Below are 143,521 nucleotides of genomic sequence, written 5' to 3'. Positions count from 1 at the left end.
GCTGCACCAGGCGTTTCCAGATTAGCGTGGGTTGCGGTTTGGCGCCTCCATTGTTCTTCGTTGTTATTTCAGAACCTACATTTTAAGGGGAAAAAGAAAAACATGCAGAATGGTTTTCGCTGGCCGAGCCATAGGTAGGTGTCGTGTAACCTCTGGTGAAATGGTCTTTTTCAAAGTCATGTGGCCCCAGACTTCTGGGAGTTTTTTACACAAACTGCACAAGATAGCTGCACCGCTTAACGCTGCGCCGTAGCCCCTTTGCCAGGCATAATTACAACGTCAGTCTGTTTGAAAAGCAGTCTTACTGGAATGTGAGGGGCCCCATTTCTGTATCAAGACCATGCACCAGGGTCCGTGGGGCCATAAAACACTCATCTGTGACCAGCAGTAAAAGAGGCAGCAGAGCAAAGAAAATGGCAACATAGTATTTAGTGCAATAATAATCACACACTTTTGCTTTTATAGCATGTAAGCTTGATTGATTCATTGCCTTGAGGAGGGAACACATGGAAATGTACTTGTGACAGTGTGTGTGACCATGGCAGCACAGTGTCCATGGACTAAACTCACTCATGCAGTGCCAAATGTGTCTTAATTTAAAGAACATGTAAGGTGAGAGGTTATGCATTGACTGATGCTCTTATTTTGTGACTCTGCTCACCCCGTATGAATGAAATGAAGCATATTTCAATGGCGAGCGGGTTGGTTACTCATTGTCACATGTGGACACCTGTGTGGATACATTTTGTAAGTTTCCAATTACATCGGGATGAGTTCTCACCAGGAAGCCTACAGCTTTACCATGATTATACACCATTGTATCATGCTCTCCTGTTTAATAATGAATATTATTAAGAGAAATAGCCCATGGGTACAAAGATGAAGCTAAACTTGTCACGGTTTGGGTCCTCTTCCTGTCTTATTTTGTAGTTTTCTTGTCTCTCGTGTCTCTGGGTGAACTTCACTTCCTGCCTTGTCTTGTGATTGCCTGAGTGTTTCCACCTGTGTCCAATCACCTGCACCTCCCTTGTGTATTTAAGCCCCGTGTGCCTGTTGTCCCTTGTCGCGTCATTGTCTATCTCTACCCGTCGTTGGTGCACGGCCTTTGGCTTCTGTTTGAATTTTTGTGGTGAATAAATAGCACCTTCTGGAAAACTTGTATCCTGCGTTTGAGTCCTGCCTACCTGCCTTCAACCTGCACCCTCGCCCTCTGACAAAACTGTTCTTTTCCTCTATCACAAGTTTCTGTGAAAGCCAAGAAGAGCCTTGTGCAGTAAGGGGATGCCATTAATGTACCACACTTCTACCCTACCGGAAAACATAAATTACAATTTACCAACAGCAGCAGCTGGGGTTCAATTTCTTGGTCAAGAACACTTGAAGATACTGAAACACATTCAACCCACAACTTTGGAGTTGTAGAATGACCTGTCAGAATAGTGTCCAGTTGCTCTAAGAAACTAGAACCAATCGTGTTGAGGAATAAACGAACTGAGACTCATAGGCAGGCAACTCATTTGGGGATGGGGTTTTTTGTGTAACTAGAAAAGTCAATTCAGGTAACTGAAAGCAGGTCATGTTGCCCTAAACTGTGTTGGAAGGGTTTATTAGGTCCTCATTCTGACTTAAAAAATATATAATTGAAATAGTTTGGGGCAATTATTTGTCATAAATGATGAGGAAGCAGCCTGGTCTCACTCCCAGGCAGAAGCTTCAGAAGGCACCCATTAGGGCCTGTAGGAGTGTCGACGCACTTTCAGCAGACTCCAATTAAAGCCCTTCTGCATCTTTATCATTCAGAGCTACTGACGTAGTATCAAGGAGCAAGGAGTCCGCTAAGGGCAGGATTGAAATTTGGGGGCCAGGTCAAACCAACAAGGACGCCTCCATGTTTGTGTCTCGTATGAAACTTCACTGAGTCACATGTATTACGTCAAGTTACAACATACTTTATTAAGATGAAGTCGGTTTGTTTTTAAAGCTAAAACTTTCCCGATTGCATTCTCATTCCAAAGAATCCCACAGGTATGATGGTAAGAAAAGAAACCAACCTTTTTGTCATTTGCTTTACAATATCTGCTGGTACATTTAGCAATATTAATGCTTGTTTGAATTCTTCACATAAACAAATCAATCGTGCCACGGTCTGTTTGAATGAGACTGGCCAAAAAATGTTGCCCATTGTTATGTAAGCCAATATTCCAACTCCTGATGTTCTATCTACTACTATTGGCTCTTTAGAAGCTTCACACCTACACTTTTCTCTGTTTGGTGCAGAGCAGGCAGTTCATATGGGTTTATCAAAAATATTTCACTGCTGGAAGCAATACTGATGAAACAAATTAAGGACAGACCTTCATCTGAGGAGAACAGCACAATTTGGGTTTTGGATTTTTCACTACAACAGATAGCTTTTACCTTTAGAAATAGTCATTATAGTCATTTTTAATATGACAATAATTATTATAGCAGCTTTTGTGGTCAGTACTACATGATGTTTAGGAAAATACAAATCATACGGTGTGTCACGGTTTGGGTCTGCTTCTTGTCTTATTTTGTAGTTTTCATGTCTCTTGTGTTCCTGGGTAACTTCACTTCCTGTCTTCCCCTGTGATTGTCTGCCGTGCCCGATCGTTTCCACCTGTGTCCAATTACCTGCACCTCCCTTGTGTATTTAAGGTGAGTCTCTTGTCTTGGGTGGTGTCATTACATGTTGACCGTTCATGGTTTCAAGTCCAGGTCTCTGTTTTTTGTCTGTCTTGTTTTCGCTTCCTTCCTCCCCTTTTTTGGTTGGAGTGATTTTGAGTTCAAGTTTTGACTATTAAAGTCCTTTTATTTCTCCAATACTCCGCGTCTGAGTCCTCCCTCCTTGCCCTCGCACCCGCGTTCTGACACGGTGGATGATTTGGTAGAGGTTAAGCAGCTAAAAATTGGTTTAGAAAGAAAACAGTCCATTGCATTCGCTTAAGAGAGTAGATGCTTGCTTCTGAAGAATTGACTGGGTGACTGCAGTCAACGGCAGAAAGCGCACAGGCCTGCACCCTCCCAACCCCAACGGCCTCACTTTTCACTGCGCTATTTCGATGTCAAACCACTGCCTGTTTCGAGTCATGTTTCCTTCATGTCATGCTTTTGTGGTGGGAAAATACATTTCTCACTCGTAGAGTTCAAGATGTTGTGCTTTTTCCGCCAAATTTTAGGACACCACACTCACATTTGCAGGACTATTAGGATACTATAGGTTTTATCGCTCATTAGAAATGATAACAGTGTGTGTGCTGTTGATTGACAAAAATAGACTGGGATTCTCACAAGATGAAAATAAGTGAAGCTAAGTTTGCCATAACATTTTTCCATTTAAGAGTCAGGTATAACAAAAGCCAATCATCTGAAGAGGAAGAATATCCCCAGTATGTCCCTGTAAATAACCTCATGGAGGTGCAACGCAGGCTGTAAAATTATTTTAATTTGAATGTTGAACTGCAATAGTTTCTTCTCATCCATGTCATTTTATATTATGAGGGAGAGCAAGAACGGTGCGAAGATACAAATCTTTTTTTTCAAACAAGTGCAACAGTAAGACGATAATAATGGTGGAAGAAAATAGGAAAACTATGAAACTCACAAAGGGCTTCAAATTGACAAGTCAGAAAGAGAATTCCATCTAAATTAAATAATGACAGACAATGTAGGAGTTATTACTTATTGAAATATGATATTCTGACAACTTTATAGGGTTCAATCTTCTGGTCAATGTTAAATCATAAAACTCAGCAGGTTAGCCAAGATTGCCTGTCGATATCAATATCAACTTCAGTCAAAAGTAAAAATATATATTCCAGCGTGTCGAAGAGAGATTTTGTCTTAGCACACACGTCACAGACCACATGGAACGCTTCAACGTGTCTGACCTGGTGTGATCCTTGGTTCACACAAAAACATCAGAGAAGCATTAAGGATTGAAGCTGTGATCAAGGCAATGGTCCAAAGGGCCTGAACCAATAAAAGATGGAAGACATCCCACATTTCTGGACTATTGTAGAATCAGCGGTGCTTGGCTCAGTGTCCTCCCTTCATCCGAGCAAAGGTCTGGGCTGCAGGCCTGTCTTCAGTGTCTTGACTGGATGCCATCGGAGCGGGCTGCAGCTGAAAAACAGGTCAGTAGCGACTGCTAATGCAATGATTGGACGGTTCGGTAGACTGAACAAATTAGCATTTTAGCATAGCATAAACCTCTCGTAGATGTTAGAATGGCTGACAGTTGGATGACAAATTGCATAGATGTATCTGGCACTTGCCAGATAATTAACTATAGTACTTTGGTGTTATGTAGGAAACATAAAAATGATAGTAAAAGTGTAAGAGGTAAGCGCTTAGAGGGGACAGTTTGCTACGGTAATTGTGACCAGGATTATTTGCCTGTCATTAAAACTTTACACAGATCATAGCTTGGAATTCTCCTCAACCCCTTCAGTCTTAAAGTGGCCTCATTTGTAATTGTGTGAGTGGAATGGTGCTGCTACTTACCCTGTTGATTCATTCCAGCTGATCTTTTCAGTTTTTAAGTCGCATTGAAATCAAGATGCATAATATGTTTGACTATATTTTGATTGGCTCCCAACTAAACGAGAGAGCTAACAGTGTTTTATGCTGAATAGGAATTGGCTGCTTTATCTAAATGCAAACCATTTCAGCTGAGATATATGATATAGAAGCATTATAAGATATGTCATCCTTGTAACTATCCATGAAATTTCTTATCAAGAATATAAAACATTGTAAAAAACATGAACGAATATTTTATTGATTTGATATGACACTCCCATTTATTCAAATAACTCAATAAATATTACACTACAGACTGTATATACGTCAGAAAGTATATGACAAATACCAAAAAATGAAAGGAACACTATTAAAAGAAAGAAAATGTGAAAACAAATGTTGGTTCTCTATACTGATACGGACAGTTTAATGAAAACAAAAGGATGTCACATCTTATGATGGAGATAAAAGTTTCAGCCGACAGAGGGCTTCATTTTATAGATAGCTATAATATAAACATTTTGCCAAAATTAAATTTCTGCAACTCAAAATGCTTCTCAATATCTTCTTTTGCTGCCCTCGCGTACTTGTACGTGTGCGGCATGCTTCTAATGAGACGACGGATGGTGTTTTGTGGGATCTGTCTGAGGAGAAACCTGCCGGCGTCTGATGGACCAAAACATAATGTCCCGGCGGCGTTCTATCCACTTTAGGCCATGTGATCGTGAGGGCCATTCAATTGTATCAACCATCCCTCATCCTCCAGGTACTCTTGCCCCATGAGGCGGGCATTGTCGTGCATCAGGAGGAACCCAGGACCTACTGCACCAGCGTAGGATCTGACCACGGGTTCAAGGATTTCATCCCGATACCTAATGGAAGTCACACTACAGGACGTGGCGCCCTGAGGCCGCCCTCATGAAGTCTGTTTCTGATTGTTTGGACACAGACGTTCACAGCAGTGGCCTGCTGGAGGTCACTTTGCAGGGCCCGGGCAGTGATCAACCTGTTTCTCCTCGCACAAAGCAGCAGATATCGGTCCTGCTGATGGGATGAGGACCTTCTACGGCCCTGTCCAGCTCTCCTAGAGTAACCAACTGTCTCCTGGAACCTCCCCTATGTTCTGGAGTTGGATGTGCCATCCTGGAGTAGTTGGACAATCTGTTATTGATGCCTTTACATAAAAGGTTAACAGTGATTTAAAATATGTTATGTTTATTCACTGCTAAAAATTATGTTCAAATAAAAAATTATAGTAAATTGCATTTGTGCATTTGTTGCAAGAGACATCAACCAGTTAGTTAGCGCAATAGCGCAATGAATCTGGGTCGAGAAAAATTAAAAGAAGACCTCATGTAAAATTTTCCTTAAAGGTGGTTTACTAAAATGTTAGTTAACAGCTACAACGGATAACAACTGCGCAGAGGCTTAATGCTTTGGTAATGTTGAAGCCAAACACGCTTATTAATGGAAAAGATGCTGTTTCTTCATGGTTCCTCATTTCAGTTTCAACTTGCAAAAAATGCACATAAATATGTGTGTGATGTTTTTGCTACCTTTTTTACAAGTGCTGAGTCTGTGACCTTGGGGCTGTGGTCATGGCATCTGCAACAGCAGGGACAAGAAAAGCATGTTTATACTGATGCCTGTATGAAAATGAAGATCTCATTGATGTTATTGAAGGGTGACTCATACGACAGGGAAGCCAGCAGAGCAAAACACATTTTCGAATTACATCCATAAGTGGTGCATCATCTGATTTGATATGATTTAAGCAAGTGGCTCTCCTAGAGAAGAGAAAAATTATGCTCATGTCTTGTATACTAACAATGAACTAATGCTAGTTTGAAGTTGATCAAAAGCCCGCTCAGAGCGGGTGTTCTGAGGTCAGATTTAAAAAAAAAAGTATACCCAAGAGGATATCAATTTATGGTTATCATTATGTGAACATGAAGGATTTGGCTCCATCTGGAAGTACACAGAAGAACAAGAAAAAGCCTCCTCGGGGTTATTAAAGATCACAGATGCATCTGTATAAAATCACGTCCAACTCCGAACATGTGTACTAGTTCAAACTTATTGTTTCTCTAAATTCTATCATGGTCACCTCTTTCTTCTTGCCCCAAACCAATTATCCGTCTCGTGTTGTGAGGGGAAACCATCTTACTTTTTAAGCAGCAGGCAACACCTGCTGCTACTTGAGGTGAAAGTAACACATGTTAACACGCACATGTGGAATTTAACCCTACGGTGGTTTGGAAAGATGAGAAGAGTGGCTAACTCAGAACGGAAGCCCCGCTGTGACCAATATCTACAACCCGGCATGAACCATCCCGCCCGGACCCCTCAGCGACGATGACCCCCCCTGCACGGAGCTGGAGCTGCATCAGTCGGGCCCATGCACGACTGCATTGGCTTTCTCTTTTCCCTGAGGGACTCTCAGAGGGCAGAGCAAGGGTGCACAATAGGAAAGTGGGGGGGGGTGGCAGAAATCTGCAGAATCCGACCTCCCCCAAAGGCCTGGGGGTCATTCTATCCACTGCCGCCTGAACTAACGCCACCGACTTGCTGTGTTTAGTTTGAGGAAGACGTATGCTTCAGTGCTGCCTTCGTCACTCAGCGACTCTGAATGAATGTGAAAGGACGCGTACCCCGGACTTTCACGGCTGGACTTTCATCGTGACAATGAAGAATCAGCAAGGGTTTGGTACACAGCACCACGTCGCTTCTCCCCACCGCCGTGATTCAACGAAATGTGTTTCCCCTGCGCCATAATTTATACAAAGCCACAGCTTGAGTTCTTTCCCCCCTCTCTAGTCCAATATGGCTAAAATTACAGACATGGGTGCTGATAATATATTTGCTGACCCCTACCTCAGAAAGAACACCCCCCCCCCCCCAAGCAGGTGCCAGAAGCTCCCCGAACACAGAGCTCACATCAAGGGAACAGAGCTGTTGAAAGTAAACAAATTAGCAGTTTGATTTTTATGTTACTCTTTCGTGGTATTTCATTAAAGTTGGAATTAAGTGTAACCACAGGTGAAAGTCCCTCCTGGAGGCAAAACAGTGTGGTGAGCGTTTGAAGTAATAACTGCTGGACCTCTCCAAAGAAAATACAGACTCACAGCTCATTCATAAAATGTTTGACAGTTATGGGTTTGAAAAGAGACTCAATTGCACGCACAGGACACCAGTTGAGGTTCCTAAATGTCTGAAAAGCAAGTTGTCCTACTACAGGTAGTCATGAATACATTTGCTCTGGTGCCATTCGCATCCCAACATCCACATGTTCGCTCCTTATGGTCACTTGCCAGCCGCTGCTGTGCTGAGCCTGGACCTTCTAAAATGCAACAGGGAAGCCAAATATCAGAGATGTACAAAATGCTGCTTTCATTTTGGCTATTCTCTTCCATATGTTTTCTTTTTCACATCATTGATTAATTTAAGATCAGAATTTATTTTGAAAATATTTGTAAACCACAACACTGGCATATTCAACTGGGAATAGTTTGGATCTCACAGTCACTCGTGTGTTTGCCTCTTTTTCCCCAGTGCTCAGCCAAAGTCAATGGTCATAAATTCATAAAATCCGAGGCTGTAAACAATGATGAAAAATATTTTTCTCCAAGAGTTGAAGAGCTGCGGAGTCTTTTTTTTAATTATTATTATTAAAGGAATTATCTACAATGGGATCTAACATTCAAATCAACAGGAAACGGCGGTGTGTTAATCTGATTTGTGCTGTGAGAGAATCTCACTGTTCAGTCTGTTCAACGAGTGACTAACGCTCACATATTCTGCCGGATGATATGTAAAATACATATGATGCCGTCACTGTAAATTCACATTGGACTTGATGAAAAAACATTTGCATAAGCGATTTCCTGGTGGTGCTCGTTAGGAGACTGTTGGAAGGTGGACAGTGAGTTTCAGTGTCTTCTGTGGTCTCTAAACCAATATGATGAATGAATCCAATATATCCACATATTTTTCCAGACATCTCTTTTTGTACTTTGGTCCAGCCGGCAGAGCGTTTGTATTGAACGCCACGCTTCCAAAGTGCCCAGCCTGCCTGCTACAGGCCACGACTCCTCACCACAGGACCCCTGCCTCCCGCACCGTGAGGCCGGACTCATCTTAGAACCAAACCAATGTAATGTAACTTGCATCTGAGCTGACTAAATATCACAACTTGGAGCCCATTCCAACAGATACAACACAATTGGAACAAGTCAAACCGATGTGGCATCTCTCCCTTAGTCTATTTATTCACCAGATACCTATATGTTATATAGGAATTACAGTTGGTGAGGTGTGCTCCACAAAGCTGGCCCTTATTCCTGGCAAACCCGAGTTGTCCTTTGCGAGTTCCCCATTGGCTTTCAGCAAGAACTGGATGAAAACGGTTGATTTTTGGTCGTCCTAGCAGCGTGGTTCTGACAATTGTAACGTCGGCCTGTCAATTGGTCAACCACTTTTGGTAGAAATGGGGAAGCTGGTGCGCAAAGGACAAAGGGGCTCAAATACATGACACATTGAGATGAAAAAATCTTCACTAGAAGAGGTTCCCTATACAATTATCTAAAATATGATCAGAGGAAAATCTCTCACGGCTGGACTACTGGCAGTGGTTTTATGGGGGGGGAGGTTTGGAAAATTGAACAAAATAGCATTTTAGCATAGCATAAACCTCTTGCAGATGTTAGAATGGCTCTTTCTTAAATCCTAAAGTGTCGAGGAGAGGGAGATAATCAAAAATGCATGAAAACACACAAAGACAAGAAGCAATAATCAAAGCAGGAAATACAAGGCGAGTGTTCCACAAAGTTAAAATGAGCAGCAAGCCAAAAACTAGGATAATGACAAAGGTTAGCATTTAGCTCCAAGCACTGCTGTTCCTGAAGGCAGCCTCAGAGTCATGGTCCAACGACGGTCACGAAGACTTGAGACAGAAAAACAGGACAAGGAGACATTGGGACCTTTTAAGATCTTGAGAAGTTACTCTGGAGGCTGCTCACAATGATCTGTTTTCTCCACCCATCGACGCAGTTACAAATGTTGGATGTGCACAAGACAGGCAAAGCCCTGCTGATTGGAACCCCCTTAAGGGATGCGTTTGAAGTTGTGATTTCACTTCACTCTTGTGGAAACAGCTTTAGCTTTAATCAAGCTTCAGTCTTTTAGAACAGCACATATAATGACTTCATCGTATTTACTTTTTTTTCTCAAACCGCTTGTGAAATAACAAAGCGGAGACTGTGTAACGGAACTGTCTGTCTGCTCGTCCTTAGCGTAAACTACAACGTGATGTCAGCCAATAGCCCGCAGCTCAAGGTTCAGGTTAAGGTTATTCGTAGAAAAGCCAAATGGACCCACGCTCATAGCATCACTGGGTCTATGCTTATCCAGCGTGCATGTTTTCACAGTCGGCAGTGAGAGGACAGCTCTGGGACCACCTTGAGCACAGTGTGTTCTGTGCGTGAATGACACAGCTGCCAAAGCTTCTGCTAAAAAAAATAAAAAATAAAAAAAAGACAACGCTGACAGAAAGTGTCCGAATCCAAGGGCGTGTATGAGGTTAATGGGGCTTGGCCGCGCTTTGAGAAGGGAACAAAAAAAGTAAAATACAGACAGAACACCATGATCGAATGATCAAACATTGTGATTCCATGTGTTGAATCTCAGAAATATCAAATGTTTTTCTGGGAATCCATGTATGCAATATCCTCCCGGTTGGACCGGTGCAGACTCAAAGTGTTTCGGCGAGAGCATGTCAACAGAGCAGCAGTAAAATCACACTGCAGCCTCAGACAACACTTTGACACTTCCTGTATTGAGCCACGAGATTTATTGAAGGGTCGTGACAGCCGTTGGATTGATTCCTCTGTGTGGTCAGAAAGTGAATACCGTCTCATGCAGACCAAACACGCCTGTACTGCTAGTTCCAAACATACTCGCAGTTCCAGAAAATATAAATCCCCAATAGTATATCAACTTTTTACCAGTAAATATACATTTCATTGTTCCAACCTTTGGTGAGTGTGCTGTTGTATTAATTACTGACACATTTGGATGAACTTAGACAAATGTCAACGAGAACTACTTTCAGCACATTTTTTCGTTTGAAAAGTTTGATTCAAACCCCCCCCCCCCAAAAATGATTGGCATTCAATAATGTGGCGTTTAGAGGGAGGGGGCATTGCTTAACAACATCAACATTATTGTTTGCGGCTTTGCTGTTAAATAACACATTTATCACTTTGTTCGATGGCTGTGCTGAACGTTTTTTTTGGTATTTACACATTCATTAACCCGTCGCAGTCCGTTGCTCAATATGCAAAAGCATTCTGCTTAAATAATTAACATTCAAAGAGCAAAATATGTCCCGATTGTACAACCTGCATTTGACCGGTGATCAACACATTACATGCAGTGGCAAATAAATGTAATGAATGAAAATGTCTTCTTATATAAGTGAACTAATTATCAAAATCTGGGAATCTACCATTGTTGCATTTTTTATTAAAACTAATAAACACAGGTTACATGAAACAATTCTGCATCACATCAGTCACTAGTGGACTCAAATTGCCCAGAATGATGTCATAATTCTTTGAGGAAATATGCTTTCATATACTGTGAAAATAAAAAGATATGGTGTGAAATGCGTCACTTCCAGCACACTGGTTCTGCTTCCAGAACATGAGCTTTTCGGCAGAATTGCAGAATATGCACAAGTTTAACCTCACTTGCCACTTCCATTGTAATACTTCACCATCCAAAGGAATGTATTACAGATTTATCTGAAGAAATCATAGACAGTTGTAGCAAAGCATTCCAATTCGCAACAAATTACCAAATTTTTATACTAATTACCTTACAATAATGACGTCACTAGCAGCATATACAGTAACTGCCACCACCACAGAGCACTTTTGGTTTCTAGACTACCAGCTCCATGGCTTGTCGTCGTTCTAACTCTCTCCACGTCTGCATCCGCATAAAGCTCTGGCTTACCACTTAACTGGCTGATGCCGAGTGACAGCGGCCCCGATTTCCAGAATTAAGAGACGGCCATCAACGAGACAAGCGGGTGGGTTGAGATGCCGGTGAGCTGGATCAGGCCGCGTGTTCTGGATGATTTGGTGCAGGCTGGCCCGGGCGACCATGAACAAATTGCTGCTTCTGTGCTTCATGGTGATGGACCGTTCACTTTCTTAATTTAACTGTTAACAGACAAGAAACGGGTTGATCCAACCCCAGAGGAAGATGTGGTAATATTTAACCTCTTATGGATATGAAATCTAAATTGGACTGGCTGCGATGAGGGCAATGACATCAGCAGCAGCAGTTAGATTAAGTAACGGGATGGTGTGCATTACAAAAGGAGAGTTATTTGTAAAAGAGGAATGTACCCAAAGTGCCATCCGTCGGTCTGCCAGTTTGAATAAAGATGGTCGGTGTGTCTGTTGGATGAAGTCTGATTGATCTCCAGGGACTAGCCCCAGCCCTTTACCCCTTGGACTAAAGAAGCCTTAAGTCCTCCCTGCTCTCGCTCGTTCCCCCTGCACCGATGAAGCTCAACTCCTTCTCTTACAAAAGCTCTAGCAACATCAAACACAAATGCCCAAAGACCACAATCCAAGTACATGCTTCCATCAATTCCAATTTTAATTTAGAACCTTTCCTGGTTCAAACTTGTCCATCAAGTATTCAGGTTGATTTGCAGACTACTTCAAGTCCAACAATATACCAGAAGAAAATGAGAACCACAAAGTTGTTGATGCACAAGGGCGAAAACAGTAATGCTCTCAGTTGAGGAGTTTAATGGTTTTGTTTTTTTTAATCTCACGGAAAAACCGCCCAATGTGGGCTGCGATCTTGGACTGAAACATTTCTGAACAAATTTGCATCAGTGATTATTTTCCAAAGGGAAAGTCTTTCCAAACTTTCCAGAGGTATAAACAGCGCAATTATTGACAAACAGTCATCGCGAAGGTAACCGTACTCTCCTGACGAGTATGCTTCGTTCAGCATGTGATATACATTACTTATACAGATCTTTAAGTGTTGCATTGTCCTACGATATAATGTCCTTAATGTGAGCGGGCATCGGCAATTGAGATTATTGAGCTGGATTTAAGTGTCTCGGCCACCAACGAGAAGGTAAACTTTATTAGACCTTGCAGAATATGATAGCTCAAAAGAGAAACTGATCTTCTCTTTCTGTTCACCGTTAGTGCTGCTTTGGCTGTGCTGATACACAACTGCAACATCCAGACTGGTGTCATTTGGGTAATTCTACCAAAGGCCTGCGTGATGAAATTACTTGAAAAGATGGCCATGAATCTTTTTATGTAACTCAGATCCATTACTTAACGTAAGTATCAATATAACTATGTAACAATATTCCCCTCAGAAGTCCTGCCTTCAAAACAGAATTACATATTATCAGCAAAATGAACTCAAAAGTCAAAGTTCCCATTCTGCAGAGAATTTAGCAAAGACATAATCCGATCCTCGCACCTCCTTCAGGTAGTGGTTGAGCTGTTGAGTACACCTCCTTTAAAGTTTTTTTTATTTTGATTTCATTTGTCATTGTGGTCGTAAAATACAGATTGGTCTTTTATACGGCCAAGTGACCTTGGTAAGCCTCCTCCATCGTGAGCAACCATGTATCAAGTGTATTTGTTGTCTGCCTCCACAGTGTAGAAGTGATTCCCTCTCTGGGCTTCTGGTGAGTTATTAAAAATGAACAAAGCGGATCACTGTCAGTATTGATTGTAATGCATTTTGCAATGCAAATGGCTTCGTCTAATGTGTTACGAGACTGCGGTACCTTCCATGCAACACCTAAACATAATGTGTGTTTACGTGAACAATTTCCAATTTGACCCAAGAGAAACATGTGGTGAAAATCTAGATGGTTTGGCTCTCTGGGAGAACTAAAACTTGAGACACTAGCCAACACTAATAGCTCGAGGGGAGGTGACAGGGCCAACTGCAATTTAGATGGTCAACTGTGACCTTTAATATAGGAAATGTAAAGACTTATATGCAAGAATTTACACCTACTCGTTGATTGAATAAACGCGGTATTGGACAGCTGCCTGTAAGTCGGCAAGTTGTAGCATTAGTGGCTCCATGAATGTCTGGATTTTTTTAGTGTTCCTAAAAAAGAGCAATGCCTAATTAAGAGATTCTGCTGTCCACAGTCCAGATGCACAAAATGTCCTTTAAAAGTCTGCAATATAGGTAATGGATTTGTAGCCCAAGCTTTTTGTACTCTGGCATGGATTTCAAACATTACTTTGTTTGAGGACCCAACTCATAAACTTTTTATTTTGTTTGTCTGTTTTTCTATTCGTCTGTTTGGCTTTACATCACAGTTTCAAATTATCTCCCTTAGTGTTTCTGTTGCTTACTTTATGTGTCTCCCAACAGCAAAGAATCCTCCACCAGCAGAACTCTCGCCCCAATTAGCATTTATTAAGTAATCCCTACCTGGAAGTAGTGGTGAAATCTGTCTCCAACGTTTGCGATTTGAGTAGGAGCTGAATGAATAACCAAATTCTGTTTGGTTTACACAAAACGACGTAGATGTCTGAGCGATGCAACTGTTGCTGCCAGCACACTGGAGAAGCACTTTGTCGCTGTGGCGTGGCCCGTGCTGTACGAGGTCCAGGTTCTGAGGAGTCTTCGCTGTCTGGGAGATAGAGACGGAGTGGAACCCATCACTATTACCTTGGCTGTTTGTGGTTGTCAGCCTGCCATAGCCCTCATTCCACAAGCAGATGGTGGCATCGCTAACCTGCCAAGTTTACACCGACGAGTGTGTGCATGTGTGTATGTGGGGGGGGGGGGGTTCTTGACCACACACAAAATGGTACGTGGCAATAACACGGAAGAGTTCTTTGCAATCCATGGCGAAAGTCTGGTTGCCTCTCCTTTATCTTCTACGAGAGGGTGCACTGTATGTTTTCATGTCACAGGGGAAGAGAGTGATGCATCCTGACTGGATGTATGTGAGAAGGCACGTAATATGGTAATCCTACTGCTGCGGAGTGAGTCGGCGACTGAACAGCGGGGAAACAAATACGGTCAGAGCGGCTCAGCAGACCACATCGCATGTCAGTGTTTCCTGCAGATGTAGGCTTCGACCGCTCACTGATGCCATGATTTACACATGTCAAACAACACCAGGCGGAGAAGGACTTTTCCCTGGGGATGCGGGTGTTTAGTTCATTTAAAACCCCTCCTTGTTTGCCAGTTATAATAGTTGGGGAAATGAATAGTGACCAGCCACTGCAGAGACAATGGAGGAGACAAACGGCTACCATGAGGATACAGGAGCCGGCCAACTGCTAAATTAAACCAGGCATGGGCGCAGCTCATGTGAACACATATGGATGCAATTAATAACAATGATTATTACTAAAAGCAGAATATGTGCATGTATATATATACTGTATATGCACAATGGGCCTATATGGCCTCATTCCGTAACTGGTTGAGTCGGGAGTGAAAGGCATGCAGTGGTTGGAGTATTTGGACACTTACATTATTTTCAAGGAACAATTCAACCTTCAGGGACTTAGTGAGTTGCTTTTCCTGCTGAGAAGAGTGATACCACTTCATTTGTAGGCTAATTATGGAAGGACAGCTAGCAGCGATTTAGCTCGCCTGGTTCTGTCCAAAGCCAACCCATCTATCAGCATGCCTAAATCCCACCGTCAACATGATCGATCTTGTGTGTCGAGTTGGTACAAAAACTGTATGTGTTAGTTTTACTGAACAGAACCAGGATAGCAGTTTGTCCTCTTTTCCACCTTTACGCTAATAACCAGTTAGCTGTAGCATTAGACTAGATGTAAAAAGTCTAATAAGGCTACAATAGCTGTCATAGTTATCATATGGCCTACAAAGCGTCATGAATAATGTAAAAGAAGTATAAGATGGATGGAGTACAATAAAGGCACTCAGCAGCCTCAGTGAGCGACATTCCCCCGCTGACAGTACGGTATGTGGGTAATTCAAATCCTGAGAAGGAAGCGTTGACACGGCATCAAAGGTACAACGTGGGGGAATATGTGTCCCATTGTTTCCCTTTGGAATGAGCCATTGTTTCCCGTTGGAATGAGGGTCTGGCACCGCGCCTTGGAACTGTCGTAAAATACCGTAGCGTTCACCATTCCTGGATCTTATCGTGTGACAGATGAGCTGTCTCGCAATGCCTATGGAATAAAATAACACGTTACAGCTTGCACGCATCCATAAATCCATGTAAAGCTTTGTCTGTGAACCCCCCCACCCTTACCCTACTACTTGTTCATACTCTAAGGCTCTGTTGCATCCCTCTCAGGGTATAAAATACCCCTTTGTGGTTGCCATTAACAATCACCCAGGAAGCTCAATCAGAAGCCAATTCTGGTTTTCCCTCCTTAATGTAATTAAGGCCCCAGGCCCTGTGTGGGGTGAGCCTGTGCATTCTGGCCGAGAAGACGCCCTGAGTAGGGATTTGCGGTCTGGAAGGCCTGTGCTGGAAAGAACGACTGTCTATCGGAGCCAGCGACTTGCCTGCTCTCTGATTTTGACACATGCCCTACGCCGGGACAGAGTCTGCAGACAGGATGCAGCCTCGACGCGCGCGGCCGACGCAGCTGCCAGAGAGCCTGGAGCTGAGAGGCCGGGCGCAAACAACCAGAACGGCTCGTAGTGGCCACAGATTATCCTCTGGAAGAAATCGCAGCAGTCTGGAGCCTCCCGGTCAAGAGGTTTAGGAGTACAAGCATTGCCTTAAGCCAATCGTTTTAATTCCAAGGGCAAAAGCGCTTCACATTGTTGAAACCGCCACACAGTCTAACTCACATGCACGCACACACTCGAGCTGACACCGAGGCATGCCTGCACATTGTCCGCACATTTATAATCACACTTTCAGCACTACTCTCCCTCAAACACAAACACATAGTTCTCTCAGGGATGGTCTTTTGGCTTGAGAGGAAATCCTTTTCCCAGCACCAATGCCCTTGAGACAAAAAAATTAAGTTTGCATTCATGCCGGTGCAATTATGTAAGGGGAAAAATAATAACAAGGTGATATTGTACAACGACCCCCCCGCAAAGAAGGAAAATTTCTTTGCCAACAATTTTTAAGCATAAGCCTCCCACTTTCTTATCAGTATGGAGTGAAGTAGTTTAAATGTTCTCACTCTGTGTCTAAATAAGATGTAGTCAACTCTCAGCAATTTATCGGAGACAAAAAACTAGTAACTCAAAGAACTTTTCACCATGAAAACCATTATAAAAACCGTTTTACTCCAGGCAAATGTACGCAAATCCACTACAATGAATAAATATGCATATTTTATGATATGATACGTGTGTTAACATTCAAACCTAATTGAAATTGATCAAAGGCTCCAACTAATGTCAGGTGTTATTTGACTGATCCATTCTTGCTGCTCCCAAAAAAAAAAAAAAAAAAAAAAAAGGGGAGTGCAGGTCGTTCAGTCCCCGCTCGTAGCCAAAACACTATTTCATCACCAGGCTCTCTGGACAGGGCAGGATTTAGCGCCGCATGCCTCATCCATCTTTAGCGCGCCCAGTCGCTCCCCCTGAATCAGACAGAGATGGATGAGCTAGCTGGAGCCCTGTTCTCCCTTTCCACTCCCTCCCTCCCTCGCCCTGGGAAACTTCCCCTGCTCCGGCCCTGAGCGTCATGGAGCACATTTGCTCCTCCCGCCGTGTCTCGCGGGGACCTCCACCTTCTTGTTCCTACACAGCTTCTCCGTTACACCGGCGCTTGCCAAAAATCCCAGTCCTCCTTCCATCTTCCACTTTGGTCTCATCCAAAAGCCCCCGGCCTTTGCGCACCCTCCCATGCTTCAATTAACACCCCCGGCCAGTGCGGGTGCCACGGTGAAGCGGTTTCAGGTCGGGTCTCCGAGGAGGCCTCGGACACTCGCAAATCACCCCTGCTTTTGATGAACAGGCCGATCGGGTTCCGCTCTTTCCCGGTGTAAGCTCATCATCCCGGAGCTCATCCTGTTCGGCTAACCGAAGCAAACCCTCTCCGGGGGCTAATCTCCCAGGGAATCCAGGATTATGGGCGGCACTAATAGCGAATCCCCTACACACACTAAACTGATCCGGCAGCTTGGCGGGGGTTAGAGGGTTCTCTCGTCGCCTCTCCTCCCGTCTTGTTTGTGCGGCTTTAGCGGTCCAGGTAGAAGATCGGAGCCACTGGGACAACTGTCAAAGAGGCCGAGAGGAGCCAGTGGGGACGCAAACAGAGAGGGGAGCGGTGAATACGACACTCGGCGGGGGCCTGCGCGCCATGCGACTTGGCTCGAGTGGAGTCTGTTTGGATTGCGCGAGGAAAAGATTGACCAGAATTCCCTGACTGACAAATGATGCGTAACGCACTTTTTCTTCTTGAAATCAGGGTTGCAGACAGGCTAGAAATAACAGAACATATTGGTCAGCTTTGCATGATTTTTAATGCATGACGGTGACGGTCTAATTCCAGTTGCGAGCCGCCACTCGTTGCAGTCAAAAAGGCTTTAGAAGTCTCAAGTTCTTTATCCAGGCTACAGATGGCACTATTGCCTCAGCGTGGTTGGCACGGTGTACCAATATCTCGTGACACCTTCAATTCCCCCTTTTTTTCAAGTTTGACTTGACTTATACCCCAATATTTGCATAAGGGCTGAAACACGGAAAGTTGCTCCAAATCAAACAGCTTTCTGCCTGGAACTCTTCAAAAGAGGAGCTACAGTCAGGCTCAGCCCTTTTTTTTTTTTTTTTTTTTTTTTTAAATAACCCAAGTTTAGGCTCAAACATGCCCCGGTCTTCATTGGTTCCGCCAGATTGGTGAGGCAAATCAAACGCAGACGCAGTTATCCACTGACCAAGGTCAACGACGATTAAAAAAAACGCGACAATAAAAGGTTTCCATATTAGGCCATGAGCTGGGGACCGCTGTCGATTTTAAAAGCGGTCCAAAAAAAAGCAATAAATAAAGTATAAAGAAGTTCTCACTGGCCGCAGAGTGAAATTATGAGACAATGTCTACAACTTAATAAACAAAATAAATGGATGCAACAGCTGAGGCTGCACGGGTGAGCGTCAACCTTAGATGATCGTTGGGATCCATTCAGATTCACTGGCTTCCCCCGGGGGGGGGGGGGGGGAGAAACGCGGCGCTGCCTCCCACAGCACGTAAGCGTCTTGCTCCACGCCGCCTGTCACCAGGGTTTCGGATCCACAAGGGGTGTTTTTTGTTGCGTGTGGATCACTGGCAGCGCTTCCGAAGCTCTCCAAACTGAAATGACAGGTGTTCTGCAGTGTGCTGGAGTCGGTTCAGCTGCCGTCCAAGTTAATTGAAAGGCAGGATTTTGCAGCTGGAATCACTGGGTGAGAAGAGGCCCCCAGTCTGATGGCCCTGTTGTTACCACATCTGCCTTCTCAATGACAAACGCCTCTCATCCTTCTCCAGGATAATTACGGCAGGTTCGAATGGGACAATATGTGTCACTGCTGTGAAACCTCCCCCCCCCCCAAAAAAAAAACAGACTAACTCTTCTGTTACAAACAGCCATTAAGAAAATGTGTTGGTAATCAGTTCACTACTTTTATTAAAACGTTTTAGAAGATTAAGCGAAAAAAAATCAGACAACGGTGTTTACTTTACAGATAGCACAGAAGCAGTAAAGGACTTCAGTGTTGTCTCTATAAATAGCTCTTACTGTACAGCTTATCGTTCCTGGTCACACAGCTATAGCCTCGAGGTGGATTAACTAATTAGTGATATAGGTTAGAAGAGAGACCGCATTGGGCGAGGATTGACAAAATAATCCAGTCCATGTCTCTCAGCAGGGTTAATATTAAGTAAATGAATTGAAATGTTTGCTGTTGCGTGTTCCAGATGGGTGGGGAAGTCTTTGCACGTGAGTCAAACCAATGTCTTCCGTCGCCCAGAGAGGGAAAACAAAAACAAAATAATAATCTGTTAGAGATCTGGTTCTGGTCACATTGAAAGGCTTTTTGAGCTGCCATGTCTCTCCAAGAGGTCGGAGACGAGGACACCTAGGACATGGTGATCTGCATGGACTCCAGCATCTCCTCCACCGCCTTCATGGAGCATTTGTTCTCCTTAGCCCCGCGACCGGCCAGCTGCACGTCAGAGAGGGAAGGTGAAAGGCAGGAGAGAGGAGGGGGGGGGAGAGAACATCAGCTCATTAGGTCTGTCTGCCAAACACACTTTAACACAATTTCAGAGGCCGTCATAACCTCATCCACCTCACAGCACGCTTCAAGGAGGAGACAGTGGTTGTTAGGTGGTGCAAAGTCATACAATGACACTAATTAGCAGGCTTTTACCTAAACTGTTGCATAAGTGTCATTTTAGATCTGTGTGTGTGCTCTAAAACAGGATGCCCACATTAGTCCACTTCCATGGCCTCTAGTACAGGAGCCCGTAGCACTCTAATTTCTTCCAACCAAACAGGAAGTGCCGCGATTTATAATCCACAAGCAAATCCGGGATTACGCACGCGTGCACACTTTTTCTTCCCAATTAAACTTTGCAACGGACGAGGCATCCCTTCCAGTGACACTAAAGAGAGAGACAACTTCCTTACCCATGGGCAGCGGACTGGGTTCTAATAATGGGCCGTCCAATTACCCTCACAGCTCCCACATTTAGAAATCGTCTAAATCACTCAAATTAAAATATGGTATTCTTAAACATGACCATGTCCACCGTTTGCTATTCAGCACAAACGACGGGAGAACAGTTGTGGAAGAAGTATTAGAATCCAAACTCTTGGACGAATAAAAACGGTTATCCTGATGATGGCGCCAGATGAGAACTCAAGGGATCAACAAAGTTATTACAATTCATCCTGAGGGGTACATGAATGACTTCATAAAATGTAAAACATCAACTCTTAAAAAAACAGAATACGGCAAACCGCTATGAATGGTGTTCAAGCAAAAACATGACATTAATGCTGCCATTTGCAGCACATGAATCCTCATATAAAAAAACTACTACAACACATCTAATAACAGCATCAAGAGGAGACACTGTCAATGCCATCCCCGCGTGTCCAAAGATGCGCTGCTTGAGAGTGTGCGCACACACACACACACACACACACACACACACACACTCTCATTGTAAACATAATCCATAATAATACTTGAGACACAAGGTTGGCTGTAGGCATTGTGCCCTTGCCTTGGCTTTCTTCCAAAAGCACACACACACAGTCTCTCCTCTGCGTCGCAACATTCGACCCTATGTTCAGCAATAAAGCAACGCTGTCAGACAAACCGGAAACAACTGCAGCAGAAACCCAGCTTTACCTGTATCGCTAATGATTGGGGGGGGGGGTTTTCCACCCTTCGTCTTTTGCCAAACACAATCTGAGACAGAGCAGTTGGCTAAGGTGTGCAATTGGCTGCATCATTTCCGAGGGTGACTCATTCTTCTGGATTCAGGGTGCGTGTGCGCAGTGGGGTAGCTATAATGATCAGTGCATTTCATTGCCTCGCTGCCTAATGCGCCATTACCCCGGGCCCGGTAGTCAATTATCTCCCCAGCCTGAGGTGAGACCACCGCATTAACCCCCCCCCCCCCCCTCCCCACTCACCCCTCTCCAGCAGCCAGCGCGGACCAGACAGCTCCTTGTCTATTTTAGAGTCAGATAATAGAGTTGTGACGCAGTGGGAGCCCATGGTCCGTGACAGAGGAGCTAATCCGAGAATCTGTTAGGAGACTCGTGGGCATGGGGGTGGGCTGTGTAGTGCCCCCCCCTCTGCACCTACAATTCACACATTGCCGGGTCGGTCGTGACCCCTTCGCTGACGTCCGCTCCAATTTGCACTCGCCAGCTCACCTTTTTCCTCACACAGAGGTATGACAATCACCAGTTGCCTGGGCCTATTAAAAAAACGCCTGACACGAGAAGCGCTTAACAAAAAAGGGGCCTCCTATTAGCGAGCAGAAGCCCGCGGCTGCACGCGGCGGTCTGACGCACCGTCGCTCCCTCTTAAAGGTCCCCCAAGTCATCGAGCTGGTGGAGGAGGCCACCATGCACCTTGTGCCGCGCGTTAAGGGAACACTGACGTAGACGGCTCTCCGCTACAGCTTAGTGCGATCGTGGTCCTCCGAGCAGCAGCCATGTGGCTCGTCTGCGAGGCCGGGGTGTGGGATAAAGTCTTTGCAGACGTTGTGGCCTTAAATCAACACATTATCACTAAACGTACCCAGACACAGTGAAAGACACTCCGGGCTGTTAGTACAGCAGCGTGCGGCGCAGGCATCCTGCAGGAGCGCTGTGCACTCCGGGGTCACTCGCTGGCCGGGAGTTCTTCTTTTTTTACGAGCTATGCAAATGAGGGGATTTCCAAATGCCTGGATAGTGTGTGCAAATAACCCGTGAAAAGCTCAAGAAGACAACAGGAGAGTGATGTGAAATATGAAGTGTTTGTGTCTGGCAGAATGAAGGGGTATGGAGCGGGAGGGGGGGGGGGGGGTCGGGGGTTAAGCACACAAACGATACGCAGCGAGGATGGATGTTCAAGCCTCGTGACGACTCACCTTGTAGGCTCGGTTGATCTGAGCGGCGGCCCAGCCGGCGTACTTCATATTGTCCTTCTTCACCTTGGCACTAACTTTTGGGCTGGCGGCGATGTGACTTGCCGACTAGCGGGAAAAAACAGAAGAAAAAATAAATAAACGTGATGAAGACGTAAAAGGAGAGATCTGGGGAAGGGGTGTTCTTGTATCAAAATCCTGCTGAAACAGCAACTATACAAAAGAAAAAAAAGAAAAGCTGAGATGAATGAGCAACCACTCTTACCATCTACCACTCGACGAGTCATTGTGGCATAATGGAGAGAGAAAACAGACCGTGGACGATGACACACGGGGAATCATTCACCGTTTCAATGCTTCATATGTGAACTGTCCCTTAACAGGGACTACATTTCTCCAAAGACCTCGTACGTCCCTGGACAAAACCCGGGTCTTTCCCATGTTCTTGCTTTCCTCTGCACGCACTTTAAAGCCCCCCCACCCGGTGCACTGTAACTTGACCTACACACCAACTAACCCGGTCCTGCTCTTTTTTTCCCTTTTTCGCGCAACAGTTGGGCTTCTGTGTGTCTTGGAAAGTTCCTTTATTCTTGACTCGAGAGCCACCTTCAATTTTTGATTTCGGTCGGCTATCCCCGAATAACTGCCGTCCGACTGACTGGGACGCTGGCAGCCACTGAAGGGTTCCTGCCCTCTCGCTGAACTTCTTGCACCTGTCAAGGCCCTGGCGGCCGACGACCCGCGGGACACACTCTCCGGATGGATCTGTGGCCAATAGAGAGTAAAGTCCCAGCTGAAATGCCCCGGGGGTGTCGGTGGACGGCCTGTCAGGAAGCCGCACAGGGCCTGCTCTGTCTCCACCGCGGCGTGAGAGTGAACAGAGGCCAGAACCTCCACCTCGCCGGGCGCTCCCAGAGGCAGCGAGCTGCTGGGAGGTGTTTGGACTACCTGAAGAATCGCAGCGCGGCGCGGAGGCAAACACTGGGCCTCTCTGTGCGGGACCTGCTTCCCCTCTCCTCCTTTTATGCCCAGTTTGTGTTCTTATGTCAAGGCTCACTTACATATGATGCATTGGCACCGGCAGACAACATCCTGTTCAAACAAATAGGCAGATTAAAAAGGGACCTACAATCACCTGGTCGCTAATTTGCCAGGGGAAAAAAAAGTCTTATTACTGCTCTTTCTCCTGTGCCACTACTTTATTTATTTAAGTCATAAACATGAAAAAGTCAAGCCAAAGGGGTGTTATTACTAAAATAAAAAACTCCAGAGGGGCAGACTTTTTTTCCGAGGCTGGAGTTCACCGTCTAAGTCAGCAGTGAGATGACCTGTCTGAGAGCCCCTTTTGCTCCCTCAAAACACACACACACACACACACACACAACTGTTTATGTTTTTTCTCTCCCACACAATCCCCATGCAAGGCAGTACTCACCATGTAAAGACCAAACAACGCCCTCATGTTTCGGTTGTTCAGCCTCAGCGCCTGCGCAAAATACTTCCTGGACAGCTCCAGGTTCTCCAGCCCCCCCTGAGTGTACTTCACCTGCGAGAGGAGGCATTAAACACGGCCAATAAGCTGTGCTGAAGGGCAGCTCGGGCAAAGGCAGCCCGACATCTGAATAAGCAACACACGACATCCCAGTGTAAACACATCTGCCACCATGAATGACAGTAAGTACGTGCCGGTGTGTGTCTCTCCGTTTTACAGAGGGGCGCCGTTCACATAGTGCTAACATTACCCCCAACCAACCACACAGTGCTTGATGACGGACGTCCAGGGGGGCACCTACCTCGGCGTACTGCTCACAGTACAAGTGATTGTGAGGGTTGGTCATCATCAGCTCCTCCAGACAAAACGCAGCTTTTCCATAGCTGTGGAATTGACAAGGAGAACAGGGGGCCGATTGATACAGCTGCGCATGTGTCATCCTTTAGTTTGCTCAACTGTGAAGCAGAACACCTACGCCCAATAAACTGTGCAGGTATAAATCTGGATTTGGGGGGTGATGGGGGCAGCGTACACGGGTCAATTGACGTGCAATGGCCGTTGTCGAGCGGCCAGCCACAAAATGTCTACACAACACAGAAGCAGAGGCGGAGACGCACCCACCAACAGGTAATGTGAAAAGCTCTGGATTAACAGCAGAGTAAAGAGCAGAAGAAGAAGGTGGGCACAGAGAGAAAAAAACAATAATGGGGAGGGGGGGGCTGCTAACAATTACCACTTCCTCTCCATAAAGACTTTCAGATGTTCCTCCAGTGGTCATGTCTCCATCAGCTCTGGACCAGGGGCCGGACCCCTCGCCTCCTACGCTCTGCCCCCCCTCCCCCCTCCGCCCTTCCCGCCATGCAACCCCACCTTCCCCGAGCTGCTCTCTACAGCAGCTCCGAGGCTTGCTCTGTACCGCAGTGCTCCAGGTTGTAGACCGTAAGAATCCCATTTGTTTCTTTTGGAAATGAGCGGGAACCATTTCAACGCCACACAAAAATGGATTCAGACTGCGCAGGGAAAAAAAAAAAACTGCTCCCCATTTATGTCATTCTGGACGACCGGCCCATTTGGGTCAGTCCCGATCACCTCCTGGCTCAACACCGCCGGCAGGAGGATTGTTTTTAACAGAGTCAACTCGGGGGCCAATTCATTGCATTTTTAAATGCGTTCACATAAGACGCCTGCTGCTGCCAACAATGGCCCTGCAGAGGAGCGCTGCTTTGTATATTTTTAGCTCCCAGGGTGTTGCGCAGTGAGGGGCGGAGTGTTTATTTTCTCTCCATCGCTTCTGCGCCACCCTCTGTTCTTTCTGACGGGAAGGGTGAGGGTGGTAAGAAAAAGTGCCACCACCTTCTCCTGGGAATCTCTCTCTCTCTCCCCGTCTAGAAGAGTGGCGATAAAGCCGGTCCACCCGGAAGGAGGAGGAGGAGAAACAGAGTTTGTAACCCAAAATAAAGAAAACAAAAAGAAAAGAAATTGACACGCCTGTAGATAAGGGGCTGTGGGAGTGAATGGTGCGATATTGGAAGTGTTGGGATAAGCCGGGAGATAATCCGCTCACCCCTGGATTTCCTCTGGCTGCTACAGCAATAAAGCCCCGGCGGACAAAAGCACGAAATATCCAATAAGTGGCCTTCTCAGCGCGCCGCACATTCCTGCTGCCACTGGCCTCGTACCGGAGTAACCGAGCAGTCACACACTACGCCGCTTCCACAACAGACACCGCTTCACTTACTTCTGAGCCTCAAGGCAATTAAGGGGGGGGGAGCGAGGTGGAGGGGGGGGTGGGGTAAAAGGTGACACAAACAAAAACATTTTTTTTTGCACCCCCAGACAATGCTGTTGTCGGTCTGGCCTTTCTCCTTGGCGACTGAGACATCAGCGGGGGGCCAGGGAGTCTTTTGGCCCTCATATGTAGGAGAGGAGGGCTTAAGAGGGAAATCCTATTAAAGTACTCTGATGTGACAAACACGGACAGGGCTCCATTCAGACCCCTGGCTGAGTTAGGCATCTCACCGCGTTCCATTGTGCGCCACGCAACCGCCCCTCTGGAGATCAAGCCATCAGCTTGATTTGAAGCGCTGTTAAACTGACACATAGCTCTAGAACATTAGGCCGACCGGCCTCTGTAAATTATGGACGATGCAGCAGATACATCTCATCGGAACGTACACATGCAAAAAACACGGGGTGTTCACTTATAGTTTGGCCACTGAAATTCACGTTCAGATGAGTTATTTGATGCCATGACAACATGTTTTAACTGGTACAGGGAAAGGGACTGGTGTTTCTTTCCTGGGTTAAACCATTTCTTAGATCAGGCCAATATTTAAACAGACTATGAGCACATGGCTGGTTCAATACATGGCTCATGTTCTGTTGGTTATAATTGGTAATAATTGCTAAACTATAACCACCACACAACCAAGAATGTGGGCTTTTGCTGTAAATCTGTATATCAAATAGGGGCGCCGAAAAGACCATGCGTGTAATGGAGGAAACGTGGGCCTCCTGTAACATGTTAGTAGCTACAAGGATGCTGTTTCTAGAGCTTGATGAAAACCAAACCTAGCGACGCACGTTCACGGTGATAAACTTTTTTTAATTTCTCACAATTGCTTTCATCACAACTGTCCTCAGCTGAACTGATTTTAGAGTATAAGGCATTAAAAAAAAGTTTAAGTATTTACTCGTGTTCGTTGATGTAGAGCTCCGACAACTCATGCCACGCTTCCTGATCCCCAACAAACCTGTGAACAAAGCACAAAGACTCCTCCTCAAACACAGTGGTGTTGCACAGTGATGTAAGGATGTGAGTTCAATATTACCAATCACTATAACGGCCGGCATCCAACTGACAAGAAACAGTCTGCTGGCATTGCATGCACGAGTCGTGCCAGCTCAATGGAAGGCAAACTTGGTTTTTAATTAAAATAAAAGCCACAGGAACAGGGGAGGGGGAGCGGGGGGGGGGGGGGGGCTGACCCTCTCCCCTTATCGTACAAACACTCACTGCTCCAGATACTCATTGAGCTCCCGGATGGCTTCAGCACTCTTCCCCTGGGCCTTCAGTATGGAGATCTTGCGCTTCCTTGCTGCCTGTGGAGCAAAGGGAGTAAACAGGATTAGGGGCTCAGCTCACGAGTATTCATTCGGGGGAGACCGGGGGGGGGGGTGCTTGAGTGCAAGGGTTGTGAGTTTAAGTGTGTACACTAGCTTCTTTTCAGTCCATCACGATCCTGTTCAGTTTCTGTAAGGCGAATCGCATGAGAACCCATTCAACACAAACGGCTAAACTTTGTCAAGGGAATTCATTTCATTGCTGGGAAATCTTACTGAACGTAAAGCCCAGCAAGACATGTTTGGAAATAGTGAGCGGCAACGTCTGACGGGAGGTGGACACACGTGAGTCCGTGTTTGGCAGCTGCAGTGAGCTCAGTGGCTGAGATAAAGTGGCGAGTCGTGAGTCATAACCCTAACCCTGACCAAGTGGGGAAAATGGCACCCTCCCTCAAACCCCAACGCTCGCCTCCCTGCCGGCGCAGCATGCATCCAGCGCTCCACCAGCACCACTGACATCAGCTGGAAATGGCTTTCCGCTTCGTTTTGATGTTGGAAGGACCTTAAGGTGGATTAGAATGTCATCAATCTGAATTAGAAAGTATTACTACTGCTGCAGAAACTTTTCCAAACACTTTACTCACCCCTTCAACCCCTCCACCCCACCCCCCCTCCTCCTCCTCCTCCTCTTCTTAGTACTAAGTGAAAACCTTAACAGGAGGCTGCCGCTCCATTAGCAGTGCACTGCCACAGCCCGTTTTATTTATGGACTGGCACTTGATTGAGTGGGGCTTCCTCTCCTGCCGTCCATACCAAAGCCACTGAGGGCTGTGTGTGAGTCACGTCTCGGGAGCTGCAAACGTTGGGCCTCTTCCGACACCACCATCACAAGAAATCCACTTACCCACCGCGCTGGGACTCGAGCCTCGAGCTACGATTTAGCTTCAGGGCGACAGGTTAACACTGAGCCACAGCCACGGATTCTAGCGCCATCAAAAGTAACAACCTAAATATATTGTTCCAGTACCTTACTCCCAAACACACTGTTCACCTCTGTAGAGGTGTGTAACAACTTTAGAGTAAATGATTTAAATATGTTATCAAACAATGAACAGTTAACCCAAGTCATTTTTCTTTCAAAACAAAGATCGCACCATTTTACAAGCAGTGCTTTTCAACAGACTTCATACTTCGGACTAAATTACAAGCATGTGGCATCTTTCCTCTGACAATACCAAAAAAGGGAAGCAGAATTTGTTTTTTGGGACAAACTACACTGAGGTTGAATTTTTTTTGTTTTTTTTTTTACACTTGTGCGCTCTGGCCATCAACACACCCGCCTCCCTGCTCTCCAAGATTTAAGTTTTTTTTTTCATTCCCAGATAAAGAGCCACTTGGGGCTCAAAGGAACATATGGAAGTTGGTAGCCCAGAGAGTCACGGAGCACTTTATTAAATGAGAGCAATTCCAAACCACTCCTCTCGCTCTCCTCCTTTCTCTAACTAATGATCCAGAAAAGGCTGGCAGTGGGTCTGATCCCTCTGTTGTCGTGATTCTTTTTTAATTAGCGCTCCGAGGAGGCCTCGGGAGCGCGGACTGGGTTATTTACATCACCCCTGGCTATTTGCTCCGACCTACCGCAACCTTTATAATAAGAACCATCGCGGCGAGGGTGGCACACCTAGCGCTGTACAAGCTTGGAATTTGGATGGAGGCAAAAAGGGAAGTGAGAGCAAAAGACTGTGTCCATACGCACAGTAATGCTTCATGGTGCTGTTAAAGCAACGGGGTTTGGTACTTTACTTACAAAGATTTACTTTCATTCAACATTAGTGCGGTCAACCAATTCAGAATTATGGATTTGAATTTCAGAAGACCCAACCCCAAAAATATAATATGATGGTGTCCTTCAATTAATTTGCAATGGCTAACAAAACATGTCAACCTTAGGATGCGTCTACGTGGTCTCAGATGATTATTTAAGAATTTTGATTGAACTATCAGAGCAGAATGAGTATGAAACTGGTGCATCCTTGTTGGCTAAATGTTTGTGGTCCAAAAAGCACAAAGAGATATTAGGATTTTTTTTAATTGGAAAACAAAAGAATTCCTGTACGCAGGCACGAATTTGCCGGATCATTGCTGTAAATATTGGAACATTACGAGAAATGGAAGAACTAAGACTTTGAAACATTTTTTGGACACCGCCATGGTAAAAAAAAAGAAAAAAGGGGAAAAAAACCTTGAGCAATTTTTGTTGATTCAACAATTTTGGTTAATGGGTACCACATCTATTCCACAGCCTGTAATTACAACAGCTCAGTTTCCAATCTCTGCTTTGCATGCTGGGATGCTTCGCAAGTCTTCCTTGTGGTCGCCAATTTTCCGCCATTTCTCGGGCCCATCCCCCCGCCCCTCCTCCGGAGCAATGCCCGGAGAACATGTAGGGAGGAGATAGCCCTCGCTCACTAGACTGGCGACCCCCCCCCCCCCAAGCAGTGCCATTGTACGGGCGCTCCACCCGCAAATCATTTAGGACGAGGATTGTGGGAAAAACAGTCAAAGAAAGGTCAACACTGGACCCATTTGTCCGTTTTGTTCCATTCCCTGCTCCCTCGGGTTTGACTGACAGCCTTGGCTCGCTGGGGTGGAGGTATCCAGCGGGCAGAGACCAGGAAACCGACCGATCCCTTTCCGAGGATGTCACCGGAATCCCCGGGGGATCTGTGCCGTGTCGGGGAGGGGCCCTGGGATCCAGTGAAATCACAACTCCCATTGTCTAAATAGCAGCTCAGTGCTTTACATGGAAATAAGGTTGATTTGAGGCTTTGATTCAGTCAAGCATGCCCGGGATAAGTTGTTAACAAAGTATTTACCTAAAAAAAACGTCAGTGTTTTTTTCTGGTCAACGAAGCATATATTAGGAAAGTAGACGACCACACTAATGTTTTGGTCGATTGCCCACGAGACGGCCACGACGGACATTTTAATGAAGCCGGTTGGTAGTCTGAGGTAGTGCCGACATTGTTTTTTTAAATGTAGACTTATTGGATGCTTTCTAACCGTATAAAAACTTGTTAGAATTGTGCTTCTGCAATCCAAGACGAGCTATTTTAGCACAAATACACATTTGAGATTCAGACCTAAGCTGTAAACAGAAGAACCTCCCGTGACCCGACTAGCAGCCACTGTGGGAGATGATGATGCGGATGATGAGGAGCTGGTGGGTCATGATTCTTGGATTCGTCTGGCAGCCCTCTGCCAGCTGAGGGAGAACGTTTCAAAAGCCACCCATATATCATATGCGTGGCCCAGGGAACTTGTCGAACATCTTTGGGGGCGAGAGGTACGGCCAAAGTAAACAGGCTCATGGTTTCTATTGAAACCCCTTTAAAAGATTTATTCCCTCGCAATGGGCACGTGTCCTCATGGAAAGGATTAAGAGCAGGTACGTGATGCTTTGGCTCTGTGGTTTCGGGATTGCCAGAACACGGGCTGGACCTGCTTCGGCAAGCCATTTCCCAGAGGTGCACGGCTAACGGAGAAGATAACAAGCAGAGAGCTTCAGAGCAGGTTATGGGCTCGTCTGGTGACATCATAGGACACGGCGGACTTTGCACCTGAAGCTGGTAAACGGCAATAGAGAAGGTGGGACAGGAGCTCAGCCATCTTTAATCAGGGTGGAGGTGAAAGGGGTGGGGTGGTGTGGGGGTGGGGGGGTCTAAAAGGTCCAGTAAATCAACAATCTTCAAAGGCCGAACCGTTATTTACGGCTCACTTCTACCGAACATGTCTGCCAGAGACTACGACCATGAATCACCTCCCACCCCCTCTCCTTAAACACGTCTCAGTCGGGTGGGTGAAAGGCTGATGAGCGCTGTGGTTGAGGTCAGAGAGGCCATGGGGAGTTTAACTTCGTACACTCACATTGCTCACATAGGATTGCCTGGGCAGATTTAAAGCCCCCCCCAAATAAAAAAAACAAACAAACCGCAGAGACGACAAAGTCCAACCCTAAACTGAGGGATTTCTCCGGTTCTTTCCCTCCTTCTCGGTCTTACCGTGTTGGTGGGGTCGTCTTGGAGAATGGCATCGTAGTGCTTGTTGGCTTCATCGTACCTAGAGAGAGAAAATTCATGTTTTTTTTAACCGATCCCAGTCAGGAGAGATTAGGCGGTGGAGCAATCCAACGCAGTTCAAGGTAATCACGTTGCTGTATACAGCGCGGCAGGTTCCTATGATTACAGTGAGGCTGTGCAGAAATCAGTGGGGATCAAAAGGGAAGAAATAAACACTGGCCTAAGTTTAGGTTGCCGGTCACACGGCTGACGCTGCGAGAGGCTTATATGGCTTGACAATGAGTCATGAAATCAATACATGCAAAGCTTGTTTTGGATTTGATTGTATCCAGTTTGATTTACCTTTAAACAAAATTAAGCTGCTACTTTTACTTTGGTCCGGATCAGCAGCTGAGCACTTGGTTCAGTTATCCGTCTCTTGGCCCATGTATTACAATACACACACACACACAGCGCCTCAAACACATGGACTGAGCCCACATGATTGTTTTAAAAGGGGAATTCATGAGCTGTAAATATCAAATCATACGGTAAAGAAATCTGGGGATAGGAGGTATGTGAACTTCAACGTTTTTTGTTTCATTCCTAAAAAAGGGGGGCAATCTGCAACGCTGACGTTTCAGCAGCCAAAAGGCAGGGTTCGGTGATTAGAAACTCCCGCCCACCGACAGAAGCAACTCTGGTTCCCATTAGCACGCAGAAGGCCCACTTACAGCGCTGCTGCCTCCCTCACATTCACTTTATTACTCAGCCACACTTTGGGAGATTTCAGATGGCACCAGGCGACCACTCACGAGCCACTTTGATTTGCTTTATTTATTTAGGAACCGTTTGTGTGCGCACATGGGTGGAGGGGACGGGCTTGCTCGTTTGAAGCTGTGTCCTATAAGTGTAGCTCTGTCTGCTGCCAATTTGATCCTGGTGTGCAGTTTATTTAATCTGACAGCGCCGAAGCAATCGCTCTCAATTATCACATAAACTGACATAGCCGATAAACCTGGGTGGGGAATGTGAGTGAGGTTGTAATCACATTGCAGTACCCCAACTGAAACAAAGAGCAGACTAAAAAAAAAAACCTTCTGTTTATCTTTCCTGCTCATGCTCTCCACCGTGTTTACTTTCTGTCCTTAGTCCGCAGATTCCACACTTAAAAAGAGGGGTGGGGGTTGTCAAGTTTGTTGACACGTCCTTATTTACGTGGGTGTGAGACACTTGCAAAACCGCAATCAAAAGAAAACAGGAGAAGGAAGCATTAAATGAGGAGAGCTGAGGGGCAATAACGTGGAGGAAACAATGGAGGCGCAGAAACCGGAGCGGACTGAGGGCACCCCCGAAATAACAGTGGGATCCCACCACTCCCTTCCCGGGGAATCCCTAACTCGGGCTTTAAAAAAAGGGCCACGGGACTACCCAGTGCTGAACCTTTCCTCCAACACAAACACAACCCACCGCACACACACACACACAGTACGTTGGAGCACATCCAGTCACACACAGTTTGTTAAAAGTAGCACACATAGTAGCGCGGCTGAGCAAAACGTATGCGTCGCCGCCTCCTCCGCAGCCTTCTGTACATGACGCTTACCTTTCCAGAGCTTCCAGCCTCATGCCTGATAATCGCTTCACTCTGTGGCTATCTGGGAACTGCTTCCTCAGTTCCTGTAGACAGGTCTGCAAGGAGACAGAGGAGAGAGACCAATTATAGTTGGCTGCCGCAAACTTTTTGTTACACTGCCTTGAAAATGTCACATTTCACTTTCATTTAACGCACCGACTTGCAAACTGTCTGTGGAGAGGCCAGTTTCATGGCCTTTGTGTAAGAATGTAATTACCATGTTTGTGTGTATGTGTGTGTGTTAACCATTGAGCAACAACGTTTGCTACTAGGACGGCGGGATTGAGAATGCCTCCACTCGGAGCTTGGACTTGCTTGATAAGGGATGAGGGATTGTCAGATTCTGACAGTCCCTCAGCGCTCATCAAAACGTCTGCAGCGTGAGCTGAAGCGTCAGCGCTAGCCGTCAGCTGACGGCTCGTCCTCCAGCTTCTACTCTCCGGCAGCGGGGCTGGAAGGAGACCCGCCTGTTGACTCAATGAGTCCTTTCTCCGTCCTCGCCACACAACAAATCTGAGTTAAACTACATCGATGATGGCCAACTTCAGCTAACACTTGAAGCGTGCTTCCCCACTCATTTGCTACACCCCCTTAATTCCATTGCTTATTTTCCAAAGTACAGACAGAGTTTAACCATTTGGCCAAATAAAAATCTGATTTTCACATTTGGCAGAGGGATTGGGGTTGCAGCAAAGTAGAAATGGCAGTGACGGAGTGAACGATGGCTTTTGAAGCTCGAGGGCGTGTGAGAAAGAGCGGTTAAAAAAGAAATTAAAAAAGAAAGAAAGAAATAAAACTCTTACCAGCGCCAAGTCATCTCGACTGCAGTCCAGCGCTGCAATCATCACCTGCTCATAAATAATCCATACTGGGCAGACGGGACAGAGACAAAGAAGACAGTGTTACCACCCTTTCCATTCCACTGTCTGCTGTGACTCGACGTACGCAGAGAACGTCCCCACAGCAGCACTCGGGCTTCGCTGCTCGCACAGATGAGCTTCCATGGTGTGACTCAGCTGGAGAGCGCATTCAAAGAACTTTCCACGTCTCATTTCACATGTGATGCTCCAAATAGCAGTTCAGAAACCATGTTTTTTTTCTTTTCAATTAATTATTTGAAATAATAAACATAATAATAAACGCAGAACCATTTCAAGTAACTGCCCTTGTGTAAGGCTTTACAGCCATGTTATTAACATTAGTTAGCTGTTTAAGGAAATGATGTGTAACATAGTGAAGGAAAAATAAGTTGTTACATTCTTTACGATCCCCTGCGTAACTAATGTTGAACGATCTGTGCTACTCTGTAGGGAGACATGAAGGGGATTTTTCTATCTGAAAAAACAGATAGTCACAAGTTGGGCAGATACATCCAAGCAAAGCTTCTTTTTTAGTTTAAAATAACCACAAACATTAATAACATTGTTTATTAGACCCAGTGTTGATGCTTTGTGGAACCAAAGCAGCTGACCAAACAGTTCTGGATACTGCGACTGTGGATACAGTTACTGTGGTCCACATTAAAACAACATTGGGACACTGATTTGACCATTATTCTGATGAGTGGTCCATATGAATCGTTTCCATTAGAGATGTTTGCTCTGTCTGTTTTCTTCTCCATGATGGTTATTAAGATTCTGTTTGTGTAGACTTGATAGATGAATATTCTCAAATCATGTTTCTGCAGTCACATAACATTCTCAAGCAGCCTTCATTAGACCCGCAGAACATGGCGTGTGGAGCGCTGTGAATAACAGACTCAAACCATTCCTTAAAACACGTTTCTCTTGGTGGTTAGCTATAAAGAAATGTATTTAAATGTTTATTCATTCAGTCAACTGTAACATTATAACACGCTGTCTAATAGTCTGGCTACAGGAGCCAATTAATAGAATTAATACAACATGTTAGACGGACAGCTCTGACAAGCAAACTGGACATGCTCAGCCAAATAAACCCCGCCTGGTAATTGAAAAGAATAATAAAATCTAACTCCACCCAAAATCTGGCAGGTTATCCCAAAACAAACAAATGCCTCAAGTTTTTCTTGACTTTAATGATTCCAACTGTTGTTTTGATAATTGCACTTCCATTTCACAGCCAATTTAAGGTCTGGTTTCAATATACGCATGGCATGTTAAGTGTTTATCCACCTCTTGTGAGGACTGTATGAATCATTTTGACTAGAGGTGATGGTGGGGGTGTTGGAGGGGGGTTGTGGGGTATAACAGAAGGGCAGTACTATAACGGAGAACATTAACCTTAAATATGATAATGGTTAGTAAAAGTTACTCGTACAGAAAAATAAAATCTCCAGAAACTGTAACCAGAGCATTACTACAGACCAGTGTCACACCATTTTGACTGCTGTCAAATCTGGAATGTTATTTGCTGCATTTACTGAAAATGTACTCGTTAATTTTGTCTTTTTTAAATTGGCTACTATAATCTAATACACTGGTTCTCGAATGGGGGTATGTGTACCCCTGGTGAATATGTGAAAGCACTCCAGGGGGTACGTGAGATTTAACTAACTAGTTAAATAAATCAGGCCATGATGGCACAGTGGTGCAGATTACATATTTATTCCAACTAAAAATCCTCTGCGCTAGTTAGGGGGTACTTCATTTAAAAAAGAGAACTACTGATCTAAGACACCAAACAAGTACAGTTATACTTCTCTCATTTTCCAAGTGCCCTTAGTGGTGGAAGAAAAACTATGGCTATACAATTGTACTTTATAACTGAGTGAGTGATAGGATACTGAAGCAAAGAAGCTCATCTGTGGACTTTATCCTCTACTCTGAGAATCTCATTGTCCTACAGAGTGCAATGTAGTCTGCAGGAGGACGAGCCGAGACGGCTGGGTCTGGGTCTGGGTCATGAAGGACAGGAGTGTATGCATATATATATTTTGCAACGCAGTTCATTTTCAATCAAGTTACAAGATGACCTTATGTCTTTTTGTCCTTTGACACTTATTGCAAGTCGCTTTGGATAAAAGCGTCAGCTAAATGACATGTAATGTAATGTAATGACACACTTACCGTCATCTCCTAGTTTAGATGAATGATCGCCGATCAGCTCTTCTCCAACATCCACAATCTGCTCACTATTCCTGCAGTTATCTTCTCTCCATTTACGCAGCTTGTCTCTCATCTCTGTGGACACAATTGTTAAACCATAATGGCAACTGTGATCTTTTCACAAATAACATGCAAACATAACGGATCAAGCCGGGTCCTTTAACTGTAGGACTGTGCTTATTTCGTGTTGTCTGTTCTATGCGTTGATCCGATATGTAAAGTTGGATGATTGGGGCTAATCCGCCGATGAAAACAATTCCGCAGATCAAACGATAATGCATTCATGTGATCATCAGAGAGGCAGGTGGAACTTGCGCTGACGTCTGTGCTACGACAGGATGGCTCTGACCTTACTATTTCAGCTACGCCGTTAGCCGCTGCAATGGCTGTGACCAGCTAGCATGCTGAGACGCTAGGTGGTTCTCCGAAAACCGACAGACAGCGCTCACCGTTATAGATGTACAGTGAACGTACCTTTCACAGCGCCGACAACTAACGCTAAGTTACAAAGGACAAGTTTCACCTAGTGCGTAAGTGCTGTAGGGATGAACGTAAACCAACCATGCTAACTAGCAATAGCTTACTCTCGTACACGCTGACTTATTAGCTCGTATTTCCAGTCCCGGACACAACTCGCCCTTGTGCTCGTGTACAATAAAATAAAGGGGAGAATGCCTCGAGAGCTCTGAACGTTACTTGAGGAGATGTGTGTATATATATATATATATATGTGTAATCGTTTTTCTTACCTTCCCAACCCACATCGTACATGTCTGATACCGACGCCATTTTTTTTCGGTTTGACAGCATACGCCGTGCCTACGTCATAGGTTGCCATCAATGGGCGTGCCTGAAAAAAAAATAGTATATATAATAGTAATAATAACAATAACAATAACAATGGTAAAGCAATCGTGACAATGGTATATTGATGCAAAAATACTTACAAGTGATGGACGTACAATCCAGTGATTTTGACTTTTAAGCATAAATTCCTCATGTTCTGACTGAGACGCACGCAGGTCATATATCAGCAGTCAGCAACATGATGGCTGGTGAGCAACCAAGTGCAGACTTTTACAATCCAGATGATGTCGTTCTCATGCTCTATTCCTTTTTTTGCATGGTTCCTCTGCTGTTGGATAGGACAGTCGTGTATTCTGAAAATTTGAAATGTGATTTCCAAGCACATCTGCCATTTGATCCCGATTTCCCTGAAGAGCCACTGTGGATCTCATTCCCTCGCGTGTTTGCTTACTTACACAATTTTTACCACATGATACACTTGTTGATGTGGACTCAGCACAAACCTGCTTACAGAGACATTTTAGAGATCTGACATCATATCCAGAGATTATATCCCTTCTCAAGGACATTGATATTACAGCATCAAGAAAAAGATGAAATGTCATCATCTCTGTCAGAAATGCAAATAATAACTCTATGTGCAGTTTAGGTTTTGCTCAGCATTGGTGATCAGTGCACTTGTAATTTCCAAGTCTGCACATGTCAGTTGATATGTGGGTTTATGAAGGAACACAATATATCAAGTTAACCACATTCAAACCATAACACATTGCCCTTTGGGATATCTATCTGCCATTGAAGGCCAGGGCTGTAAAAGTGACCTGCAATAAACACCATGCAGTGGATTTATCAGGATTTCAGGAAATAACTTTAAACGCTCTGCGTTAACATGTCTATAACTTCCACATGCAGCTGGACTTGTGGTGGTCAAAAGAATCCTCTCGACAACCGGCGCCTGTTTAAGCATGGAGCAGTCCTCTTGTACAGAAACGCCAGAGATCACTTGCAACCTTCTGAAAACCCAGTGGGACTTGTGCTTACGTAGGTTTCCATACTCTCGAAGCCCCCACATATGGCACACAGGACCAGCATATGTATATATTTTCCTTTACACTCTCCATGTATAAAAAAAGGGAAATATTCCAGTAGAAACACTTCACAGGAATTATATTTTGATTTCTGACCGAAGCAATCAGAGTTGGCAATCTCTAAAATGTACAGCTCTAGGCTGAACATTGACCTAAGTTTGAGGTACTCTCTGTGGTTTCCAAATAGTTTTGGTTCCATCTAGATTTCTTTTTCGATGGTGTTGTACAGTGAGTTAGGGAAAAAGAAGACAGATGCAATTAGCAACAATGTTTGGACTTAGCCCTCTGGAGCCGGCAGTGCCGTGTTTACTTTGAAATCTGATTAGGTCCCCGGTCCGAACAAGATGCTTTCACCTCACCGCCAATAACTGTGTACAGATGATTCCAGCACGCTTTGCCTATGATGGACTCCCTGTATTGCACCTTTGACCTCGCCCATATCCTGAGTACTGAGAGGCCCCTGAGCGGGACATTTTTGGCACATCACAATTATGCTCCCTCATTCTTCTCGCTCTAAATGTCAGTGCCACGACCAATATTGAGTCCCATGTCAGAGCCGCACCACGCTGGTACTCAACGTTACTCACACAGTGCCAGGCTTTAGATGTATTGCTCCTGCAGTTCCACGATTTCTTGTTGTTGTATTACAAAAGTATTACAACAGGTAGTATCATATGTATTATAACGCAGGTAGATGGAATCCAGTATTGTATGTATGTATGTATGTATGTATGTATGTATGTATGTATGTATGTATGTATGTATGTATGTATGTATGTATGTATGTATGTATGTATGTATGTATACAATATATTTATGTACACACGCTCGACAAGGGGATCGAGCCACAGAGACAACCCAGATCACAGGATCACTGAGCCACTCAAACTCCTCCACAACGTTAAGGTGGGGAGTCACAACATTTGGATGTTGGTGGGTTTGAAGGGGGGGGGTGTGTCTTTAGCGTTGTCAATCCTGGGTGTTAGTGGGGTTGAAGGTGGCGGGAGGGGTCTTTAGCGCTGTGAAGCCTAGGTGGTATTGGGTTTGAAGGGGGGGTGTATTTAGCGCTGTCATCCCTGGGTGTGTTAGTGAGGTTGAAGGGGAGGGGGGGGGGTCTTTAGCGCAGTCAACCCTGAGTGTTAGTGGGGCTGAAGAGGGGGGGTATTTAGCTCTGTGAAGCCTGGGTGTTAGTGGGGTTGAAAGGGGTGGGGGGTCTTTATCGCTGCGAAGCGCAAGTGGGCCGGGACCGGGAGTAGATGGATGAGGGGATGAGGTGGGAGACGAAGGAAGGTGTTGTTGCTGGTGTCCATTCACGGCGGAAGAGACGGAAGAATCATAGAAGGAAGTTGCAACAACCCTCTTAGTGACTTTGTTTCAATAAAGCAACAAGTTTAACAACTTGATCATGCCACATCAGGGATAAAGTGAGAAATATGTATATGTTATAGAAATTGCAAATTGGCCGATGTCACCAATACCATAATAAATAATTTCCATAGGTCAATACTACAATTACAGTTATACAAAAAAGCTGTAGTAGTGGTCACCGTAATAGTAGTAGTGTTTGTAGTAACAGTAATAGGATGCTAAATATACCTTGACTTTGACTTTTGACCTTGAAAAACACTAACAATTTGTACCACTTAAATTGTACTTAAAATGGCTCTTATCTATAGAAAGTTGTAAATCAGCTTATTTGATGAAATTGCACTTTCTTGTTCTTTTGAGGATCCCTATAGTTGAAATGCACTCATTGTAAGTTGCTTTGGATAAAAGCGTCAACTAAATGACATGTAATGTAATATACAGTATATTTATACAACACCAGTCAAAGTTTTGGACAAATGTTCCCATTTAATTTGGTGAGAAAGTGTGTCCAAACCTTTGACTGCATATTTATGTCAAGATATATGACTAGGACGCTATTTCGTTATTTTAACCCAAACCATCATGTTTTCCTGAACCCAACCAGGTAGTGAACATAATAAAGTGGTCCAATTTCACAACATTAACCACATGTTCATGTTTTCTCAAGAAAAACTTTCTTTTATAATCATCAGTTAAAAGAGAAGAGAAGAGAAGGAGAAGAAAAACAAGCTCCAACCAATAGAACTTATAACAGCGGAACGCTGTTCTAAACATTCCGTGCACTTCAAATAGAATGTGAACCACGGAATTACTAAAGGAAGCTATGATTAAGATCATTTAGGATCAGCAGTCAACGAAGACACCTGAACTTAAGGACTTAACAAGATGGCATCCCGGCATCCACACCCCCGAGGACTGGAAAGCTTGATCGAGTGTATGGCCAGAGATACAATCTGCGCACAACCTGCCGATGTCCCAAAACATTTGGCGCAGTATGGGTCTGATCTCATCAAGAAAGGAGGAAAAACAAATCCCATTGAAAAAGTCTTTCGATACCAAGAAACTCGCGGTAAGATATTGTTTAAATATATAAAAGATTATGTTTAGGTAATTATTTTTGATGTTTAGAATTGGATAATTTCACAAAGTGAGAAACATTTAAAAAGATGAACCATGGTTTAAAGGTCGTTGTTAAAAATGTAATGCTTATATTGATTGCTCCGATGGTGCTCGGTATCTAAGTACTAACATGTACTTAAGGACTTGTACTTATTGCTAAATCTCATGTACTCATTTTATGTTTCTGAAATGCGTTTTTCTCTTCTCAGATTTGGAATATTTTGCTAGGAATAAGAAAGCACCATTGATTAGGGGTAAAGAACAGAAGCCTGTACCTCTTACCCCTGTTGTTGCCGAGAAGACACAGACAACAACATCCCTAAAGTCAGCACCTAAAGTTCCAACACATCTGCCCACTAAATCCAGAAATAATGTACCTATTGGCACAAGGGGGAAGCCAGAAAATGCTGGCATTGTGTTACCACAACAAAAAAAAGAATGCAGTGTACCAAGGCCAGAAAGACCCAAAGAAGTAACCAAACCAAGCCCAAAGACGAGACCACCACTTTTAATACCAGCCCAAAGTCAAACGAAAGGGAAAGGAACCATTGGAGATGTCAAGAAAACACTGGCACCATGCACACAGAAAACAACACCAATGAAGGCAGCACCTAAAGTTCCAGCAAACGTAAATGTGCCCCCTAAACCCAGAAAGCCTTTACCAACTGGCACAGGGGGGAAGCCCGAAAATGCCAGCAACAGGTCTCCACAAAAACCAAGAGAATCCAGTGTACCAAGGCCTGAAATACCCAAAGGAACAAAACCATGCCCAAAGATAAGACCACCACTTTTAACACCAACAATTCCCAAAAAGTTTGCCCCAAAAAATCCAGCTGTCAATCCCCCTTCAAGACGCCCGACTCTGCGAGAACAAGCAGCAACAGGAACAAGTGTTTTACCACCAATTCCACAGAAGAAAGCCATAGGTAGCCAACAGCGGAAAACAATGACAAAAGAATCTGTACCGATTGCTCAAGTCAAACCAGAGTGGAATGACTGCACAACGCTGGCGGGAAACAAAGGGAGAATGAGGACTCCAGCTACAAAAATCACACCCAACCAGCAATGCCCTCATTGCCCTCATTTGGTGCAAGTTATTCAAATCGTGAGCTTCAGACGCCGCATCTTGCTTCCCTCACCGCAAGCGTAAGGTAGGTATCACAAAAAGTAGTCACATTCTATGGGTTTTGTGTGACACAATATTCACTCTTCATGCTTCATTTTGTAATAAAATGATAGGGTGCGGTTCCCGTCGTAACTCGGACTCGGGCTGAAGTCCTGGACGATGAGTGGAGCCACTTGACGCCGGAGACGGACATCTCTCTCTCCCCCCTTTTATCCCTCTCTCTATCCCCCCCTCTCCCCCCCCCCTTATCTGTCCCCCTTTCTTTCTCCCTTTTTCATGATGTATTTATTATGTATTTATATGGATCGTCGGGTCAATAGCTTCTAAAAAAATATATATAAATATATATATATATATATATATATATATATAAATATATATATAAATATATATAAATATAAAAATATATAAATATATTTAAAAAGATTTAAAAAATACTAATATAATAATAATCTCTCTCTTCTAGGACAAACATTCAGTCCATTCATTCTCTCTCCCCCCTTTTATCCCCCTCTCTATCCCCCTTCTCCCCCCCCCCCTTATCTGTCCCCCTTTCTTTCTCCCTTTTTTATGATGTATTTATTATGTATGTATATGGATCGTTGTGTTAATAGCTTCTAAAAAAAATATATATATAAATATTAAATATAAATAAATGAATAAATATATATATATATAAATATATAAATATAATATATATATATATATATAAATATTATATATATATATATATATATATATAAATAATTAGATATATATTTAAATAGATAAATAAAATAAATAAAAACTCAAGGACAAACATTCAGTCCATTCATGGTAAAACGTCATTAGAAAGCTATGTTTTACGTTTTACCAGTGGGTTTTCCCCTTATTGGGTTTCCCACGTTAAAAAAAAAACTCTTCCGTGAATCGCCACCTTAACGTGGTGGAGGAGTTTGAGTGGCTCAGTGATCCTGTGATCTGTGTTGTCTCTGTGGCTCGATCCCCTTGTCGGGCGGCCCAAGGACAACATGTCTCAGGGGAGAGTCCAGACTAAGAGCGATTCAAAAACACATGTATATACGTTTGTGCAAGCAGTATAAGAGCGCATGGTGGCTGGCTCCCAGGGGTCGCTGGTTTCCTTAGCCAGCGTCCGCAATTTTGTTAGGTTCTTGTGGAGGTTCCTTTATGTTTACTTAACAACACTCCACCATACATGATCAACGCACCCACACTGACATGACTGAAACTACGGATATACTGTACATACCTCCTATTTGCTTGTACCTTAGGTTTTGTTACTTTATTTAAATAAATATATTTTTATATCTGCTTTGCATGCTGTTTTTATCATCTCCTTTGAGCTGGGTCATGACAACATACATACATACATACATACATACAGTATATACATAGATAGGCAGCTATTTACTTCCTGTTTATAATTTCGCTGGTAACCGTGTTATAAAAGCAATAAGGTACTTGAGACAGTACTTTATCTTCAATAATTTAACTGTTCAAGGGTTGTCTAACAACACTCTCGAACTGTTACATTATTGGACGATAAAGTACAGCCTCTCGTACCTTATTGCTTTATTGCTAGATTGGTTTCAACAGACATTTGCTCGTTCTTAATAAATCCAAACTGGGTTTTAACATCCTGACGCTTTAGATTAACTCCAAAAGACGCAGAGCAGGTGATGGCCACAGATATTGTGGGTGTCATTTAGAAGAACTAGTCCATACACACTTGTGGAGGCTATTTCAACCAGCGTGGTCGATAACCTTCATCCGGCTGCCATCCAGTGCACGGGCGTTGAAGTCAGTGTGTGGTGCCACTGATTTATAACCTGACATGCAGGCAGAGTGAGGTCATGCATAGCTAAAAAGTTTACAAAATAATTATTGAAATTTGTATGAGTGGCTGGAATTCGGATTCAGAGCAGGGATGCTTGGCCGTGCAAAATCCAGCGGCGAGTCATTTGTCTCCAGGACTTATTGATTTACATTTTGACAGATAGGAGAAAGAGGCCAGCGGTCGGTGTCTCTGGCAGTGTCATTTCCACTCCCTCTCTTGGATCCATTCGTTGACCAAGAAAGCTTTCAGAGAACTGGAGAGTTGAGGTTTTTCATGGAATATTTAGCCCCTCACAACAGCACCATTTATATTTATTGCAAGGCAGCGGAGCATTTTCTGCAAGACAAACAAGTGAAGTGATGGATAACTTTTCTGCATGCTAAAATGTGTCGATGGTGCTGGTGGCATCACTTTATCATTGGATCAAAAACATTACTGCCTGCAGCCGTTCAGTCTTTAAAAAAAACAAAAACACACACACACACACAATGATTTAAAGACACATGGATGGCTCTTCATATTTAGTCCTCTTTTAGGAACTTTGTGCTCACATGTTTGATAAGTTTAGCCCAAAACTCTTCATGCGAGAGCCTGGCTGAGTGCTGTGGGAATTTCTGGGAGCAAATCAATAGTTGCATTCACCCTGTTGGTTGGGTTGGCTGAGAAGCGCCTTGGCAGGAGGAGATTCCAAAGTTGCAATGTACATGGCCAAGGCATAGTTATGTTCGAGAGCAGACCACCGTGAACCGTATCCACAATGAGGTTGGGTCTGACACACAACAATGGATTTGCGGCGACTGTGTACAATTGCATACTGGCCTCAATGGGAAGGGGCTTAGGGAAGGACGCATATTTGATTTCTTGCCGAGGGTTTTTGATGAAAAGAGCTTCACCACTCTCATATCTGTAGGCTAGCAACAGCAAGCAGCCGTTAAGCTGAGCATGAAAAAACAGAGGAAACCACCGCACTGGCTCCATCCAAAGGTATCCGAAATCCACCTACCCGCACCTGAAAAAGTTCACAAACATGTTACATCTTATTTGCAGCGGTTAAAGTTGGGATTTGTGAGTAGAGGGAACAAGTCTCCTATCACGTTGGGAATGGGGTTTGAAATATGTTAACACTCTGTGGCTGCACATTGTCCAGATCAGGAATGGCTAGTGTTTGTAAACCCAAAATTGCACTTTTTTTTCATATATTAGTACTTTAAAAAGTGCGCAATACACTAATTTTGAATTTGTTTTCGAATGTTGCGCAGCAAATCATACAATTAATCATAATTAAAAATGTCAATTATTGCCCATCACTAGAATTTTTTTTATGGGGTACCAAAAACATTGCCACGTTTTTTACCTTTATTTTTAATTAATGCAAACATTATTTAATTCGAGCAGCCCAGCTGGAAACTCCAGATAATTCACTTACTTATGTACTGTGATTATCCAGAGAAAGCAATGCAATTTTTCAGAGAATAAATACAAATAGTTTTATTCAGAAATGTACAGACAGGTCGGCAAAGGCCACAATGTCACGTCAGAGACATTCTAGTTTCCACTGCTGGACTGTGCCCGGGCGCTCTCTTTGTTCGGAGACATTTGTGTATTGATCCTGCTGCTGTGTGGTGGCCACAGCCATTTAGTGAGGTTAAAGAGAAGGAACCTATATTTGCTTGGCCAGCGTGGTACAATCGTTTGATTAATCTAGCTGATACACATGATATTATTGAGTGTACAGCTTACATTGCCTCAATCCCTGAACTCCTATAAAGTTTGTCTAAATCACCCCATGCCCATTTTTGCAACTCTTTGGTTTTACTTTTTGGTTACTAGTTTTTCTCTGCTGGGATGGATTAGCAACCCGGCACGGGACCTTTTAAAATACAATGTTTTAGTGGCTCTGATTGTTGGGTTTGCAAATTTCAATATGCACTCCTCACATATACCTGAAAAAGGAGACTTCTTTTTTGCAAATACAAAAACTGATCAGGGGTTGGTTTTGAGTAGAAAGAACATTGCGGATGATTTTCAGGTTTTTCGGTGTTATCAGCACAAAAACATAAGTGTTATGTCAGAAAAGAAACTGAATAATCTGAGAAGGTTTAAGGGGAATTCCCCTGCAGACGTTTTTCCAAAATACTATTCTCCCCCCCTTAAATTAATAAGAAAACTGTGGGAACAAGAGAAACCAAAGTAATATGGCTTCTACATTATTGTTTGAAACACAGTTTTCTGTCAATTTTGATTTAGCTCGTCTGGAAATTATCTGGAATTGCTTAGCAATGAACGGCTTAGCCTGGACCAGTGAAGATTCCTGCCGCTGCTTCCTAACTCAATATTGAATATTAAGTATCATTGCCTGCACATAAAGTCCCACTCCGATTACACAGAAAAAGGTTTGTTGGAGCGTATGTTTTTATGTCACAGAGAGGAGCAATTATTGGGTTATAATCATGTTTTCAGTCAAATAAGATTGGAAGGACACAGAATTTGCTGCTCTGTGACAGCATGTTATTGGGTCGAATGATCAGGGCTGAACCTGTACGGTGAGGTATGGACCCCTGACAGCAGTCTTTATTTTCCTCAATGCAAACAAGCAGCTGGTACAGTCACTGGGAACAGTAGTGGTCAGGGAGAGAAGGCGGGGCAGAGTAGTCCGAGACAGGCAGGGACGGAAACTGAGAATCAGTCCAAAAAGAGCGCAGTGCAGGAAGATCTTGCATGAATGCAGAGAATGATCTGGCAGTGAGTGAGTAAGAGAGTGAAATACTGAAGGAGAAGGAGAGTGGGGGGCACAGGTGTGATTGGGCAATTTTACATTTTAAAACAGCAGCGTTGAATTTAAAGTGCTTTGTATTTTATTACCGGTAGATTTTATGATGGGTCAGCGGCGCAAAGCAGGAGGAAGGCTTTCTTATGCTATTGCTTCTTGTACCCCTTCTTGGATTTCAAACTCAACCATCACTGCGATCTCAAATACACACTTTCCCAGTGACTTCATCAAGCACGGTTGTGATACTATCACGTTGACAATGTTGATATGTGGACTAAATATTTTCATGGCAAACTACTGGGACCTGTTTAGTTTCAGCTATAGTCAGTGTCTCCAGGAACATATTTGGCCAGGATGACACACACACACACACATACACACACACACACACACACACACACACAGGGTTACGTGCAGTAAACAGATCAGGACTCACACTGTTACTGCTGGTATGGACCCTCACCCGCTCACTGGCCTTCAAATGGAAAAATCAAAATACTAAACCTCCTGTAATTTGTGACCTCTCAGTCCATGACCCTGAGATATTGTCAAGAAAAGTTAAAACCTGCAGCAGACTGCTGACTGTGTCGGAACCATCTACTAAAACAGCAACGTTGCCATGCTGAGGGGTGTGTGTTGATGACTTATTTTCACCTTCCATGGGGGAAGATAGCTAGAGAGTTCAGTGGTAACAAGAGGAGAAGTGTGTGAGGATATAAGACAGTGACACATGGCTGTCAAGAAAACAACGAAGTTGTCTTGTTTGACACATGGGCACCTTTATGAAGGAGGAGAAAGAAGGATCATGGAGGCACAGTGACATAACTTTGTGGAAAAGTTCATTCCTTCACATTTACCAGGCTCATGAGTGGGTTCATCATGACTGTATTGGCCTTCAAATTGTTTTTAGTCCTATGAAGGCGTTTTTCACAGTCACAGACAAGCTTAAAAAAATATATTAGTGGTGTCTGGAGGAAAGCCTATGTTTTCAAATTCAACAAAACATTCGCTTGAATTTCATCTTGTAAATGAAATGTTTTATCAACACCACAAAGAAATTATTGAAAGATTCACAAGCCACAGTTGTGTTTCCTTCTAAGAAAGCATTCAAGCAAAAATAATAGAGCCACCAATAGAACCAGAGTGTAATAGAATAATAATAATATTAATTTGTAATAATAGAAACACAACAGTTTAAGCATATCAGAAATAAATCTGCCGAAGGAGGGAAGTTTATAATTAAATAAATAAATGAAAAAGGTTAAAAAAATATATATATCCGTCTGTCTGTCTGTATATACATATATACAGATAAAAAACGAGGCTATTTCGTATTGAAGACATTGAGCATGTGGCTGATTGGTCAGTCCCTTACTACGCAACCGCATCTCACTTCCGCTTTCCTTTCCCCGGAGCAAAGATGGCGGAATACGACCTCACTACCAAAATTGCACACTTTTTAGACCGTCATCTCGTTTTTCCTCTGCTGGAGTTCCTATCGGTCAAAGAGGTATGACATTTCTAAACGTGTATATGTCTTATTACAATATTTCATTGTTTTCAAGGTACAAATTTCGGCTTTCGAGCAGATTTAGGGGCTTTGCGGGTTAAGGAGATGGTCACATTTTCTGTAGCTCTGTCAAGCTAACACATTCAACCGGATATAAAGTTCCGTGTCTTCAAAATAAAAGCAAATAAATATAATTAACCATCCCTTTTAGAAACGGAAAACGAAATAAATACGTGTCAGCGATTAGATCAACGCATGGTGTGGTAACACAATTCTATCCTTGGAATAATAACGTCACATTATGTTATTTCTCGTTTTCCCACACGTCAGTTTTTTTAACTCTAAAAGTAGAGAACCGGAAGTCGTGCTTTAATTGTCTCAACTTAATAGTGAGTGAGCAGGCCACGCGCTATTTCAGATCCAGATGGTTTTTGGGCAGCGCCTTACCTAAACCAGTGGCGTCTGTTATACACATTATCTGGTTATAACGTTTCCCAGTTGCTCACTGCTGCCTTTCAGATATGTTATCGCTCTTCACGTCTGCTCAATAGCTGCCAAGTAGTAGTATATACTGGGAGATGAAGCCGTCGCACCCGAGCTATACAGTGCTATGCTAACCCTTTGTAGCATTAGCTGCAAAAAGGTTTCCGTTGCAATAACCACACGCTATTCTGGGATGCTCATTGAGTCTGAATATAACGTTTTATATACGTTAAATAACGTCATTAGTGATGTTAACAACTGTTAGGGCCAGCAGAGGACATGTTAAAGTAAGCCTAGCTAGCAAACCCTAAACGTTAGGTCAATTTAAACATGAACTATTTCCAATGGGGATTACTTTTTCATTTGATTGTAACCGTTAGGTTAGTTACTGTAACGTTTCTTGGATTGGAGTGACATCATTCTTACCTCGAGTTAAATTGAATCTCGTCTTCGTGACTAACCATTAACATAAAAACATTCTTCTCTTGTTTGCAGTGGTGGGAAAAGTTAAAAGTACAATAACTAAATTAATATAAGTATATATTACCATTTGACTAACTAATTTAAGAGGAATTATCAATTCACCTGGTTAAGTCATTACTCAAAGCACAAGTAACTTCATCTTTTTATTGTGTTACATTTTTCTGGGCCGGAGTCATTTACACGTCATTTTAAGAAAGTATGAGTCAAGTTTCAAGTATGTGGTCTGATTCCAGTCTTGTTTTAATTTTTAATTCCCACTGGGCATCAATTTAAAATCACTCTAAGAGGTTATTTCTGGGGAATGTTCTTTGCTTTGCTTGTTCATAAACTCTATTTAGCCAAACTAAGGTTGCCTGCAGGTAACCAATACAATGGGATTATTCCTCAAATATCTTTAAATGCTGCTACAATGTAAATACTTGATGTGGCAATGAAACAGGATCAACCCATTGTTGACAGAAGTGGGGTTACTACAGCTCCACCCACTTGGGTGAGGACGCCAGGTGACCTAATGCCCATGTAATGGCCCCTTGATGACACCGGTGACTGTTGTTCAATGCAACTGGTTGATCGCTGGTTCCCTGCTCACTTTCAAGTGGGAAACAACATGTCGACCTGCACAGGATTTAATCACGGGACAATAAGTCATTGTATATCATTATAATCGCACCTCACCGCTGCTTGTCTCAGGGGTTCTTTGCCCTCTTCATCAGAGCCTCCTGGTCAAATAATAATATTATTGTTCAAAACTGTCACTTACCTCTGTTTTGTGCTATCTTAGATCTACAATGAACAGGAACTTCTTCATGGAAAACTGGATCTCCTCAGTGAGACAAACATGGTGGACTTCGCCATGGATGTGTACAGAAGCCTTTATTCCGAGAAGGAAATTCCCCATAGTAAGTGCTGACGCCTGGTCGATACACACTCCTCATCCCCATTCACAAAAGACCCCTAATAAATACTACAAATATGTCCAAGGACCATATTAATGTTGCTTGATAGAAATCGTAAAGGGGCACTGCAATGCACCGCTTACTCCAGTCCGAATTGATTTAGCAGTAAACTTTCATAGTGCCTGGATCATGAGCAATTTGGTTTATGGTGTTGCCGTAGCTCATGGCTTTCGTCGTCCTCTCTGTATCAGCTCTAAGGGAGAAGAGGACGGAGGTCGTGGCCCAGCTGAAGCAGCTGCAGTCCGAGACCGAGCCCATTGTGAAAATGTTCGAGGACCCAGAGACCACAAGGCAGATGCAGTCCACCAGGTAATGGCGGTATCCTCCCCTAACAAAAGCGAAGTATAATGTTTCTCTTTTTTCTCATAATCCTAATATACATACAAATACATACATTATTCTGAAAGACGAGATGGGCCTCAGTGAGGTCTTTAAATGTATTGCAGGTCTCACGTGCCATGACTCCGGTATATGTAAAAGCGGTTATTAGAAATAGTAGATGGCACAGCCCCGTTGAAGGAGTCCATGGAACCGCGCTCTGAATAAAAAAAAAAAGCCCTATTTTGAGATTTTTGTGAGAGAAGTCAACAAATCCAGACGTAAAAAGTAACAGACATAAGATGTTGTGGTTGACTTTATTAAGACTGTTTTGTCATAAACAGTGATTAAAATAGTTTGGTCACATTCAGTCTTCATTCTTCCCTTTTTTTTGTTTCTTGGCAAGAGTGTCCAGTTAATCAAAAGCATTTTCCATTTTCATATTTCCTCAGTTCATATCATTGTTATTTTGTTTATTTAAGGCACAGCCTTGTAGGAACTGTTATGTGAGATTTCAAACCTGATGATGGCAACGTTAACCTAGCACATGTCTGTGCTATCGTTAGCTCTCTGTCAGGGTGAAGGAAGGAGGAAATTTTCAGTTTTGGATGAGGGCTCATATGTCTGTTTTAAGTTAAGCATCTATTTTTTTTATTCAAACCATAGGATTTGTAAAACAATGAGGAAACTCATCTGGGGTAAATGAAGAACTCTATCTGAAGCCAATGAACATGCAAAAGTATTATTCCATTATTGTGAGCTAAATTCTGCTCGATGCAGTTGCTTGTTTTTAACATTATTTCTGCATTAGAGGATCATTCAGTGTTGGCAAAGGATTGGTTGAATATTCCAATCCCTATGCCCTGTCTGTTAGGGTTTCTGCACGTGGATCCACAACACATTTTACTGGGTAATAGAACCTAATGGTCTAAGTGCTTTTATTGAACAGTTAGCTAAATGGCCTCTATGCCGTAGCAGGCTTTAGTTGGACAACTACTGGGGCCAGAAACCGATGCCCAGCTATAACACTTATTCATGTTAGTACCATATATATAACCAATCTGGCATTATAAGACACACTCTGTGGGGAATGGGTATCATTGGGGGCAAAGTATCATGCATGTTCTCATTTGTTCAGACTTAAAACAATGGGGGGGGGGAAATCATGCTGCCGATGGCGCCTTGACGTTTGTCACTTTTCTGAGAGCTCAGCGGCTGAAGCATCTGCATCTCGTAGCAAGTGCAAAAGGGAATGTAAGATGTATAGATTTTTTGCTTGCTGTGAAAAGGAGAGATCACGTGACAATAAACACATCAAAACTATAAGAATATTCTTCATTTCTTCAGAGAAATGAGGAGCACCTTTCCTCACCAGACCTCACGTCTTAGACATGATTTAGATGGATTTGTAGTAATTGAACCAAATGTAGTAAACAGTCATCATTCATGTACCGCTGAGACCAGAGGTGGAAAAAAAATGTGCGTGAATGGGACTCTGAGCACCAGGATCTAACTACAAGAACTGTCCTTCTTTTGTTTCTCCTGCAGAGATGGACGAATGCTCTTTGACTACTTGGCCGAAAAGCATAACGTAAGTTGGCCTGCTTTGCTGACACCTCACTCCTTTGCTGCATTTCCCATGGCTCTTGAGTGAACCCGCGGTGGTTTTCGGGGCGAAGTGGGATGGGCCGGCTGAGCAGGGAAATGCACAGCGGCTACTTCCCAAACAAAAATCCCGTAACTCATTTTCGGGGTTTGTATGGCTAGCGCAAATTCTGCGGACATTTACATTCTGTTGTGGCCTGTTAAGAATAAACACTCCAGACCGTGGACAGAGCCGCAAGAATGCCGGAGGCTCTATATTTAGCGGGATGTTTGGGCCCCTCCCTCTTCGGTATCCCGCTGACATGCTGGCTCTCCTTAGTGCACCGCCACACATCCTACTTCTACTGGAGTCAGTGCTCACTGCTGCAAGGTACCTGGCAGTTAGATACAGGAAGACAAGCAGGCCTGAAAATGATAGTCATCCATATATTTAAATGTATATCTTTTGAAATTGTTCACACAATTGCTTCTTTGCTGAGAGGCCACAAAAGTGAAATATTTTAGAGAAATAGTGTTACGACTAGAAATAAATATGAAAAATCTGAGGTGGAATTTGGTTTACAGTGGCATAAAATATATCCGATGCAACCCAGATGTTTGAGAAGTAATGATGAAGATGACGCGCCCTAACCCACAAAACCTATTTATGACACAATAGGCTGTATATAAATTAGAATGATGTGCATGACACAGTACTCAGGGATTTCCTTCAGCTCCACAGCTGCACGACATTACACTGCCAGCCCGATTTCTTTTTTTTCCAAATATGTTTGGTTTTGATTCTACCTGACAACAGTTCACATTTTCTCTTTATGATACTGATACTCTCTTTTTCCCTTTGAAGTTTCGTCAAGAGTATTTGGACACACTGTACAGATACGCCAAGTTCCAGTACGAGTGCGGGAACTACTCCGGAGCGGCAGAGTACCTCTACTTCTTCCGTGTCTTGGTGAGTTTTTCCAACACCTGCGATTATGGAGCGAGGATGTCTGCTCATAACGGTTCGCCTTGCCTCCCTGAACAGAGTGATGGTACCGTCTTACCGGCCCCATTAATATACTGGCTCCAGGCATCTCTCTGACATATTAAAAATTGAACATCACATTATGTTTAATTCCTCCAAGGCATAGGAGGGAGAGGAGGAGAACACTTAGAAGTAATTGAATATGAAAAGGTGACGTCATCGCCTGTTCAATTCCCTGCACGTCTTTGGTATTTTTTTTGGGGGGGGGGGGGGGCAAATGGTCTAAGACTTGAGGGGAATCTTTTACTGGGCCAAGTGACCGGACTGCATAATCTGTCTAGTGTGCTTCAGCAGACAGCTTATTGATTGGAGTGCTGTGGCCAGAGAGTCCCCAGTCACGACGTCTGAGTTTACGCTGGGCTTAAGTTATGCAAGGCTTCTCTTCGTGAGCATCCAAACCTCTGCCCACTGTTCTGAGGGATGCTACGCACTTTTCTTTCATTAAGTGATTTCTTTTCAGAATTAAAAAGGATACAATCCGAAGGAATGTGATGTGTATATAATATTCATGCAAAAGCACATCGTTGTAGTCACCGGGAGTAATGTCAGGGGTCTTCAGCCAGTGCTGCCAAGATCTGTTGCCTGGGTTCTGGCCATTGTGGCTTAACGTGAACTAGGCAGCTGATGAAGGAGGTGCAGCTCGGGAAAATATATATATATATATATTTTTATATAGTTGATACCAATCTTTGTGACTCGGGTGTCTCAAGACTTAAAACTCCTCACAGTGACCTTGGCTAGGAAATAAGAGGTTTGCCACACACATATAGTGCTGCTTTAATTGTGTGAAAGTTGCCACTTATTTTTTTAATGGTTCTAGTTTGGATTGTTAAATGTGTGTAAACTGTTGCGTTATATTTTCTGTAGCAGATTTTCCTTTCATTGCATGAGAAAACGGTACACAGGAATCGGCCTTCTTAGCGAAGTACAATTCAATGTAAGTCACTTTGGATAAAAGCGTCAGCTAAATGACATGTGATGTAATGATGGTTCACACTATGTGTCAGCAGTGTCACCAGCTATAGTGACGATTCAGAACGTCGACAGAGACCTTCTGAATCACCAGCTCCGCAACAGGTGTCAAGCTCCAGTGTTATCAACTGAAAGTCTCTTGAGGAAATGAGCAGGATGCAGGATACATTTTTTTATGTGGGTTAAATCATCCAAAACAATCCAATGGAGCCAAAAGTTTGGGCGATAAATTGAGCCACCTTTCACACATCTCAGCCGTTGAGTTGACGCTGTGCAACGTCCACACCGTGTGAACTGCACAGCAGCTGTGAGCTCTGTATCCACGGTGGTTCCCTTAACTAGGCAAGCTTCAGCGTCTGGCTGGCGTCAGTTGTTCCCTTCGCTAGAGCTACCACCAAGGTCACATAGAGGGCATCCTTAAGCTCCCAGCTAACCCCTTGTTGACTTAGATTACTGTTCCAGTTGTAATAACACCACATTTCCAGCCCAAATTCAGCTCCCTTTTGACTCCTCCGATGTTATCTTGCATCAAGTGTTTGTTAATTCAGCCCAACCGAGCGTCCCGTAATAACCAGTGGAACCAGCCCGCATAGCCAGTGGTTTCCAAGCGTCACTCACTCGTCCTCCCGCTTTTGTTTGCCTTTGGGTACGGCATTTAGCTCTGTGGTTAAAAACCTGCCTTTGGGTACGGCCTGTAGCTCTGTGTTTAAAAACCAGTCGCTCGGGCCAAAACCAGCCCCGAAAGAGCGGGCGAGCGTCGACGCAACATTTGGTCCATTCATGACAGCGAGCTTTTGTTCCCGTCCTAATTGACATCTGATGCCGCGTCGCCCCTCGTCTCCGGGACGGCGCTGACTCCGGATGCTCGTGCACGTCTTCTCCCGGCTGGAAGGACTTGGCAGTGGCTGCGAGCGATGATGAGACCCGCCCGCCGCAAACAACCCTCTCAACCCAAAGCAGTCGGGCACTTCATTTGATGGCTTTTTGTCACTGATCTGCTCAAGTCTGGAGACGGAAGAGTAACATCCGAGCCAAGCTTTTCACTTCCCGACTGAAAGGGAAAGCCTCCCACTGTTCCAACAACAGTTGTTTATGGCTCTGCAGCTCCGTCTAAATAAACCCAATTTGCTCTAGTTGAGGTACGCTGTTTGAAATCCAACATTGATTTCTTTTCACCCCTTAATTGTTACACCCCTTATTCTGAGTTCCGAGCAGATCGGGCCCTGAAGCTAGATAGCTGTTGCTTACTCTTGACAATGCAAGAGGCTTTTTAGATGTTAAAGAGGTAGAAATGGATTTCATTAGTCTAGGTCTGTATGCCTCCCCCCCTCCCCTCTTTTTGGTGTTCTGTGGACCTCCCATCCTCACAGGCCCCTTGTCTGTTGCTCCCTCCCCCGCATGGGAGAGGTGAGGCTCCATAAAGTCCGTTAACGTGGGAAAGCCAGTCAATTAAACGAAGGAAGCCAGCCTTGCAAAATCCATGCCTCAGGTCTAGTTACAGTTCGGCCCTGCCGAAAAGAGCAACTTATTCATATCATCACTTAATGCAGGGATTGAATGTTAAGAATAAAGATTAAGTATCCCGACAGATCCCCAGCACAGTCCATTTATTGTTGCTGGTCAGTCAGCGAAAATGTGCCCATTTCACAAACCAATGGAAACTTAAGGTAACTGCTGGAAAAACCCAGGTACTGAAACTTTTCTAGCGTGGCCAGTTGTGTGTGTGTGTGTGTTTAAAGTTGCCAAAATGACCTAAAGGTCAGCCCAACGTAGCAGGCAGGGACTTCCAAGAAAGGAGGGAAAAAATAACAAACAAAACACTTTTGCTGACCTTTTTATACTGGCAGTGGAGCAAATGTTTTTTCTTTCCCTGCTACAATGCTCATCTTTCTTGAGATTTCTCCACTTAAATATATCATTCATAATATGGTTTACTTCTACATCGAGGAAACCACTGGGTGAATAGGCTTATTCGGTTCCCCCTTTAGGGGGGATACTACAGGAGATTTCCTAAATGTTTTCCCCTTGCCTTCCACCATCTCGCGATAGCAGCTCGTTGAAAATCTTACCAAAGATTAACCGGTATTTGCAAAAATTCCTCTCTATCCATATAATCTTACCCAATTTGTGAGGTTCCATCTGAAACCGGCTCCTTTTTTTAAAGTTTTTTTTTTTGGTGTCTCCTCCACTTGTACGCCTGTCGTGGGTCACAGCCCACGAGGGGCTGGATCTGGGTTTCTCTGGCTGCAGAGACCCTCACCGACTTCCTGCTTGACTCATGTCACTGCGTCTGTGTTCGTTGTTATCGTGAACTACTGTGGCGCAGCGTTTCCCATGAGCCCCGGGGTGTAGTCCAGTGTCCGGCTGCAGAGTGATTGCCTCGCCGAGGCTCAGAGGCCTTCTCAACCTGTGCTTCATTACCTGATTCTTTCTTTCTGTTTGTTTTCAGTCTCTTCTGGAAATCAGAAGCAGTAGCCTTTTTTTTTGTGAGTGATTAGTCTTTTAATCAGTCTGCTACTCCAGCTTGATCTTTTTGTCTGCCCTCTGTATATTTGTCCTCGTATAGTGGGCGACGGTGTAGCATCAACTTTAAAGCAACAGCACATTATCTTAATCCTAGGTTGGAGAGTGTAATTGTTTCAGCAACCAACATTATGCAAGTAAAACCATATCATCAGGAATATGTCGTGAGTTTGTTGCAGAGTTTACTACCAGCCCTGTGTGAGTCTGCTCCACCATTCTAATTATTTGTTGTTCTTTCAGGTTGTTTGTCACAATTATTTTTATTTTTTTAAAGTTACAATTAGGTATTTTTCAGGTGTGGAATGTATATAGCTTTATGATTTTTCTTGATGTATAAATGCATTATAAATTACATCTATAATCTGAAATTGCTGGTATATTCTTACTGCAAACCGAAAAAAATGGCCTTTGAAAATGCTTGCTGTAAATGAGTCTAATAACCTGTGATGCAGCCATTCATTCCACGTCATTCTTTACTGATTCACCATTAGTTTGGGGGACTCGCAGCATTTCTCTCTGAAACAAACTCAACTTTGACCAAAGTGTTTTTAGTTCTACTAAACTATTGAAATAGCACAAAGACATGCTCCAAATGTGTCTTTGCTTAATGTCGTAATCTAGCAAACCATCTCTATGGTTAACTGGCAAAGTGCAGCAAATTTGGTTTTGGTTCAAGCTAAACAGTCTTTCATGATCCATGTCTCTTTTGCTGTCAAGAATTGAATCTGTTCATCCAGTACAAATAAGAAAAGAGGCCACTGAAACCGAGCAAGCAGTGGCCCGGTCTCCCCGTGCGTGTCTGCCAAACCGCTGTAGGGACGGCGTTGTTTAGTATGTTGCAGTGCTGTGTGCGCGGCAGGTTTTAACTGCTCACCGTCCCTGTTCCCAAGGTCCCGGCTACAGACAGGAATGCCCTGAACTCTCTGTGGGGAAAGCTGGCCTCCGAGATCCTGATGCAGAACTGGGAGGCGGCCATGGAGGACCTCACCCGCCTGAGAGAGACTATCGATAACAACGTAAATGCCCCACTGCTATGAATTTGATACCGCATTTAGAGTCCCTTACACGGACTCTCGTATTGATGTTTCACTTTCACACACTCGTCTAACTACTTAAGAACTCTGATATGAGTATGAAGTGGCTGTATGTTTGATGGTTGTTTTCCATTTATGCAACAGCACTTACATTTTCTTACCCGTCATCTATTTTTCACCTTGCTCCCTTTCTTCTCTCCTCCTTTTTTCATCTTTGTCCTGTTCAGTCCGTCACCTCCCCTCTCCAGGCTCTTCAGCAGAGGACATGGCTCATTCACTGGTCCCTCTTCGTCTTCTTCAACCACCCCAAGGGCAGAGACAATATCATTGAGCTCTTTCTGTACCAGCCCCAGTAAGTAGCGCTCATGTCATCATTTAGTCGCTCGTTTTAAACATTGAAGAGAATACCTGAAGGTTGTTGTCAAAATAAAAAGGGCAACAGGAAGGGCAAAGGTCTGTAGATGGCTGGAGCCTCGTGTCTGTCGGCCCATCACGGTACAATGAAATGTCGAGCGGAACACCAGTTCGAACTCAAGCGTAACAAAATAGTCACACGTGGGGTCCTTTTTTACAGAGCCAAGCTGTCATCGATAGCGACCGCAGTTTTGAAAATAACGTCGGCCAAGGTTTTATAAATTGGCATCCTGCAAACCCGACGTCAGATTACAAACTTTTGTCTGTTTGGGTGCCGATTAAAGCATCAAGTGAGAGAACACACACACTGCGTGTGTGTCGCTGAAGATGTCACGCCCGGGGACACTACGACGACGATCTAACAATCCAGCGTACATTGAGTGGGTGCCAGTGGAAATTGTAATTGAGAAAAGGGACCTGGTATCGACAATTCATTGCAGCTTGCTTTATGTTTGAGCAGCATAGCCTGTGTTTAAAAAAAATAATCTTTAAATGGTGACTAGTGCTGGGTGTCTAAAGTGCGCATGTTTTTGATATTGTAAAACTCTGTTTTATTCCTCGGATGTATATTGAAGTGCTTAAGATGATTCAGAGAAAAGGTGATTTTTATAACATGATTTAGAGGGAAAAAATTGCTCTCATAACACATTTCTGGGTAGTGGGCTTCTCCATGAACCCCCCCCCCCCCCACCCCCCTTGGTATTCTTATAGTGTTTTCAGAAGTGTGTGTGTGTGTGTGTGTGTGTGTGTGTGTGTTTTTGTGTGGTCTGTTTACTCTCCCAGTGCAGAACAAGGCCATGTGCATCGCAGATTGGAAACTTTATACACTGCGTTAAAATTTGCACACTGCCTATGTTGATGTCGTTGCCCCCGTTCTGATTGCAGGCTTGTATAATTGTACAGATGATTGGCCTTCACATATGGTATGGCAGGGCACCACAACACAGCGCACCCAAATGTCTGGCTCCTTGAATTTGACTTAGTTTTTAATTTTATTGTAGATGATTAAGGAGGCCTGCCCAATAATTACTCTTGAGGAGCTTACCCAAACATCTGTGTGGACAAACTGAGGTAGTTTTGTGTGCTTTGCAGTTTCACAGTCTGAGAAACCTCATGTTTTCCCCACTGAGGCTTGGCTCTCGATTCCCCTTCTGACGGTCAGTACTTCCTTTGGCTGAAGTCGGTGACCAGCGGCTGTTCTTCAGCTCCACATTTGACCTCCCTAACTCTTGCAGTCAGCAGATCCAAATTCATGTTTGGACTGCACTGACTTGGGGGGAGGGGCAGGTGCAAACTTGGCAAATATATGCACAAGTCACTTGATTGGTTATATCACCACTTGAAGTGTTCCACGTGATTCACTTCTCCAGATGAGCTGTGAAATGGGACCCGGTTACCGCGTCCTGCTTCCATGTTCTCCCACAGTCCCTGTTGAACAGAGGGAACTAGTGCTTGATTGGTTTGTTTTTTTGGGCTGCGTGCATCAGTAGCATCCTCAACAAACCAGAGCAGCACCGCTAGTGAAAAGACATACAAAAGGAAATGAAATCCCCTCCGTGGGGTTGGGTGAATTCTTGCTATTGGAGCCCAGAGTGAGTTAATCAGGAACACAGTGCGGGAGTAAAGCAACTACAAAGGGCGGAGGGAGAGGCCTCCGAGAGCCTGCTGCTGTTTTTAGACCCGGCATCACTACTGCCACAGGTCCCCTGTCCCTTTAATTGTTCTAGCTAATTAAACTGCTAAACAACATATGGTCCTCTGGCTACGGCTGCTGAGGACCCGAAGGGGCCCCGCGCACTTCCTCTTTTCAGATCGAATTTTTGTCCATTTTTGGGTTGACTGGAGGTAAAACTTCAAATTTTAGAAACATTTAGAAACCAGTAAGGAGTTTTGGTTTTGCATTTAATGTTGGAAAGTACAAAGAAAGTAGTGCGTGTTCTTGTGCACAAGCAGACTTTGAACTTTGTTTTTACAGAACACTGTCTCCAGAGTTGGGGTGGGATTAGTACCCGCCTGTAACAGCGCCCTGTCTCTTGTGCTCAGCCCTCAGCCAGTTGACCTGTGGTTGAAACATCAGTCCCTGATGGATTGGGTTTCAGCTCCTGGGCTGGTCCCTGCTCACTGATCTATATCTTCTTGCCATGGTTTCCTTTTCCACCTCCCTCTCATAGGACACTAATGAAAGAGATGGCTTAATGCTTGGTCCCACGTCCAGGAGTGAGGGTCCTGTTCGGACATTTATCTGTTTTAGCTGCAAAGGCTCTGCCTCTGTTCTAAATGCCAGGAAGGCCGATGGGTAGCCATAATGTTACATTATGTGTCCTCGGTAAAGATCACGTCCTCACTTCCATCAGCACGATAAATGATCATCTTTATCCGCCCTTATTCCAGATACCTCAACGCCATCCAGACGATGTGCCCACACATCTTGCGTTACCTGACCACAGCGATCATTACAAACAAGGATGTCCGCAAGCGTCGGCAGGTCCTGAAGGATTTGGTGAAGGTCATCCAGCAGGTAGTGCACTCTTCTGTGTTTACAAAGGTCAAACCTCATAGGCCGCTTACTGACCACGGCCCCCAATCGCTCTGCTAAAACTTCTATTTCTCAGCTCAGGGTGTTTGTGTGTAGGTTTACGTCTAAGCTGGAAAGACCAGTTGTATTTTATACATTGTAGATGTAACATATGTCAACATTGACGCCCTTACAAATACTACCTACAAATCATCATATTGATCTTTTTTCCAGGAATCTTACACCTACAAGGATCCAATCACCGAGTTTGTGGAGTGCCTGTACGTTAACTTTGACTTTGACAGTGCTCAGAAGAAACTCCGGGAGTGTGAGTCGGTGAGTAACCCCCTCCGCGACCTCGCCAAAATACATTTTGACCTTTTCTTCCCCAAAAAGTGTTTGGCTCGTGGTTTGTTGTGCCTCTCCGTGGTCTTCTGAGGACCTTTTGATTCACAGGTCAGACTCCTGAACTTTGGTCCTGTGTGGTAGTAAACATCGATGGTCATCATGCGATCCCTGTCTGACCTTCTCTCCGATCACTCCATCTGCTGGACTTGTTCCGATCACACTACAGATATAGAGGTCCCCTTTGACACGGCGTGACTCAGGCCACAGTCAGACTTTACTACGGCCTGTAATTGACCCATCAGCCTGGTAGTTAACAGTAAAAGCTTTATAAGCAGAAGTCTCTGCGGAGGCGTCCAGACACTCTTTAAGAGGGAGATATGTCATGGCGCTGCCATTTAGAGCATTCATTTCAATTCCAGCTTGTACTGGCTGGATGTAAGAAGTGGTTCTTGATGTGGGAATAGAATGAGTCAACTATAAAACTCCTGTCTGTTTACTACTAGGCCGAACACTTGCTGATCAATCTGATCACTTACTGTGACCTCAAAAGTTCATGTGATAAACTGGCAAATGAATTGATTATATTTAACAATAAGCTCATTATTGTAGCAGCAAAGCACTACAGACAGGGCCAGGGAGCCCCTCCAATATAATGGTAGGGAAACACTGAACTATTTGCTGAATCCAAATGAAGTGAAATCACTGTAGAAGCCTTCTTCCAACAGGTAAACACTGCTAGCTCTGTTAGCAATTCATCCATGGTTTCAAATGTTAGCGCCGTTAGCCACGAGCCGCTGGCCCGCTTTCTTCATGATGACAAACACAAATGTTCCTATTCTCGGATCTCGCCCGTTTTTAATAAAAAAAATGTAAAAAAGAAGCGCTGATGTACTCCGCTGGCTACTTGCTAATCATTTGCCTTTAGAAACAAGCAGCACAGTGCATGGGCTGAGCAGAGGAATACATGTGCAACATAAAAGTAAACCGTAGAGTGAACAGTAACCAGTTCGAGAGAGGGAGCAGGTGTTGTCCTATATTCGTATTTTCGTAACTTGATCACGTAGTTCATTCTCTGAGTACACGCTGTAATTGTGTTTCCCCAACGGACTTCCATGTTTGGAAGGTAGCTTGTTTGGCCCCTTTTTCATCTTTTGCCTCTTGACGATAAAGCTTCAAAATGAAAAACATCTGGCCTGATCAAATGGCTCCTTCCCAGGAGTAAATATGTATAAATCATGTCAGCGGTCTACTGGCGGTTCCGTTTCGTTTTAACTTATTTTTAATCTAATACAAAGAGCATTTGACTTCCTGAATTACTATTTAACAAATGAGGACGCTACAATAAAACTCACTGGGGATAATTAGTTTAAAATACGTTTGTGGTCAGAAGGAATTCAAAGCATGTTCCAAAAGAGAAACATTAGGTTCGTCCTATGCAAAGGCCCCCGGGGGCCAACTCTAAATGACGATCACATTAATGCCATCACAACATTAAAGTCCTATTATAGTCCTATAGCTGGGACAGGATACACACCCTCAACCAGCGTCCTTGTTAGACACTTTAAGAACTGTGCAGGTAGGTTATTCCAGGTGCCTCTCAGCACGTCAGTCTTATGAGAGCACGTCCAGTAGGCACATAAGGTCTCTGCTGACCTCGTTCAGGTCTAGCGAGGTGGGTGGTTCCACAAATGTTGGAAGAAACATGGTCCTGTTTGAAGTCAGCAATGCTGGCGTTTCTTTATCTGCAGAAATTCCCATGCAAGCCTTTAAGGGGTGCATTAGTTGTGAGTTGGAGGGAGGTTCCACAGACTGTGGAGTGTTTGAGGTAAACAGATTCCCCCTTTGGGATGTAATAAACTGTAAATACAATTATTTTCTGGATTTTCGTTTTGGTTTCCGTCACTCAGAGTTGAAGAGTACCTATGATAAAAAATGTCCTACATGCTTTTTAAGTGGGAAAACCTGCAAAATCGGCAGTGTATCAAATACTTGTTCTCCCCGCTGTAGGCCTACCTATAGCCGGGCGCCGTAGCATAAAAGGACTCTTCAAGCCCCTTTTCACAACTTGTTTAAGCTTTGTGGTCTGAGTCCCAGATGACAGTAATTAGGGCACTTAACTGTTCAAAGTTTATCAGCCTTAGATAAGTGTTGTCATAGCCCAAATGGGCTTTGCCCAATCCGATCGCGCCATGTAGTTGGGATTCATCTGAGCAGAACTCTGGGCAGATAGCGGCTTTCCGAGCTTGAGCAAACAAAGAGCGGGTAGATGTCTGAGAGCTTTTGAAGATGGAGGCTCGCAATGTGGGGCGGCCCTCGGTGGAGAGTTGGAATGCGGTGAGAAAAGGCCGCGTTTCACACGAGCCGTGCCTCCGGGGCCACAGCTGGGTCACGAGCAGTCGCAGCCGAAGAATTGGCCACATGCAGCGCCGTCCAAAGTGTCCATGTGAACAAGCTAACGGTGATGCAGCGGCGAGTTGACACGGCCTGCAGACCAGGTGACTGATAAGTCACAGAGAGACGGCTCATCCCTGTGGCAGGCTCTGCTCTTCATGCCACGTCACACGAGGCGGGAGGAGAATTTGATTGGACCTCTGCCATGCTATAAAACCCTTTTGATAGTATAGATGAAGCCACTCTCGTCACTGCTTACTCAAAAATGTATTGGATTTGTTTCTGCTGAACACATTTCTTTACGTAATTGAATAAGACACGAATGCCCAGAGACAGACTGATTAATAGTTGTAGTGCTGCACTTGTCACTCGGCATCGCCGTTCGATGTGACGGTTCCAGCCCGATAGTCCAAACAATTAATTGATTTCCCCGTTTGACCGTACTCCAACCTCAAACAGCTGTCAGACCGACTTTGAGGCGGAACTGTAAGTGGGCGGAAACCCCTGTATTCACACTGCCCCCCCCCCCCCGCCCAACGTCTTTTGTGTCTCCCAGGTCCTGGTCAACGACTTCTTCCTGGTCGCTTGCCTGGAGGACTTCATCGAGAACGCCCGCCTCTTCATCTTTGAGACCTTCTGCCGGATTCACCAGTGCATCAGCATCAGGTGAGTCCCGCACTGCAGACGCTGCACTCGCTGTTTGATGGCGGCGGCGTGCTGCGGCGCAGGATGCCGACGCACGTCTCCTAAGGGGAACAGGAAGTCCTCTGTGCTATCACAGGATTTTGCAAGTGTTCTGTAAACAGGAGGTAAGAGCACGGGCTTTGTGATTAGTGGAGTCTTGCCTTGCAGATAAGTGTTTATTGCCCCGTCCACACAGCCATCGCTGACCCCACACATCTTGGGGATTAGGTAATGTGAGGTTTAACTGCTTCCAGGTCTCCACAGGTTGCTCCGTGCACTCAACTTTTAAGACCACCTGTCCGAGGCCAGTGCGTGGCGCGCTTTCTCCCGGGAAGAGGTCAGGGTTTAGGCGGCTTGAGACGTTCCCAGCTGCTGGAAAGGGCACAACTTTCAGCTCCCTTTCATTGGGTAAACTGGGGTCAAAGGGTTTCGTACGTCTCGTACATTCAAATAAAATTGACCTTGGACGCTTCCCAAAAATTTGATCAATGCTAATTGCAGCATGAGGGGAGAGACGCGAAAAAGATGATGGTAATTATCCGCTGTTGAGGGACATTATAGGATTCGTCTGTTCCTTCAATTTCTGAGAGTGACAACGATAACGCCATTCACCTTCCCTGCCATTGTGACTCGGTGACACATCCGATCTCTGACACCAAGGAACGCAGGCGTTGGTTCTTCGCTCATCTGCAGTACAGATTTACCACTGTTAACGGTCAGCGTGGAGGGTTTCAAAAAAGGCTCCACCAACACATGATGTTGATTGGAAAGCGGGGAGGATTTACTAGTGTTCACACGGAAGTGATGGCACCGGCTGTAACACAGAGCCGTGGAGGTCTGTAGTCAAGGTTGAACCGAGGAACATGATCGGGCCATGTCCAAATCTCAAGTTGCAGATTGTCTGGAATTGATTAAGACTCCGGGTTCTTTTTGGCAGACTTACTGCAATTGGATCCATTTACTTGTTAAGGACCACAAAAGTTAGTAGTAGCACAGACAGGAAGTCGAACAGAAATGTTTCTACTTTTTACCGTTTCTTTGTTTGTTTGGTGAGGTTTTTAAAGCAGAAACAAATAATTAGGGGCAATTCTTCTGGATTTTCTGTTTTTATTTTTGGCAGTATTATGACGATGGACAGAGCAGTGTCTATTTTTAAAAGACACCCAAATTCCAAGTCATTAGTCCTCTACCCAGAAGCCCTCTGTGACCAAGCATGGACTCAAATTATTTCTATGGCTGATTTTAATGAGGATATTTTTACAGCCCGTTAGCTGTGATGCTTTAGTTTGCCTTTTGCCCTCGGCTTGGGACACAAAAGTAGACCAGAAGTTGGTGTAATTGAGTTATTTTATGCAATAAAGGCTTATGTAGAATGTACTGTAGGCAGTAGAACTGTGATTCCACATGCACTCGCACTTGAACACACACACACACACACACACACACACACACACACACACACACATCCATTGGTCTAGACTTCCAATTTAGCTTTGTTGTCCAATGTTTGATTTACGCACTTTATTTCCGCACCCCTTCCACGTTTGTCCAATGTATGTATCAATGGTGAGACCCTGCTTTGACCTCCAGTGCACATGTGAGTAAATGCTTTAGACACATGAGCATTTAGACAGTTTTTCCACCGAAAACTCCAGATTGTTTCTTTACACACAGTTTACTGTTAGTTGGAGGCAGTGTCTTGTGTGTTTGGATGCTTCACTCAGGATCTTTCCACCTCACAATTTAGTCATTAGAAAGACCACGCGAACATTTTCGGTCAAATCAATTTGAACCCCAAGTTGAAGGCGAGGCTTCCCTAAAGGGCTCGGAGTGTCTCAAAACAACACCCTCACATGGTAGCGTTTAACAGGGCAGTCATTGTAGGCCAGCGGTGTTAAAGCGGGGGAGGGGAGGGCTTCTTTTGACAGGGATCCTCCTCGAACAGTTAGATCCCAATGCCCCGACCCCTCTCCGCAAGTGTGAGCTTGAGACCCCAAAGGAGTCTCCTAGCCTGAAGTCGAAGGCTCAGGAGCCAAGGAGAGCAAGGGGTCGAAGCAAAAGTGATCCTCTCCTCTCCCTCGAGGAACAGGATCGTCGTTGTGTAAAATAAAACCGTCGTGGAGGCCGTCTGCCTGGCTTAAAGGCCAGAGGATGTCAATATTTTGGGTTGTCGAAGTCCGACCCGTTCCCTCTCCCTCCGCCTGTCTTCCCCCCTCCCTCCTAAGTTTGAGGCCCACACCTCTCACACAGACAATGCGATAAAGCGCCCCTCCTCTGATATACAAACGTCCTTCCTGGGCAGAAAACATTGCCAGACTTTCTTTTATGAATTGAATTAGAGGACTCGGGCTGGTACGGGCCCCGGCCCTGGGCCTTCTTGTTAGGGGCGGGGGCGAGGGGGTGGTGTTCCTGTGTTATGCTGCGCCAATCATGTTTTTTGAAGGGTCAAAGGTTAGCTCCACTCCCCTGGCGAGGAAACCAGACTGTGTTTGTTTCGATCATCATATGTGACCTGGACTTGACTGACATGCGCCCCCACTTTCCTGAATTGCCAAACAAAATACCCAGTACCCCTACGCAGCAATCACTTAATCACAGGGACCCATAACAAATCTCTTCAGATTGGCCTTGGATTACTTGATTGTTAGGTAAATAAGGGAGGGGTGTCGTCTCAGTGAGTGACTATTGTTTTTGTAGCTTTGCACTGATGAAGAGCAATAAACGGGTTTGGACAGAATGACATATATATATATATATATATATATATGATATAACAGCATATTTTCCTGATGCTTATAGCAGCCGGTATTTGTTGACTGGGTCGTTGATCCAGCTCTGTGGGGATATTTGATGCAGTGGTCTGATTGCGTCATATGTATAAATCTTTAATTAATTGAGCCATCAATATGAGCAGTAACCATTGGTAAATGTGCCGTTTACTCTCCATTAGCAACATTTAGGCCTGAAATCGGTGACGTTAATATGTTTCTGTGATCGCGACCATGTGTTATCCATCACAACCTAAACTCGTGTCACGAGACGGACTACACTTTTCCACACTTGTCGGGCTCCCCCTAATGATCCGTAGGAGCAATTTTATTGTCGAGCATGGTTCTGATGACCTGACGTGTACTCGGTCACGCGGCGGCGCTGTGTTAGCGGTTCGTCGGTGTGAGTCACGGGTTGATCAGTCGCTCTTCAGCCGCTCTCCCTCCTCCGGGAGGCCCATGAATCAACATCACGGGCAGTGCTTCTCTATCTCCACATCCACGCGCTGGGGATGCCTGTATTTGTTGCTTTTAATGCCCCATCCAGACACTCCCACCATTCCATTCCATTCCGTGTGTGTGTGTGTGTGTTGTCTCACAAGATGTGATGAATGGAACAGGAAGTGATCATTAGTAGAGTAAACTCTTATTATAGGCCTTTATAACTCCTTTATGACAAATTTGGTACTTCCAGTATTTCATTAAGCGTCTGTAAAATACGGGGGGGTTCAGCAGAGGGAGGGGTCTCTTGCTTTTGATATGAGATGCATTGGTAATTGTGAGCAATGCACAGAGGGTTGGTGTAGTATTTATTGGGACCCTTATATGAAATGCGGTAGGCGTGGAGGGTGGTGGGGGTCAGACAGGAGGAAGGGGGCAGGAAGCGTGGGGTCTAAATGGGGGTATCGAGCGGGGGTCTCGTTATTTTGAAAGCCACAAGGGAAGCCAGCTGCAGTGGGGAAAGCTGTGGATCAAAGAGGGCCGCCCCCCCCTCTCTTCTGTGACGCATCCAGGTTGAGCTGTAATAAAGCGCCGGCCGTTCTCCCCCTGGCTCGCCTCCTCAAGAGGACAGTCGCCACATGACCAGTGTGTCAGCAGCCACGTGGGTTGGTTGGGGGGGGGTTGGGGGGTTGGGGGGGAGAGAGAAAGCGTGTGTGTGCCGCCCAGAGGATGAGATCAAGGATAAGTGAGTGGTTCACAACATGGGCCGCTCAGGGCTCCATTAGCAGAGCGTCGTGCACCTCCCTGCCTGAACACAATGTGGAGGCCTTTTTATTAACACAGTCGAAGGAAAATAATGACTAGTCATGTTGCACGTAACGTGCAACAGCCTCCATGATGCAGTGCAGTGCTTGCCTGGGAGTAATTTGGCACTATGACACATTTCCTATGTGCCTGAACACAGCAGCCCAGTTGAAGGTTGGATACTCGGGTATAAGTTGTCAGGTTAAAACTAGTACTCAGCAGTAGTAATTTCAGTTTTTTGGGGGGTATTTTATTTTATTTTAGTTTAATGCTTGTGTCAGAATGCTGAAATGTGCATTACATCTTAGTTAGATGTGTTAACGTGGTAATTAACCCTAAACACCAAGACTAGTTTCTCAAGTATTTGGTTGTAAAAGTGTAAAACTAATGTAATGTGGTAAATCGGATTATAGCTCGAGAGATAAAGCTGAGGAAGCTCTGTGCTACTAGAAAAGTTAAAGAACACTAGTGATTCTAGTGAAATCTGTAACGTAGTTTTCAGATGTCATCATCCTTCACTGATTTATGATGTGTGGTCCTCATGGTTGCATATTCCGTTTCATACTGTGGCCATCTCGCCCTTTCACTAGCCGTATGTGCAGGTCAGAGTGTCATGTCGCTCCGTTTCCTCCACAGCATGCTGGCTGACAAACTGAACATGACCCCCGAGGACGCCGAGCGGTGGATCGTCAATCTCATCCGTAACGCCAGGCTGGACGCAAAGATAGACTCCAAACTGGTGAGGCCTTCTCTCTTCCTTCCCAGTCAGTTGCCTTGCCACTTAACTAATTAATCACCTTTTCGTAAAGCGGCGGGGTGGTACATACGGCCTCCTCTGAAGCTTCAGTGGGTCAAGGAGACATTATTTCTGAGCTGATTTTGTAATTAAAAGGTACACTGTAAAGACAATGTAACCATAATATCTCACCCTTTCTGGGCCCTCTTTGTGAGGCTCTGAACTTGCATTTTTTGGCATAGACATCACAACATTTGTCTGTAATCAGCAAATCATAGCCCAGTCCTCCAGAATGACATAGAATTATCTGCATGCTCCTACGGTAGACGTGAACGCGACCTGAGCAGCCTTCTGCTTGGTGTTTCTAGGATAGTGTGTCTGCAAGGCCCACCGTGATTGGCTGATGGGTTGTTGATCAACTGTTTTTTTTTTTTTGTCCGTGTTCCTAGGGTCACGTGGTCATGGGGAACAACGCCATATCACCTTACCAGCAGGTGATCGAGAAGACAAAGAGCCTCTCGTTCCGCAGCCAAATGTTGGCCATGAACATTGAGAAGAAGCAGGCCCAGAGCGCCAAGACCGAGGCAAGTAAAGCACTTACTGTACAAACAAAGAAAAGGCCCACTAACCCCCGCCCCCAGGTGGTGGCTGACGGCGACCAGCCGTCCCTTAGCCCATGACATCGCTCCAGGGTCAACATGAAAACTAAGGGCAGTTCAAAGTGTCTCAGAAGTTCAGCCCGAAAGAACAAGGCCAAAGAATGTTGATGACCAACCATCAACAAAAGCTCTCTTTACACGAAATAAGCCAGTAAGAGCAAGTTTAAGAGCGCTGCCGCTTTCATCCCACCATTGCCCTTCAAAGGCTTAATGACAAGGTAGATTCCAAACAACCATAAACTGATGCCTGAGCTCCGTGACTCAGCCCCGCAACGTAAATAAGGTGGACCCTCACACTAGCTTCTTGGTGAGCATCACTTAGAACCTGGAGTTCCCTGCACTTAGGACCTGCTGCAGATGTCTGGCTCGGGGTCCAGTCATCCCATTTAAGTGTGTTTTTTGATGTTGACCGTGTGTGTTTTTAGTGGTATGTAGACTTTTCAAGCACTCCCAACGACACCCAAAGTCCCACGCAGACCTGCTCCGAGCTGTGAGCCGTCGCTTCACACAACACCACGCCGCCGTCAGTCTCTCGAGTGACCATCTTTTGATGTGTTCAACTCCCCCTCCCCTCTATTGTTTGCATATCTGCGACAGAAGTGCTGCCATAACCCTGTCCTGTGTTTAAAAGAAGAAAAAAAAGAAGCAAAGGCCAACCTCCCTCATTAAGGGGATTTTGTAATTAGACAAAAGAGGCTGCAAACCACTCGCGGAGCACCATTACATCCTGCTGTCCTCAAGGCTACAAATCACTTACATATAGTGAACATTTACTGCCTACCATCTGGGACGGCGGCTTCGGGTCCCTGTCAGCCCCTCACAGCTAAACGTCACCACTTAACTGCTTGCATATGTGCGTTTCTTTTTTCCCCCCATTTGCCACAGCAGAATTGACTTTTGATCGGCCTCCGTGATCTACAAATGGTCTAATTTCTTGTTTGCTCCACGTTTTCTCTTTGCAGACACCCAACTGGGCCGGTCAGGACTCTGGATTTTAGCCACACAACAAGACGGATCCACCCCAGTCATTGAGTCACATCTTCTTTCTTTTCTTTTTTTTTTTCTTCCCCCCCCCCCTACACTTGTATCTCAAGCACAGTGCCGTTTTTGCACTTTGTCATCACCAGTTCAATAAAAGTGACCAACGAAACCATTCCCCCCCCACCCCGATGTTTGCCTTATTTCTGGACATCGCAAAAGGCGGCCGAGGTCTGAGGCGCTCCGACTTCTCTGCGTCGGTGGTTTTAATGTGCGCGTCCAGCTGAGGCAGCGGGGTGCGATGCGGCTCATGCGTGCGCCCTAGTGATGAATGGCTGTTTAGTCTGTTGCTTTTATGGAGGCGGGGTGAGGGGTGAGGGGGGGTGGGCAAGCAGAGGTGATGTGCAGAAAGCCGCGGCCACTCTGCCAGTCATCCTCCCAATATGAGAGCACGAGAGAGCCGTAAAGAACCACGAGCCAGACGGACACAATACTCCGTTACTGGTGGCCATACAAGAAGTACGAAAAAGGGTGTCATTTTTGGGATTGAAACATTTCTTGATTAAAAAAAAGATAAATCTGTGACATTGCTCACATCCATCCATCTTCAAAGCTGTCTATCCTTCACACAGGGTTGCGGAGGGAGGGGGGGGGGGCAGCAGTCAATCCCAGTTACCATGGGGGCGGGGGGGAGACGGGGTACACCCTGGACTGGTCGCCAGCCAATCGCGGGACATCACTCACAGCTTTCGTCAATTAAGACTCAAAGTTTGGGTTCAGAAAAAGCACACCGGGAGTTGGCAGTGCGGCGCTTGAATTAACAATCTTATTAGAGTGCTGTCCGTGTCAAACGCGTTTCTGCTTCGTAGGGTTCGCCCCCCCAGCCTACCCGTACCGAGCGTGCTGATTGATTATCTTAAGCTGCATATCCTCCAAGAGGTTCGACTCTTCGGTGAACTAATGAATAGTTTCCTTCGGCCCCCGGAACCCTGGAGAAGGACGAAGGTGGCGACAGGTCACCGGTCTGCAGCCATGCTAAAAAAAAATAACCTAAAAGGAACCTTGGTTTTGTCCCAAAAATGCTATTTTGTGACTAAGAGTGAGTTTACACAGTAACTCGTCTGTATAATATGATGCTTTACGGGTGTGGATCAGCGACCTAAATGTTCATGTACTTTCATAAAGTGATTTTTACAATAGCCAAAAAAAAACAATCCCAACTGAAGTTTCCATGTCATGTTTTCCAAAGCTTTTGGTAATCATCACAAAATGATCTTTCTCAACAGATGGAGATTTACTGGAGATGCCTCGGAATTGTAAAATGTTTAAATCGGTTTTCCATTTCAAGCCTCACAGCAGTGACTAAATGGACCTTTTTAGTGTGACACACAGGCAGATCCATACAGCCAATAAAAGTGTGTATTCACGTGCGAGCTTTGTTTGTGAATGTCGCGTTAAATTATTTCGGGACATTTCAATTTTGCCTCTTTCCATTTCGGAGCCACAAACATGGAGAGTTGCTAAGTATAACCTGAACTTTCCCGCTTTTTGCCAAACTCTCTTCCTCTGCTCGACATTTTCGAGATTCAAGATGACCGCTGTGGCCTGGAACTTTTTTTTTTTTTTTTTTTAATGAACCTTGTAGGCTGTGACAAGCAGCCCACGCTGAAGACCAATCCGGCCTGGATCCCCGACATAGCACCTCCCCCCCCTCATTGCCATTATGGCACTGAGGGCTCTGAGCCAGACCATCCGAATGCTGACGTCACCAGCACTTATGTGCAACTGCAACAAGAGGAAGAAGAAGAAGAGGAGGAGATGGATGGGGGGGGGGGGTTATATAAAGTGATTGGTTTACCGGCCCCGGCCTTCTCCATGACACATCGTGAAAAATAAAAAGTGGCGGAGGCCTAAATGATCACGTTCACCTTAGCGGTGCACTCTCAGATGTTGTTTCAGAGCGCGGTCCAAACCGAAGGCCCTGCCTGCGGCTAACAGCCGCCCCGACCACAGTCACTGCTCTCCGGATAAATAACGCACCAAGTCGAGGGGCAAAAGGTCACTGCAGGTTTTGGCAGGCAAACGACCACCATCCCTGACCTTTCCTCTTCACATACTGTTGGAGGTCCCCCGCATCTTTATTTCAAACCGTGAACTTGAACAAAGACGTCAAACTTGAACTTCTGAGGTTAATCTTTTCTCAAAAAAAGATTTAAAAAAAACATCCGTTTTCTATTGTGATTAAAGTCATTCCAACGTTTAGAATCACGTTTTGTAAATCTCACGGAGATGTCTGAAGAGCATCTGAGATGCCTCCAGACACCGGGTCATGGGCAATGAAAGGCGGTTCTTTGATTGAGGAAAGTCTCTCATCCACAATCAAAGTCTCCCACACGAGAAGGAAAAAGATGTAGTGCCACACCTAGTGGCTGAAGGGGGTAGAGCACTCACCACGTGTACCCTAACAAGGATGGGGACCAGTTACTGATAAATACTACAATGTGTCTGATTGTTGTCCTGGAAACTAACTTAAACTTCCATAATACCACCGGGACAGCTCGGGGGGGGCTCGTGTCCTCATCCCGCGAAGTAAGTTGATGACGACGTCGCACGGGTAAGTCCGCGTGAGAGAACCTCTTAATTAAAAAAAAAATCCCAATTCAGGTCCCAGCACTCACAGCCTCCCGAAGGATGGTCATCGATTTGTGAGGAGGAGGAGGAGGTGAAGGTGGAGGGTGCGCGATGACGAGGTGGCTGACTGGCGCGCCCACCAGGGGATAAATGGCCTTTTGGCGAACCTCTAATTATTCAATCGGGCCATCCTCAGCGGCAGAAAGCTGAACCCGATAGAATGGTCGAAATTGCACACTTCAAGTTTGAGTTTAATTATTTCTTTATCCACAATAGAAATCGTGTTTTGGAATTTACATTAGCCTTCCATAAAGGAATATTCTAGATGTTAAAGTATCCCAGAATAAAGTCCCGAAAAGCCCAAACCTCATATCCCCTTAAAAAGAAAACTTGTCTTTTCCCTCTGGGATGTTCGGCGACCTCGCACCGGGCAGTCATTGTGTAGAGGGAGGGGGGTGGGGGGGGGGGAGACAACAAGTCTAAATGTCATCCTCAACATCTCGAATACGCGCAGTGTCCAAAACCGGAGGGGTCCACACGTGACCGCAGCGCGGCTCTATATGAGGAGAAAAGGCAGCAAGCATCAGGACCAGTCGGGAGTCAAGTCACCGCTCAGCCTCAACGGACCCGCGCGCTCCGCTCCAGAGAGAGAGAGAGAGAGAGAGAGAGAGGGGGGGAGAGAAAAAGAGAGAGAGAGATAGAAAGAGAGAGAGAGAGAGAGAAGCACGCAACACCGCTGCGTACGGGACACGGACCGAGTTCGCGTGAGGGAACGCAGGTAAAACGGAATCTAAGATTTTAGCAGAGAGGAGGAGAGGACGCCCCCACAGTCCCCTCACACCCACCACCACCCCCCTCTTTCTCGAGACCACCTATTTCTTTCTTTTTTTTCTTCTTCTTCTTCTTTTTGTTTGCCTCCTTCTCGGACCTCTGTTCCCGGGTGGAGACACAAGTTGCTCACTCCAAAGAGGGATGCTGCATGTTGCCGAGCCGCACTTGCACTCAGCGGGAACCTAAAAGTGGACCGGAGCGGATTTTACACTTCTTCACATGCAAGGTACACACCGACACGTCCTCTCGCGGAGCGTTCCGGCGCCTATTACGCGCGGGTGCACGTTTCTTTTTTGGGGGGTTGGGGAGGGGGGGGGGGGGGGGGGGGGGTTGGAGGAGCCTTCGTATCTGTGATCTCCAACACGTTAACACACAGAAGATCTAAACATTTTGTATTTTTGTTTCTAACCCCCCCCCCCCCCCCCCCCCCACCAGCCCTCCCTTTTACTTATCACCTTTGCTTTGTTTAGGAAGGTGTTGATTTCATTACACTGTTATCAAAGTAACCTCCTTTTGTCATTCTCCCCGCAGCGCACCACAGCGGACACGGCGCGCTTCGTAAAATGATCCCAACCGGCGGCCGGATAGCACGTCGCCTCTCGTCGGATGTTTGACACATTGGAGGATCGACCACAGGAACAACTGGAGGAGGACAATACAAAGTCAGCGAATCCACGCACAGCCGCGCCGGCACCCCTTTTCTTTCTTTTTCTTTTCTTTTCTTTTCTGTTTTTTTTTTTTTTTTAACTGGAGTCCGAACAAACAGATCGCCGTCCAGATGCAGTTTCGACTCTTCTCATTTGCCCTGATCGTATTGAACTGTATGGAGTACAGCAACTGTCAGGCGCCGTCGCACCGCTGGAGGAGAAACAAGCGAGGTAAGACGGGGGTTGTAGCCCCGCAGGTCTTGGAGCAGCATCCATCCATCCGGAGTCGGGTTGGGGGCTCCACCAGATGTGCTTCGAGAAAGTTTTTGTGGGTCACGGGAGGCAACTGTCCTAAAACTACGTTACCCGCGCATCCTGTTAAATGCCCGCGTGCGACCGAAGCGGATGGAAGTTTTAGGGGGGAAAAAACGACATTAAGAAGATTGAGGACTATCACGTTTGGATTTAATTAAACTCGAACTTGCAGCTGAGCGCTGCCGATGTAACACAGATAGTGACCCCGGGAACATTCCAGAAATTCACCCTGAGTTTATTTTATTTTATTATCAGGTAGAATATAGTCTTGCAGCACCCTATGTGGTTTATTAACCTCTTAGCTATGAGCTCCCATATCGTATAACTATTTCAGAGCCTGGTAGCTAATGCGTAAAATGTGCGCAAAATCTGCCACGCGTGTTGCTCTCCAAAAGCCAATATGGAAACAAATTGCGTCATTGGACCGGCTAATTGTATTTTATACCACGTTACCAGACGTGTTGTTAATGCTACTTCCAGAAGTTGTGGTCCCAACAAAGGGCTCCCTTCATTATTTACATGTGAAAGTGCTAAAAAAAAGCTGCTGGTGCGTATCGGTCTATACAGAACTGGGGGCTTAGGGAGGGGAGGGGAAGGGAGGAGGGTTCGCATTGTTAGGAGTTATTTAGTGAATAGATACGGAACCCCTTTCCTCTGACTTATGAATCGCACACATCCCCTAAGCTGGTTTTAATTGATCTCATAACCACTTTGAACAGTTGGTAGGTAACCCGCATAACAATCGCGCAGCAGAGGCGCGGCGTTTTGAAGAGGAGGATCAGCCCCTTTGCAAATAATACTACCATGCTCCCAATGAATGAGGAGACAGTGGGATTAGCAAAGTGGCCCCCGCCGCGCTGTCTCTCCACACACACACACACACACACACACACACACACACACACACCGGTGACACAGCACACCGCCAATATCCGCAGGGGTGACCGTGAGAGGGGTCACAATTGCGCACATGTGGGCCACTTTGCGGAGCGCTTTTTGATCGGAGGCAGCGTCCGTGTGGCCGTGCAGTAGAAACACTCATGTAAAATCAGTGGGAAGGTGGAGGTCTCGTAAATTGTGAGGCAATCACAGATTTAATCATATGCGCTGCGTGCCAGGGGGAACCTCCACACTCTGCAAGCCCTCCACTGCCCATCTGCAAATAATCAGGCAATCACTGCGGGCTACTGGCACACACACGTTTTCTCAGCTCCTATGCGTGTTTCTCTCTCAGAGGACTGTGTGATCTTGGATGGTATATGAGAGATGGAATGCTATTTTCCAAGCAGGGTCAATCTTTGTTTGGGGGCGGGGACTGGAGGGGGGGGGGGGGGGTGCATCTGCTTATATCTGGAGGATGCGTTGGATTTGGACGGTCAAGCAGTAACATTTTTCTTGTGGTACCTTTTTCTTTGTAGGGTGTGAGACATATAAGGGGAGGGCGAGAGAGTGGTGGGGCTAACCAGTGGGGATGAGATCAAGAGGTTAACTTACACATTTGACCTCAAGAACAGCCTCTGGCTGAGGACTACAAGTTACACATTGTAGCCCCCTTCCCCTCCCACCCTCTCACTCTCCCAGCTCTCAGACCGGATGTTACACTTGTCAAACTAATCCTATGCAAATATCTACAGGCCCATACAGTGAGGTTGGAAGTGTATATGTGTGTGTTTGGGGTGCGTGGTTGGGGGGGGGGGGGGGGGGCAACGGCACTTTGGGCCAAAAGTGCCATTCTGGGGAAGCAGTGGCAGCCGGCCAAGTTCTTGGTATTTGCCTCTTTCCTTTATTTATCACGGTTATATTGAAAGGAGCATGTGTAAGAGATCATTGTCCAATATGGGCCCAGAAATGCTTGAATATTTTTCTAGCACCCAACCCCCCCCCCCCCCCCCCCCCCCCCCCCCGGGGTTCCCGTGACAGCTCTATACACAGCCACAGTCTGGCATGCACCGGGAGCTATACAAAAACACTCAGGAGTGCTGAGACCAAGGCATGTACAAAAAATAATAATAATAATAACAATTTTGCCGCAGTTAGGGTTTTTTGTAATAGGTGACAAAATACACCCTCAATATTTTAAACAAATGTCTGTATTTTATTTTTGACTTAATTTTCACATCCACAAAAGAACGTTTTGCCCATTCATATGTTGTGCGCATGCGGCCACACGAGCGAGTGAGGTGCCAGGGGTTAGGGGGTGTGGAGGAGAAAAACAGCCACTGCGTATGACTCGGGGCTCACTGACATGTGCGAGTACATTCCAAGATTGGAATTTTTTGTGTGCTGATCTTGTCTTGCTCGCTCACTGCGCGACCCACCTCCCACTGCACTGCTCAATCTGTGCGTACACATTTGTGTTCATTTTTTGTAACTTCCCCCATGTTAAACAAATGCAAAACATTACATTTACACCTCCTCCACCTCTGTCTTGCCCACTCGGAGCGGAGGAAATGGGGCCCATGAGCCCTTCTGTGATATCATATCTAGACACAAGGGTATTACTTTTCATTTTTATTCACTGGCTAATGATGCCACCTGCTGACTACATAAAATCAGGCCCGACTACCGATGCTGCTTGGAGGAACAGAGACGCACACAATGGGGCCCCGAGACATTTAAACAGGTGATTAATAGGTAATAGTGCTGGAGAGTCTTAAAAAGTTGCCACCCGATATTGTTAACCCCTCTACATCCGCCCCCCCCACCGAAATCCCAAATATGAAATCTGAGCAGCCTGCGGAGTGTTTGGGATCATATTCAACGGTGTAATCTGTGACTGTGTTGTGTTGTGAAGGATAAACGCGTTTAGATGAAAGTGATGCAGCCGAGCAGGACGGAGGGGGTGGGGGGGTACTTTTGACCCCGTACGGCATTCTGCAACAAGGGAACGAGGGAGTGTGTGTCGACTTTTTTGATGCCAATAATCAGAGAAAACGTTGTGGATTTGAATGGGCCTGTCTTTCAACATACATCCCCTGGAAAGAAGTGTGCAAACGTACTAAGTGACTCTGCGGCTTGTTGGTATCATCACAAAAAAGGTGCGGATGCTCTGGAAATGCTCAAGTGGAACGCTCCATCGGATGCAGGCGGGGTCATTCAAACCCAGTGGCCTCTCTTTCTGAGGCCTGGATATATTCGGCCTCGCTGTGCCGAGTGCTCGCACAACGTCCCAGGTTTGTGGTGTAAGTGTTAATGTTGGAACGCCGCACTTCGCCGCAATGTAATGGCTTGATGAAGTGCCCGATGGTGACGAAGGCCCGCCGAAAACCCGGTCTCACCGCCTTCACCTTTGGATAAGGTCACGCGGATGACAGAGAGGCTGATTTTGGGGTGGAGGGAGGTGTGGGGGGGGGCTTTTTAGAGGGATAAGGAAGGCGTATTTAAGCAGATCAGCTGGAAATGGATGAATGTGAACAGCATCACCTGAGAGGGATTACAGCGAGCAGAGTCTTGACCTGAGCCTGAGCTCCGGCGTCAAGGAACAGAGCTCTGTCTTTACGCTCCCAGGACCCGTCAGCCGTGTGTGTGTGTGTGTGTGTGTGTGTGTGTGTGTGTGAGAACACAGGGAGATACACAGGTGCATGTTCCTGATGCTCCAATCAAGACATCCAGCCTAGAACAACCAGCACCCCTTTCCCTGAAACCCCTCCGACCAATCATGTCCACGCCGTGTCTCGGGGATTATCGTGGCCATTAGGGACAATGCTTCACTTATGCGCCGTATTGATAAATCACATTAGTCTGACCCAGCCTCCGAACTCCGTCGAAAGACTAGCTCCTTGTTTGACCTAGTAACCCATGCATGTCGATCCTGGCTTGTGGCGCGCTTCCCGAGCCGGGTCACAGCGGTATCAGATGAAGCCGGTGAAAGGCTCCTCAGTGCGTCCCCATGCCACGCTACACTGCCGGAAAAAAAGGATTATTTTATAAGCTACATGACAAAGTGGACGATCTGTTTCACTTTTTCCTTTCTTTTACTAGTTTTACTTGTATCTGAAAATAATACGGTTTCAGATAATAACAATAGTAGGGCTCACAGATCCTTTGTCCCGCATTGTGAACGTTAGCCGGTTAGCATGTGAATCGAAACAAGTTAAGGAGGTTGGAGACTGGAATTATGTATCGTCACTTTGGGTGTTGCTCCATGTTTCGGTATTTCGCGGATGAGAAAGCTTGTTTTGTAACACTTATGAACCTCCACCGCAGTGGAGGAACGTTCATTGTGAGAAGATTCAATCCCTTTTTTTTTTTTTTTGCTTCGTGTTCACAAGAGGATTCTTGTCCTCCATCCTCATCATTGTCATCAGAATATCACATATGTTTTGCGCAGCAAAATGCCAAACAGATGGTCTCATTTCCATCTTCATTTGAACCACATTGTAAAAACTTGAAATGTGAAATAAAATGAACTTATAAAATGAAACCTTCTAGTACGCTAGGTATTTCCTGAGCAGCAGACGGCGGCGTCCCTCCAGAGCGCAGAGGCGAGGTTTGTAACCCTCACCTGAGCCCGTGGCCTCAGTCAGCGATTGTACGTGTTCTAATAACGCTACTAAATATGAACAGCCAATTTGGTCCAATTCTCTCAAGTTTATTGGGCCGTAAAAAAAAAAGGGATTTTTTTTAAGCGCCACATATAAAACAACAACACAAAAGGAACATTTTTTGAAAAAAATGACTCACACATACAAAGGCTTCACAGGTAGGAGAGCTGCCCAGAGCTTACACTCAAACTCACGTCCAGACTACTTAGCTCGCACATTACTAATACACACCTCTGGAATAACTTCGGTGACGAGCTGTTTAGCGGTGATGACGTGACGGCACAATAGGCATCCATTGTGTCCCCCCCCAACTCCCCCTCCCCCAATGTCCCCTTTGCTGTTTACAAGAGAAAGCAGCTCAAACTTGAACTTAGCTCACTGTGGCGGATAAGAATACGGCTACTACTCTCCGTCTGTGGGGCAAATGTGCAGCTGGTTTGTTAGCTTGGCGTAGCGACAAAGCGGGGTGGGGGGAACAGCTAGCTAAACAGGAGTGGTGTATTTTGTTAGTTTGACACACAAAAAGAAGACATGTCATGACGGTTTGTTGTTTTACTAGTCTATTTCTTGGGTGGCAACAGTTGCAAAGCATCCAGTAAAAAAAAAAATATCATGAAGGTGCATGGACCCGCCAAGAAATTAAGTAGCAGATTCGACCACGTAAAACTACAAATAGCTGTTTTTTCACAATTCCTCTTTAGCATTGATTAAGTAACATGTTCATTTCCAAAAACGTCTACATATCGATGTCGTAAAAAAGGCCACGCACCCTGCCGGCTCTTGTTTACCAGGTGGGTGCGCGTGTGTGCGTGCCGTCTACCTATTTTGCATCGATCTGCAAGTGCTGGAAATCTGAAACTCAAGGAGGCCCCTTGAGAAAATACACAGAGAAAACAAAACACACACAAACCATAGCGTTGCACCAAAGGCTGTTTGCATCATTGCCAGTTCGGAAGGCTGCCGCCCTCGCTCCAACAGCGGCGAGGCGTGGGGCTACGATTGGTACCCCCCCATGCACAGAACGCTCGACACATGGACGGAGACTCCTTTTTTTTCCCTCCCTCCCTGCTTTTATGGGACCTCTAATTCTGCTTACATGCCACATCAAAATAAAGCTCAACATGCCATGCCTTTGGTATGACGAGGGAGTGGGCTGGTCAGATGCAATATGCGGCCCCTCTGCAGAGTCCGCCTGTAATTTGGAGAAGTAAAGGTGCAGCCGCCCCCCCCCCCCCCCCCCCCCACTGTTGCAAACCGACTTTCTGACGTTTACTGTGGATCGCCAGATAAATCGTTATGCTTCATGAAATCCAGTGAAGTATCGCGTGAACCCAACATACTTTAAAAGACGTGCAAATATGTGACAGGATAGTTTAAGCTCCGCCTCTGATGTATCAGAGCCAGGTTTTGTTTTGTTTTTGTGTCGCTTTTGGCCGCTGATGGTGTAAATGGTGGTAATTGGGCACCCTTAGACTAGATGAAGACATGCCCATGGAATCATGGTTAAACTAGTTGGGACAAGAGCTTCGACTTCAACAGAGAGTAAGGCTTAAAGTGAATTTTTAGTCTGGTTTTCTTGGGCGTGGAGCTGTGTCGAGGCTGGCCTGTTCCTCTATCTCTCAGCTCTCAAGCCCCGCGGTGTGAGAAGGAGAAGGCCAGAAGGCCTCATGGCCGCCTGCGGAGTGCAGAAGCGCCCCGGTGTGTTTTTAATCAGGAACGGGGCTGGGAATCATTACTGGGCCTCGGTGTTGAGCACATTGTCTCTCTGCCTCCCCCTGGGGAGGGAGAGGAAGGCAGAGAGCGAAGGGAGGGTGTCTTCGAGGGTCATGCCCTCGAGATAAAATGGGCCGAGGGAGGATGCAGAGAGCAGCGGAGTTACCAAAGGACAGCAATACAATTGTAGATAAAAGCTATAATTGAATTTACAGTGTGTGACATTGCTTTGTCCGCTGGAGTTGTTCGAAGTATCACTTTGTGCGTCTTTGCGGTACTTTTAGCTAACTTTCACTGAATGCGTTTGGGGTTGTACCTTCCTCTCCGAAGCCCGAGATGTTGCTTTTCCACTCGGCCCAATGATCACGCAGTGCATGTCTGAGCTTGTTGCCGCGTGGTCGCTGTCGTTGTTTTTCTTGTTGTCGTCTGTGTTGACTTACGCACACGTATGTCTCTGGCCGCAGGCCACGCACATTTGTGTTTGTTGGGATTTTTTTTTTTTTATGTCGCAGTCTGTCAAAAAGACTGTGGCGGTCTGCTTTTTACTCTTCTCGCTCCACGAGGGGTTTTCACTCATTTTGATTTAGGGTCGAGACAATGAAAAAAGGCTGCAGAACAAATAAGAAGTCCCTTAACTTTTCCCAAATTTCTTTTCTAGTTGACTCTAGTTATGCACTTGTATTACATCTTGGCTGACTTCTCCTTAACTGGATATTATTTTATTTGGACTGCAGCCCGGTCTCAGGAGCAGCGGCCTTAGCTGTGTAAACAGCTGTCACCGGCAGGAGTCATAACTAATAGGTATTTGTGGACAGGGGTCATGTAGTTTCCGTGTTTACCAGCTAATGGCTTTAGAGATGGTACCGCCTTGGTGCGGTAATGGTCAATAGTGAAGTGTAATGGACAATGTCGGGCTGGTTATCATCATGTGAGATTACTGGGAGTCATATAATGCATGTAAGCAACCAGAGCAGTATGTTTTACACAAGAAAGAGGAGGTTGCATGCTTATTCTCGCAGTGTAGGAGATTACATCTAAGATCCTTTTCCTGACTGTTTAGTGAAGAGGTGTACATGACAACCAAATTAGCTGCACATTTTTTTGTAGTAAACATTGTGGCGTGCAGGCACAAGACAGGTACAGCTCCACTTAGCGACCTCGTGCCACCCAGAGACTTTGGATGCAGTTCCCGGTTTCTTCATCCAAAAAAAATAAAGAATCCTTTTATCTCAGCATCTAACACCACCATTAGATCCCAGCTCACCTGAATACCTCGCAGCTTTTTTTCTCCATGACATTTTCCACACCCACATGCTGCACTTTTACTGAAAGGAAATTATCTTTATGAACGCAGGCAGTTCTGTGGGCGGAAATGCCTTGTTGATGCCAGAGGTCAGAGGAGAATGGCCAGACTGGTTCGAGCTGATAGAAGGGCAACAGTGACTCAAATAACCACCCGTTACAACCAAGGTGGGCATAAGAGCATCTCTGAACGCACAGTACGTCGAACTTTGAGGCAGATGGGCTACAGCAGCAGAAGACCACACCGGGTGCCACTCCTTTCAGCTAAGAACAGGAAACTGAGGCTACAATTTGCACAAGCTCATCGAAATTGGACAATAGAAGATTGGAAAAACGTTGCCTGGTCTGATGAGTCTCGATTTCTGCTGCGACATTCGGATGGTAGGGTCAGAATTTGGCGTCTACAACATGAAAGCATGGATCCATCCTGCCTTGTATCAACGGTTCAGGCTGGTGGTGGTGGTGTCATGGTGTGGGGAATATTTTCTTGGCACTCTTTGGGCCCCTTGGTACCAATTGAGCATCGTTGCAACGCCACAGCCTACCTGAGTATTGTTGCTGACCATGTCCATCCCTTTATGACCACAATGTACCCAACTTCTGATGGCTACTTTCAGCAGGATAATGCGCCATGTCATAAAGCTGGAATCATCTCAGACTGGTTTCTTGAACATGACAATGAGTTCGCTGTACTCAAATGGCCTCCACAATCACCAGATCTCAATCCAATAGAGCATCTTTGGGATGTGGTGGAACGGGAGATTCGCATCAATGGATGTGCAGCCGACAAATCTGCGGCAACTGTGTGATGCCATCATGTCAATATGGACCAAACTCCCTGAGGAATGCTTCCAGCACCTTGTTGAATCTATGCCACGAAGAATTGAGGCAGTTCTGAAGGCAAAAGGGGGTCCAACCCGTTACTAGCAGGGGGTACCTAATAAAGTGGCCGGTGAGTGTATATATATATTAGTGAAACACCTCAGACACCTCTTTCCAAAGTATTTGTGTGGCTGTATGTATTACTTCAAGACATGGTAACAATGAGAGACAACATGCAATGACAGCTTGAACTTCAGCATTAGTCTTAACAGCAAACTCTCCAACCACCCCCCCCACCCCCCCCACGGCGATCAAGTAACGCCGTGGCATTTGCTTTAGTAAGAAGCAGGCTTCAGTTCGGCGAGAAAAACAAGCAACGTTGTCTTCTTTTCCTGTGAGAGATCTAAAGTAGATATTGGATCCAGCCCAGGTTTTTTTTTTTTCGTTTTTTTTCGGGGTGGGGGCAGAAAAATAAGGCTTTGATGTTTAGGGTTTTGTTGTTTTCTTGTGGCAAACACCATGTGTGAAAGTGAGAGCACATCTGTCCCCCGTGGTGCACTCCACTTTTGACCCTGGCGCTCACCTCACATCTTCCTTTTGTGCACGGTGGGCGAGGGGGGGTGCAAGCTTGTGTCTTGTTAAAGGGTTAACGAGGTAGAACTTTGCAGCAGGCGTCCTGCTTAAGCGTTTTTTGGTATTTATTTTATTTCTTTTTTTTTTATGCTTTCATCTTAAATGCTCATTCCAGGGTCACAGCAGTGGTCACTTTACTTGTAGGAAAAGCACCTCATTTGTATTTAACATATCTGTGACTTTCATAACATTACCAACACGGCAACAACATTTTTGCCTGTGCAAATGGGAAGTCCCCCCCTGCTGGTTTTTATGATGCCACTCTGCAACCTCTTAATGATCCATCCAGCTTTTTTAAAATGTCACTGAAATTACATTTTTTTGTTTCTTTATCCCCTACTGTGACAGTCAGTGACAAGTAAACATATCTATCTCCCATCTGGCTTCCCAGTTACAGTATGTTGTGCCTTCTGGCAACCATGAAAAAAAAAAAAAAAAATGCACATCCAACTTTTCCTTTTTCTCAGTGGCGTGAGCTGCAGGTCGGGATGAGTTTAGTCAAGGTGATGACGGATGGGGAGGTGGGAGGGAACTGGGATTTGGGTTGGAGAGACGGAGCGATGCTACATGGGGTGCAAATATGCCAGACATGCCCGCCAACTTCTACTGGGCCTTGTTCTCCTCTCACGCCGGGGGAAGCCCACGGCCGGGTCCCACTCAGCGTGTGTGTGTTAGTGGGTAGGTGTGTGTGTGTGTGTCTGTGGGGGTGTGGGAGGTGTCGGTGTCTGTGTTTGTGTTTGTGTGAGTGAGCAAACGAGTGAATTACTTAGACTTCCAGCCCGTTGAGCTACAGGTGTGAAAATGAGGTGTGAGGTTTATGTGTAATAAATGACCAACATGTGGGCTAATCGGAGCCACGCCACCTTTTTCCTTCACCCACCTCTTTTTCTTTTACCTTTTCTTCTTACTGTTGTGGGGAACACATGTGTCCCTCAGCTTGAGTGCATTTGGGTGAGTGTAAATATTGAAATAGTCCAAACTTTTCCCTTTCTTTCGAGGCTCATTTCTTACTTTGAACCGCTTGTACCTAATTTTTATTTCATTGGTAAAAAAAAATAGGCAGTTTCACATTCTTTGTATGTAGTCTTTTCTCTGTTCTCTAAAGTGAGACACGATCCCCCCCCTCAAAATGTAAGGAAAATGTTATTGATTTTGATGCATATTCAATACAAACCCATCTGTTGTAAGTAGTTCTAGAACCTACTGTATTTTGAAAACTTCTTCCCAGATGTTTGAGATAATAACTTCCAAATGTGGCCTCATCCTTGGTCACAACAAAAAAACAATTTTGCAATTGATTTTGCATTAAAAGGCCGATGTGTTTTTGGCAAAATGATGGACAAAGAAGCCATGATTTATCAAGTGCAATCTTCAGAATTCTAACAGATGTCATCATTTCATCATGTGACGACTTTAGTTTCTTATTGACAAAATCTTCAAAGTCTAACTGCTTAGTTCATCCGCAGTTGCTGTGGTGCTTGGAACACACCAATTTCCATTTGCAGCTGTATTTTAATGCAAAAACACAGATCTCAGATCATGTTGCATTCATGAAACAACACGTATGGGCCGAGTTCCTGCGAAACAGTGGGGATGAGTTTTAAAAATGTCTTTAATTGGAACATCATCCCTTTTCTTTTAAAGAGTGAATGAAGACTGGCACGAGAATGTAAACCACATGCCCGTCTTCCAGTACCTGCCCAGGGAGAAAGATAGGGACCGTCCCTGTGAGTCGTCAATGGACTGAATCAACAGGGCTTTCATTGTGTCGTAAAGTCCAGACGCACCTGCCCTGACAAACCATACCGTATGAAGCCAGTATCACTGTCAAGAAAATCCAAGGCAGATGCCGAGTGATGAATCGTGTCACTCAGCAATCCTTTTTTTAAAGAAAGAATCAAAACGGTGGTAATGGGTTTTAGTCTAGTTTAGTTTAGTTTTAGCAGGGGTAGAAACTCAAGGACGGTCCCACGGAATGTGTGATGTTTTCATGCATTATAACTGTGATGACGTGCTACAATCTACGTAATATCTTTTGGTGTAACCACTTCACAGCTCTCTCATTAATGTGTCAAATTCACCCCCGAAAATAAAGCGGACCTATAAATGCAGCAATCTTTTTTAAAAGTGTTAAAAACGGTCTTTTACAACGGATTTCTCCTCTGCTGGAAGAAACGTTTAATCCGATTGGAGTTTTTCACTCTTACAGCGCATTGTTCAGGCTATGTTGACTTTGACTGCAAACAAATAGTACGTTGTTTCCAGGCCCGTCTGAGCCGTAAAACATTTTATGGGACTGCGAGTCACATTGAGGAGGGAATGTACTTCCTTTGACCACCACATCAAGGTTATTCTCTCATGCTTTTTCCTCCTGTGTGACCATGGAGCTTTCCATGGCCGTCACAGGGTGCGAGTGTCAATTGTGCATCAATGTGACAGAAGGACCCCAGAACATACCATAAGATGAGGTCGGCTAGGTTACCTTTTATTGCCAATTTTCCTCAAACAAGAATCATGGGGTCTCTTTCACATCAGGGGATCCAGATGTGCGTTTTGACCCAGGACATCGGGATTTAGGTCATAATCCATCGTAAAGATGTTAATAAGGAAGTGAACTAAACAACGTTTTTTCATATATAGTTGGAGAGAGTTCAGGGGTGAGAGCCATGATGAGTTCTGCTGGACAGATGGGCGAAAGGTGCACAGAACCATTCCAGATTGACTCAGTGTCTCTGACTGGCCGCAGGTTGGGAAAATATTGGACACACTGCACAGATTACATTCCCTGGATGGCTGATGTAGATTAGTCAACTTCCTCTAATAAGATGGCAAAGAAATGAAGTTCATGTGGGCCTAGTCTAAGACAGACTTGGGGGAAGCTTTGGCCTCAAACCAGCAAAATCATCCACGACTAAACCCAAACCAGAGACAGCTTCCTTAGCCGCTCAGAAGCTCAGAAGCCAAAATGGGTGGAGCGAAGAAAAACGTCAAAGGTAAGGGGCATTCATGGTTGATTTGCTGGATGCTTGGTGGTTATTTTGGCAAGTTTTGTCTGAGAGAAATGATTCTCGTATCAGCGTCTGGAGCCTGGTCTCGGCTCCCCTTCGGTGTGTCGTTTTTCTTCGCTGTGAAAGATGTACATAAGCACTGCCGTGTGCACCTTCTCTGTGGCAGAATTGATTGGACCTTGGTTTTGGCTCGGTTCTGCGTCCGATTGGGACACGTTAGGGAGGAAGCATGTTAGCATGTGACGTCAGCACTAACTAATGTTCAACAGTAGCAGCTGTTGAGGAAAAACTACATTTCATAAAGCTAAGTAGACCCTTTTTGGAAATACACTTTGATTTCATGCTGGGAGTTAGATTTAAAGATTGATTCCACTGTGGATGGACAGAAGGAAGCTGGAAGCCCACACATCATAAACAATGGAAACGGGCTAAAGCCAATGTACAAAAACCTTAAAAAAGGCAACTCCAGGAAGTCAATGCTCCAAAATGGTCTTACAAAATGGTAAACTTTCACCCAAAATGCAGCAAGCCTTGCGTGACACAGTGACTCAATTGGAGTTTTCTTACCTGTCTCCACCTGTTGCATCACACCATTGTAGATTACCTTGAGCTTCCGTTTTATTTTTGCAGTGAAAAGTGAAGCTTTGAAGTGGCCCCGATTTTCCAGTGTCCCGTTTGAAACGCAGCTGCCTGTTTTACCCGTTCACTCAATAAACCGCCACCTTTTCACGAAAGGGTTCAAATCACTCGGCTGGCCCCCTCGCCTGGTGGATCTGTGTCACAGGAGAACTTTGGCTGAGCTAGTATGTCTGACAGTGAGTGGGCTTGCTCAATCTGCTGCTGCAAAATCATTATAAGCAGCGGGACTGTCCTAAATTATAAACATGTGCTTACAGGACGATCTGTTAAAGTAAACTGGGGGGAAAAAAACGTGGATCCTAAAACCTGACTATTTCCAGCTGGAAAGGAGTCGCGGGCAAGTCCAACATATTTTCTGCTAAATTGGAACCGAAATGTGCCTTCACTGTACTGTGCCCCAGTCTCACCACTTCTGTTTTTTCTCAAAGAATTTGAGCTAAGTGCAATTTCCAGTTCCATGACAAATAAAGTCTCGCGCCTGAAAAGAGGGCGGTTTGATGTAATCTTTCCATGTAGCAGCTTTTATTGAGATTGAACAACGTTGCGCCTGGTGAGCTCTGAGTGCGAGGGGGTTGATACCCTCGGCTCTCCTGCCCTCTACTTACTACACGGTGCGAGCCCACCGGTAAGTTGGCGGGAACGGAGATCCGCCCGTGAACTTTCGCGGTTTCCCGGTTCGCCGCCGCTCGCCTGGTGGCTCCAGTGCCGCTCTGTCCCTTCTCTGCCCTTCGTCTCTCTCCCCTCTTTCGCCTCTAAAGTGGAGCAGCGGTAAGATTATACTTTCATTTAGGAGGGAACAAGGGAGGTGAACAATAAACAATAATTGTCTCAGTGCCACGAGGAAAGCGTATAATTCTGTTGGTGGATGTGATGCTTTCCACATGACAGCACAAATGTTCTTGACCTGCTTCAAAACTTGAAAAATTGCTGCCTCTCCACCATATGACATTTATAGTTAGTACAGATGTAGCGGATAAACTGTTTTGTCGTGTTACGTTCTCATACAGGCCCTAATGTAAATGCCTTTTCCAAACAATCGGCAGTATGGCTGCTGGTTAGTTGCATTGAGGGGCTGTATTATTAGATTTACATACCAGAGGCCCTTGGAGAAATGCAGGAGAACTGTGAGAATAGAAACAGTTGTGTTTTAATATAAACTCTTGTTCCCCCCCCCCCCCACCTTTGGCCGTGTTTGGAATTTACTGCTGTGTTATGATTTTCCCTCAAGTCTACTGCGTTTCCACATCCACTCCAAGACAACCTTTTTTTATCCGGTTTGTATCCTGTGCAATCATTTTCCCTTAGCGTTGTGTTCAAGTGATACATGAAGAAGATAAACTATGGTCCAATCAGAACATCCGTCTCAAGCCTCTGTTATACCTCTGCGCCAAAAATCGTAATGGTGATGATTTTCATCTTATATCAAATAACTGTAGGTGACCACCTGCACTCTTTTTTTACAGGGGAAATAAATGAATAACCCTTGAAAGTAGTGGTAGGATGTTAGAGCAATATCATCCGTGCTCGCTGGAGCTGTTCATATGACCAGCCTGTGATTGAAGTGAGCAGGAAACGAGGCCAGTAACCACGTCTTTTCTCAGATATGGCAGATAATGAAAAAAAAAACTATTTTCACTAGAAAATATTTGAGACATTATTTAATTTTATCCATAAAATAATCAGAAACAGCCTAGTTTCTATTTCTGTTTCTCAACAGGATGGCGATATTAAGTATGTTTATATTTTAAAATATTGCTTGCATTTGGTTAATCTTGTTATTTAGCACAATAATGTATCGCCATAAAGAGGGGAAAACGGTTCTAAAGTATCAGTTTGCAGCAGTAAATGTATTTACCAAACTCTACTTACAAGAGCCACACCACATCAGTGGAGCCCTACGTAAGAATGGCTTCTTGTTCTCAGGGTTAAGTCCGGGGCTCTAAAAGAAACACAAAAATGATGTGCAATTTGCCTTGTTAGGGTTTTGGGTTGCAGAAAGTAGGAATGGGTCAATGTGAATGATTTCATGGGTAACGGTGGTTGAATGTAAGGCAGGAAGTGAGTGAAACCCTCTGTATATGTGGAGGTTTTTGGCAGCCTCGGGCGCAATCTGTCACGCTTGCTTTGGACTCATAAAAACGTACCTGAGACAGAGTTTGGGTTTCTGCTGGATCTCACTGCAGCCCTAATTGCTCATGAGCTGTTTCAGAGCAAACCTCCCAGCAAGCCTATACAGCTGTAGTATGAAAGTGCAACGCCTCAAACATGCCGTCATACTTCAGGCTGAGAGCTAAAACGTATGTTTAATGCTCATCAAAAAATGGCTGCATAGCCCCTTTTCAGGTCTAAATTGTAATTCCATTATTTTAATTATTTTAATGTTTTAGTTTGAAAGATGAAGATTCCTAAAAAAAAAAAGACGATTGAAGTGCCTCGACTTTGATGAAAACTAGATGCCAGTTAGCATAAACACTAGCAATGGGGAGAAGCAACAACATCTCCCTAGTTCTGTAAAGCCAACTCTGGAACACATTTAATACATTTGGTTTTATTGTAAAAACAACAATTTGATTTTTGAACAAGTTTTTCCATATCTTTTGCAAACAGGCTGCTTAAACGGCGATGGGACGAGCTGGAAAGCTAATGGTAGCTATGTGTAAGAAAGCTAATGGTAGCTATGTGTAAGAAAGCTAATGGTAGCTATGTGTAAGAAAGCTAATGGTAGCTATGTGTAAGAAAGCTAATGGTAGCTATGTGTAAGAAAGCTACCTGGTTAAAATGCTTACTGCGCATAACGCTAGTTAGAAACAGTTTCCTTATTCTTCCCGTTGATGCATCACTTCAATGGAGAGCAAGGAGTTATTTACATCTAGTTTACCACATAGTATCTAGTATAGTATATTCACATTAGTTCAACTTATGAATGCAAACTAATATCCCTTTGTGATCCCGTTGTGATGACAAATGCATTTTGTGTGTGACACAGAATTATCTTCAGTTTAACTGGCACAATGTACAGTATATCTTTCATGTGGCTCATATATAAAAGCTTTGGATTATCCCTCTGCCTTGTAGACATGACACAATGATGCTTATTAACATTCTTTTTGTTCTATGGTTCTTAAAGAGGCTTCTTCAGTAATGTTCATTTGGACCGTGGCCTTTTGTAAATACAATACTTGAGGCATAGAGCCATCTTCAGTTTGATGTCTGAAGTGGGAAGCAGATTTATTTTGCCTCATCTAAGATATATTCTGTGGTTGAAATCATGAATAACATTGGTTTTGTCGTGCTAAGGGATTGGCAGAATGGGGTTTCAATTCCTCTGTTTTAAAAAAACATGTACAGTGAACCTGGTATCAATATTTTCACAATGATCACTTTCTCCGTGGCTGGGTCACTTTGGGTTCGACTGGATTGACAGAACAAACGCTAGATGAGTTGGAGCATTACACGACTTGTGGGGAAAGCAGACGCCATAGAAGTCACTCCAGCATGTGTCAAAACACGGTTATCATTTGGATGGACTGTGTTTGGATGCGTCTTCTACATGAGAGCGGGAGAAAGACAAAAAACGCAAAAAACAAAAAACACATCCATAACTCAGAACATATCCCCTTGCACATTACGAGTGCCAGAAATCTATAGAAACTTCAGGACTAACACTTAAACCGTTTTCCTTTGATTTTCCCTTCTTTTAGTGGCCCTTAAAAACATGGCAAACACTGCAGTTTCAGTGCCAAAGCACGGTGAAGTAAATGTTTTTACCCACAAGCCTCTTCCAAATTATTTCTTTCACGACAATTCTGCCGTAAAAGATATTATGTATACAGTATATTATATATATATATATATATCATATTTCTTCTCGTCTCAAAAATCCGATTCATATGGATGAGTGTTTTCTTTAGGAATGGCTTAAACCTGTGGTCGTTCGACAGATTGATGTAAAGTGCGCTAGACATTATGCCGGTAGTGTAGGACGAGAGTTGGACTGCGCTGCTCCAGACACTGTGAATTGTGGCCTCCTTCCTGACATACCTGTGGCCTGAACCTCCAAACCTTTCCATAGACACACACACACACACACACACACAGGCTAATCTCCAAAGATCAGCACCAAAAAAGGGTTTCTCTGCACCCTAAACAGCCTTTTCCTTTTGCGCCCCCACCCCCAATTGTACGCTTATTCCACCATTTGTATTCTTGTGCGTTTGACCAGAGTTTAATCTTGTTCTCTTCAATCAGTGTGCATTTCCAGATTAGCAGGCATCAAAACGAATGTTTGAAAAGAACACTTGTGTCAGAGAAAACCTTTTCAGCGACTGTAATTAATCTGCTGACTGACTGGTGATCCAAGATGACCACATGCCTTGATTTTATTTTTCTGTTATTGTTAGGATTGTATTGTTAGCGCTTTGTCAATAGTCACAGAGTCAAGCCCGCTCATAACAGGCTGGGGAAACAAGCTTTGCAGGTTCAAACTTCTTTACTTTTGCCAAGTTGGCTTTCCCTTCCTGTCAGTGCTGTGCTCAAGTTTTGGCAAAGGCAGGGGGAGTAAATGTGACCGAGGTTAATGTGTGTGTCAGTTTCCTGTAAACACATCCAGACTGTATATCCTACAGAAATATATGGTTAAGTATGAGGTTTTGTCTGATGCAGTCTACTGTAGTTCTTGAATGGAATTTCTTTTCTTTTTAAAGAAAAGCTTTTTATTTTAATCAAAAGTAACGTTGATTGTTTTTAATCTGAATATAAATGTGTGAAAACATATAAATATGAACACATATCCCGATATAATAGCTCCCAGCGGTTGATTGAAATACTATATTAGAAAGTAAAAAGAAAAACAGGTGCACATTAGCCAGTTGTCCACCAAGTAGCCAACCAACCAACCAACTGAAATAAGAAATTATATTTTAGACACTAGTTTGACAGTTTAAAGTAAAGATTAAGATATTTTCCATCTGAGTTTTGAAGCAGACATATCTTGAGGTTCTGCTTCTCGTGTCACATGAAGCGAGTGCCGTCTGCAGTTTAGAGCGCTGCTGCGATCGATGGGGTGTCGCTGTGTAAACCTCATCTCTGAAGACCCTCAGAGACACATTCGGATTAGCACTTCATCTTACTTCCATCCACCCGGGCCTTCAGGGGGATGAGTGGGGTTTGGCTCGGCCAGCAGCATCCCTCTCTGCTGCCCATCTGCCAGCACGACAAAATATTAGGAAAACCAAAAAGGCTTCACGTGGTTGCAAACTGATGCCTGCGCTGGGCCCACTTCGGCGCTCCCTTTCGTCTAGGTGAATCCGTTCTGGGGGGGGGGGGGGGGGGGGGGGGGGGGGGCTTGAATATGTGCATTCATAGCAACATGCTCTGCTCTGTTTGTTTGCCGTGCAGCGTTTTTATTAAGCGACGAGGTCGCTCTGATTGAGCCCCCATGCTCCTGATCTCTAAGACTGGGGCTTAGATCTCTCCTTTGAGGAATTGGATTCGCCCAAGGAGATTTTCCCGTAAACGGGACGCTGAAGAGCCTACACTGAGAGTCCCTTATTGGGGAATGGACTGTCTTGTTACTGGCTCCTTTGTCTTCCGCAGGCAACTGGAGCCGAGGCCAGAGCCACTGTGGTTTTTGGGGGCTGTCATCGTCTGTCTCAACACAATCGTTCAGGAGGCCAGCCCCGACCAGAATTAATGCAATATTCCCATTCATAACCAATTAGTATTCAAAAATCGAGAGGGAGCCAGATTTTGTATGAATGACAAATGGTTGATTTGGACATTTCTTACTATGAATTAGTGACTATTCTGCTGATATATCTATCCCGGTTGTTTGGTTTTAGCCTTGACTTTGGCTCGTATTCTAACAGTTGTTCCCTCCAGTCCGCCCCGTCCTTGTCGTCGTCAGGGCCGACCACACATGAGGGATGATCTTGAAGAATTCAGCAGAAAAAAACTGGATTCATTTCATGATTTAGTTGAAAACGTTATGGTTTGTCCCAGAGAGATGATACTTATATCAGAGTCTCCAGCGTCGTCTTGACTAGCGACTCAGAGCCTTGTTTTCCTTCTTAGCTTCTAGCTTCGCTAAGGAAATGAACATATTTTTCGGGAACAATTACCATATTTTCTAACTTGTTGGAGTTGTGTTTGGAGTATTAACACATAAGTGGAAATTATAGCCAAGACTCTAATGTTTTGATCTGACGCATTCATATATTTTTTAGTAAAGAGTGCTCCATATTCCTGTTGGAAGTCGGTTCTGCTTCCAAAGAGGAGATGCTCGAGTGAAACAGGTACACTGACGGGTTGATTGGACACGGGAGGAAATAGATCAGGGACAAGGCAAACAATCACGGAGGGGGAGAATAATCGATGGACAAAGCCCCACTTAATTGGGACATAAACACAAAGTGTACCTGGGAAGTAGTTTTAATGCCTGTGTGACTCTTCAACAGACGCATGCCGCCACCTTTCACGTGTTACCTTCCATCTTGTTAACGCTCTCCCGTGTTTGTCCTGCAGCTAGCTATGGAGGCCACCCCATCTGTAAAGGCTGCTCGGTGTGCTCCAGGGACAATGGCTGCGTGAACTGCCAGCCCAAGCTCTTCCTGTTTTTGCGGAGGGAGAGGATGAGGCAATACGGGGAGTGCCTGCACGACTGCCCGGCCGGATACTACGGCATGCGCAGCCTCGAAATCAACATGTGCTCCAGTAAGTACCCCCTTCTTCTCCCATAACCCCACCCTCCCCCAGCCACGAAACACACACCTCTCTCAACGTCGCCCCCCCCCCCCCCCCCCTTTTTTCCCATAACACATGATGTATTATCAATGATCCAGAGGAGACACACACATACCTCTGAATTTGAGCGGCTCTCACACAGGTGGATGTGAGCGGTGAAGCATTGACTTAGCAGCGTCTCCCTTGGGACTCGACCGCAAACTCCTGCTCAGATGTTCTCGTGTCGTTTGAACAATGGCTTTACAGCTACAATACATAAAGACACCCTACGCAGTGACAGAGGATGTTTGATAGCTGGAAACCCACGTGCACATGCAGGTTTAAGAAGCATCGACGACTCGGGCCAAACCCACTCCGGAGACTTCTACAAAACCGGGCCCTTTTTGACATGTCATTCAATATCCTCCAAACCAAAAAGATGATTATATATTTGCATTTGGGCATGAAACTAACTTCTTCTGGCTTGTAGATTGAGATTTTCACCAGACAGTGTAATTCCTTGGCAGCGAAGAGCGTTTTTTTTTACTTTGAACAGGAAGCCAGTCCCAATTGAAGAGTCCAGATCCTTGACCGAGAACAGTGCGTTCATTGAAGTTTGATAAGAGGAAAACAAAGCATTAAAAGCGGGAAAGCATTCATCTTCAGGATTAGTAGTCTATCCGCGAAGAAAGGAAAACATAGCCTCATTCCAAGCTTCGCTCACTGTGAATTATTGTTTCAGCTATAAAAACAATGTTAGATATTTAGCTAATAATCTCATAATAGTCCCATTGTTACACATGTTACTCTTGCGGCTTGCAGTAAAATAAATAAATGTTTTTCTGTTGAAAATACTGTTTTGGTTTAATAACTTGAGACAGACCACGCCTTCGGTCTCACACACTCTCTAAATCATGTTTCGCTTAGTTGAAAAAAAAGATGAACTCCGAACAATAACAGCAAGGCTTTCGATTGCTCTCAAGATTCTCGTGAAAGACTAACTGTAGAATTAAATTAATGAAATGTCTCCCTCTCTTCTTGTAGCACCTCGACCTCCTTGTTTTAACGTGGAATATGCTCGGAGAGAGAGAGAGAGAGAGAGAGAGAGAGAGAGGGAGGGAGCCTTTGTAGCTTTACAAGGAGCCCGAGGTGTTGGCTGAGTGTTTCATATTAAAACAAGAGAGAGGAACTCGAACTCGTTTGCTTCTCTGAGCCAAACTCCCGACAGACCCAAAAAACCCAAAGGACAGCGTCCGGACCCTTCAGGCCCAATGATGCGAGCGTGTAGCAACCGCTACATTCTGTTCAGCCAATAGCTCTCAACCAAGCTGCAAGGACGTCCGCTGGCTCCATTGGATGGTGAAAATGAGAAGCAAATGGTGTCTTTTGTACCCCAAAACCTGGCAATTTGAAATCAGCGTGTTCACATTTATCTGGGCAGGAACAGGTAGCACCAGAAGATGCGTCTAACGAGGGCTTATATCCTCCCTGTGCGTTACGTTGGCGTTAGTTCGTGAGTCTCTCTCGGTGCAAACGACATATTGTGTTGTCACGTAACATCAGATCTATGAGCGAGACCTACTTTGATACCATCGCTGCCTCGGTCATGTCCCTCTAATCCAGTTCCCTCTTTTGATGTCGTTTTCACCAAACGGGCCCTCTAATGCGGGTGTTTTATTGGCGTTGAGGCAAATTGTTGGGTCAGTAAATATTATTTGTGATTTGACTGGACAAAACACGGTGAGGGGGGGGGGTACTCCTCCGACGCGGTCAGAGCTGGCGAGTGCCCCTGGTTTCCAAGAGAGAGCCCTGGAATGTGGCACTACGTCTATGTTTTCATGATCTTTTCAAACACAGGCTCTGAAATCACTCAGGGAGCAGCTGCTTATTATTACGCCAGAGTTTCTCTGTGTGATGTTATCTCATTGTGGATTTTTTTCTTTTATGGACGGCCTCGGTAAAAGAAAACACGGAGCATGGAAAGCAAAAGACTTCGCTGGCTTGAATCTTTCCGTTTTTCTGAATGGCCTCTGGAGGCGTGTGACACAGAGAGAGAGAGAGAGAGAGAGAGAGAGAGGCTCTGGATGCGAGCAGAGTGATGAGAGCAGATAGTGTGATAGGTCAGGGTCAGCTCAACACTGCTAATTAGTCACAACCTTTTCGGGTGGCCAGTTACGGCTGCAGGCTGAAGGACCCTTCATGGTTGCGATTGACTCCCACGTTTGCCGTGTACGTCCCGCTAGCTCCTCACTCGCTCCTGACCAGTAGGCGCCGCCAGTGATAAGAAAGCTGGATGGATCGCCAAACCTCCCGACAGAGCCGAGGGGGTTGCAGTAAGCAATGCGTTTGGCCACCAACTAACAGAATGGATGCTTTGTTTGGCTAAAACATCATCGGCTGTGTGATGTATTCAGTGTTTAACGTTTCTGCCAGTTGTTCAGCATGGCTCTGAGTAAAATGTCATACATCAGACTCTATTATAATTCAACACTAGCTTGGCTTTCTGGCCCTTTTAAAAGACCCACATCCTTCAGGTGATGACACTGGCTCCTGACGTAGCAATCGCAGTCTACCTCAGACACAATTCACTGAAGACGTCCAACTCCACTTGACCTTGAGGACTTTGAACCTTAAATTCCAAAGGCAGTCTTTCAATATGTTACAATAATCAAAAATCCTTTCAGCAGCCAAAGGACGGGCTGATATTTAAACCATATGCAGTAACGGCAGTGTTATCCACAGGGGTTCTTATCAGCTGCCCAGAACAGGCCCCACACCAGTGTCTGTGGGTGTCGACCCCGCTGCTCTGCGGCGAAGATTTGTAGCAACAGTCACACAGTGCGCTGCTTTATGTACGGCCAAATCTGTGTGAATGCGGTGCAGTCACGCTCTTGCCTCAGATTTGATAATTCCTCGGTTTTAACATATATTCTCAAGCCAAAGCATACTCTGTCATTGTGTATCACAGGCGGGCTCTCTTGCTGAAAGAATTATGAGCTGAAAGGCGACTATCGGAGCTGTCTTTAAGTCGAGAGAGAATGTGTCGAGAGGGTCAGAATGGGAGCGAGGCTGCATTCAAAACTTCCTCCCTCAGGGTTTATTAAGGACCCCCCACTGACACACACACACACACACAAATGCACACAAATACAAGGCAGCAGCAACCTCATCTCTCCGCAGCAGCCTTTAAAACACTGAGAGCCAGTCTGATCAAGCCATGGTGTAACAAGTCTGGTTCCTGATGGGTTCTTGTGGAGTGTAAAGAGGCGGGGACACACACACACACACACACACACACACTTCTTGCGGTTCGGGGATACCTGACTTATTGTCAGTAATACATCACACACAGGCCCTGTCTGCGTTTCTCCATCCACCTTCTCTCCTCGACGGATCGCCACTACTGTGCTTTTAAAGGGGAGAGACACAATTAAACTTAAGTGATGCAGCTGAGGCCGATCACACCTCCACCTGGCATAGTTCCCTGAGCGACTCCCCCACCCTGACCCCTGTGCAGCCGAGCCAAACCACGCCCCGCCACCAAACACGATGTCGCCAATTATCCCAGAAACGTGGTTCGATAGTCCCAGCTTAGTGCCAGTTTATTGTGCCACTAGAGACTCTTTTGTCAGAGGTAATTGTTTAGGAAAGCTAATTGCAATACATTTTTCTTAATGCAGTTCTCTGGCTGAGTAAAGTCGTTACAAAATCCAATTGTTGTAATGTGTCTCGTTGTACTGTGTCTTTATGTCTTATCGTTTTTTTGTCACGTCAATTTAGGACTACCAGGAGAGGGCAATTGGATGCGACTTTCCGAGATTTCGTTTCATTTTTTTTTAAGTACATCATGGGGATTAGTTGGGTTGGAGGGGGATAAGAGCCAAGCATCATGGGTTGAGCTTCTGAGTTGAACCGGGTTATTTTTCACAACTCTGCGTTTTATACCAAGCGGAGCAGTGTGAGTGGACAGCTGCTTGAATCTTGAGCTGTCTGTGTGTACACTGGGGCTGGATGAGCAGACAGAGGGGCAGGTCCTGCTGTATCAGGCACTGTGTTCCTTGGAGTGAAGAAGCTTGGAGAACCGCGGAGACATCTGTCATCGCCGTTCTCTTTTCTGGGAGATGCTTAACTGACAGGAACACCACCTCTTCTTCACCTGGCTAACACCCCACCGCGGAGACAGTTGGGAAGAACATGGCGGGCCCGGCCTTTTCCAGGAACTGCTGCCATCCGAAGCTCCACGCGACATGGCTGGGTGGCAGCGAGCAAGCCAGAGCTCCCATGTCAGCACAACCCTGGGCCTAGAGAATAGGTCAGAGCTGTTCGACTCAGCTTGGAGCCGAGGGATGGAAAAGTGGGGCTTGTTTTCCCCCCTCGCACTGCCAGGCCTTTTTTTTTTTTTTTACGACATGGACACTCCTGCTGCGCAACGTCGGTTCTGGTTAGCTCTCCGGAGGAGGCTGATGAGCGCGGTCGCGCAACCCGCCCTCCGGCTCAGATAACCCCCCCCGCCCCCCCACACACACCCCTGCCCCCTCCTCCACACACAAGAGATTGGTCCTAAACGATTTAGCGCCCTTCTTTACACGGCAAATATCCGTGTAAATATATAGAGTCGTTTCACATGGTGCGGTCAGGTTTCGGAGTAGCAGAAGTTGACTGAAGCTCACTTGAGGCTTTGCCTCTCGGTGATAAAATCGGCGGGTTCCCCATCCAGACCACAACTGAGGGACATCTTTTGCCAAGTATGCGCGATTTAAGCACAAGTGACACTCTTTGACTCATTTTGCAACTTCAAATGAACTTGACGTGCAAACCACATCAATTTCGAGTGTAAAGTCAAGCGAACAACAGAAGAATTACAGCGGTGCGGGCCATGGTTGAACTGCCGCCGTGCTGTGGACATCTCTATAAATTGGGCGGCCTACGGCAGTTCACCCACAGCTCTATTTGAAATACCCCTCAGAGCTTACACCCGGGGGCCAGAACCAGCCCCGGAGATAATGATGATAATGCGTTTAAGTCCCAGCAACACCGGGCCTTCAACGTGATCTGATGACCTCATTATTTCTCATTAGTCTCGCCGAGGCACCTCGACGAAGATTTTAAAGGTGGCCCAGAGGTTAATCCCGCTGGGAGAATGAACCCGCTCTGCTGTATCGGTTTCTGAAGCTGCTGGATGAGCTGCGTCGTTTGGCCCATTTGGTCAGTGTGGGAGCTTCTCTCGTGTCACAGATAACCCGACAGAAGGATAAATTTCTGTCATAGTGATCCCTTCCTACCGACCTCGCTCCCCAATGACCCCTGACCCCGCAGCTTTGCCTCCCTGCATTCTAACTCCTGTGGAGCCGCATTGATGTGTCATCCACCTCATCAATCTCTCAGAGTGACATTATTGCTTATCTACTATTTAGAAAACCACCTTTCCTGTTTTTCCTAATGTTTTACTTAAAAATCCTTGTCAGGTGCTACTGCCACTGTTGCTCCTATTTACTGTTAATAAATGAGGATTACACAACAACCCAAATGCCTGAGTCATGCCAGCTGTTCTCATTCGTACTTTTTGTCTTTTTATTTTCTTTTGTTTTGGAGCTAAAAGTCAGGTGATGACAGGTCTTTGGAAATGTGAAGGGTAAAACACAGAATTGTGCTGTTCCAATTGACCTTGTGATTTATTAGCCTCCTTCTTGTATTGGGTTTAATTTGTACTACAACCTGAGCCCGAATTCCACACTGCTATCTCCACACAGCAATGCGTAACTCCAGAGATCAAAGCAAAATAAACGGCAGAATAAAAACCGAGGAGATGAATAATATCAGATGGTTTAAATTAAAAACGGGATATGAGGACACAAGAAATTACCAACAATATCAGTGATTTTAAGTCAGATCATGTTTTTCACAATTTGGATTTCAGCTTCTTTTGTTGCGTGGCTTTGTGTCACATCTGTATGTTTGTGTTTGTGCTATATACTGTATGTGTGTGTGTGTATGTGTGTGTGTGTGTCCATGGTTTGTTTAGACTATTTGGCAAAGCGTGAGACCAGAGTGAGTGGGCAGAGGCCATACTTTAGGGTTCAAAGTAAAGCGGGGAGGGACCCCCTCGTTTTGGAAGAATGTTGAGGAGGAGGCTGATGGTTAGCTGAGATGTTGTAATTGAGGGGTGTGATTGTGAATACCTTCCCTTCCCCGGGCCCTGCAAGGGTCACAGATAAAAAAGAGCAGCCCTCAACCTCCGTCACGCTCACATGTGTTAAATCACGCACCCGCTAATACACGTCTCGCCCCCCCCCCCCCCCCCCCACGCAACCACACAATCAGCAGGGCAGATCACACAGGTTACCTGGGGAGCAACCTTGTAAGCGGTGGGATCGTTGCTCCCCGACACTCAGAAACCCAATGGGCCCACGCAGAGCCTCTGAGGAGCGCCATAAATTAGCCGGCACCGGGAGGCTCCTTCTAATCATGTGGGTCGCCCCGTTGGTGCGGCCGTTGTGATTTGGCCCCCTTCCTGAACCGCTGTTTGCAGAGTCAGAGCGCGATGACACATTGCCGCGTCTTTCCCTTTGTGAGCACGCCGCGCGGTGTGTCACGCGCGGCAGCAGGGCGTGGCGTGGGAGGAGTAAGTGCGCTGTCGCGTTTGCTGACAAAATGCATCAGCGTTGGTCTGGCCAGGCTCCCCCCCCCCCCCCCCCCCCGTGCCCTGAGCCACCTTCCCTTCCCTTCCCTTCCCTTCCGCACCAGGGCCAGAACTTCCCCACAGCTGGCCGGCATTGTCAAGGCGAGCCATCGATCACCCTTTTTAATGGGAACAGGACATCTCAGTAAGCCTCAGTAATGCAGACACAGATTGGAGCCGTGTGGCGTGATGGTGTAGCATATTTAGGGCACAACTCTAATGGGATGCTGTAACACAGCCATTAACTGGGTGTTGGTCGCAAATTGTTGAGAGAGGTCATCGTCAACAATTTGACACAACAAACATGAAATATCTGTTAGGCGAAGCGCATTGAAACCCCAGAGAGAAATGATTTGTGTTTGGATTTTCTTTTTAGCAGGGACAAAATAATCCTTTCAAGAACCTCCTTAACCCAAACCCCTTGAGCATTCAATCAACTCCAGATGAGAGGGTTGGTCGGACCTTGATGGCTCTCTTCTTCTTTCTCCTCTTCTTCCTCCAGGGTGTAGGATAGAGAACTGCGAGTCCTGCTTCAGCAAAGACTTCTGCACCAAATGCAAGTCAGGCTTTTACCTCCACAAAGGGCGCTGCTTTGACAAGTGCCCCGAGGGCTTTGCCCCGTTGGAGGACACCATGGAGTGCGGAGGTACGTGAGACGACACCAATGTGTGAGGAAAAGTAAACGCACTTATTTTACGCATCTTCCTCGTTCGTCCTGCTTGTTTTGACCGTAAAAAAAACAGGCCGTTGAACTGGGACCACACACAAAGGCAAAGCTCGGTCGCCTCCGTATCAAAGCTTGACCCGGGGACTTGGTGTTGCCTCTGGATTGAACTCTGCTGTGGTTTCACGGCGCATCACTGTTTCTGTGTGTCTCCGCAGAGGGCTGTGAGGTGGGCCAGTGGAGCGAATGGGGAGCCTGCAACAGGAGAAACAAAACCTGTGGCTACAAGTGGGGTCTCGAGACCCGCACACGGCACATCGTTAAGAAACCACCCAAGGACACAATACCATGTCCCACCATTGCTGAGTCGAGGATGTGCAAAATGGCCATTAGGCACTGCAGGAGAGGTAAGGATGTTATTCAGCCACATGTCGACGTGTGCGAGAAAGATTCCGTCCATTGCAGAGTTTACACTACTCTGGTGGATATTAAAGAAAACAGCCAACGTACCCCAAAGGAGAGCTCTTCCCCCCCCCCCCACTCAGAGTCCCACCTGTTTCATGTAACCCTCGTACCTTCCACTCAGCCATGTTTTTTCACCGTCTGTTTTTTTTTTTTTTTTGAGGTGCGCGATAGTGTTTCCGTGTGTGGAATATCACTATTTTTCCATGGCGTCCTTGTTCAAAACAGGTCCTTCTCTGAGGTATATTTTTCCTCCCACTCTCCCATCTCCATTCCCCTCCTCAGTGGAATTCTTCAAAGTACGACCTGCAGGTTCCCTTCAATGGCCGTCTCTGTTTCCTCCCGTCGGCTCGAGAGATATTTGCGGTGCACGCAGCATGTATGTCAGGCCATTAAATGGGGAAGTCAATTCTGGAATTTCTCTCAGTGTGAATACAGCAAAGGGAAATATTTTTTTTCCAAAAAGTAAACCATTTCTTTTAGTCGGTCCAAACACACCATTTGAGGTGATGGCCTCCGTTAGTAGTGCTTTTAAAATAGATGTATTTCCCTTTACTTCTCCCATAAACTTTGGGTTACGTCAAGCCCAGTGTAAATATTTAATTCACCATATAAGGAACCAATTAGAGTGGCAGATATCACTTAAGCTTTAAAAAAGGAAAAACATTCGAAGCTTAATGATTTTTCTCCATTTTTGGCCTTGAGTGGTGGAGTGGTGAAAGTGTAAATAAACGCCGATGAACGCTGATATTTTCTGGTGTTACGACACTGCCATGGCAGTCGCTGTGATTCTGTCGTGTTTGTCGGGGAAAAACCCCCGAGCACCTCTTCAACCCCCCCCCTTGACCTCTTCCAAGAAACTTTATGACTTTCTTGCACTAAAATTTGGAAATTGCATAGCAGAACCATTTTTCTTCAGCCAACGGTCGACTCCCCGCGTCCAACTAACTTGAAGCTACTGCTACATGGCAGACGGTCTGAGTGACCTTCCTCCCCGTGGACGACCAGCGGCCTCTGCGGTGTGGTTAAACGCCACGTGTAAACGTGTCACTGCGTGTGCATCTCAAGACTCCCCGGGCTCGTGAAGTGCTGCGGTGGCCCGTTTAATAAAGGTACATTTCAGACTCGGGCATGTGTTGTTAATTCCCAACCACTCGACCGCCAGTGAAAAAAAAATCCCCACTTGGCAAAAGCCAGTGAAATGCAACACTCTTCAGTTCAAATAAATACAACGTAGAAACGCGGACTGCTTAAGTCGAACGGGAGGAGATCCAGCGCCGTCGCATGGGAGCTCGACCGACTGACACTGTAAAATAATCACAACCCGTTTGTGATAATAAAGCCCTGTCCTATGGGAGGAGAGGCCGCCCTCTGAAATGCTGGCGATCAGGATTTGGAGCTTCAAGAAAGGGCCGCAATGTGGCTGAGGCCATCGTGAAATACCTTGTTACGTCAAATGAACGCAATTTTCAAGCTATAGATATCTAGTACTAACTATCTAGAAATAACAGGATATGCAGTGCTTTGTGGTATAATGAGTCTTCAAATCACAAACTGTAATCTCAACGTATGGAGTTTTAGGGAATGTAAATATACGAAAGAGCTTACAATGATTACTTGGAACATGAAAATAGAAATTGATTCATGATTGATTTATCTGTATATGTTTAGGATGAGCATGGGATTATGTAAGTTCAGACCGTAAAGATGTTGTGGATGAAATGCGGACAGGAAGTAGTAGGACTCAGCATGTAGGTATATACTTTTAAAAGCCGTGACTATCTGCTACGACGGGCCTGCATTTCTACATATCTACACTGGACCTCAGGACAGATCCGTGTCCCCCAGTTTAGGGAACTATGTGAAGGATCTTCTTCGTTTCCCTCTGTGTCGGCAGACACACACACACAAGCAGCGAGAGTAAAGCCCAGATAATGTCAGGAGGCGAGGCCTTCACGGCAAACATGGCGCGTTGTGTAAACCGTGTCTGATGCGTTCCATCCAAGTTGCTGATCAGTGTAAACACCGTATATCATTCGCACTGCTGGGATTCATTTTCTGTTCTTGTTTGACATTTGGCAGAACAGCATTGTCCCGATAACACACCCTGTCCCCAAAATAACTGCGTGGAGCACCTGGACACCACAAGTATATATCACAAGCGCTATTTCCAACCAGCTGTCAAGCTGATTTTAAGCAAACCTTGGAAGTTTGGCAAATATATATAATGGGAATTGTATAGTTTGCACCAGCTCCAATGCATGGATTTGCATTTGAAGCCGTTCAGACCCTTTTAGAGCTGACCTCATCAAAAATATGCCAACGGACATGTGTTTGGTCCAAGCCGTCCAGACGAGGTTGGCTTTGAACACTGAAATTAAATTGTTAAAGGCCGCAAAATGTCTGGTTGTTATTTAAATATTCATATTAATATTCCACCTCAAGTTCTCCAGATTTGTGACTCAGATCACAACCATTTCGGAGCAACCAGTGTTTCAGTTTAACAAGTGACCACGTTCCAGCCAAACGCCTCGTCGTGATCCATGTAAATTGTTGGACTTCAAAATTGACTGAAGGCTTTTAAGAGAGCAAGCTCGACAAGCTATTGCACGGTGACGCACTTCTGTTCCCAAACTGCGTGTGCTCCCGAACGTACATCATCATTGTTCAGATTCTCGATACTTTGACCTGCTTTTTTTGTTTTGGACCAAAACAGCGTCTCTTCTTCAAGTTGCTTCATCACATTTCTTACATCAAGTAAATACCGAACCGCCCGAGCAGTGTTGATGAAAATCTTTATCAAACTCAACCAGCTGATTCATTTTGTTTTGGACATAACACTTCGATGGTGAGCCATCTCCAGAGGAGTCAGTCTTGTCTCGTGCACGCTTGGCCTGCGCTTGTATTGTACCCTTGAGACGGTAAAACACTCTTCTCTCCTCTGCATCCCCGGAGTGGTGCTCTGAACAGCCTATAAACAATAAAGAGACTTTATTAATAGCTGCTCCGGCGCTATAACCATTGACAGACTGGGTCCCCCCCACCCCCCCCCCCCACCCCCCCTCCCTCCCGACCCTTCCTCCCCCCTCCCTGTCTTGTGAGCTGATGGGAGAGGAGGGGAGAGGAAAGGTGAGGAGCGTGATAACACAGCAGCGCTCGGCTGTTCCACATCGATGCCGTTATGGAGCTCCCTGCAGAGATTTCCCAGAAGCCCCTGTCACCAGATTCACTGGTCGACAAACCGCCATGTGTGTGACCGCTCTCATTGCTCTTTCTCTACGGCCCCCGTCACCAGTCAGTGCATCTGGTTATTTTCCAATCCCCGCTCTCTTGCCCACCCACTCTACTATAATCTGTGCACAATAGCTGCTTCTGCCATGTCAGGGACATTAAATCTTGTGTAAACAACTTTAAAATGTTAAAACTCTCCCAACACCCACTCTTAACACAATCCCTGATTTGGGACCCAGGAGAGACTAAAGTCCAACGCAACGCACTACTGCTACTCGGGTTCATTTCCGTCTTTCAAATTCTCAGACGACACTAAAGTTTATGTGGTAGCAGGCCCGAGTTGCATTTGTGCAGCTCTGCTTGCTTTACTTCTAAGTGCAAGTAGATCCAATTTAAGGGGTATTTGTAGTGCAGGAGGCAGCCAAGCGGAGTAAGCCCAAACAGAAGTTTTGGAACAGTAAACATTTATAGCTCAGCAAATGTCAGAGTTGATAACAGAAACACAAATAACACCCCGTTTTCCTGAACAATGCAGTTTACTTGAGTGAAAAAGGAGAGCAGAGGGAAGACGAATAAAAAAGCATTAGCATATAATGATTGTATTAAGCCATTGAATCATGTACCTGTACTTGGAGAGCTGACGGCCTTCGTGGGAGCCTTGATCTCCTGTGCGTGTAACCAGAGAAACCATTTGCTGTAGAGCTCATTTGAGGCCAGTCCTTCCATCCCATCAGTCATCTGAGTGCTCCCATCCAGCCACCACTAATACGGTCTGTCAGAGCGCCTGTGTGCAGTTTGTGTTTACACTGTAACTGTAATAACTGCCTCTTGTGTAGCTATGATGCCCAGTCGATTCTTTCCGCCATCAATTTGAAACCGTGGATAAGCAAGTTTTCTTACATGTACTGTGGCACTGGGTTGTGGAGGAAGATAATCCTGCCTGGACTCAGAGTACCACCTCATCACTCCTCCGCAGTGTGACATCTCGAGGGTCTATGTCTATATTTAAGGCCTTGGACGCGACATGGAGGCGGGCCCTTGTTTGATTCACACCACGAGCACCTACAGTCTGGAACAGGGGACCGAAGCGAACCCAGATCCGCCACAGGATCGACCAGACCCAAGGAGGATTTATTTGACTGCTGGGACTCACGCCAGGTTCTGTCTGAAGCCAGTGCGGTTCTGTGGTGAATCGGCAGTGTTGTGGACCTCCTGGCCCTCGCCGTCTGCAAACCATCTGCTCCAAAGCCTCTCCTCTCGTAAAACGATGCACGGAGCAACGGTGTTTGCCTCAACTCCGTTGAGGAGGAAGCTCAACGGCCTCGTCCGTTGCGCACACTACAAAACAATTCCGGCTTCTGGCTCTGTGTCGGAGCAGGTGGTTAAGGCGCGTCCAGGCGTACGGGCGCGTGACACACACACACACACACACGTTTTGGGTGTTTATACTCGCCGTGCCTACGGGTTTAAGCTCTGGCAAGAGACCCCGTTCACTTCAGAGCGTTTACGTTTCGCAGCCAGTGTGATCACATCTCAGTCGGGCCAGTGTCTGGCCGGGAAACCTGACATCCAAAAACATTTCTGGATGTGTTTTTGTCCAACTGTTAGCCTTCCATCGGGGCCAAATTTTGTTTCTTACCTCAAACAGATGCTCGCTTACAATTTGAGGCTAATTGATGGAGCGTGTGCGTCTTGTCTCAGCAGCAGAGCCCATTTGTCCGAACTCTGCTCGATGCACCACTCTGAAGGAGACCCCCCCCCACCCCCAATGTACTTATCTCATTATTCCAATTAATGGTCCCCGAGTGTGCTCTACGGGAATCCAATACTGTTGGAAAGTGGTGCACAGATGACAAGTCCGGCTTTCATTTCTGCCACAGTGGAATGACGGCTGGTGATTAACGGCGATCTCTGGCCCGGGTAATATCATGGACAATCCGGATCAGTTCTTCCCGCCAGCGGGAGCGGAGCGGGGAGCGTTTTCCCAGGACAGGAGGATAGGCACTAATTGGCAGCCGACCTGTCATAGTGATTATGTGTGCCTCGCACCGCAGCCTGTTGTGACTTGTGTAGCCACAGCTTAATCTTCATTTAATAAGGCCGCTCCATAGGGGCTGACACAGTAGCTGTTGAGAAAGCCCTCAGGAGTGCCCCTCCTCCGTTGGACAGCATGGCCGGCCGGTGGGTACAGGGCTTGGGGATTAGCTTGCACCGTTTATTGTTTTAAAAGAATGTTGTAGACATTTGTGAAGATGTAAAAAACAACAACAAAATAATCACGGGAGAAACATGGACACGTACAACCGTGTGGACAGATGGTGATTTGGAAGCTTTTCGCCGAGCTCTTCTGAATCCGAGTCAGGGTGGATAGGAAAGACACATCAACCTGTCATTGACTTCATCTCTAGCATCCCAATGCCAGTGGCTGTTAGTCACCACTGAAGTTACAGTTCTGTTATATCCATACGTAATTGCGAGTCTCTGCCATAGACACCCCCCCCCACCCCTTATGTTTCTCCTCTTAAACAAATAAAAAAAATAACTACCTGCACTTGTCTGGACTGCTTTATGCCAATGGCCTCTTTCTGGGTTTATTTTTCCGCCTGTGGTGCAGTTGAGCCGTGTTAAATCTTCTTTCGGTGAAGAAAGTCATTACCAGTAGTCTCCGAGACTTCTCTGCCCTGTGTGCATTCCTTTTTGGGAGGGAGTACGGGGGGGGGGGATCTCTGATCAACTTCCCACTAAGTGCCCCTGCTCCCTGACCAAAATAAATATGGCTGCTGTCATTTTGTCAGCAACCGTCTTCAGAGAGCAATATTTGAAACACCCCATGATCCTGCTGGCTTTTATATGGAGAATCCATCGTCATACCACAGGCATGAGCCATAAACATGTGGAGGCCTTTCAAAGAACTGAGGGGGGAGAAGGGGCGTGGAGGTGGAAGAGGAGGGGTCAGCAGCGCTGCATACTACACACTATTGTCATCTGGTCTTTTCCAAGAAGGAAGAAAGAGGAGTGTGACTGAAGATTTTCTTTTTCTCCTTCACACTCTTTGGCCCAGTTCAGTTGTGGTTTTGCAGAACTGCCTTTTGTAGACCCGTGTACAAACATTAGATGTGGCAGTCGGCATATTCGTCCGACCCGCTTGGTTGTGAGGTGTGGATCCGTAGTTTTGCTATCTCAATGAACCCAAGAAAGAGAACGTAGATATCTTTCCAGAATAAACTTTGACGTTGAGTTGTCGTCCATTTGGCATCTCCAGAGGTGGCTGTTCATACTCACCCATGACTGCAAGCATTGTCTTATACAAACGCGCCCCTACTGGTTCATGTCTAAGGTTGAAAACCGCATGCAGACATTATTCAGCGTGACAAGAGGAGGACCACCGGGTCTCTCGCGAGGCTTCCCCTCTCTGCCGCCGTCGGGATGGCGGACGAAACAAGGCATAAGGATCACAAACAAAGTGGGAGCAAACTGTTTGGGGGGGTCAGGAAAGGGGGGGGGGGTGCTGCAATGAAGTGGAATAGTTGCGGGCTATTACCCCCCACTGAGCAGTATATGGGCCGATATTGCCCTTGACGCACCTGGCCTGTAAAGCGTGGTCATTGAACCTTGACCTTGTTGGTGTGATATATATATATATATATTTTTGTCAATGTTCTGCACCTCATATCCGGATAACACAAAGCAGATCAGAGTACAATCTGTGTTATGCATCCCTGTATGCCAGACCTGGACCACATACACTTTCATCTCCACCCAACCGGGGCCAAAAAGGATGCGCACACACAAGCACTGAGAGACACACGGCCGCGCGGCGGCAGAGTGTGAGACACGTGTAATAGACACCGCCAAACAGAAAAACAGACCTCACAGGCAGAACAAGTCACCACATTATCGACTCTTTTCCCCGTCCCTCTTTCCATCCTCGTTTCCCGTCTCGCACTCCGATGACACTCTGGCGCTCGTGTTTCGCATAACGCGGCACGGGGGCTGTCTGAGGATCTCTGTGCAGGCAACAGAGGAGGATGTGTTGCGTGGCGCACAACGTTTCGAAATGACCGTCCAGCGCACTGGAGTCCTCCCTCTCTGCAGTAATCTGGCTGGCTGGAGGAGGAAAGCAACAAGCCTGAAAACATCTGGTGCACAGTTGCACCGGCCTCAGCCACCAGAAGCCCCTCTCCAGCCTCCTCCCCCTCCCGCTCTTCATCTCTGGCGGGATTCTTCACAGAGACATCCCAGCTTTTAATTACAGCTGGTGATTCAGAGAGAGGCTGCGGCTTCTGACCCACTCATGTCCACGAGCGTGGACAAAAAAGCAGAAAGTATAGACCTGCTGGCCTTTGGCTGTGTGTGTTCGTCTTTGCGTGTGTGTGTTTATGAATTAACGGTGACAAATACAGAGGGGCTGCAGACTAATCGCAGAGCCATTATAGTGGTAAGTAGAGGCCAACTTACAAGGCAGCACCATACCTGCATCAGCACTAAAGAGCAAAACGACCGAGGTGATGTCACAGGTTAGACATTTCAGCTTAAAGGGACAGCTCACTTTTTCTGCTTACCTGTGGTGCTATTCATCAATGTAGGTTTTTGTGAGTGTTGGAGGTGTCCGCCGTAGGGACGTCGGCCTTCCCTTCACCCCGGCTTTGTTATGCAGTCTCTTTGCAGAAATCATGAACGGGGACTATTTTTTCTCAGCCGCACTGCACAACACTGGCCACAACAAGTCTCAAAGTAATTAAATTATCTTAACAAGCCCTGGATGGACACATTGCTGTTGAGTTTTCAACAAAAAAAAATTTGTCCAGTTTGATTAAAATTGAGAGAAGGCAGACCTCTCTACGACCGAGATCTCCAACACTCTGCAACTCACAACCAAACAGTCTAAAATGATGAAAAAACGCTACAGGGTAGAAAAAAAGTATACATTTTTTATTTTTGGAGGCCATGTCCCTTACATGGAGAAAAGGCTAGCAGAAATGAATAACCTGAATGCATAACAAACAGAGGCACCAACCCCATGCCTACCTGTTGTTACCCATGTACAAGCAGCCTGCTTATAGTCATACAAAACTCACATTTAGCTCTGTATCAGCTGAATCAGATCAGAATCAGATTCTTGCCACATACGTTTTGTTTGAATTTGTTGTGGTGATTCGTGTAGCTGTAGCCGGCGCCGTCTGAGCATTAGGAGACAAATAGAATAAAAAAAAAAAAACATTAAATCACATATAAAGTGAGGTGAGGTGAGAACTTCTGTATTTAGGGTGATGTGCAATGCAGGAAATACGCGCGACGTTGCCTTTTCAGTCAATGTAACGCGATGGCTCGTTCAGGATATCATTGAGTGGTCTGTGTCACGATATCCAACCGATTCCCAGGCACCACATCGAATCCCTTTAAACATAAATGCCCCTTCCCGCTGGGTGGCAAGGTTCAGGACCGTGAACCCGTCATGCCTTGAGACATCTCTTTGGGATTAGTGGGAGTTTAGCATCCCTTTGATTTGATCCCTCTCTGCTGCCCCTGCTGCATCCCTTGACAGATGCCGCTGCCTTCTGGAGTACACGACCCTCTCCTTGTCGAGGTGGGACCCTGAAACGACGTTTGAAATTACACTGTAATCATACACGGCTAAAAACAACAGGAAAATGTCTGCCACATGCCACAGGGCCCTCTGTTTGTGTTTGAGTAAGTCGAAGGGGAATTACTGACAGGAGTGGGAGAGCGGTGCCTGGATCGAGGAGCCGGTGCCTCTCATGGGCCGTGTCTGCGATCAGATCCGTCAGAGCCACTCAGCTGTCCGTCTGCCTGGTGTTTGACAAAGTGTTTGATGCAGCGCAGGCCTTAGAGAGGATCAAGCCCTTCCTGGATTGGCTTTACCTCCCTCTCTGGCCCTCTCTGACCCCCCTGTGCAACAGGAGCTTCGCAAGCACTTCAAACACACCCTCCTCCCTCTCTTCCGCTGTGAACTAACAAACTATTTTTGCAGTCTGTTGGATCATCAGAGGAGACAGAAACAAGGGCGACTTTTGAGAGTTAGTCGAACAATCAAAGAAAACAACAAGCGCCGGCCAGACTTGATTCCCTCTTTACTGGCCATTGCACGGGGATTGCGGCATGATCCTGATGGCCCCCGTCTCTGTTTTAGTGTCTAAGCCTGTGTGACTTAGCCTGGCTCCCCGCTTGTTAGGGTCTGGTCCCGTTTTGGGGACAGTTGTGCTTCGTGTCCAAACATGTGAGGGATTTCCTCCTGGGGTTTCCCTGTAGAGAGGAGGTCGGATCAAAGGACTAGAGCAGAAATGAGATATAAAGAGGGAATCATGCCGGACAATTTCCTCCCATATCCTCCGCCGTTCTCTCACAGACCCACAGAGACCAGGAGGCTGCAGACCAGGTGGCGTTAGCAAAAAGAGAAGCGTGTGCACGCACGCTATAGGAAAAAAGTCAATGCACGAACACACGTTGTTGTTGTTGTTGCACGGTAGAGCTGGTTACTGTGGATCACCACTGGTCACCTCATTCTGTCTCAATACAGCTGCAATCTTTCTGCTTAAAGGCCACTGGAGCCAATGCGCCTTTACTTTGTTGCATAAGTCAGAGCAGTGAAACAGCATTAGTCCCATGATGTCATGTAGAGGTAATCCTATAAGGATGACAACGACGAATGCAACAGCAGACTTTTATTGCATTCTATCGTTTTTTATTATTATTTTTTTACATGGAACAATTCGATGTTTGGCTTGTGGGTTTGACTAGAGTTGCTCTAAACTCTGCTCTGATCTCTGACAGCATCCAGGACTCCACACGACACTGTGGATGATCGCTGCTTTTCTTTTTTTCAGAAACCCCACAACCTGATGTAGTTAGGTGAAAACATGCATCTTGGGATTGCCCTAATGCTCGCTTACTAGGTAATGAGCTCGTAGGCTGTGCATGCTATTGGCTGCAGTTCACATTATGCTACTCACAGTGTTTAATCCTTTATTAACATTTCTATAATTTTTTTTTGTTGTGTCTCTAATTTCTGTAAATGCTATTACACACGCTATTGGTTGGTTGTTTGAATTCCTGCTCTGGGATTGGACCTCTGCTGTTGACATGTACTTCCTGCCAGTATTGTGCAGTGTTTAGAGGTCTGTTGAACCCCTCGTCCACCTTAGGACAGGTATGAAGGAGGGCAGGAAGTCCTAGAACCTTCTTACATGCCCCCCTCCTGGCTCTGTTAACAACCACTTTATTCTTCTCCATAAAGTTATGGCGGGGTGCTGTAATGCAGAAGGGTTGTTTGTGAAGACTCAGAGGCTCATGACAGTATGCTGAGTCGAGTAAATCCCCGAGCCAGGGCCCTCCGCAGGGGGTCGACCCCCACACTCTCTCCATCTCCGCCCGAGGCCCGGGCTTACAATAAACTCGACGGATACCTGGAACCGCAGATTCACCTCCTTGGATAAATAATTAAAAAAAAAAATGTAATAGCGATGAGAAGAGGTCACCCGAGTTGCACGATGTTTCCCCTGATCTATTCAGTCGGTGCGAGTGTGCTTCTAAAAGCGCACAGTTAATCCCTGCGAGGCGCTGGTTTACGCAGAGAGAAGAAGATTTGTTGCGGACCTCTGGAGTCAATGCGTTTCATTCTATTAGTCAAAGGATGCCAAGCCTGATTTGCTATCAAATGGATATGGTGTGTAAAAGTACACCAAACTAATCTGCCAAGTCCAGCTTTTATTAGCTTTTATTTCTTATTGGTACTGCAATGATAATTAACCACATTAAGCTCCAGCAGTGAGCGAAAGTACATCAGTTAAAAGACATGGAAATGTAGTTGACAGTTATATCAGAGGAGCTTGAGAGCAGCTTGTTATCGGAGCTTGAATAGAGCAAATAAATCCATTGGGGATCTTGTGTCTGTTGAAAATGATTAATTTCATCAGCCTTATGCAATACACTTATCGGAAACTAAGATGAACGACTCTCATAACTCTGTGAGACACTTGGTGCTTTATATCAAATCATGTGGGATTTATCAAAGCCTTCACTGAGGCCTCATATTGAAATAGAGGACATGGAAATCAAAGTGGAGTTGAAGTGGCCCCTTTTCTAGCGTTGAGTCGAGACAAACAGAGTCCAAATCTGTGGTAACTTGCCTGCTCGAATGATGAATTTGCTACTGTGTATCCCACCAGGTCTCCTGATCGTTGGATACGCCACATTTTAAAAACCGCTTCCTCGTCTGCTGCATCTATCTCCGCCCCCCCCCCCCCCCCCCTCCCGCCCCCCCGTGCACACAACAAATACAGAAAACAAACAGAGCCACGCCGGCAGCTGGCGCTGAACGTCAGCACGGGGCCTCCCTTTGATAAGTGCTGAGCTTTAGATTCTTTTTTTTTCTCATCCGAAATGAAACACAACATTAAGCCATTCATTAAAGTCAACTAAAGCTAATTATCCCTCATTTTCCCCAATTGCACGCGGGGCAGGAGAGCCCCATATACTCGGGCCCAGATGTGTGGATGAGTCAGGCGGGGGGGAGATAGCAGACCGCAGGGGGGGGGGGGGGGGGGGGGGGGCGCTCGCTCCTCTACGAGCCCTGCGGTTTTCGAGGGCGCATCAGACTCGGCGGGCCGGTCGCGCTGCCTGGCTACTGACGTTAACCTCATGACACCATCGGCTGTGTGAAGCCACTGAAATACAACCAGGTTCCATTTGGTGGAAAAGAAAGTCGATAATGATCAGTTATGCGCCTGAATAATGAGGAGAGAGCATCGAAGAAACCTCAGTAGCCGGCACATTTGAGTCACATCCACGGCAGGTTTCCATTCAGATGGGTCGCTCGTTGCCGGAGGTGGCGACAGTGCGCGCCGCATTGCCGCTTTTAAGCCAAACTACAAGTCGTCACATTTTGGCAGCTTCAAGCGGAAGTGGGAACCTTTACAGTTGGCCGGACGTCGGAGCACCGAAACCATATAACGTCATGTGATTCGACTCTTCATTTTCTTCCTCGGTATCTGGTACCCGCGGACCAGACTTTTGGAAATAATGGCTGAGCCGCCTTTGATCTGGCTCTCGTTGTTGTTGCAGTCTAGAAGAGGCGCCTTTGTGTTTTTATGTGAATTTGAAAAGAAACGCTCTTCATATCCTCTACATGTAAAGGATATTTTATTGAGATATTTTGAACACGTTCATCCAACTAAACAAAATGTGATAAATAAGGGCACACTAGAGAATCGTTTAGGGCGTTTTTTTTAGGTCTGACGGGACTTGCTCATATCAGGGTGGACCGAAGCTTAGCTAGCTGTTGATGGTCAGTAAATACCTCAGAAGATATGATGTGTGGTTCAGAGGGCTTTGGAGTTGTTCAATGGCACGTCTGATTGGAACTTTACCTGTTAAACATGTTTAAAGAGATTCCTAGAGAGCACCACACATCAACTATAGAAGTAGGTATTTAAGGTTCACATTGCCACGTTGACGTGACAACCTTTAAGTGGTTCTTAGAAAGCCTCCCTCCAAGTTTCCAACTTGGAATCCTGACCTGAAGGGATTATGCCATTTAATGTTTCCAAGTGTAGGAATAACTGATTCCCGACTTTCCAACGATTCTAAAACACAGCACTAGTGTTTGGGTGAAGGTGTAGTGGAGGAAACCGCTCCGGAGAGGCAGTTACCCACTTTTTGAGCCTTTTTGGAAGGTCGTCATGGAAGGTTTCCACTTGATAAGCTATAGCCTTTCAGGAGTCCCAACCCAGGGGGGGGGGGAGCTCGAACAGTTCCCGTATTGTGAAATGCATCGGAGCACGAGCTCACGCATCTACAGCGCGTCGCTTGGCCTGCGGCCCTCCTCCGCAGGTCGCTGCTGCTTCTCGCCGGTGGCATCGACCTTCCCTCGGAGGGGGGGGGGGGGGGGGGAACACGCTGTCCGCACTGACCATCGGGCGTATTAATCACCGCGTCAGTCATGCGTGTTTTTTGCCGGGACTTCTCCTCTCCGAGACGTTAATCTCTCCGGGGGTCGGGGGTTTTTCGCTTTAACTCACTGTCAGTGAAACGAAGCATCAAAGAGCCGCGCGGTGAGCTAACCTGCTCTCTAATCCCCGCGCGGATCCTCCGCCGGGGCCGCAGATGAGAAAATAATGAGCGACCTAATCCCAACATTAGCTTTTTAAATCGGAATGCGAGTGTTTTAAATCATTCTCGCCCCGCAGCCTGGTGATGGTAAGCAGAGCCACGGGGGGGGGGACGAGAGAACGAAAGAGTGAATGAAGGAGTGTGATCCAGAGTAACCTTGTTAGGGCTAAGTGACGCTGTGCAGAGAGCCTCCTGTCAGCCGGGTTGGCAAGATGAGCTTCTTGTAAATGATTGTCCTCTCTGTCAAAAGGCTGATTTATTTTTTCCTACATCTGACGTCTGTGTCTCAGCCGCAAAATTTCCCAGTAGTTTCCCTCCTACAGGATGTCGACATTTTTTGTTGTTGTCTTTTGTCAGTATTTGCTTCCCATTTCCTTCTCTTTTTTTTTTTACACTCATTCATTTAATTTCTCATGTTCTCCAAAGATTCCAAAAGGAGCCTCTGCCACCATTTCCCTCTATTTGGCAACCACTCCATTCAAAGTTTAGGCCGGCCTCAGGCCTACTCCTTAATTGAACTATTGGTCACTTGAGGTCACGTGTGTCCCACCTATAAATCAACTGTAGTTCAGTAGCGGCAGAGTCACAACGTAACCTTTGCCAGACAGGAGGAGCTGTCGGTGTGTGTGTGAGTGAGCAGAGAGAAGGCCTGGCTTGCCACAGATCCTTTCCCCTCCACAGCAGTATAAATGTATGTGTGAGGAGGCCCTTAATGGCTGCTAATCCAATTTCTGCCACTGAAATCAAATCTCCCTGGCGCCAGTGTAGTTCTCTCCTTCCCTTCGCAAATAATGGCCTCCGCTTTGGCCTTGTTTATGAAAAAGATGAGCTGCCAAAAATTCCAGCTTTGCCTTCCTTAAGTCCACACGAATCTTCTTCAAAATTGTTTGGATTTTTATTTATTTCTTTACCCGCCCCCCCCCCCCCCACCCCACCAAGCCACCCCAATACCTCCAGCGCCATGTCCTACAAACTGACCGTCTGTGTCAAGTGGAGTGACGAGGTAACGGGAGAGCAGAGGCAGAGTTTTCAGCAGTGTGGGATCCCATTTACCGTATGCCCTAATGCCTTCTCCATGTCAGCCATTGATTTCCCTTTAAACCGCAGGCAACGGAGATGAGATTAGGGCCTTTGATTCCTGCACTGCCGGCGTGGCCGTCAGTGGGTGAAATCGCTTGGCCTGTGCCGACGGCGCTGCGTTCCTCTTTCTGGTTGCAGGTTCGGGGGCCTCTGTGATCATGGTCGCTTCCAGGTATCCCAAAGGAGTAGCCAGCAAAGGAACAAATGCTCTCGCTTAAGTGGAGAAATATCAGAGCCTTATTTCAGAGAATACAACACTGTTGCATTATGCAGACTTTCCCTCATGTGCATTTGTAAATTCGTGAGTTTAGTGCTCTTTTCCAAAATAAAGATATTAGCTTTGACACAGCTCAAGGGAGCTTTGGCTTTGGCTTCATTCCCCCTGGATATGGATTTGACTGATTATCTTTCAGTGCATCAGTTAGACAAGTAGTCATATTGCCATTCCGCAAGGAGATATTATTCCGGAGTGCCAGCCTAATAATATGATATGCGCTTAACTCTTAGTTGGACCTTCACCATGCTGTCGTCTCGATTATTGCTGAGGGCCTCAAATAGCTATCGCAAGGACACGCGGAGGGGAAAAGGGGAGAGGAAGAAGGATGTGGAGGAAAAAGTAAATGCATGTGTGGATCCCAGCTGGCTTTGGGAGGTGAACGAGGAACGTCGGCCACAGTGCGTGCGAGAGGAGCCCTCTGCTCACTGGTTTGGCAGCCGGGAAAGATCGGAAACGACGTTGAGTGTTTCTCAAGTCCAACGTAGGTGACATGAGATGCACAATCACAATCAGGGACGCACGGGCATGAAGGACTCGTTTGTCGTTCACAAGAGCAAAAGAAGAGTTTCACAGAGGCCATTTTGGACAGCGGTAAAACAGCCGTCCCACCACAGGCTCTGCTTCTGATTGAGGAACACAAAAACATTTTGATTGGCTCTCGAGAATTCTATTTGTTGGTTTGATTAAATTGTCTTTTCAAACTCAAACTCCCAAACACAAATGTCAAGTTGGCAGGGAAAGATTGCATCAGTGAGGGAAAACTAAACATTGGTGAAATCATGGCTTGCTGTAGAACCGCAGCCAGAGCGAAGAGAGATGTATGGAGAAGTATTATAAATCCCCGATAAAAGCCATATTCCTTTGATTGGATCCTCACAGTGCCAGTTACAAAGCAACACAATGGCAGGGAATGATTTGAAACTACCTGCACCTTCCAAGACAAAAATCATCTTTACATGCCCGTAAGATTTATGAATTTGTTCTTGGTTTTGAAAGCAATTGCGATGACTTAATCATTCCTTTCCAGGCAAATTAAACTGTTTCCTCTGTGAACCCTGGTAATCAGCTTAAGTGATTACATCGGCCGTAAATATGAGCTCAGTGTTCAGCGTGCGCACTGCCCGGAGGAAAGGCTAAATGGGATTTTCTTGGGGAGACGTGATGGACCATATCTCTCTGGTATCAGAGGCTGAGGGAAGGGGGCTTGTGTGGGGATTGGTTGCCCTCTAGCTGTCAGCGTTGAGATGGGGTTATGAAATATGATCTGAGATTGTTGAGTAGGTGAGTCTACGAGGTATCGGTTAGTTTAGGGAGCTGAAGCTTGAAACCCATTAAGAATACTGGTACTGGTCTGATTTGATACTCCAGTGGCATGGAGTGCACCCTATCAGTGCGCTAGAATTACCAAGAATATGGCGATTTAAAAGGAACTGGAAAAGCGTCAGGGATCAGCTGCAAAGATTTGTCTCCTGATATGAAGAACGTGTCCAGAACGTTGTTTATTATTTATTTTAAGAAGAATCATTAAAAAAAAAAAACATTTATCCCATGAGTAGCATCATCATTTGACTTATGCGCCTCTGAATGGATTTGACACAACATCACAGGAACAGCACAAAAATAATTGCAAACAGCTGCCCCAGAAGGGCGGAGAGCCTTGGACCACAGAGGCCGACACAAGTATGGCGATGCCTTCATTGTGTGCCTTTATAGGCATACCAAACAATACCAAACAATACCCAACAATACCCAACAATACCTGAAAATACAGTTTAATCTTCATGGAATGCTTGAAAACGGAATGTACCACCAAAACGTTCTTGAGCGTAGTGAGAAAGGGAAGGAAGGGGTAACGCGATGTGAGTAGGTTTGACCAAAGGTTTTTAAAAGTAACCATATCTGGTAAGACGCATTGTATACCTCGGGAACTCAGTCGGCATGTGCAGTGGCTGAAATGAGTTTTGTGTGTGTGTGTGTGTGTGTGTTATGAGCACTCTTACAGGGTGTGTAAAACTCTGTGGATCCCAGATCTCCTGCCCAGTCCTGAACTAGCCAGGAAAAGTACTTTTTTAGTAATCCCTCACACACAAATATATACTGTATATATATATATATATTTATTTTTTATTTTTCAAGCTGTAAATGCAGGCCCTTTTCAGTTTAAATGCATCCCTACGTCCAAGAAATGGCCCACGACGTCTTTGCCCAATGTGGGGGGAGTTTAATGCACCGCACTTTATTGCCGTCAAATGTAATTTGTCTTGAGTTGATTGCACAGAAAGCCGTGTTTATCGGGCCCCTAGCAACACTGTTTTGAATGAAAATTACCTCTTTAAAGAGCGATTAGGAAAACACACCTATAGGCCAAATGCCTTTCAGCTTCAAATTTACTTTAACAAACATTATTGTAGTCATGCAAAAAAAAATCTAAAGTGGCATCAGCTAAACAAGTGTACAAAGTCCACTGAAAATGCATTTCAATTGAAGGCCATGAGAGTTTGATGAAAGAGATGTTGTTTTTAAAGGGTGAAACTTTATAACATTGGCTACGTGACTGTTTCAAAACAACAAAATCTACCTCACAGTGTAGCTCTGAGAAGGGGGAAATCACTATTTTGTAAGGCTGCTTAAAAAAAGGCCACCGCAACACAAGCACACATGAGATGGCAATTAGAGATAATGCCTCCTTTTACACGCCGTTGCCCGTTTTTCCAGTGAGAGAAGCGGCCCGACGGAGTGCAGTAATAAGACCCCGGGATCAGGCGACCAAACGAAGCGGCCTTTGTTTTCCCGTGCTTCCCCCCTCAGCGAACCATGGCGGGCCTTTTTTTTTCTTTGGAGTCCTAGATCGGGATCGGGGTAGCGTCTCATCATCCAAGCCTTACTCCACTTTTCCTCCCATTAGTTTTACTTTTCCCTTAAATTCCCTCACACTCACTCCCCCCCCCTCGCACACATACATCTCGCACACACACCTCGTTATCTTATTTGTGGCCTTGGCAGCCGGGGTTGTTGCCTTGCGGTCCGGTAGCCAGAGTTTTCTCTGTCACAGAGAGCCGTGGGTGCCGAGCCTCCACCGCACAAACTTCCATGAAAGCAGGAAGTCAGCTCCCAGCATGCCTTGCGTGTCCAATTGAAACCTGGGATGGATTAACCTTTCCCACTTGGAAAGAGAGTTATACAACTTCCCATACTTATATCCCCTCTAATGCAGTTGGTCTGAACAGACATTTGTTTCAAACTGAGGGTTGGAGCAAACCAAGACCACTTCACCAAGACCGGTTCACTTCTTTCTGTAATGCAGCCTTTTTTATTGGCAGTGGCAGAAGTGTGAGGGCTTTTTATGAATATTTAGGAGACATCAATCCTCAAAGCACACATTTCCCCCCCCCCCCCCCCCAAAGTGGTTATCTTCCTCTTCCATCACCTTTTTCAAATGTTCCCAAATTTCATTCATTGTAATAAAATCCAATCCCCAAAATTTGGAGTCCTCCATCCCCCAAATAAGCAGTTTGAGTTCATGTAATCCAAGCCACAGCAGTTCATTTCACGACTGCTTTTCCATACCGCCGTTTTACAGTCAAATCAATTGAAGTGGTGCTCATAGGTCACTCCTCTGTTGTTTGCTTGAAAAAAAAAAAAATAAAGCAATCATTTGCACCCGTCTATGTGTTGCATCATCCCAGGGCCTATTCTCACCCGGAATAAATCCCACATTGACGAACTCCGACTGATAAAAATAAAAGTGCGCTCCTCTTGCTCCCTTTAAGCAAATGCGCTGCGTTCAGCAGCACACCGCTGCCAACACGCTCTTCATAGTGAGGCCAGGTCAGGGGGGGAGGGGGGGGGTATGTGATTGAGCTGTTTCTCTTTGTGGGACTGCATGGGTCTTCTCACAAACAAGATTCACGATGAATGCTGACATTTGGGGATTTTCTTTCTTTCCTTTTGTAGGTCTCCCTGCGAGGATTTAGCCAAGCGTAGTCCACAGAGGAAGAGCAATGCGATCGGTGGATTTCATTTGGGAACAATTCACCCATTTAACCCAGAAACCAAGCAATATTCTCAAACTAGAGTTTTATCTTGCCAAAAGTTAAATTAATATAAAGAAAACGAATTGCCACACAGACAGCCTTTGGCCTTCGGGGGCCCCCGAGGCGCTAGGGGACAGTTGGCCACTGTCTCTGCCGGTAATCCGGCCTTATTCATCATGTAACGTTTGCTGGAGCAACGGATCGCATGACATTGTGGGGAAGCACTCTGACAGAGGGGTTTTGCAGGATTGCCGATACTTTGGAGGATCTGACAAGTGGGATGCTGATTTTAAAACCATTTCTCTTTTGTTCTCTCTCTTCTCCCAGGTGGCTCGGGGAAGCCGCGATCCAAAGAACCAAAGAAGAAGAACAAGCAGAGGCTGCGGTTTCGGGCCCAGAACCAGCACAGCGACCACTTGGCCTCTGCGCGCTCCAGCCAGTGAGGACTGAAACCACTGAACAAAGAAGCAACGCAAAGCTGCTAGCCGCTGCCGCTGCACCCATTATTCTGACTGACCACCATCACGAAACCCCCACCACCCCGACCCCTAGCCCCCCCCTCCGCCCACCAGCACACAACCAATGCTCAAATGTCCGTCGCAACAAAAAACAAGTCAAAAAACACACGTCCCAACGCACACAATTAGTACGAACACACTAAACACGCGCTTCATGCCGCCCCGCCGCAGTGACCAGCGAGGTGACTATGTCCACTCAGCCCCGCCCCTTTGCCTTGCCCTGTGGACCATTATAGTTGACGTTACCGAACTCACTTCCTGTCATTCACAATGTCATTAACCGTGCGGGGGTGATGGAAGACGGGGGGGGGGGGGGGGGGGCGACCAGAGACTGGGGAGGCGGGAGAGCCGGATAGAGGGAGGTGGATAGGAGAGGTAGGGAGGCAGTTGGCAAAGCTACACAGCTTTCAAGTAGGGGCGGGAGGGGGGAGTTTGGATCAGGGAGGACGACGAAAAGGAACGAGGGCGTGAAGAGGCACACGAGATTCGACTGAGGCGAATGATGCTGATGGACAAGAAAATGGCATCTTGACCTGAGAGAGACTGTTTTTTTTGTTCCTAGATATATTTATGTCAAAACTGCCCTCACCTCTCCCTCTAAATGGAGGCAGGAGCGTTCCCATGTGTGGCCTTTATGTTATGTACATTTTTGAGAGTAATATTAATGAAAATTACCATGCATAGTTGCAAAGTATTTTATTCTCAGCACACTGTTTACTGTTTACGTTCAGACCGCTTCATGCGCTAACTGTATAGTGTGGATAAAGATAAAAAGAAGAGATTTACTTGTTCGACTAGCATGGCAAATGGATCATGTGTACATAGTTTATCTAATTATAAAAGCTTATTACTGTATTTTCAGTATTTGACATCGTTCTAAATGTTTTAGAGATAAAAAGGTTGTAATACCAAGCTTCAGATTAAAATGATTAAAAACAAATAAACATAGGCGCCACATAGCTATTTCATTAATATGGTATATATTTGATTTATTTATTAATTCTGTTTTGTACTTTTTCTGTTCGGTGAGAACTTTTGCCTCATGCTGTTACTCTTATACGCTGAAATAATCTTTGAGTTCCTTATAACAGTGCATATCTTTAACACCTGGAAAAGGTTTTTGTCACGCAAAGTGTATTGCATTCATTTGACCTCCTCTACTGATTTCAATGTTTTAAAGTAACAAGAAAAAAAGATAAAACTATGCTTTGACATATTCTAGGTTTGATGATTAGGATCCAGCAAATGTATGGTCATAGGACTGCATATGTGTACGTGGTGTTTTATTAAAGTACATTTCATGTGACTGTATCACAAAGCCATTCATTATTGTCTCTGGATATATAATATGGGGCCAAACACTGAAACTGCCGATTCCTTGTCTCACTTCAGCGTACAATTATATGATTTGCAAAACATTTGTTAAATCCATCACGTTGCGCTGCATAACACGAGTGCTACCTCAAGCCAACGGGTCGGCCACGGTCGATTGGGCCTTAAGAGCATGACGGTACTGTTAAGGGTTTGTGATTCACTATGACGTACCCTCGTCAATGGTACAAAACCAGCGCATGCCGTTGGTGGCCCATTCATTCCCAACGTCATACCGTAATGTCCTAACAACATGTATTTGGCTGGGCCTTTTTCTTTTTTTTTTTTTACAAACACACTTTCGATCACCTCTTTAAGTGATGCATGTCGTACTTATTCACTTTGTGGTCTTCAAAAAAATCAAATGAACACATACAAAAAAATCCTTCCCCAGACTAAATGTGCAAAGGCAAAATGCGAGTCACGGCGAATTTAGCACAAGATCCATACCGTATAATCATTGTCTCGAAAGAGGAAAAAAAAAAAAAAAAAAGAGCTGAATCTGCCGGACATTTTATGGATGCACAGTAGCAGATGAATCATCACGCAGTGTCGCATGTATATCATCCATGGAGACACAGACCACAGTCTTCCCGCTCTGGTTAACCCCCCTACAATCACACATGATGTTTCCATAGGGAGGTTGTCAGTGCCGAACTACCCCGCTCTTTATATTCTTCGTGTCTATAACACAGCAGTTTTAAGAGCCTGAACATCTTTCACAGCTGTGCGAAGCGGCACGGCATATTTGACAGTAGAGGCTATTCATTTTTACAGCTTCCACCGATTGGCATTTGCTCAATAAAATTCCCAAACTGACTAAATGCAGTCAAGGGTTAGAAAAGTCAAAAATAGAACAGACCACATTTAGAGAAAGCATTATAAGCTACATGAATAGAGTTAACTTTCCTCAATGCATGGTTTTGCCCACATATTGACATCTGAAATCTTGTATCAGTACCTGTAAATACGCCAGCAAGACGTGGCGAAAGAAATTAAGTCTCACACAGCTTCAAAATGTCAAGGACAACTTAAATAAGTGCAATACTCCTCCCTTTTGGTACTCAATGGAGAGAAGACCTGTGACCTAAGATGACGATCATTTTATGAAAAAAGAAACATGCCAATGGTGGGATGAGCCCTCTGATGACATCAGGACCGCAGAGAACCTTCACATCTTCCACCAAAAACTCAAGACACACCTCTTTAGACTCTACCTTGACTAAAACACTAACAAACCAACTCTAAGTATTGTACCATTGTTCTACATTGTACAACATATCAAGTCACATCCCTTCCAGAGAAGAAGTCCCAATTAACGGTGTTGGGTCGTGACGCCCCTCCTGCTGTCCTGGTGGAAGTCCTGACTAACTCCAGCAGGCCGCTCCATGTGCTAATTCTCCACACCTTCTACCTACCTCACTGACTCCATTGTTTGTGTCACTAGGGTAGGTAATTGAATTGTGTTGCTTTTAAGTATATCCTTCATATCAGCAGCTGCAGCATAGAACACGGCAGAGTGCGAGGTTCCAGATATGAAGCAATTTGAGATTCCCACGTGGCCTGTAGTTATTATTAGCATTATTGCCATGTAATCGTTATCTGTAGCCTAGTGTTACGCCTGGCTAACACGCAATGCTAAAATGCTAACACGCGGACGGCGGATGCTGCGGCGGTGATGTTCAATATGTTCTATTGTCCTGTTGATTTTTAAATACTTACTCAAATGCCAGGGTGTCCATATGTGTTTTATTTCTCGTCTATTATTCCTATTCAATTGCATTTTCTCGGGTTCGTTACTGTGAGGCTGCAATGAGGAAGATACTTATACTATATTTATAACTGATAATGAATTGTGCCCATAGATTGCAAGGAGCTCTTTTGTTGGTGAGGCGACTTGGTGCTGATGTTCTTTCCACTTGTAGTACTTAACTTAACATGTACTGTACCCTTTCATTGGTCGATGGTGGCGCATGGAGTAGCGTGATGTGCCGGGAGCCGCACGGTTGGCGGTTTGAATCCAGGCTGCCCCCATGTGCCGTGTCAAAGTGTCCCTGAGCAACACACCTGACCCCTGATTGCTCCCCGGGCCAAGTGTAACGCATGGGTTATAATGCAATGTAAGTCGCTTTGGATAAATGAGTCAGCTAAATGACATGTAATGTAACCTACTCCAGCAGTGCATTAGGTGCATAATGGTTACAGCCAGCCAAGTTAGTCCTCTCAATCTGTGTGTTTGCTAGAGTCCAATCATGTGAATAAAGACAATGGGTAAATACATTGTTGTCATTAAATTGTATGTTCTTTTAAAATGTTAATTCAAAAGAATCCTCATGCCCGCGAGGGAATGAAGGGAAGCCAAAGTGACATTTGCAGGGAAAGGAATAGATGTTGTGAGTTGTTTTTGAAGACATCTGCTGCTGGTTTCAACCTAATGAACGATTTACAGATGTCATCCCCTGGGCCAGACTATCACTGCTCCAGACTGAGGGATTAAACCTTAAGGCTTACGGAGAGGAACTGCACTGAAGTGGATTCATTAAGAACAGGACCACCAACTACAGCACACATTGCAGCGTCTGCAATGGAAGAAAAAAAACACAAAGACAATCGCAAAGGCACGTATCAAAGGAATGAGCCTCGCTGTTTTTCCCCTCACATTTCCCCTCTGACATCAATCCAACAGGACACGGATGCTGCTCTGTGCTGTCGGGAGGGTAAGCAGTCATCCGCACATCAGAAGGAACGTTCCTCCGTGTGTAAACCACTTCTGTAAACTGTTGGTGCACGTGTGCCCCTGCGCGTGCATGTGTTTTACTGTTTGTGCTGAATGTGGTTAGGTGGCTGAGTCTGAAGCTCCCTTTTAATCTGACAGAGAGCATTTTCATTAGTTCTGTTGGGTCCTATTATTATAGCCCGCTTCAAAGGAGCGACAAGTGAAACCACTGACAGGAAATGACCCAGTGGGCCCCCACACTGTATGGATCAGTGATAGTAATTTGCGCTGTTATAACAGGTTGATATGGCACATGAAGGCCTCTACTGCACCCACTGCATGCACCTCACTAGACAGCCGGAGGAAAACGGAGGAGGTTCTCAGGGACCTCGGCTCTACACTCACACACTGTTGCATGCTGTGAGGGTGCCGTTGTGGCACATGTGACACATCGGTTCCAACACAGATGGCAGGATTTGGAAGCTATGACATTGGCGGCGACTTTTAATAACTGCATAATGATCCATCACTTTGCCCTTAGAGTTGAGGGAAATCATCATGTGGGTTTAGGCATGGTGTTTGGCAGAGGCCTGAAACAGCAACAGGCGGGGGGGGACACAGTGGTGTCAGAGGACAAGCAGGTCTTAATAGTTTGAACAAGTCTGCCACATGCAAGCCATCTTGGTCTGTACAAGCCCGCTAAACGGTGGCATTAATGGGTGACTTTTATTACTTCAACGCGCTCCTAATTGCAAAAATGCAATCCAAAGTCAACTTTCATTCAGAGTTGCTAGGACACAAGTTAATCCCCAAAAATAAATATACTCTTCAATAAAAGCTGATCGTCTGTGACAGTTATTTTCTACAGTTTAAAACGGAAAACTGTGAAAAGATCCGTCGCGCTGGAAGTCCATGAAGATCAAAGCCCCTTTGCATGTGCCTCACCTGGTGGACAGGAAGGGAAAAAAAAACATTAACGTTCTTTATGCTCCGGCTTGACTTGGGGGAAATAAAAATGGGGGGATATTTACGAGTCACTTGTTGTGGTGGTGTTTCTGCGGTTTGGCCACATTGCAGCAGGTGCAATAGGGGACTTTTAATCGCCATCTACCCCGGACAGGCCTTTCCATAATACCCATTATGGTGTCTCCTATGGGTGTTTTTGTGCCATACTTACCCCCAAGTTCCTCTGGAACGCCTGGCTTTTTTTTTCTCCTTCACATTGAGAACCCAACACCAAGTCATTGTCCCCTTTCTCTTAAAACGGAACGTAGCAGCTCTGTCCTTCCTCTCAGGATGTGACATACAAGGACTTTATGACCTGAACGGAATCATGCGGCGCACCTTAAACACATTAAAGACCTGGCCAATATTTCCTCTCAGCGGCGCTCTGGGAGCCATGGGCACAACCATTATATTGGGCTCAAGAGCCAGCTGGTGAGGACAAATCCACAAGGATTCCCTTCCCCCCCCCCCCCCCCCACACCCTTCTGACCCTGGCAGCCTCGCCCCATTCATTCACATTTTTTATGTGCCTAGTAGCCGTGTTACTACCGGTTTCAAGGGAGAATTAATCCAAAACAGGTCTTATTAAAGTATATTAAGACCAGTTGAATTGGATGTAATGTGCTCAGTGTGGGCCCAGAAGGGTTGTATTTGAGACATTGCTCACACTTGTGGCTTCTAGGAGCGGCGCTGCAGTGGCAATGCACCGGTTCCGGAAGGGGGGGGGAGGCGGGGGGGGGGGGGGGGGGGGGGGGTCATTCACTTGAGCCACGTGTTGCATTGTGGGTAAGCCAATTTAAGTGGGTTTGAGCACACAGCGTGGGGTAAAGGAGGGGGTCTCATTGTCCAGGAATGTTCATCCCCCCCCGCTTTCATTCAAGGCCGGATTACGCAGCCCCATGGTTCCCGAAGCCACCTTTGCCACCACTTGGAGGGTCTGCGGAGGAAATATCCATTCATACACCTAGGCACGCACAAACAGGCGCAATCCGCCCTGTGAGAAGCCGGGGGGGGGCGGCGGCTGCGGCAGCAGGGTGTCGCGCCTCGGCCTCACTGGGCCGGGCTGTTTCCTGTGGAGCGCCCGCGATGCCGCCGGTGCAGCACAATCGTCATCCTCAGCGCAACACATGGTATCGGGCCTGTGTGTGGGTTGTAGTAATCGATTCAGCCGAAGGGGAGGTCTTGACCTTGTGTCAGTGTTTCTAAGCCTCGACGGTGTGTGTCTGTGTCTGTGTGTGTGTGTGTGTGTGTGTGTGTGTGTGTGTGAGTGAACGGCTCCCAGGCTTTGCTGTGGAGTGTGACCTGCGGTGGAGCTTTGAGTTCGCACTCTGCTCTCTCTGATTAACTGCAGAAAGTGATGACTAATCTGTCGGTTCGACCCTGGAACGAGGAATGAGATATTACAGGCAGAACTGTGTGTAATGAGGCGATCTGGATCATATCAAGAGGAACATTAATAGACAGCAATTGCGTGGTTCTATTCCCCAAAGTTCAGATATTTATCTTAAAAAGTATCATTCAAAACACACGTCCTGTTGTAAAGATGTTATCTATAAAAAGTTTGGTGTTTTACCAACCACAGATTAAAGCTAGCTATGTTTTGCAAGGAAATAAGCTTCATACATTTTTTGCAGCAAACAAGGATTCCATCATTAACTTTTTGGCCATGCATGCTAGCTGGTAATGTCGGTCCACCGCTTTGGTCCAACCTCAAGTATCTTAACAACAAACTGATGGATTTCCATGAAGTTGTTTCCAGACATTCATGGCTTCCAGGTCACGTGTACCAATGATGATGGGAATATCCTGACTATTCTTCTCTTGCTACTGTTTGTAATTGACATAATTCATTTCGAGTTAATCGGCTTGACATTTTTTGGACGCATTCCGTTCTCATTTTTTCCGTCAGGATACATTTCGTAGCTACAGACGTTACCTTTAGCCCGATCCCAAAGGTGTTCCGTCATCAACCTGAAGTGTGAGGTCCGATAAAAACAGCAAAACTCTATCAATGCCTCCATTAATAAACTCCCACACAACTCGTGCAGTAAAATCCAATTCTCGCTAAGTATGCTGAGTTCTTCCCAAACATATGCATTTCCGCCAAAAACCGTATTTAAAACACTTTGTTCTCGCCTGACCTCGACCATGTGTGTCTCAACAACCGTAACATCCTGCGATTTCTTCAGCTCACCACCCTAGCACTTAACAAACTTTAGCTTGCTGATTTATAGAGCCAGTATACTGTAGTTTACCGTTGAATAGGCCCTTAATTGCTGCCTGCCTGCTTTCATTGTGTTTTGTCTGTGTGTGTGTGTGTGTGTGTACGTGGCTATGAGTCAGATAAAATAAACCACATGGTGTGTGTGAGTGCATGAGGAAGCTGAACGTTTACTATCTCCCTGTGTGGTTTGGCAGCGGCTCTGTTGGCACGGGGGCGTGCAACGGGCATCCGTCTGGGCGCGAGGCAGGCCTGGCACGCCGCTCAGCCCCCCTGCGTCGCTGCATGAGGGTGGGATCAGAGCAGGAGTCCAGGCTCCAGACTGGTAGTCTGTGTGTGTGTGTGTGTGTGTGTGTGTGTGGGGTTATTAAATCGTAATCACATATGTTTAAATAGGTCCTCCATTGTTCTGCTTGTCACTTGCAATGTGCTGACCTCTCTGCATGTCGCCTCTCCATTCACAACTCCATCACAGAGTGTGTGCGTGTGCGAGTGTGTGTGTGTGTCTATTCCCTAATCGTTTCTGCGCTGAGTTAACACAAGACCATTTATTTGACCTTTGTGGTCATTATAATTGCAATGTGCAATCCAGCCGTGCAGAAAGTCACACAATGGCATGCGTACCACCGTGGCCCGATGCCATAGCTCCCCTCTCCGGTAACGAGCCAAGCAGAGCCGAGCTGTGCCGGGCCATGGTTAGCACTGGGACAGCGGACCACCCTTGGAAAATGAAGTTTCTTCTGGAAGTGTTTTGTTCGTCAGAGGCCAGTGGAGGATGTTTCCTGAGTGTACCATTGTTTGAGCCTGCATGGTTCCAGGTATAAAATGTTGTCAGAGTGTCACGAGTGTTGGTTGTATGTGATTACAGCCCAGAGGGATCCCTCCTCTGTTGCACTCTGTCGGGTTTCTGTGTTGTTTTTGTCCCAGTAAAAAAGTTTTTTCTTTAACAATGTGATGGTCCCAGGACAAAAGATGTGTAAAAATTGTAAAGCACTCGGAGGCAAAATGTTGAATTTTTGGCTGTATGAAATTAATGGAATCAAAAAGCTTCACAGTGATTTGACTATCAAACTGCCAACTTTATTTGAACTCTTTTATTGTAAGAGGAGAGCATCTCCACCAGCATTCTTCACACTACTTTTTAAGTTATTAATTGTGAAGAACCCAGGGCCATTTAAGAGCATCTCTTATTTTGTACTTACTTATGTCATATTATTCTTCATGTTTTATATTTATTTATCTTCAAACCCCTGATAAAGCTGCTAAAAAACACTGTGTTTTGACTGGAGGGGTTGAGCTGTTTTAGTCTTTGCCCCAGCTGGTTAGTTACTAGTAACTAGTTTTATACAGTTAGATGGTATTTTATGACACGGTGTGATGTGTTTAGACAACAGACTGTTTAGGCAGGTAATTCTAAGAAGGTTTTGTATTGATAATCCACTTTATTATTTGGCAAAATATCTCGGAGCAAGACTTACAGACTGACCACAATCATTTTTCTGTTCATTGCATGAAATGGAATAAAAGTGTTACATTATCTTTAAAACAAATTAGTTTGAGAAGGACTCCTCAGAATCTGCAGCACAATCCACAGACCCCGGGGGTGCAGCAGCCACAGCAAAACTTGCACTTGATGCCGCGCTTCTCTCTGATGTTATACGGCATCTGTGTGAGAAGTGAAAGACATGAGGAACGTGTTCATCTCACTCTGGTTATTCAGGTTATATCAGGAGCCTTTGTGGGGGGGAACGCATCCAGCATCAGGTAAATCGGCTCGTTGTGTTCATCCACATTCATTCATCACCTTCCATGAGTCCACGGGTGTCTCCTCCTGCTCAGCAAGTGGGAATTCGACGCTCATTGGCTCCTCCACTTCCTGCACCTGTTGCTTGCACATTTACAACAGAAGCCACTTTTTTAGGATCTGGATGAAGTATTTGTGGATGATAAGTGAGTACAAGTCAAGTTGTTACCGTAGCTGTTGGGACAGCAGAGCTGTGCTGGATACAGATGAAGGTGAGCACGATGGCTACTGCAACAGCAACACTCAATGTCTTCATCTTTGCCCGTTGGACTGGTTGAAGTAGATTTCTTCAGATCTTTTTGGTGACTCTTGTCAGCTCCTCTGAGTTCTCCTGTCTGATAGCTGGATGTGTAGAATGTTCTGGTATTTATACTCACTTGGACCCGTGTTGCCTCATCGCTGACAGCAATTGCCACACTGCAGATTCCCAGCATCCATGTGGGATTTTGCAAATGGGAAATTCCTGAAGACTGTTTGTCTGCCACAGTTTTCTTGTTGAACATTAAATCAACCTTTACCTACACTAATTCTTGTCTTACTTGCTCAGAAGGACAACGCAATTCTACTGCACGAGTATATATGTAAGTCATGAAAACGTGCAATGGAAACACATTTATAAAGAAAATCAAATTGAGGTATTAAACGTACGACTTCTGCTGAAGTTTCCGCTCCACTGAAGAGACAACGTTCAGCAACGTTCTCGCTTACTTTGTTAACGGCGCTTTACAATGACCCAAATATTTAGTTATACCTAAAATAAACGTTCAAATTCTCTCACATTTGATTAAAGTTTTTTCTCCTCATGTAAAGACTGTAGGATTGCTTCACCTGTCAGTATAAAAAAGAAAAGCCGGGTGATGAATAGGTATGAATTGATAATGGTAGAGATGAAATCCCAAGAAACAAATCCATTGGTGGCATTTTTAGAACCAAATTCCATTTCAATTCTCAGTATAACTCAAGTCTTTCAAAATCCGCCTCTTGTGCAAAAAGCAAAATCCCCAAGTTTAGTCGCCATTATTTACTGAAAGCCATTCTGACCTCAATGCTCCGCTTGTATCACGAGATCAACATCAGTGTCAACAAATAGAGCGATGCACAGATCTACAGCCGTCTCTTGTACCATGAAGAGGAAGCATCGCCTTGTCTATTAACAATAAAATACGGTCTTAGTATCTAGTGTTAGCAGCCTCTAGTTGTGTATGCTCACTTGTTGAAAGGAAACTTTTCTCAAATCAGTCAACACAACTGATGCCAGAAATAACAACCAGCTGGCTTCAACCTCAACGTAAAGAAGAGTAAGTCTACACAATGTGCCTCAACATAATATCTACACTGATATTTCATTTTTTGAAAGGGCACTGTGTGGGATGTAGAACCTTTGGGACTTTTACAATGCATACAATTTGATATTGTTAGAAACATTCTGTACTGGAGTTCATTTCTCTCGTGTCCCTGGGGTGTCTTCACTTCCTGCCTTGTCCTGTCCTCCCCTGTGAGTGTCTGCAGTGTCCATGATTCTTTCCAGCGGTGTCCAATCCCCTGCACCTCCCCTGTGTGTTTACGCCCTGTGTGTCTCGTGCCCCTTGTCGCGTCATTGTCTGAATGTTGTCGTGAATGCGTCTTGCATGAATGCCCTGCAGGAGTGCTGTTGGGTTTTCTCCTTGCCGGTTTTGATTTTTTGGATTTATTAAAAGTTACTTTTCGTTCGAACTGTGCATTTGAGTCCTGCCTCTGCCTGCACCCGACGTGACAATTTCTCCAGTTCTGAAAAAGAGCTTTGGTGTTTTTGTTCCTGACAAAAATGAAACAAACTGTTCACAAAAAAAAACGCAAACAAAGTTCTCGGCGCATAAAATAGGTTGACTTGAACAGAACTTTAGTCAGTGTATGTTCACTTAACATAACCGGAACAGAACCAATCCGACCAAACTGATCCGACAAACTGGACCCAGAGAAACACCATCCAATAGCAGGGCTGATCAGACCATGAAACTAAGGGCTAACACTTTCTTCTGCAGATCTACAAATGAAATAAAACTAAACTTTTACTCCATTGTTATGTTCGGCAGCAGATTTAAAGAAATGCAAGGACCAATTATAGTCTGGAGAAATAAACAAAATCTTTTTGGGAGCTATGCTCAATCACCCACATGATTTCGATTTGACTTGGAACCTTCTGATTGGCCACTTCCTGATTTTAAGAGCTCTACTTAAGCGCAGCATCTTTTACTCAGGTCTGAGGATCCTTCCTCATCACTGCGGACTCATCTGAAATTGCTAAAGGCAAAATAAAATGTGACCTGTTACATGTCCCATGTTTTGTTCTGTTCCTTTAACCGTGTGAGTGGGGTAGAGTGCTTGTTCTGTGTGTCTGGAGTTCACAGGTGTGCTGGTTGGCTGTTGGCGAGGAGGCGTGGCCGGTGAAGACCTGGGGAGTAATCGCCTAACGAGCTGGGGGCCTAAATAAACCAGCCTTGTGGTTTGTAGCGCCTGGCAAAGACCCTGTTTGGTTTGAATCCTGCCGGGTGAGATCCCGTTGTGCTCTACCTGAGTTCTGGAGAAGGCGTAGGTAGGTAGGTAGGTAGGTAGGTAGGTAGTTCTGCCCATGGGTGTACTTTTGCATCACGTAGGTAAATCTGTTACACTATGTTAGCTGGGCGGGGGTCACTCCTGTAGTTTTGGCAGGGAAAGGTGTGTAGAACAACAGGGACCATAGAGAAGTTCACTTAATAAAAGCTAAAAAGTATGAACATGAATGTATACGTAAACAAGAACACTTTCACACACAATGTATGGTGACACTAAAGTTTATTGTAATAATTCACTTCACAATTCAATTTTTAAATGGAAATTAGTGGATGTAAATGCACATTTAAAAACAGCTTGAACAACAATCACAGATTTTAAGCATCTAATAATGTTGTGGAAGGACTCCTCAGAATCTGCAGCACAATCCACAGACCCCGGGGGTGCAGCAGCCACAGCAAAACTTGCACTTGATGCCGCGCTTCTCTCTGATGTTATACGGCATCTGTGTGAGAAGTGAAAGACATGAGGAACGTGTTCATCTCACTCTGGTTATTCAGGTTATATCAGGAGCCTTTGTGGGGGGGAACGCATCGAGTATTCGGGTAAATCGGCTCGTTGTGTTCATCCACATTCATTCATCACCTTCCATGAGTCCACGGGTGTCTCCTCCTGCTCAGCAAGTGGGAATTCAACGCTCATTGGCTCCTCCACTTCCTGCACCTGTTGCTTGCACATTTACAACAGAAGCCACTTTTTTAGGATCTGGATGAAGTATTTGTGGATGATAAGTGAGTACAAGTCAAGTTGTTACCGTAGCTGTTGGGACAGCAGAGCTGTGCTGGATACAGATGAAGGTGAGCACGATGGCTACTGCAACAGCAACACTCAATGTCTTCATCTTTGCCCGTTGGACTGGTTGAAGTAGATTTCTTCAGATCTTTTTGGTGACTCTTGTCAGCTCCTCTGAGTTCTGATGGCTGGATGTGTAGAATGTTCTGGTATTTATACTCACTTGGACCCGTGTTGCCTCATCGCTGACAGCAATTGCCACACTGCAGATTCCCAGCATCCATGTGGGATTTTGCAAATGGGAAATTCCTGAAGATTGAGAGAGACTAAAATGTCCTGTTAAATGTGGGGAGCGGGATATTGGAAAACAATATGTATTATGTAATTAATGAACATAAGTCAATTATCAATTCATTCTTACTTACTGCCTCTGCATTTCCTTCACTTCCTTAAAAGGAGACTCAATTGCAACCTTAAGATTTTCTGTGTTTTGAGCTGCTGGCTGAGATCTTCACATCTTTTGTTTGGCCATTGTGAGTTTGGTGACAAGCATCTGCTCCCGAGCTGTGTCCATCATTGGAAATCTTCTGCTTTTGACCTTGGGCCTTTTTGTTAGCTCAACAACATTAAATGACTCATGAGCGTTTCAAAAAACCTTCCATCAAATCTTCTTTTTCCTGCAGGAGACGGGCCTTCAGAGTAATGACACTAAGACTGCAAGGGTCAAACTATAGTAAAACGCTGCCAAAATGGCAACATATGCCTGTTTGATTTTTTTCAACTCGACGGACTGTTTCATAGTGTCGGCACTTGAAGCTCAAAGAATCTCTCTGGCACGAACAGTAGATTAAGAAGGATAGGTGAAAGACCTCAGTTGTAGCAATTAAATGTTGAAATGGAAGTTGCCTAGCAGATAGCTTAGCCTAGAAGCTAGTTTAGCCTAGCAGTGCATAACGTGGTCTGTTTTGAATAAATATTAAAATATATATTTTCTTAATCGCATTAATCTTGGACACATTAATTGCATAGATTAACGCGTTAATGCTGACAGCCCTAGTTTGAAATATATTGCAATAAGCAAAATTGCTAAAATAAGCTATTGATTTGATAACTTTGCTGACCCCTCTCACCCCGGACATAATAAAGTGTTTGTGCCCCTTCCATCCTGCAGGAGGCTGAGGTCCATCAGGACTAAAGACCTCCTGCCACACAAACAGTTTCTTCCCTTCGGCAGTCGGGGTCATCAACAGAGCCCGGTCACCCCCCCCCGACTGTCACGGTTTGGCTTCGCTTCCTGTTTTAGTTTGAAGTTTCATGTCTCTTGTGGTCCTGGGTTAACTTCACTTCCTGCCTTGTCTTGTGATTGCGTGATTGATTCCACCTGTGTCCAATCACCTGCACCTCCCTTGTGTATTTAAGCCCTGTGTGCCAGTTGTCCTTTGTCGCGTCATTGTCCGTGTTACTTTCCGTCGGTGCATGTTGTCCTGTTTTTCGAATAAAGAGCACACTTCGTCTGGGAATCCTGCATTTGAGTCCTGCTTCCGCCTGCACCGGCAATCCCCCATGTGACACCGACTCACTGTTTACTCTCTTCATCTGCATACACTTCACCTGTCACTTTCTGTTAGCTGGTGCACTTTATCTTAAATTTTTTATTTTCTTTTTTTCTTAACTTACTAACCCATAGCTTTAGCTTACTAACCCATAGCATATATTTTATTATATTTTTATCTCATTTCTGCACTACGTTGTGTTGCCCATTATTGTATTGTCTGCCGTCATGGACCAACTGCCAAGTCAAACTCCATGTATGTCTCTAACATATTATGGCAATTAACGTTTCCTGATTCCTGATTCCATTGGCCGGCTTTAGCGGACCACAACAGTGTCAAAAGACCACAAGTGGCTTCAAATTGGTTGGAATCTGCAGATAGTGTCTTAATAATATTAATTCACAATGAAACAACAAAAAGTCTAACTGGTGAAATCATAATAACAAAATACTGTTATTTCTTTCAGATGCTATTTGTATATAAGTGTATATTTAAAAAAACCTAATGGTAATAAACTAGAAAGGAGAGTCCAGTGAAAACTTCAGATATTAACAAGTGCAATTGAATGTTGTGAAATTTGGATTGCCTTAGTAGATGAGTGGGACTTTAGCTGAATTTTATTCCTCCATTTCTCCCATTTCCATTCAGTCTCTCATCTGTCAAAAGAAGACCTGCATTTTAAACTCATTGTCCTTTTTATGTCACCAGAAAACCAAGTGGAAAAAATGTGATTTAAAAAAAAAACATGCATTTAATTGCATTCGAATTTCTCGCCTTGGCAGCATTTTACAGTCCTGGGTTTAAGCCTGTCCACTCTTTGTTTGCAAAATTGCTCAAACTCCGTCAACGCGCATATGGAATGTAATTTAACAACCCATTCACTGATTCTGGATCGGGCTGAGGTCAGAGCTTGGACTTGGCCACATCAACACAATCACATTTGTGTTAAAAAGCCATTCTCATTTAGCTTTGGCTTAGTGTTTGGGCTTTCTGCCTACCTTAATTGACCACAGTTAAAATTGCAACTTTCAAGTTTTCTTCCAGGATTTGAATTTTGCTGCGTTCTATTAACTTCTACATCCTTATTAAGCCTTTCCGATCCTGCTACAAGGGAGAATTCCCATAGCTTCATAATTGCACTACTGTTGGACGTTGGTGTATTTCTTGATTTTTATATGTAGGATGTTTTGATCAAAGCAAGCATAGTGTTATTTGGCCATGTCTTTGAGTCTTACACAAAACTTCCATTGAGGATTATTTGAAGAAAGATGCTGTATGTGTCTCATAGAGGTGGCCTATGCTTCCATAACTAATGTCCATAAAGAAGCAGGTTTACAGTGCTGCCGCCTTTTTTCTATCACGTTAAAGTGTTTAACATGCACTACATCATTTAGTCCAAATCGTTTGAATTCAACATAAACCTCATTGAACAACATCATTTTTGTAACATTTATTATGTTTCTATGCTGTAAGGAAACAAAACTGAAAAAATTGGCAGTGTGTATGCGTGGGTTTTCCGGGGATTTACTTGTTTTGGCCTGGTTTCCCCAGCTGGCGTCCATTAGCTACCTCGGCTCTAGAACAAATAAATATACTGTTGACTACTAATCGATACTTTAAATCGCTCAGCCCTGGTCAAGGCCATTGGCTCCCTCCGTCCCCGTCTCAACATCATCCTGTTTGGGTGTCTTTCCAGTTTACCCACCCACCGTTCTCTCCCCATTTCTGTTATGTCTTGGAATTAGCTCAACACGACAGCCTAATTACTGTCAAACCCCCCCGCATCTACCCACTTTGCTGCTTGCACCTTTCTCTCACCAGGTAACCAATGAGTTCCTGTGCCCTGGGTTATTACATCCTCCCTTAAATACCATATGATGGCATAAACAGTGTCGCCACTTCATCTGTGTAAAAAAAAATATATATATATACTGTATATACTGTATATGAGCGCTGATTACGGCCCTCCATCCATGAGAAGCACACAACGCCCCCCCCCCCCCCCCCCCCCCACACACACACACACTCTTCTAATTCAATTTACTCTGTTCACTTCCGTTGTTGTTTTTCTCTCCAAGCATGGCAGCCAGAACCAGTGAGGCTCTTTGACACAATACTGGGCACGTTGCCAAAACATGTGTAACACAGGAAGAAAATCTAATGGGAGACCTTTGTAATTAGTCCAATAAATGTTTTCACTTGGATGTATTCGAAACAAAGCCGGGCTTATTACGGCGCGCATGGCTTTTTATTGTGAGAGCTTGTAAGCGGGTGATGTCTTCGGCACCGAGTCAAAGGGCAACGCTTTTGCTGTGGCAATGAAACAACTTAACGGGAGCCGTTGCGCTAACAAAACCTGTGTTCTGCCACTGTGGAAGCAGGAAAAAAAGTCAAACTTTTGCTTTCCAAATATGAGGATGTAATAAAGGCATCAAGGGATTTTGCTTTCATTTCAGGGTCTTTTATCCCTTTCCACGAATCCTGATAAAAGATATAAATAGCAGAGGGGCACTGTTTTTAATTAAGTAACATGGATGCTTGTTGCTTTTATTAAACCGTCATGCGTGTTTTAATACATCACAGTAGACTGCCATGCTCATTGCTGAAGTAACTTACATGCTCAGAACACACACACACACACACACACACACACATGTCTGATAGCCGTGGCTTTCATGGTCTGGGGGCCGCCAGCGAGGGCCCTGAAGGGATCCTGCGTTAGATGTGGCTTTCCAAAGGGTGTCGGGGGAGGGGATGTGGGGGTGGTGGAGGGGCCAGAGAGGGGGTCAGGCCCGTACGTTCACCACTGGGTGTCGGCCCGGCCAAAAGATTGCTGCCACATGACATGGCTTGTGCACTCGTAAATTAAAGGAAAATGAGGGATGGAGGTGTAGGAGCCGGTCTCTAAGTGATCCGGATAGGTCTCGAGCCGCGAGGAAAATGATAAGCGGGGAGTAAACGCGTGGAGTGTGTGCGGGGGCGGACTGGCTGTGCAATAAGGCATCGATGAGTGATACAAGAGGCCATTTGCATTGTGGCTGCCATGTGGAAAAGCCCTACAAAGCATCCAGTCAAAGAGCTTCAACCGGGCCTCTAATCAGCTGTGCGTCCGTGGTTGTTTATTAAGCCACGAGCTGACCCGGTCGGACTCAGCGGCCTCTTCGTGGGTTTCCCTGGGGGGGGGGGGGGGGGCGCTGTATATTTAGCCGTCTCGTGTGGCCGCACGGGGCGGCTGTCTTGAGGTGACGGAGCTGTCTGTTGCGGCCCGCGCGTCCCCGTCACGCCTGTAAAAAAATTGTTTGTGAAGTGAAGAACCCGGCGAGCTGTGGTCTTGTGCCAAAGGAGGTTCTTTGCCGGCTCTCTGCGTGTAATGACAGAGCCACGCGGCCCGAGTGACACATCTGCCACGGCCTGCTGTGGAGCCGCCGCTCGGTCCTCCCCTCGCGGGCATAAAAAAAAAAAAAAAAAAGAAGCTTCTTCCTATAGTTTGTGGAGGATTATACCGTGGAGGGGGCAAACAACATCTTCTGTTTAGATCTCATTAAAGGTACCCCGAGTGCAATTAGCATGGAATCTTAATTGGACTGGAAAGTTAACGAATGTATATAACTTTCAAGGCAGGCTCATAAAGCCTCGCACTCGTGTGGCTGTAACCCGTTATGGGAGACATTCGCCATGGAAACGCTGAGTCTTCCAGCCACCCAGGAGTATTTAGTAAGCAAAAATGGCCTTTTCAACACTGAATCGTCCCCTCTTCAAATTCCCAACGCCCACCACTTATTCCGAGCGGAGCGGTCAGCGATGAGGCGCGCTGGAAATTGCTCCTGTTTTCTCCATGTCGCTTTACACCCAACTTTTATAACGTAACGTGGCAAACATTACACGACGAGGAACTAATGATATATTTTCTCAGCTGGAACGTGGGAAATGCACCGCCGACCCCAAAAAAAAGCGTTGCACGTCTCAGTAAATTAGTGTGTGCTGCTAAGTGAAAAGCGAACAGCTTGCCAGAGCTGCACTGGCTCGGGACCCATAGGGGAACCCGCTGTACTGGAAAGCCAAAAGGAGATCTTGGACCTATGGGGAAAGGAAGCCCACTGTCAGCGAGACGCGTTTTTTTTTTCTTCGAAAAACCCAGACATCACCCTCTGACAGCTCGGAAATATCCATTTTAATGAGGGGGGGGGGGGGAAAGTGGATTTGGCCAGACGTCTCCGTTCCTCCCATGGAAACTCATCTGTCCTGGTGTGAGGCGACACCCTCGGGGACTTTTAACTAAAGGGTTGAGTGTGGCTGACTCCTGCGGACCAGAGAGCCCCCGTAGAACGTGTCCGCAATGCCTGTCCTCTGGTTTCTTCGAAAACCTACTCACCACGCATGAGCTCCTCTGACTTCTGCATGTTGTCTCTAAGTAAGTTGTGTGTGTATCTCACTATGTTATCTGTTCTGTTTTCACTGCTGATTCACTTGGACTTTGGTCTGGATAAAGACGGCCGGCAACAGTGTTGTTGATAGGAAATATGTGGAAAGTGTGTGTGTGTGTGTGTGGGGGGGGGGGGGCGTTGACACTTGCAACAAAGATTGGGAGCGCTGTGCGGCTGCAGAGCCTGTGCAGTGTTGACTTCTTTTGGAAATGACAGCGTTTCAGCGTAAACCTCTTTCCTCACCGGGGCATTTCCATCGGGTCCAAGGAGCAAACACCGAATGTTTACCCAAAGTGAACTCGCAATCACATGTACCATTTCTTTAAATACGTTCAACAGAGCAATATAATTGTTAGGAATAATTGCTTCTTTGATGGTTGCTTACTCTCTTTCTTCCCAAGATTCAATTAAGACCAGAAAAAAAAACGCTCACAAAGACTCTACATTGGTTAACTTACATTTAAATGTTTAAGAGAGCCACATTACCTTTTTTATGATTTTGATTATAATGGGGTCTTATTCAAAACACATGTAGTGTAGTAATATTCAGCAGCTGCGCGCGGCTTTGCCTCTGGGACATTCTTTGTTCAGCTCGGAGGAAAAGGGAGGGTGGGGCGGGGGGGGACTTCCACATGCTAACATTTACACAGTGATTTCTTTTAATTGCACTCTACTTTTTAATTTGCCCTGGACTAAAGCTTTTAAAAAGTAGGACTGGAGGTATTTTATTGAAGTCGTGCCTTTACGCCGGACAAAGTTTTCTCCTGATTGCCGTGGCCTCGCGGGCCCGGGGCTCCTTTCGACCTGACAACCTGCGTTATTCCTTTGCCTTCGCTATGTCAAACATGCCACACGGAATTTGGATTTTGGAGACGCAACGGGAACACGCTGACTCGGCGAGCTTCCTCCAGGTCCCCTCTTCAAAGGATTACGACAAATTAACGCTCCTTGTACCGGGCGAGCGGAAAAGTCAAGAGGAATCACGTTTGAAGAGAACAGGGGGTCGAACCGGGAAAACGCAGATGGCCTAAAAGATGTGTCGCTTTCGAAATGGGGAAATGGAGGAATGTTGAACAGATCAAAGCAGCGGGAGGAGGGAGGGGGGGGGGGGCGGGGGGGCGGAACGTTTGGGTTAAAAACTTCCAGTACTGACGAAGCATCTGTCCAACCTGTGAGAATCCACCCGCAGCCGATGATGAGCTGCTCTTCATATTTGGTGCTTCACATGTTCACATGTTCACGACAGAGACATTACCCACCTGATGGGCAGCCGGTTACTTTGACAGCCTGCATTCCAACTGCGCCCCCCCCCCAACCTGGCTGAGCTCTGATCAGCAGTAACACAGGCTGCTCCAGTGATAACCACCCGAGGCCGAACCGATTCGCATTTGTTAATTGCAAAAGAATTGATGAAAAATGAGTGAATAGCTAAGAAAGAAGGGTCTGACCCTTCCACGACCCCCGACACTTCCGTTTTAGTTTTTACATAGCCGATAAAAAATAATGCTCACTTTTATGATCCCAGTTTACAAGGACACTACGTCTTCTTGCACGGCTGAGTGTGTGTGTGTGTGTGTGTGTGTGTGTGTGTGCATGCGTGAGGCTGAAGCCCATACATTAGTTTGCAGATCTACTCTACACTACTTTAATAAACCAAATATAACCAAATAATATCTTTATCAGCTTCAAAGGAAGAAATCTGTAAAAAATGTTGTATTTTCAGTTCCTAACTCTAACTGATACACTGAGATATGTGTTTAATGTTTCCAAGAACTGAGTAAGCAGTGAAAACGAAGCAGCGCAGATGGCGCTCCGTGCTGGCACCAGGCTGCTGTTATCATGGAAGAAAGTGAGGTCATGTGCCCTGGAACTTGATCTCTTTAGACGTCACCACTCAATATCAGGTGCGTGATATCGCGTCGGCCCTCACAGACACGGTGCCGTAAGACCCCCGTTGTGCTGCATCTGTTCGCATCCCTCGGGCCCGACTCCTCCCTCACACCAGCTCGGATGCTGCTTTGTCTGATACATTGGCTCCTCAGAATGAACACAAACACTTCATTAAAGAGGTAAATTGAAGTGAGTGTTTATGATGCCAATTACCACCTTTACTTGTGTGCCTGCTTTAATCGTGGCCAAATCCCTTTTTTTTTCTTCCTTACTCAACACTGCAAAGGCCTCCACTACAACACCACATGCACGCACACAGAGAAAACTAAAGTTCATTTGTTTCCACCTGTCACGCGTTTACGGAAACTGTGTCAAAACCCTTCTTTTTTTTTTTTTTTTATTCATCCCGATGCCGGTTTATTTGCTGCCTTGTAAATACTCATTTTCTTGCCTCTGCTACAATGTGACTCTTCAGGTCCACGCGCGGTAATCACAAGCTGTAATCGTTTTTAGGGGCTTTCCTTTTTAAGGCCTACTCTACCCTGACCGGCTCTCGCAGTCAAATAACCTGTGGCACAGAACCTTTCACCACCATGATCATCATTATAGTTAATCACCATTCATTTCCAGTTTCACAAGAGCCCACAAGATCAAACATGGAGTATTTTGAGCTTCTTTTTTTTTTTTTTTTTTTTTGTTCCTATATGGCGTGGCCTGCAACAACAGTTTGGAGTAATTGAAACAATATGCAGCACATCAACACTCACGGTTACCGAACCATCACCGCAGTTTGCAGATATCGTGATAATGATGCGAGGCCTGTTTTCCTCTTTTGTTTGCTGCCACAATAGCTGGCGCCACAGCTCGGACGAGCCGCCTGCGACGCGCCAGCGCCGCCATCTTGTGGACGGAGCAGGGGAGGCCTCTCGAGGGGCCACCGAGTAACAAAGCCGGGTCAACCGTGGTACAGAGGAACCTGTGGTAAACAGACAGTGTGTCCCTCCAACAAAGAAAAAAATGAAAAAAAAGACACCAGCTGCAGTCGCCGCGGACACGTTGGCTGCAAGCTGATTCCGTGGTCACACCGAATCCGACATGAAGATGTTTTGCGGCCGGGAGTCAAAAAGCAGAACCGAGAGGCACTTGCTTGGACACGACGAGAAGCACGGGCTGATCCCGAGTCACTTGAAACCTCCACACCACGTTACCCCGAAAGACGTCCCCCCACTATTATGGCCAACATTTGACTTGTGGCTTTTTGTGTCAGAGACAGCTTTTGCTGGATTCAGCCACATCTTCATCTCCATCCTTTTTTTTCTTTCTTCTTCTTCCTCCTTTTTTTTTTTTTTTTGCCGCTCGTGTTTCTTATTTCACTGCATCTTCCTTTTCGCGTATGAGGGCTGGACGGCTCTATGGTCAGAGGCGACGGTTCAAACACACTGTGGTTCATTAAAGACATCCTGTTGGCTTCCAGAGAGAGGGAGGGGGACCCGGGGAGGGGGGGACCGGAGGGGAGCCAGGGAGGGTTTGTGGCATCCCAGAACCATGCCATGTCGTTGTGCTCCGGTCTACCCTCTAAACCCACGCGGGCCAGACCACATCAGCGTTCGAGGCTGGAAATCACAGGACGGCTCGCGGTCAACCAGACACACAACGCCGTTTCCAGTGGTCACAAGGGGGAGCGCGGCGCTGGGGGGGGGGGGGGGGGGGGGTGGGACGCCAGTGACAACGGGGGCCACATGGCGCCCTGTGATGTTTAATGTCACGTTTTGTAGTGGCAGGAATGTCACGGGCGGCCCTCAAAGCCCCGAAATCTCGCTGCACTTCACACACAATGCTGAATTTCCTCTTCTAATGAGGACAGATTGTGTTCAAAGTGAACGTAATAAGAGGGAACAACCGCCGGCTGTAACTAATGGCGTCGGGCGGAGGGGGAACGTGCAGTTTGAGCGTCGGAGGAAGAGTTTTGGGTTTCGATAAGTCATGGTTGACTCATAGGAAGAAAGGCCGACAGAAAAGGTTGGGTTCAGGGAGGAGACCCAAAGGGGGAGAGAGAGAGAGAGAGAGAGAGAATCCTGACGGGTAGGACAGCCTTTGCTGAGGAAAGCTCAATTTGACCTCCATTCAGGGCAAAGTGGTCACAAAACTAATAAACTCTTAAACTGTTAAATCTGGGAGCGGAGCGGCGCATTTTAGCGGTGTGGCCGCTGCCTTGAGATCATGATTACGTTTTAAAACCCTTTCTATTGAATTTATTATTATGATTTTTTTTTTTTTGTTTAGTTTGGTTCATGTCTTTTTAAGTTACAAAAAATCTATTGGACTTTGTAGTAAACAATTGTATGAGTATGAAAGAATTACAACAATTAAATGTGTTTAAAAAAAAAGTTTTTTCATAAAATGAGCTATTCGGGGATTAGCAGCCCCTATTTCATTCGTCCACTTGTCATTTTGGTGGTTAACATGAACAATGGAAGTACTAAATTTGTCTTCTTGTTGATGGAAACCCAAAGAGCTCAAAGACTCTGCACATGTTGGCTCTAAAAACGTCTGGGTTGCCTCGTACCATTGCTACGCTGTTTAATATAGATGTGAACATATCCAACGTCAGCACTTTAACCTCACAGTTAATCTTTCATTCCAAATGCAATGTTCACGTCTGCCAAATCAGCGCGAATCTTACGACCCATTTGTTTCCTTTGGATCTATTTTGCCTGCACATACATATTTGTTCGACATATTCTTGTCTGGATAACTTCTGTCTGAATGAAGTCTGCTCGCTTGAAGATCACGTCACTGTCTGGTGACATCGTCGATGACCTCACACCTTCGGCCGTTTAGCACAGCACTGACGATGCATCACCTGTTAATGATGTGTGGGAAAAACACTGGAAGCAGCATAAATGGGAGCATTCAAACAACGTGAATGGCTTCGTGCTCACGTACGCATGCATGAGCATGAACTGCACATGTGCATTTATGCGTGTGTGTGTGTGTGTTTGTGCGCGAGTTGCAGTACAGTAGCTGTGTACCCGAGGCTCCCATCCAAACAGCTGGTGCCCATCTGTTTCTTCTCCCACTGCTGCGGC

At 45.5% G+C, this 143,521-nt stretch overlaps 5 protein-coding genes across 7 annotated transcripts; 2 read left to right on the top strand and 3 right to left on the bottom strand.

The window, feature by feature from the left end:
* Positions 1-19,166: 19,166 nt before the first annotated feature.
* emc2 (ER membrane protein complex subunit 2) lies at positions 19,167-36,335 on the bottom strand. Its single transcript, XM_037454381.2, has 11 exons — positions 36,238-36,335; positions 35,450-35,563; positions 33,206-33,270; positions 32,373-32,458; positions 30,770-30,827; positions 26,662-26,747; positions 26,339-26,398; positions 23,947-24,028; positions 23,589-23,699; positions 22,157-22,261; positions 19,167-19,722 (listed from the first exon to the last, which is right to left on the bottom strand). The coding sequence occupies exons 1-11, from the start codon at positions 36,296-36,298 to the stop codon at positions 19,636-19,638; spliced, it is 915 nt and encodes a 304-aa protein (XP_037310278.1). The 5' UTR covers positions 36,299-36,335; the 3' UTR covers positions 19,167-19,635.
* Positions 36,336-46,975: 10,640 nt separating this feature from the next.
* Positions 46,976-69,434, top strand: eif3ea (eukaryotic translation initiation factor 3, subunit E, a). Its single transcript, XM_037454343.2, has 13 exons — positions 46,976-47,113; positions 48,861-48,978; positions 49,227-49,344; positions 50,902-50,944; positions 51,803-51,907; positions 56,368-56,493; positions 56,739-56,863; positions 59,317-59,443; positions 59,675-59,776; positions 62,736-62,845; positions 67,513-67,615; positions 68,062-68,196; positions 69,234-69,434. Exons 1-13 carry the CDS (start codon positions 47,024-47,026, stop codon positions 69,267-69,269), a joined length of 1,338 nt encoding a protein of 445 aa, XP_037310240.1. The 5' UTR covers positions 46,976-47,023; the 3' UTR covers positions 69,270-69,434.
* A 3,127-nt stretch (positions 69,435-72,561) lies between these two features.
* Positions 72,562-120,157, top strand: rspo2 (R-spondin 2). Its single transcript, XM_037454346.2, has 6 exons — positions 72,562-72,937; positions 73,243-73,589; positions 92,857-93,045; positions 100,236-100,379; positions 100,616-100,804; positions 119,937-120,157. The coding sequence occupies exons 2-6, from the start codon at positions 73,490-73,492 to the stop codon at positions 120,050-120,052; spliced, it is 738 nt and encodes a 245-aa protein (XP_037310243.1). The 5' UTR covers positions 72,562-72,937; positions 73,243-73,489; the 3' UTR covers positions 120,053-120,157.
* An 8,694-nt stretch (positions 120,158-128,851) lies between these two features.
* LOC119198203 (hepcidin-like) lies at positions 128,852-129,601 on the bottom strand. Of its 2 annotated transcripts, none has more exons than XM_037455133.2 (3): positions 129,414-129,601; positions 129,245-129,328; positions 128,852-129,105 (listed from the first exon to the last, which is right to left on the bottom strand). In XM_037455133.2, the coding sequence occupies exons 1-3, from the start codon at positions 129,498-129,500 to the stop codon at positions 129,010-129,012; spliced, it is 267 nt and encodes an 88-aa protein (XP_037311030.1). In that variant the 5' UTR covers positions 129,501-129,601; the 3' UTR covers positions 128,852-129,009. The 2 variants fall into 2 exon arrangements, with proteins under 2 accessions (XP_037311030.1, XP_037311031.1); XM_037455134.2 differs by having other exon boundaries at positions 129,245-129,322.
* Positions 129,602-132,038: 2,437 nt separating this feature from the next.
* Positions 132,039-132,750, bottom strand: LOC119198201 (hepcidin-like). Of its 2 annotated transcripts, none has more exons than XM_037455131.2 (3): positions 132,588-132,750; positions 132,419-132,502; positions 132,039-132,278 (listed from the first exon to the last, which is right to left on the bottom strand). In XM_037455131.2, the coding sequence occupies exons 1-3, from the start codon at positions 132,672-132,674 to the stop codon at positions 132,183-132,185; spliced, it is 267 nt and encodes an 88-aa protein (XP_037311028.2). In that variant the 5' UTR covers positions 132,675-132,750; the 3' UTR covers positions 132,039-132,182. The 2 variants fall into 2 exon arrangements, with proteins under 2 accessions (XP_037311028.2, XP_037311029.2); XM_037455132.2 differs by having other exon boundaries at positions 132,419-132,496.
* Positions 132,751-143,521: the final 10,771 nt, after the last annotated feature.

Source organism: Pungitius pungitius, chromosome 11, assembly GCF_949316345.1.
Source record: "Pungitius pungitius chromosome 11, fPunPun2.1, whole genome shotgun sequence".
Classification (NCBI taxonomy): Eukaryota; Metazoa; Chordata; class Actinopteri; order Perciformes; family Gasterosteidae; genus Pungitius; species Pungitius pungitius.
The sequence above is the reverse complement of the archived record's forward strand: the minus strand, read 5'-3'. Positions and strand labels throughout refer to the sequence as shown.

Bases quoted from the DNA above. Each gene is read 5' to 3' on its own strand.
- emc2 (XM_037454381.2), bottom strand. From the start codon at position 36,298: ATGCTGTCAAACCGAAAAAAAATGGCGTCGGTATCAGACATGTACGAT. The intron at 35,564-36,237 runs GTAAGAAAAACG...TTGTGTCCACAG, and splicing joins GTACGATGTGGGTTGGGAAG to AGATGAGAGACAAGCTGCGT. The intron at 23,700-23,946 runs GTAGGTGCCCCC...CTCCTCTCGCAG, and splicing joins ACTGTGAGCAGTACGCCGAG to GTGAAGTACACTCAGGGGGG.
- eif3ea (XM_037454343.2), top strand. From the start codon at position 47,024: ATGGCGGAATACGACCTCACTACCAAAATTGCACACTTTTTAGACCGT. The intron at 47,114-48,860 runs GTATGACATTTC...GTGCTATCTTAG, and splicing joins AGTTCCTATCGGTCAAAGAG to ATCTACAATGAACAGGAACT. The intron at 48,979-49,226 runs GTAAGTGCTGAC...TCTCTGTATCAG, and splicing joins CGAGAAGGAAATTCCCCATA to CTCTAAGGGAGAAGAGGACG.
- rspo2 (XM_037454346.2), top strand. From the start codon at position 73,490: ATGCAGTTTCGACTCTTCTCATTTGCCCTGATCGTATTGAACTGTATG. The intron at 73,590-92,856 runs GTAAGACGGGGG...TTTGTCCTGCAG, and splicing joins CTGGAGGAGAAACAAGCGAG to CTAGCTATGGAGGCCACCCC. The intron at 93,046-100,235 runs GTAAGTACCCCC...TTCTTCCTCCAG, and splicing joins CGAAATCAACATGTGCTCCA to GGTGTAGGATAGAGAACTGC.
- LOC119198203 (XM_037455133.2), bottom strand. From the start codon at position 129,500: ATGAAGACATTGAGTGTTGCTGTTGCAGTAGCCATCGTGCTCACCTTC. The intron at 129,329-129,413 runs GTAACAACTTGA...TAAATGTGCAAG, and splicing joins CTGCTGTCCCAACAGCTACG to CAACAGGTGCAGGAAGTGGA. The intron at 129,106-129,244 runs GTGATGAATGAA...CTTCTCACACAG, and splicing joins CACCCGTGGACTCATGGAAG to ATGCCGTATAACATCAGAGA.
- LOC119198201 (XM_037455131.2), bottom strand. From the start codon at position 132,674: ATGAAGACATTGAGTGTTGCTGTTGCAGTAGCCATCGTGCTCACCTTC. The intron at 132,503-132,587 runs GTAACAACTTGA...TAAATGTGCAAG, and splicing joins CTGCTGTCCCAACAGCTACG to CAACAGGTGCAGGAAGTGGA. The intron at 132,279-132,418 runs GTGATGAATGAA...CTTCTCACACAG, and splicing joins CACCCGTGGACTCATGGAAG to ATGCCGTATAACATCAGAGA.